The sequence below is a fragment of the Nymphalis io genome, chromosome 6 (assembly GCF_905147045.1).
Source record: "Nymphalis io chromosome 6, ilAglIoxx1.1, whole genome shotgun sequence".
Classification (NCBI taxonomy): Eukaryota; Metazoa; Arthropoda; class Insecta; order Lepidoptera; family Nymphalidae; genus Nymphalis; species Nymphalis io.
The window spans coordinates 8,658,930-8,799,046 of record NC_065893.1 but is presented as its reverse complement, the minus strand read 5'-3'; the positions used below and the strand labels follow the sequence as shown (position 1 = coordinate 8,799,046).

General features: G+C 33.6%; 3 protein-coding genes across 3 annotated transcripts; 1 reads left to right on the top strand and 2 right to left on the bottom strand.

Annotated features, from left to right (window-relative positions):
- The first annotated feature begins 5,041 nt into the window (after positions 1 to 5,041).
- On the top strand, positions 5,042 to 8,488 carry LOC126769231 (uncharacterized). The gene is made up of 6 exons (XM_050487868.1): positions 5,042 to 5,268; positions 6,049 to 6,258; positions 6,479 to 6,660; positions 7,437 to 7,645; positions 7,871 to 8,121; positions 8,377 to 8,488. Exons 1-6 carry the CDS (start codon positions 5,042 to 5,044, stop codon positions 8,486 to 8,488), a joined length of 1,191 nt encoding a protein of 396 aa, XP_050343825.1.
- A 1,802-nt stretch (positions 8,489 to 10,290) lies between these two features.
- Positions 10,291 to 19,547, bottom strand: LOC126769021 (homeobox protein ceh-19-like). The gene is made up of 3 exons (XM_050487558.1): positions 19,163 to 19,547; positions 15,696 to 15,809; positions 10,291 to 10,661 (listed from the first exon to the last, which is right to left on the bottom strand). Exons 1-3 carry the CDS (start codon positions 19,443 to 19,445, stop codon positions 10,291 to 10,293), a joined length of 768 nt encoding a protein of 255 aa, XP_050343515.1. The 5' UTR covers positions 19,446 to 19,547.
- Positions 19,548 to 51,426: 31,879 nt separating this feature from the next.
- LOC126769230 (uncharacterized) lies at positions 51,427 to 131,051 on the bottom strand. The gene is made up of 6 exons (XM_050487866.1): positions 130,959 to 131,051; positions 124,584 to 124,749; positions 123,253 to 123,361; positions 122,511 to 122,673; positions 118,539 to 118,668; positions 51,427 to 51,819 (listed from the first exon to the last, which is right to left on the bottom strand). The coding sequence occupies exons 1-6, from the start codon at positions 130,977 to 130,979 to the stop codon at positions 51,734 to 51,736; spliced, it is 675 nt and encodes a 224-aa protein (XP_050343823.1). The 5' UTR covers positions 130,980 to 131,051; the 3' UTR covers positions 51,427 to 51,733.
- Between the last annotated feature and the right edge of the window lie 9,066 nt (positions 131,052 to 140,117).

Sequence of the window (140,117 nt, the reverse complement as noted above, 5' to 3'; positions counted from 1 at the left end):
GTAAAATAAAAGTAATTTATTTATTTAGTTATTAAAGATCTCCAACAAAAGACGAGTACAATTACATCGTGGAATAATGTTTTAAAATATGCTCCTTCAATTAAAGGAGACCACAGCAAGCACATAAATAATGACAACAGAAATTTAAATTTAAAATTCTAAAAAGAAATGTTACATAGTGGCTCAATAAATAAACACAGGAACTATAAAAAAGGTAAACAATGGTTAATTTAAAACTAAGTTTTGCAAATGTGAGTTTTTTTTTATTGAATAGGAAGGCGGACGAGCATATGGGCCACCTGATGGTAAGTGGTCACCAACGCCTATAGACATTGGCATTGTAAGAAATGTTAACCATCGCTTACATCTCCAATGCGCCACCAACCTTGGGAACTAAGATGTCCCTTGTGCCTGTAATTACACTGGCTTACTCAACCTTCAAACCGGAACACAACCATATCAAGTACTGCTGTTTTGCGGTAGAATATCTGATGAGTTGGTGGTACCTACCCAGACGGGCTTGTACAAAGCTCTACCACCAGTGAGTTAAGTACATATTAAAAAACAAAATGTAAACTGCTAAATGTAATGCTATGAATTATAAATATAAATCAAATAAATGTATTTTTTCCCCCGAGAAAAATGCTATTATGAAATATGCTTTTATGTTTTGATCAGACACAACCATTGAAAATATAATTGCTTACATATTAATTTTTATTTTTATCTTTGAACTGGATTTACCCGTATAAGAGATTATCAATTTTACTCTTAAGTCAATTATGATTAGCGTATGTGGCGAACTGTATTAATAGTGATCGCGTCTGTTACCGTATACCGCTGTTAGCATTAACATCGCATCGATGTTTAAAAAAAGAAAATATCATTTGGTTATGTAGACTAAAAATTAAGAAAATCGACATCAAACTCAGAATCAGTTTTTTTTTTAAAGAAGGCACGGCTATATATACATATATATATATATATATATATATATATATATATATATGTGTGTGTGTGTGTGTATATATGTAAGGCTGCGACTTGTAATTAGTTTTACATTTTTATAGAGTTCACTTGTGCACTTGGAAGACCCGAATTGTTCGATTAAAGACACTGGGAAAGACAAGCGAATATTGGCCTGACAACTTGTCGCCTCTACTTTTTTATGTAATACAAACTACCACCATGGAGCGATAGACTTGCGGGTGCGTTGCCGGCCTTTCATGCGTTTGCTGTCATTACCGTATTTTACGATTATGTCTGCAACTTGGATTGATGTTCAGATTTCTTATAAAAACGATAATGCAGACAATGATATCTAAAAGCTAGGACATGTATTTAAGGAACACTATAAAATATTAATTTTACAATAATAATAGTTATATTATTGATGAAAAGAATACTAATTACCCGTAACAAGTACCTACTTGCTTTTTATTATACGGCACAAAAGCCGTTGAATTATCTTTCTCATGCTTTTGTTATTAGGAGATATTTATATAGTATACGTATTAATTTGGGTAATTCTATTCGGCACAGCTCCTACCATACCATACTCATACGTAGCCTTTTGGGATACTGTTTTTGTAATATAAAACATTAAAATACCCCTTAGCTACCTAAAATTTTAAACTTTTACCTTTAAACTCCCTAAAATCTACTTGCAATACCGTCAGCACTCGTCACGGAGGTAGCTAACCCACTTTTTACAAATTAATATATTAACTCTTCTATAATTATTAGGTATATTTGTACTATTCGTTTTAGTATTTTGTTGTATTTTCTTTTTGTATTTGCAAGATAGCTCTGATAGCTTGTTTTAACTTATAAAACATAGCTAAAACAAGCTAATAGAATAGCTCAGCTAGAACATAGAGCTCCATATCCTTGTTTTACCTTGTATTTAAAAGGGTCAGTAAATGAGTGCTATTTGGTTAATTTCATCATTTGCGAGTTGAAAATAGTTCCAGCATTTTTTGGTTTAAAAAAGCTATGGCCTCATGCATAGCACTTATGCACTGATTCCTCCAGTATTCAATCTTAAATAAGCATTTGTGTTGTATTATAGATAAAATAAGTACCCACGTATTTTATTAATAATAAAACAAAAATGTACTAAGTAAATTGCAAATAAGAAAAATATAGTCCAAATACAAATTAACAGTTATTTATGTACTTACACAGTCTAGACCAAAAAGAAAGTTTGTTAATGTTAAATTAAAAAATAAGAGCCAATATGGTAACTGGATAATGTGGATTTAAGGTAGGTAACTAAAAACCGAAAACAAATTACGTTTATAACGTTTCCGTACCATTGAGTACAAAAAGCATTTTAATAGCACCAGCAACCTGGTTTTGTTCTCACGTCAAATGTCGCTTCGTTGACATTAAAGCATTTATAATATTGGGTATTATAATGGATCCTCTATCCTCTCTACGGGGGCACTTAAGAGCCGCGAGGGTGAAATACTGTTCTCTTGTAAAATTTGCTTCTAATGTATTTTCTAACAATAAAATTCTTTTATTAACCAAATTAATAATGAAACCAACAATAAATGGTTGTATTTTCTATAATTATATTAATTTATTGGTACCACCAGCGTATAACTTAAAAAAATCACTAAGAGCAGACTTCAATTATTTAAGTATACACCATTTTTTTTTTGTAGGATATTACTATTTATTCGTTTTCGCCGCACCCGGATCTAGATAGGGCAACATACAATTAGCCACGAGAGAAACAGCATTCCCTTAAATCTATTCCAACATACTAGAATGTCTTTCCCTATGCTTTATTTATTATGACTGCAAACGGTACCTTCCTTCACAGGAAATTGTGTCCTTTTGAAAGTATAAATTTAACAAAACAATGATAAAAAATATAGGTATGCGGTGACGAAACGAAATAATAAAATTTATAAACTTTAACTTACAAAGTTTAACTGTTGAAAACTATAAAAAGTACTAAAAACTGTCTATGATCTTATCTCGATGTCTTTCGTAAGAAAATATATCATGTTCATAAAAAAGATTTTGCATTAAATCAGACTTTGATTACTATACAAAAGGTTATAGTGAGTCAACCATAAAAATTAGACATGCTATCGGGGACTTTTATTAGAACTTTTTAAGAGAAACAAATCCGTCATCATGATTGTTGTGTAATTTTAACCGTTTACGCAGCGCACGCAACGAAAGCTCTCAAAAGGAATAAATTTTCCGCGTTTTTGCAACATTTTTCTTTATATATATATACATATATACACATATAGCTTTCCTTGATAAATGGGTTATCCAACATTAAAATATTTTTCTAGTTCTTGAGATTAGCGCGTTCAACCAGACAAGCTCTTCATATTTATAAATAATACAGTATAGATAATTAATGTTTCCAGTGAGTTAAATAGTTTAGCTAAATCTGAATCTTTTGGAATAAAAAACATATAATTTACAACAACGTTGATGACGGGGGCATCTGAGCTACAGCATTGTAGATCGGAAGACTTGTATAAAATAAGTTTTAGTTCAACCCATTTAGGTCACAATAAATATATTAAGTCAAACTACAAGCATCTCTGTAAGTTCACTGGTTAAAAAAAATGCCGTAATATACTTTTTTGTATACAAAATGACATTTCATGCTTCTTCTTACTTTAAAATCACAGACTTCCATACAAAAAATTATCCTTTACCTACACTTACGCGCGAAGGAAGTCGCGGACAGCAGCTAGTTAAATATATAGTATTGAAAAACAAAAGAAATGTGTTTTACATATATTGTTATATTTTTTTTAATCCGTTATAAATGTAGGTACAGTTTTTTTTAATGAATTACTACCCTAACGTAACTAAATATATTACAAGCTAATACACATACAGACAGAGGCTTACTAGGTCCATGTTACCAGAGAGCGTTGTGCGTCTTCGACATACATGCGTAATAGCGCGGCAATATATATATATATATATATATATATATGCGTAGGCGCGTTTAACCGACGTTGTCCAGCATAAGCTAAACTCTATTTAATATGATTAATCATATAGATCTGGGCTCAACTTACATTATAAGTACCGAAATCTCTTAAACTGCCTATTTTTTAAATTGTTTTGTTCCTATAAACTTTCAATCATTATCATTATACAGACTATCATTTACAGGCAGCTAAAGTTTCAGCCAATTCAACTGAACAGTTATTTTATAATATTTTTATCGAATAAATGTTTCATGTGAATCTTTAAATTGACATAACTCTTTTATTTATAGATTGAAGTAAAACAAATACTAAATTTTAAGTTAAGTTTGCCACAATACATTAGTGAAAACCGCACCCAAATCAGTTAAGCCAATTCTAAGATTTGAGCGCGCAACAGACAAAAAATCTAATAATCATTGTTTTGGGTTCTATTACTTTGATAAAAAAAATGTATATGTATAGATATTGTGTACAAATAAATGTAGGTATTTGGAAGTGTACTAAGACACTATTGGTAATACCTGCCTAAAATAAATTTAAAAATAATATTTTAGTACCAAGCAAGTCTCAAGACTAGAAAAGACAAGATTATATCCGACAAAATATTTATATTTTTAAACGGAATTCTAGAGTATGTTAGTTAATAGCTTATACTTAAGTTTATTTAGGAAATTAAAAGAAAGAAAACTATAAAAACTGTGTAATAAGTAAATGCGTACGCAACAAAAATACCAGCGTGTTACACCTAAATCAACAATACAAAATATCTTTTCGTATCTAAATAAGTAAATACATGCCTACGTATGTCTCGTTTTGGAAAACAATTAATATACATACAAAACAATATTTGTTGTTCCTGTTAACCACTCTGACTAACAGTTACAATACGATACAATCTTAACGCTAAAGAATTTTCTGCTCTATAACCCGTATAATCTTTTAGTTCAAACGGCGTAGAAGTGCTTAGTAATCTTTTGCATTTTCTCTGTGTTTCTATATTTACTTACACGTATAAAATAGATATTCTTACAAACCACGTTGGTACGCTTTATTTTTAAAAAATGTTACAAATCGCGTTCTGTGCATCTATTATTTCTATAGTGTCAACCTCACAAGTTTTTGAAGATGATTTTAATTTGAACGACATTTTGCGATCGGATTTAATGCCAACATATTTTATGGTTGATGTAAAAAGTAAAAACAATGTAAGCAAAATTGTTATCAGAAGTAGAATGCAGTCAGTAAATGGTTCAATAGACGCAGCGCTCTCTACATTGGATTTCCACAGGTAACTATTTTTAAAGTTTGACGACTTTTAATGTCTTTACTATTTAAAAAAAGAGAAAGTTCTCAATTTAAGTAAAAGTTACGGCATATATCAAACATTGTTAATAATAATGACCGAAATTCAAGTTTTAAATGAATAATTAATTACTTTTACCAGTTAATATTTATAATTGCACCTTACTATTGGTAAATGTTATAGATTTTCCATATTATATTTTTCCATTTCCATTTATCTATAAGTAGTAACCAAAGAAGTTTGTTTCTTTTTTGTTTCATTACTATTATTAAAGACATTAGTGAGTTATTAATAACAAGGTGGAAATGATATGAATTTCGCAGGTTTTATCACATTTACCAAATCATGAGGTAACTATGATCAATGACAAGCCTTTTCATTTGAAATAATTAATAGTTACCACATTGAATACATTAACCATAACATATTATGTAAATAAATACCTAAGCACATATATTAAGAACATTCGCGTATAATTTTTTTTGTTTATGAACTTCATTCTTAGATTAGGGTGACTCATTTTGTGTGGGGCTTAGTTTAGCTCCAATTGGTCTTAACACAATTTAAATCGCATTGGATATTGTTAAGTTTATTTGATTTTTTTATAGCTATATTAATCTCAATTGTCGGTTTGTAATGTCGGTTTTAATGCATATTGGATGTTAGTATTACGTATATTGTTTTACGCTTAAAAGTATTAACAATAATATTATAAATACCATCATTATTTTATACAACTATACCTACATCATTAATTTTTTTAAGAAAAATGATGAACGAATACCAATGTCGTAACTATATCGCTGAACAAATACTGGATGAAATGGGTAAAAACGTATTACAGAACCGTTTTGGTAAACCGTTTGAAAATGATAATATATTTAGCAAGAAAGTCTTGACACGGCGCTCACATGATTTAAGAGACAACGTTTTGCATGATGCGGGGTCTTCAAATTACCAAGAGTGGTTGGCTAAGTAAGTACCTATCTTAATTGTTGATTAGTTATTATAATTAACATCAGGTATAAATCCCATTGTAGCTCATCATATAATTGTAGGTATGTTTTCATTCGTATAATAATACTAATACCTACTTTGAATAATTTCAAGCGATTTGTTAATCAGAATTATTTGGTGAAACAAATACAGTCTTATTTTTTACGTTTACCAAAGAAATGAAAATTTTCCCTTGCAGGGTGATGGCACTCAATAATGTATATCGACACTATAATTTATCAGTCAATCCTAACTTTAACGACACCGATCAGGATGATGCATTACATCTTCCGCAACCCCGAGAAGGCTATGAGGTTGCTGAAGCCACTGATACGGCCCTTGGAGACACAGATGGAATTATGTACGACGTTTCTAAACACAGTATGGACAATTTTTAAAGTTAACTGACTATTCGGTCTGATTTCTTTAGGGTCGATGAAGATATTATAACGTATTATGTACTCTTAAATATTGTATATACAATAATTATCGTTTGATTATTAAATAGAGGAAACAATTATATAATAAGGAATAACTTTAGTTTTAAATGTCTTGGCCGTTATATTAGTTGTATTGTAATAAATGTATGTACGTATTTAATATTGTTTTACCTAAAGCTTGACCTTAAAAACAGTACATTTATATGGTTTTTAAATATAAATAGTAGGACAGGCGGAAAAATAAGTGGTCACCTCTAGCTTTTTTTTTTTTTTTATAGAATAGGAAGGCGGACGAGCATATGGGCCACCTGATGGTAAGTGGTCACCAACGCTCTTAGACATTGGCATTGTAAGAAATGTCAACCATCGCTTACATATCCAATGCGCCACCAACCTTGGGAACTAAGATTTTATGTCCCTTGTGCCTGTAATTACACTGGCTCACTCACCCTTCAAACCGGAACACAACAATATCAAGTATTGCTGTTTTGCGGTAGAATATCTGATGAGTGGGTGGTACCTACCCAGACGAGCTTGCACAAAGCTCTACCACCAGTAAAAGCTACTGGTATTGTAAAAAATATAAGCAATTATTTTTTTTTACATTATATTGTTTGTATCATATTATTTAACAAAACTTTGTTTGTCGGAATTGTCATCAAATATGTAAAAAAAAAATATTTATATATATTTTAATGCATACCTACTATTTTTAAGGTGGTGGCTACGAGTATTCGATGCCTCCCCCACCGCCACCATTGTATCACCACCCGTCGTCACAAGTACACGAAATACACGAGGACTACGCAGTAGAGAAAGAATATCACGGGTTGGGCTTGGCAGACCTCTTCGACATATCCCTCACAGGCATTGCTTTTTTGTCTTTTGGCATGTTCGTGTTACAAGTGCTAATGTGCATTACAATGGTTTGTAAAATTCTTACTTATTTACTAAAACGATTGGTGCGCTTAATGATCTTAATTGACAATCATTAAAACAGGGTCGAGTTGCATTAGTTTCTTCTTAAAAATATAGAAAACCCACCAAATTTACATTTTGATTATTTTCACATTCTACAACAGCATAAATAACTTTTTTGGATACGAATTCTTATTTGAAACATTAAATTGCTTATGTATTCATAATTTCAGAATCATCCGCAACCACAACTGATGCAGGTAGTAGATAACGCAGACACGGTTAACGTCGACGATGTTTTTCGTAATAAAAGAGAATCTGACCCGCCTAAGCGATCTATTTCAACTCTCAATAATTTAGTCAAACACGCTCTGATGGCAATAAGACCTCAGACGACTTCGTGCATGTATCGTACACTATGTATGGGTAATAAACATGCGAGAAATATGCGAGATAGGAACAAATATTGGCTGCCGTTATGGCAGTAAGTATTTCAATGCAGTAAATCGCTTTCTAGGAAGCTTAAAAGATTATTTATTTAAGTATTTTAGTTGAAGTGTAATTATTTTTTAATAATTTTAAAATCATTCAGTTCTAAGAAACAATATATTTTAATAAGTAAAGCGAACACATTTTTTTAAAACACATTATGTATATGTTTGTCATACAATGCTTACCTCCAAATTTATTAAAATAATTTGTAATGACTAAAATAACACTGAATATTTTTATGTCAAAGCGCGGGAGTTGCTTGGACACGCGGCGGTGGTCTCGGTGCGTTGCGAGCCTCAATCCTAGGCCTTGGCGGAGCTGACTGCGAAGAAGTTTTTCCGAAGAAATACTGTACTTAAAAATATCATAAAAATAATATCATAATATAATAATAACAATTCAAACATAATCATTCTTGATTTTATTAGTAAAAGTATTTTTTAAATAATATATTATAGTCATATCGACGATCGATTATTGAGAGGAAGAAAAATGACTATTAAATTACCCTTGATATACTGTTGAGCTGTATCACCAACAACCTAAATCGAATAAATATGATATGTTTGTTCCATATTTGTTCCGCGGACACAGCAGCTCCCGCGTGTCGTAAATATTCATGAATGTTTGCTACAGAAACACTTATTCGAAAATGATTCATTTTTAATAAGGTTAATTGTGGTGGTTAATAAAAATTTTAACAAGTGTTATTAAGTAAAAATTCATATTAAATAATATTATGTGCATATTTTATTTTGTATATTTTGCCAGAAATTTGCACTTTATGAATATGTAATTCGTCACATATTGTATATTTTATGTCTACAATAACATAAAATGGCACTTTAAAATTATATATCATTGGTGGCAGTTTGTAGGAATAATGGAAAGTAATAAAAGTAATTATAATGATGGTATGTACAGTTTAATATTTACATTCAGCTTATTACATACATGTATTACGATTATATGAATATTATCGTTTTAAAAATCTTATGCACTGTGTTAAGAGACGGCACTTAAGTTTATTTTATTAATTATTTACATTTTTGATCATAATTTATTATAACAATATTAGTTTAAGTACTAATACAAAAAATATATAGCGTATTCTATGTTGTTTTTTATATTATAAGCAGTGATATGTATATCTTGATTTTTATCATTACCATTAAGCTACTGCTAATTAATTTTACTACATTTTAACATTAATATTTCTATAATTTAACGTGAACCAAGCTGTATATTAATATTTTCATTTAATTTTACGTGTTAAGTGTGCGAATGTATCGGTTACAATTAAAAGATTATAAAATGAAAAAATTGTTGAATATTCATTATATAGATTATTTTATAACTATGAATCACTAACACATTTACAAACCTTTAAGGAACTTGTGCCTTTACAATCTTTTGATTGTCTACAACAGAATGAAGACGGCCTTTTTATTAAATTAGCTGTTTATTAAACAATAGGTAGTAGTAATATAATTTATTATGTTTGAACGAAATATTCAAAAGAACAAAAAGAACCAAAACTAAATATATATTACATATAGTATTTAAAAATATTATACAAACATTTTGGAAAATGGTTTTACGATTTTATTTGAATTTATTAATATTTGATAACATATAAGTTTTTTACTTTGACGTCATAACATTACTCACAATGTCGCAATAGTTATAGCTTAAGTAAAGTGACAGAAGTAGCGAGTTACAGCACACTTGTGTATATTAGCACTGTAATTAAAATAGTAAATAATATACAAAACATTACAAATTGAGTAAGCACGACCAATCATTATAGATCTAGAGGTACATATTAGCAGAACTATATTAATAAAAACATATGTATATTTGGTATATTAATAATAGGAATGTTAAATACAGCCTTTTTTTAAAATACTCATATTTTTTTCTCAACGTGCGTCACTATCTAATTATTAATGAAATAAAACATTTTATCATATTCTTCATTGTAAATATCTTTTACAATGTTATTTGATCAAATTTTCTAATGAACTTTTGAGGTACTTTGAGCTGAAAATATTTTGTTTGAAAGAACTTTCTTAAACAGAGGTAACAAAATTAGAGAACAAATAAAAAAAATTGAGTTAACAAAACAAAGCGTTTAACCTGATGTCTAGTTAATTTATTATTAAGGCTGTGACGTTGGGATAGTGACTGGAGTAAAAACACAACTAAGTGGTGCGTATGCGTATGGGCTTAAAAGAGAATAATTTTGAGGACCATGTCCGAAGATATGTCCTGAAAATAATCCTTGACGTTGTGCGATTTTTAGGCGAGATGTTAGTTGTTTCTTCCACTTCGTTCTTCGATTCTGAAACCACGTCTTAATTTGAACTTCCGTAAGGCCAAGAGCCTTGGAGAGCTCCATCCGCTTTGACACACTGAGGTACTTATCAAGCTTAAATTCAGCTTCTAATCTTTCTAGTTGTTTTGCACTGTATGCTTGACGTGGTTTTCGTTCAGGACCAGTTCGACGTGGCCTTCTATTATTTTTATCATCTGTTAACGATAAAATAAATTAAAAGAAAAAATAAATATTTTCTATTTTAAATCATATCAAATATTTCATATTATATCAGTTTTCATACTTATTATGACAGGTTTTAATGGTATATCGTCTGTATGATCAAATTTGATCATTCAGACGATAATAAAAGGAAAAAATAATGAACGTTTATCTAAAAAATATTTTCTTCGTTCTACAATTTAGATTTTAATAATATGTAACGAGCTCTTAAAATAACTTAAATAAGACACGCCTAGATTTACAAAGTAGCAGCTCTCACTTAAAACAAACATACGGTAATTTTTTTCTCAAGTACTAATCGGAATTGTCACAGGCTCTTGTTAAGTGGCTATAAACACAATCAAGGTATTTGCGTTGCGCCTGCGCAGTTTGAAATCTCATATGTCAATAACGCATTGTGGCGGGTGTATGGCGTGTGATGGCCTCGCTAACAGACTGCTAACAGTTTACGTAAGCGATTTTAGATGTTTTCAGAAATTAATTATTTGTGTCTTGTAAAAGACAAGATAGTTCACTGAACCACTGACATGAATCTCAATGAGATGATGATTTTGAATTGTTAACAGTTACTTTCGAGATTCATCAAGTTTCAATAATAATTTAATTGTTTATTATGTAAACAGTATGTGAATATTTATTACAGTGTCTTTTTCTTTTTAATAAATTTTGTAAATTATAAGTAATGTTTTTACAATTGATTGAAAAGTAAACATAAAATATCCAAATTTATTTTTTTAATTAATTCTGTTTAATTTTTCCAAAATGTTAATTTTAATCTTAAAGTACTATGAAAAACAATTGTTTATCATGATTTTATGATTTTGAAGGTGTTTGCTTAATTTATTTATGACAATCTTAACTGAACAATAACAATAATATTAAGTATCCTAAATCTACATAATTACACATACAATCAAAAGTAACATTTAATTTTTGTGCTTATTACACAACTTGTTCTGAAATTAAACATAGTTTATATTCACATTTTAGCTTAAAATGATATTTATTAAGCACATAATATCTTCATGATAAATGGTCGCATGCTCAAAATAAATTACTTTAATATGTTTATTTGCATATTCCATGACACCAAATATTAAAATTGAATTAGAGTCCAGTAATAATGTGAGCGTGGCATTAGCACAATTTATAAAAATTCGTGTATCGTCTTTTCTCGATATACTTCCAACAGCTCAGCGTGTTAAGGCGGGGTGTAAATAAGCGAGCTTTGTCAGTAATTATCGACGCGGCAGCTGTTTACCGACACGTGGGTGCGAAGTCGCGACCACCGTCCGACGGCTGGCGACAATTCGTCGAATGTGTCTTAGGACTTAAACGGAACGCCATGTATGGTCTATTAGCTTTACTACTTAGAAGAGTGGACACAAATTTTAGCGCTATTTTTATTATTGAAAATATTTATTACTTATTATAAAGCAATCAGATTAGGTAAATTTTGACGTAAATGATGCTTTGTTGACTCCAATAAAGTATGTTTTTCAATAAATGTTAGCATATAATCAATAAATGCTACTATTATTTTTCATTAAATACAAAATCACGCCAGATATATTTAAACAATTTTGATGGTCATTCCAAATGCATAAAAAATAAGCTTTGGAATTTAAAATAGGTACCTAACAATTAATTGTTAGTATATTTATATAAAATAGGAAATAAATGACGGTACAAAATAAATGTTATAAAAGTATAAATTCTGTAGATGTCTATACGCTTTGACATGTATGGGTAGTTAAAAATGTTTTATCACGACCAGACCTCCTGCCTCTTCTCGGATGTTACACATGACACACTAATTTTATAGCCACCGAAATTCCGAGTGGTCATCGCAAAGAATGTGACAAAATAGTTGACAAACTAATGATGTTTAATTCATGGATAGGTGACAAATTGAAATCGTGTTTAAGAATAACTACTTTTTTATTTATGTGATAAAGTTCTTTACCGAGTAGGGGTTAAGTTTAAGTGGTTAAATATAAATATTACTAGAGTAATAAATCAAAACAATATGAATTTAATGTTCAATTTATTCTAAATTAAATCTCAATAAATCTGGTATTTAAATATTAATAACTAAATACCATAATAATTTATAAAAATATCAACAGTTAAAAATAGGTAATATTATCCATCTTATTCTCCGTCTCTCTGTCGGTGTACTGAAATGGACAACAAAGATATAGATAGATATACATAAAATAATTAAGTTCATCCCCTTAATACTAAATAACAATTATTCATGACCAAGGGATGATTGCGTGTGGTTGAAATATTAGAGTAATGTGCGTGTGAAGATTCGCACCCGACCGTCATCACGCGATGCGGCACATGCTATATTTTCGTGTAACACTTAGGTGTTACTGTGATAAGCAGCCCACGTATCGCAATGTGATATTACACTGCATACGTCACAATGTATTAATAAAAACAAACAATGTCTGTGTAAAAAGAAATACACCAAAATACATAATTGATATTTAAAAAAGTGCTAAGTTATTACAAAAAAATAATATGTTTTTTATATTATTAAGTCAAATTAAGTAGTTAGTTTAGTGTTTATCCGCTTTTGCTTGAAATGAAGAATCTGCTTTGGTCAGAATTTGCTTCTAAGATATTTTTTTAGCTAGGCGTACAGTCATAATGGCCAACTGATGGTATGTGGTTACCGTCGGCCATAGACATTGGCACTGTAAGAAAATTTAATCATCCCTTACATCGCCTTCTCCTTAAAAGGGAGAAGAGGCCATAGCCCAGCAGTGGGATATTAACAGGCTCTTCATCGCCAAAGCTCCACCAACCTTGGGAACTACGATGTTATGTCCATCGTATGTGCTTTCATGTGTGCATCGTGTGTTTTTATAGAATAGGAAGGCGGATATAGGCCACCTGATGGTAAGTGGTCACCAACGCACTTAGACATTGGCATTGTAAGAAATGTCAACTATCGCTTACATAGCCAATGCGCCACCAACCTTGGGAACTAAGATTTTATGTCCCTTGTACCTGTAATTACACTGGTTCACTGACCCTTCAAACCAGAACACAACAATACGAAGTACTGCTATTTTGCGGTGAAATATCTGATAAGTGGATAGCACCTACCCAGGCGAGCTTGCATAAAGCTCTAACACCAAGAAATTGTAATAATATCAGATTGAAAATATCATTAATAAGGAACAAGCGTACAACAAAGTGTTATACTTACGTCACTCCATTATCATTAGCGGTAATTAGAAAAAAAAATTATATAATAAACACGACTGCTTGACACATTTGAGCATTGCATAGAAATTTAATCGATGTTTTAAAAAAAGGTGACTAATTATTTTGATTTGGTCGCATCTATGTTCAGAATTCTTCTAAATTATATTCTGGGTCTTTTGAAGTTTGTTTTTTATTATATTTGTATTTTATGCATATAATATTATTTGCAAGTGGTTTACAAATCAAAATAAATTATGAAAGCCCGCAGAACTATCGTCTGCGAAAAACTTGTCTTTCATCATATGTTCGCTTATCTGGCTCTGACTTTTCGTATTTAGGAAGTCAAGCAACTAAAAGCTTAAGCAAAATACAGTACAATTTTAAATTTTTACCAAGCCGTATAATGATAAAACCTGGAGCCCAGAAGCAAACAATATCAATTTTATATTACCCTATTTTAAAAATTTGCATAGTTACGTAAAAATTTTAAAGTTGCATAGTTACGTATAAACATACTGGCATAACGTATAACGTTATTTTAATGAACCAAATCGATTCGTATTGATTGAAATGTAATCTTTATAGATGTCAAATGTGAGCTAGTCGTATACCGAAATGCTTTTGAGTCGCCAATGTAATCATTACGTTGATATCGTAATATTTATAAATAACCTTTAGTAGGTACACATATTCGAAATATATTTCGCAGTGGTCATAAACACATGAGCAACTTAAGCATAACGTCTTAAAAAATCGGAGAACTGAACCCGTTACCGAAACATAAATATTATTGTTATATACATATATGATACTGTTAGCGAACACAATAATAATAATAAAATATGATTATTTTAAAATACCAAAATGAATGAATGAATCATAATGGTCATTCGTTTTTGGTGTATAATAATTAATGAATACGAACAGAATATCTTATACATACAAGCTTTCTTTTAAAATGAAGAACATGATCAGACTACTTAATAAATTCAGATTCTTCATCCAATCTTTATATTATGTTGTTATTTTTTTTACATTGTACAATTTAGGTCATTTAGTAAAAAGCTAGGACATTGCAAATTTTGCTGTTTTCGTTTCCCGTGAGATAAATAGAAAAAATACTTATTAGTATCAAATATCTACCAAGGCAAATGTTGAAAATAAAGATAAAAATATATTTTATAATATTTTCGAGATTACTATGTTTAAAAAGATTAAATTGAGTTTTCGATATCTCTATATATTCTTAGATAGTATAATATCTTGGAGGTTAGTAAGTTAAAGAGTGTCAATCACACAATATTTATGCAGTGGCACTTTTTTCATCATATCATTTGCAAGTGAAAATATTTGTTCATAATAATATGAATATGAAAGAAAGCGAGTGTTAATATTATATAATTTGGTTTTAGAACACCGAAAAATTAAACATTTAGCTGAGATTAACAAAAAACATTTGATAGCATTCAATCTATTTTAACTTATTCAGGAAAATATGGCTTCAGTGTCAGCATGTTGGGTGCTACGAATGTTAACCGAAGAATACAAAAATAACAAAGAATGTAAATATAGAAAAACGAAACGAAATCAGTTCTAACGGATTCAAAATTTAATTTTTTTTCGTGGAAGGAACAAGTTTTCTTATTATGTTGAAGAATATAATATATTTTGTTTAAGATGTTGATATATGCTTATAATGATTCAAAAAACCTTCAAAAAAACCCTGTATGTGCCTTATTAAATAGCAGTGGGAAAATTAAAGACTCTTAGTAAATAAATACCATAAAATGTAGAAGTTGGTTGTTGTGTAGCAAGCCAATGAGCATACGCATGGCCCGCCAGCAACTCGGCGCCGTTGAGTGCATTCAGATCCGGGCACGTTGAGGTCGATGAAACTGTCAAAGGTAATACGAGATGAATTCAGGATGTGTTTTTAATAAGAAAGATATGATAATATTACAAATTAATAAGAAAATTACATAGGGACATATGTTGGTAACTATTTTTTTTAATTTTAGTGCTTTATTTTTATTGTTGTTTATTTTAATAATAAAATACTACTAGCTACATATTTCATATTGTTAGCTATTCTTATTTCATAGAGTTTAATTAAATAATAAAATTATTGTGCACTGAACATAAACGATAAGGTCTTATTTATGCTTTTAATATATAATCTATACATCTATCAATACATATAATTAAATTGTAACAGGTCGATGTCTGTTCATTATAAATATTGGAAAAAAAACGAATACGGGGTTTTTTTTATTAAAGCAATAGAAGCCAAAAAAACAGTTTTTAGAATTTTTTGTCTGTCAGTCTGTATGTTTGAACTCGCATTACGCAATGGCAGCATATACTGCTGGGGGTCTAACTTTAAATATAGGCTCTATTTTATCACAGGAAAATATCTTATTTTGATCGTTTTAAATTTAATATTACTAGGAGTTATTTAATGAACTTAATGCTAAATCAACAGATTTTAACTAGATAAGTTAGTCATTGCGTACAGTTGTTACTCAAAAAAAAAACATAAATCAACCGATCTCAACTTATTACAGCTAATCTCATACAATAATAATAAAACAATATTTAGCTTTGTTTCATCAAAAGCAAAAGTTGAAAAAAAATATAGATGATAATACTCGTAGAATTGAATTGAATAGAAGAGAATAGAATAGAAGGACACAAAAAGTTAAGCAGAAATTACAAATAAGAAGTATAGGGTAGCTTTTCCTATAGCAAAATATAATTATTTATCTATACTAATATTATAAAGAGGTAAAATTGTTTTGTAATATATAAACTCAAAAACTACTAAACCGATTTTAAAAATTCTTTCACTTACAGAAAGCTAACCATTAGTGAGTAATATGGGCTATATTTTATTTAAAAAAAAAATAGATATCCCAACAAAAATGACAATAATTTTTTTTTTTTTTTATAGAATAGGAAGGCGGACGAGCATATGGGCCACCTGATGCTAAGTGGTCACCAACGCTCTTAGACATTAGCATTGTAAGAAATGTCAACCATCGCTTACATATCCAATGCGCCACCAACCTTGGGAACTAAGATTTTATGTCCCTTGTGCCTGTAATTACACTGGCTCACACACCCTTCAAACCGGAACACAACAATACCAAGTATTGCTGTTTTGCGGTAGAATATCTTATGAGTGGGTGGTACCTACCCAGACGAGCTTGCACAAAGCCCTACCACCAGTGTAACTCAAGGTAGATTTTTTTTCTTATAAATGTCATTCATTATTTGGCGTGAGCTGCTAAAACTATTGATTATGCCTAAAATAATGTATTGTATGTTTATAGCACTCATTATTACCTACAAAAAAATCTACGAAGATATACATCTACCTATTATAATTAAATCACAGTAACTGTTTTTAATAAATAACTTTATAATAAAGTTTGATTATATAAGATGGGCCGGTTGGCGTCATCATCATCATCAACCCTTCGTCATCCACTGCTGGACATAGTTCCTCCAATGGCACGCCACTGAGCTCGATCCTCAGCTTTCAATCTCCATCTGCTGCCAGCCACTTTACGAATATTGTCACTCCACCTAGCCGAAGAGCGTCCTACGCTACGTTTGCCAAAACGTGGTCTCCACTCCAGAATACGTCTACTCCAACGGTTGTCGGTTCTGCGAAATATGTGTCCAGCCCACAGCCGCATTATCTTGGTTTTCTTCTTTTTTCTGCTTAGTTTGAGATCAGATGGCCGTGTGTGAATAATGTCCCAGGATATTATTATACATGTAAATTCCTCTTTAAATTATTCAAATCGGACCTTTCGTTTAGAAGTTGGGACTGGTATAATAACGCAAAAGTAAGAAAAATGCCGCGGTGTGAGAGTATTACGGGTATTATTTATCTACCTTTTATTATTCATAAACTACAAATAGTTGAGTAGTACATTTTTAATTTTAATATTTTTTTATTATTTAAAACTTTGTAACGCTTCGAACTTTGAACATTAAACTTAACACTTATTTTAAATTCACGCATAAGAAAAAATATGATGGTGGTGGCGGTCAACGGTGCGGCGGCGAAGTAGTCGGCACAAAGATTTCGTATGTTCCATTCGTAATTCGTATGTACCTCACATATTCCGTAATTATTTTTTATTAATATTTAGTGAGCCAGTGTAACAGGCACAAGGGATATACCAATTTAGTTCTCAAGCTTGGTGGTGCATTGGCGATGGAAGGGACGGTTAATATTTTTATTATAGTACCAATATCTATGAGTGGTGGTGAATTATTGTAATAAAAAAATAAATAACGGTCCACCTTTTCAAGAGTGGGACTCATAATGTGGGACGAATGTACGATGAGCCTGAATGGTGGCTCATATACTAACTCTTAATAATCTGATGGGACGGCAATCCGACACGAACGGAAAGAGTTCAGGCGCAGGACCAACGGCTTTTCGTGCTTTCCTAGGGACGGGAGTGTACACCCTTCCAACTTTCTGCTTTCCAGTTTTTAGCTGTTCCAGCTGCTACTGAGAAATTTCGACAGAAAAACCCAATAAACTGGGATTTAAACCCAGGGCCTTGGGGTCTGCAGGCTTATATCTAGCCACTAGACCCACGAGGCAGTCACTTAGCACTTTACTGTAAGGGTGAATAGAACGTATGGCGAATATTAATACCTTATTAATTAAAAATGCACCGGATAAAATCCTTATTTTACCCGTTTGAAATCGGGGTGGGTAACTAGTAAAAAAATATATAGTTTTTTTCAGGGGTAATTGGTAGATGTACATATGTATGTTTGTCTAAGACAGAGATTTACGTAGTACATATACCTTTGTGTTCTCGCCTTCACAAGAAATTATCAGAAATAGGTAGTTATCCGATTTCTTATTTTTTATTTTTTATTTTGAACGGTAACTAAAGCATTTATAATTTTAATCAAGATCTCCTCGACCGTCACGGCTTTGTTCACGAAAAAAAAATGAGATTAGAGCATGTCACGTTTTCATGATCTAATACCTAATAGAAGTCAAGTGTATTCAAGAACAAATTCTCAAGGGTAAGTGAGTTAGTATAACAGGCACGGGAAACAAATAGTTAATATTTTTAACGCCGTCAATGTCGCGAATGATGTCAGGTGTCCTATTTTCCAGTCTGCATTTTGAATAGAAAAATATATTGCATTTTATAGAAGGTGATATGTTGTTAGTTAATTAACACTATTGATAAATAAATAATAATACCATTGTGCTCGTCTCCAGTTTCCTCTATATTTCCTTCACGTTTTTGAATTACTGATTGTATTTGACAATTACTACGATTATTACCACGATTATTACCTAAAATGTTATCAATTAAAAAATTATTTCCCCTACTATTCACTGCACTGTTTTTCTTATCATTAACAGAGTTCATTGCATCACTCTCAAAACGATTGCTTGAATTAATAGTCATTTTATTTGAGTATAAGCTTTTGCTTAAAGAGTTAATTTTATCTACGTTACTTATCGGGCTTGAGTTTAACATGTAAGCACTATATTCTTTTTGATCACTGTTTTCACAGATCACGTCAATTGTTTCATTTTCACTGTCGAATTTACATTCCGATTCCGAATTATAACGTGTCTTTTCGTTTAGATTAGCTCTATTCGAGAGTGTATCGCGAAATAAAGATCCAGAGTCATTTTCACATGTGCTTGATATATCGTCAATTGAATTCATTATTTATTTAAATTGTTATCATACTAAGTGAGTTTTATTAATTTTAATTCATAGTAACAACTACAGGACACACATCGACCACACATAAATGTAACTTTATTGAAGACTATGTAGTCCGCCTCGCTGAGGTGAGAGATGATAATTGCTTCCGAAAATAGGTGGTGCCGTTTAGGTTGATGCGGATGCTGTAGGTATCACCGCGTTGAGGTTCTCTTATGCTACTGGCTGATTACCAGATGGAGGGGATAACGCCATCTTAAGAGGTGGGGCTTAGGGAGCCGCCTGTGAAAATTCACACCTTTCTTTTATTTGATAACAAGTTATATGAGCTTTTTACCGTACAAAAGATTCCTAAAAGCTTATGATGAGATCTACTTGAGAAATATTGCCCAGCTATTATTTATGTGTCATAAATTTAGATAAAATATGATGATGTATATTTTAATTTGATAATATAATAACAGAATTTGGTGTTTAGTCTTGCAATTTCGAGATTGATAATAATTATTATTAACGTTATATTATAAAAAGTCAATAATCATATTCATAAGCTTTAGAATTTTTTTGTGGTTATAGATAGCAATAGATTTATGCCTTCCAAATTTTTTTTAATACGTTTTTATTTATAAAATAAAATAAAAGCAAAGATAACTTGGATCACAAATCAAGTTCTATAAATGTTGCAAAATTTATATTAATAATGATCATGAATCCGTTACTTTCCACATTTTAATATCTACGGAATAAATACAGACAATACAATTTGTTATATAAGTAATTCATAGATACAGATTTATGCCATATATTTTCTGATTCATTATTTTTTTAGACTAAACATAAAACTAATCGTGAATACGTTATTCATGATTAGTATTATGTATAGTCATCATTCATCAAAACGGTTCTTGAATCTTTTAACAAAGATTCCTAAGCATTTTGCTAAATTTAGTAATTTATAATAAACAAATAATAACTTTGACATTTTAATTTGAGCTACTTAGTTATTAGCTCAGTCGTCATTGATTTCAAGTTTAATTTAAAATCGGAAAGATTTTTTTAGAATGAGATCGGTTCATTTTATGCCTCTTTTAAACATACTAAGTTTTCCTCTTGTCCTAAGTAAGCCTCGAAACGGCAACTAATTTGACAAGAAATTAAAAAAAAATAGTTTTTCACTAATAATTTAATTATCTCACTGTTCTAAGTATTACGAGAGGAGAGGTTTGTAATATAAAAATTACTTAATATATATTAGTTTTAATAAAGGCCATTTAAAGGTTCATATTAAAATTAAACTTTAAATTTTAAACAAAACTTCTAATTTCTTTTTTATTTTTCTTTTCTCAGGAATACTGGTATATGGTGATAAGATTTTAATTTTTTTTTTTAATTTTTAGTTGACATAGGTACGAATGATGACACATTTAATTTTTATTTCAATTATTTGGAATACCAGTTGTAGCACAATTATTGCGGAAAAACAATTATGCATTATTTATTAAGATTGTTTACCGTAAATTAATACGGTTACAAGCCTGAAAAACTAAGAATTACCTGATATGAAGAACAACGTTTCTGTCAGGAATTTTGTATTCCTAAGGTGATATGTCACTTAAATCCTATGAAATGAGTTTCAAGGAACCTAGTTAAAGTAAGAGGAACTACGTCGTTTACTGTTTCATTTTCTATTATCCCCTCGTTAGATGTCGCTACACAATGTAAAATATATGAGGGTTATATTTCCCGCATGACGCCACTTTCATCTTGAACTCTTACCTAAACATTTATAGATTTTTCCGATAGATGGCGCTACTGCGACTACTTAGTTGGTTTTCTAATATGCTAAATTAATAAATATTTAAAAAATAAAGCATCATAAACTCATTTTTCAGGTAAACCTGTTGTTGCTTAAACTTATTTTATTAAATTACAATATGTAATACAATAACCATAGGATCAATCTAATTGGTATCTAATGAAATCATTTTTATATTATTTTTGGTAGTAGTTTTTTAATGTTGATTTATAGATGATTAATAGAAGATGTTGACAACTCTCATAAACGACATGTCTAAATATACCGAACAATAGCATTCGATTTTAAGAAAAACGATAGGCACGTAATATAATCTTGGTTTGACCTGGGCTCAAACTCCAGCAGCCCGCATTCTAGAAGTCAGAAGTGTGTCGGATTTGCCGTCTTATCCGATCATAAGAGTGCATCTTTGTTTATGCTCACACTCGTGCACTGTACTATGTCTTGCACAGTTAGCTAATCTCTCATGAGATTGGCCGCTGTGGCCGAAATCGGTCAGGAGGACATCGTCAGTATAATATTATATAATTAACTAGAGTGAATTATTTATATATTATTGGTAATTATAATAAACTTCAATTTAAATAAGTTCTATGCGGTAGAGTTATAGTATGTCATACACACTATTACAAAGCATTTTGCTGTTTGAAGTTTAGTCTTTTAAATTCTACTCACGAATACGATAGCTCATCTTTACTATTTGTACGAAGGCGTTGTCGTACTCGTATAGTTCTGTAATGTGATAGTTTGAATTTAATTTCCACGTAACTCGAGGATCAGTGTCTTTTATTTTAATATGTGCTAACCTGACTCGTAGGAATTTTATATTTAAAATAGGAATATTGATTGACATTAGATACGTTTAATACTGTGTAATGCCTATACAGATATGATGAACGTAATTATTACGATGAATTGAATTACGATTACATACAATAATTATAACATACATAAATTAATACCGTATATGATTCTGTTAGAGCCCTTCTTTATTTTGTTTGGATTTTGATTGGAAGCACTTATTAATTATTCTCGATAAACAATATTTTATTATAAGCCAGTAGTTACAAACGTACAGTTCTATATTAGTATCAATGGTATCCAATAAACGCGCTAATAAACTCTATACGTTGTGTTTGATATCTAATTGTACGTAAGCTTGTCATCTTAGTCTACCTTTTAAGTGACTACACTAAAACACACACACACCTAACGTCTACCGAGTTTTTCTTATAATGTATAATACATTTATTTTAAAGATGTTATAACTTGTGTAACGTAACTGCTCCAATGTGGGTTGGTGGAATACACATATGGCAGAATTTCAGTGAAATTAGAATCATGTAGGTCTCCTCACAATGTTTTCCTTCACCGTCAAACACAAGATGAATTATAAACAAAAATTAAGCGCATGAAAATTAGTGATACTTGCCCGGGTTTGAACCCACGATCAATATGTTACGTTTGTCGCACTCACTTGTTATATCTGATAAAATGTGAATAACCAAAAGAACGGAATATAAGCTGTTGTCATATACCCCGTCCATTTGCCATTAAGTTACCACTATTGAAATAGATAGCGTTGTTTGTAAATTTATAATAGTTGTTATTCTTATTTATCAATGCATATCTTCTATATATCTTACCTTTAATTTATTTGAATTTATTTAATTATTAATAAAATAATTAAGACATATAAACAACAATGGTATTTCAAAATTATTTCCCAGTTTGTACTAAAAAGTTCTAGAAAATTAGACAAACAGCACACGTAGTGAAGCTTCACACAATGTTTGTTTATGTAATTAGCGTTGAAGAATTACCACATATTCATCCCGCCTTGCGAGAGATTCTCGGTGAACATGGAGTGACTCTATAATTTAAGAACATTTCACAACCTCTCGCATTGTGAACATTCATTTAGATTTTATGACAATTAACTATAAAAAATCTAATAATAAGTCTAATTCAAATACGTCGTTGACAATAAATAAAGATATCATTTAAAGCATCCCATTCTTGGTTTTTTAAATGAAATCTATAAATATTAAACGAAAAACATTGGAAATGCAATATATTATCTGTCTATTATTCGCAAGTGTCTTTAATATACTTAAAGAAATACAGAAGAGAAGTAGGATACATGCATGAATAACCCTTTCTTTACAATACATTATATTCATTAATTATGACTCATTAAATATATGTGTTTTATGCATCTATTGCCGCAAACGCAAATCATTGAGCGGATACAGTTTTTACGGATTGTGTGAGTACACAAATTAAAAATAATCCAAACCAAACTTGATATAATAGTAAAAATTAATATATATATGAACAGAACAATTCATTTTATTGTTAAAAGCGCGAGATGGTTTCACAATATTATTAAAATTCATAAACTTTAATTTCATAAATAGCTATCAATAAAATATTTGTAACATTTGATGTCTATCATCTGTTTGTTAGATGCCCTGCCGCTTATGTGATAGTGAAAAATATTTCAAATATATACAAGTGTCCCCGGAGTGTAAAGGTAATAACGTAAATATTACTGTCACAAGTAACATACGTGAAATGTCGAAGCTCTTTGCCATTTGATGCACATCCTTTTCTATATACTCATACCTACTACTCTAAGAGACTCTAAGAGTGAATATCGGAGTCAGCTCTTTGAAAATAATTTTTGTAAAAATCAAATACACATTTTTTTTAAATGAATGAAATAGCTTTGCGTAACAATTTCCAAATTTTTAAATAAATTAATTCTGGTATCTTGTTTCCTAGACGTAGGTATTTTTTTAACGAAATAATAAGTTTTTTTTTTATACTTGTGGTTATGAAAATATATTACTTTTTTTCAATATTAAATAATGCTAAGCCCGATATCTCATGGGTAAAATTAAAATTGTACCGCAAGAGAATACAATCAATTTTATTAAAGCATTTTTCTGCTTAAGCGTAGCATTGATCTTTTTTTTTTTTTTTTTCGCTTGGTGGGTTCCACTAAAAAACCAGCGGTACCCACACCGCCTTTTCGAGGGGCGTCACGGGATCGCTTGCGCATACTACCGTGACGCCCCGACGGTTGGCCCGCCTCTGCAGGCCTCCAAATCCTAGGGGATTCTCAGGGTACAAAGACCCCCTAAACCCGGCAATATTTAGGGCGGGAGGAGAAGATGCGCATAGCGCCGACGCCTTCTCCCCGGTCTTCTTCGGCGAAGCGAGTCAGCGGAGGCCCTCTCCTCACGCTCCCGTTCCGCTGCCTTCTTCTGCGACTTGAAATTTTCGCAGAAGGAGACCGTCTCCAACCAGCGCCTCTCGCTACCAAGCATCGCGTTTATCACACTCGGCATCGAGAGGTCTTCACCGACTAAGGCCGCCAGGGATAGGCGCTGAGGTCCCCAAGCGGCACACTCCATCAGAGTGTGGCACACTGTGTCCGAAGGCGCACCACACTCATGGCAGGAGGGTGTCACCTCCCGCCTCGCTATCCGGTGCAGGTACTTACCGAAACAACCGTGTCTGGTAAGTACCTGCGTCAGCCTGAATGTAAGTGTGCCGTGACTCCGTTCCACCCAGCGACTCAAGTGGGGGCGGACCGCCTCCACTGTCACTAGGCCTGCCGAGGGGGACCTCAGGTCCTCCTCCCACCTACGAATCAAGGCTCGCTGGGCTAGGGCCCTGACTCGCTCAACCTCCACCGACCCTGGACGGACGCCGCTTGACCCCGTTTCCACCCGGAACCGGTGCACTTCCGCAAGCACCTCTGCCTGGAGTTTCCAGGGCTGATCGCTCGCGAGAAGTGTCGCTGCCGTCCATGACACCTTACGGTACCCACGTATCGCTCTCATTGCTATGATTTTTTGCGGCCTCCGCAGAAAAGCTCTGTTACGAGCGGTAAGAGCATCCACCCAAATGGGTGCACCGTACAACGCTATGGAGCGTACCACGCTAGCGTATAAGCGCCGACATGGTGTTTCCGGCCCTCCTACATTGGGTAGGAGGCGGCCCAGGGCAGCAGCAGCGCTTATGAGTTTCGGGCCGAGTTGGAAAAAATGCTGCCTGAAGCTCCATCTTCCGTCCAGGATCAGGCCCAGATACCTTATCTTGGCTTAAACCTTAATCACCGTCTGGTTTTGTGACAGAGACCCTCAAGCCCAGCATCCCAATCCAGTCCATCGTGAGCGATACTCCGACCTCGGCCAGGCGGGCCGCCTCCTGAAAGGTCTGCTCCGTCGCCGTGATGAGGGTGACATCCGCGTAGCACAACACCCTCATTCCGGGAAGGATGGGGGCCCTAAGGAGCCAATTGAATCCGACGTTCCACAGGATTGGGCCGAGTACCGACCCCTGTGGAACGCCGCAGCCTACCCAACACCGGACAAGTCGCCCATCGCCCCCCTCCCTGAGGACCACTTGGTCCCGGAGGTATGCCCCCAACAGCCTTCTGAGGTAGGAAGGCACCCCGTGGTATCGGAGTGACTCCCTTATAGTCTCGAAGGGAAGACTGTTAAAGGCGTTCGCTACGTCCAGCGATACCGCCAGGACTACGTCTCCTCGGGCCACCGCCCCGGTGGTCCAGGTCTTTAGGGTGTCCAGGGCGTCAATGGTTGATCGACCCTCCCTGAACCCGTAGTGAGCCTCTGAAAGACCCGGCCCCACCTCGTTGAGATGCTGAATAAGACGGGCAGCGAGGATCTTCTCGAAGAGCTTGCCCCTCTCGTTCAGCAGCACAATTGGCCTATATACCGAAGGAGAATCGAGTGGACGCCCCTCCTTTGGCAACAGAACCAACATTCCCTCCTTCCAATCGATCGAGGGCCATCTCCATCTCTCGCTCCGTAACGTGTGGTGGAGCCGCACTGTCATCTGTTACAGAGCGAGGGGGCATACTTGGTGGGACGTGTTCGCCTGGTTGGGGAAATAATTCACCAAATAGTCGCAGGAGGAGATCCGGCGGCAACGTTTCCGTCGCAGGGGCGCCGTGTGTGCGGAACTTTCCTCGCACACCACGGTACAGGCGTCCCCACGGGTCCCTGTTCAGGCCCACCAGAAACTCTTCCCTTGCTCTCTCCTTAACTTGACTTATCACCTGCTGCAGCTCCTTTTTCAGCTGGCGATAAGTGGCCCACAGCCGTCCCTCCAAATCCGCGTCGAGGCCGTTGTGCCTGCGACAGCGGACGTATGCCCTCCGCGCCCGGTTACATGTCGCCCGAAGCTCCGCTATTTCGGGCGACCACCAGTGTAACTGGCGGCGCGGTAGCCTGCGCCGGGTCCTCGGCATGGCCGCATCGCACACCTCCTTTAGAGCGCTACGCATGCCGTCCGCCAGCTCGTCGACACTGGCACCCTCCCTCCTTTCCGAGGAACCCCACCGCTGCACGATAGCAGCTTCCCTGACCAGCTCATGATCCAGCTGGCCAAGGGACCACCTGGGGAGCGTGGTGGGTGCCAACCACGCTCAGAGGTTCCGCTGGACTGCAAGAGGTGGAGATCTCAAATCGGATGTATCTATGATCCGACAGAGTCTCCACCTCCTCCTCCACTCTCCAATTTCTCACTCTGCGCGCCGTGACAGGCGTAGCGAACGATAAGTCCACCACGGACCCTCCCTGCGGCCTCACGCAGGTGTGCACCTGCCCCTTGTTAAGTAGAGATAGGCTGGAGAGTAGGGTCCACACCTGGACAGCCCTCCCTCGCGGGTTTGTGGCAGGATTTCCCCAGGCACGTGATTTCGCGTTTATGGGCCGGACAACGTTGGCCACCCCGTCAAGCACAGTACGAAGCTTCTCCGCAAGCTTCTCCACCTGCTCCGACTGTGCTTTTGGTAATTCCAACATTCTAGCTCCTGTTGCCGAGCGACGGATCTTAAGTCCGCTACAGATCCCGAGGTCCTGGAGCTTTATGCTCTGTTCGGCTCGCTCCAGGACCTGTGCGTATGTTACGCCCTTCTCCTCCACCTCCGGTTGCAGCGTGACAATAACTGCAGCGGTTCGAGGGGCGGTCAGCTTTGGCTTGGCCACTTGTGTCTTTGTCATCGCTGAAATAACTGGAGCGGAGATTTCGGCTGGCGGGGAAGCTTTCTTCCCCTTTCCTCTCTTGACCACGGTAGACCAAGACGTCTCTTGGGCCTCCCATGGTTGAAACTCTGGCGCGGTTGGGATATTCGATGGGCCAGCTATCGGTGTTGCCGGTGCGACTGAGGCAGCTGGCTTGAATGGAGCGGACGGATGGACGCGCTTGGGTACGGCTGCAGCATTTTTCGGTGGGAGGGTTTCCTGCATCGCATTCCGCCTTATGTCCGCGGCTAGCGGCGGACGGTGTATCTTCCCAGGAAGGAGGCGCTCCTCAATTCCCGCCAACTTGGCGTTAATCATTACGCCGACTGACAAGACAATTGAGGCCCTGAATTCTTCCAAAGCCTTCAAATCTTGCAAGGGGCTAGTGCCCGACCCGTTCGCCGCTGCTACCGAGGTACGCATCTCGGTGAACTCGCGGCGATGCGCCTTAAGCTCGGTCTTTAGGTCGTCAATTTCCTTGCGGAGGCGACCATTATCCGCACGGAGCCTGCGGGTCTCCTCCGCTTCAGTCCTTGACGCAAGAGCATCAACGATACACTGAAGCGAAGCCACCGAATCTTTTAGCTTCTTAATGAAGCCACTCTTCAAATTTCCCGACTTTTGGGCCACCTCCAAAATGAGCGCTGCGTTGCGGCCAGCCTCCACACGCAGCTCCTCGGATAGCATTGATCTGCGTATTATGAACAAGTGACGAACACTAGCTTTTTATCTTTCTTTTTCGTACTAATTTAAATTTACTCTCTCTTTTACACGACACTGCAATTTAGTGAAATACTTACTTTTCATGTAAAACAATGCATATTTGTGCCCTCGCGGAATATTTATTCTTTTGTTTCGTTGCGGTATAACGTAACATTGGATAGTTTATAATGGCACGTGACAAATAAATAAGAAATTAAAACTTATCTGTAAATATTTTTGAGATCTACAAATCATTAGCAATAAATTTTCTTGTTTTTAACAGCGTCCGCTTGGATTGCGTCCGCACCGACAATTTTTTTTCCGGCTATGTTAATATAACCCATACTAATTATAAATATGTCTTTAATGTGTCTGTAGCCATAATGATTATGATATGATATATTAGACCATGATATATTATATAAATGCCATTGAAAGTCTTTAGGTCGAACTATAATAAATTAAATTAATATTTATTATTAACATTAATATTTAATAATTTATATTAATTTTAGTAAAGTTCTCATATTTGCTTCTAATATCGAAAAAGGTGATTACACTTTTTTGTTACTAAAAAAATAAAATCCTAGCTATCGCAAAGAATGGAAAATTTACCCCCTTTTTCAAAATGGTGGAGAAAGACAATATCACGTTAAGCTTTTCTAAGCGACACAATATAAACAACCTAAATGAATTTTGAAAAGTAATATACTCTTTTCATCTAAAATAATATAGAATGAATAAATGTCAAACATTACTGGCATGTAAAATGCAAAATATTAAAGAAATATAACTGTTTTAAATTTCGAATACAAAACCACAAAACAAAAGAAAACAAAAGAGGAAAGTTTCTTTTTCTGTTCCTAGCCTAACAGCATAGAATTATTCACGGAATTAAAAATGTGAAATTTAGTAATAATAATTCAATTAAATATTTGCTTGTGGTGTGACTGTGCGAAAAACCATGTACGTAACCAGGTACGTAAATGTAGACATATATTTTGTATATTATGTAACATTATAAACAATTCATTTAGGGCCGATTTTTTTACGACAAAGAATATTACTATAAAAAACTATTTCAATATCAAATAATTTATAGATTCTAGTGTATAAAACTTATCTTGTGATAGAAAATCCGCGTAGGTAAACAAAAACACAAATACGAATAGCTAGCGTGCGTGAAAATCACAAGCTTATAAGTTTGTGATAGGATATATATTTATTGAAAAATTTATAAATAATTATAAATATTATATAAATATTTTAAATAACAATATTTTTTATTACGTTTACTTTAGCAATGCAAAACGAGTAAACGAGCTGCCTTATGGTGAGTCATCTTCTTTCTTAGACGTCAATTGTTAAATGAAAAGCACGTGATAATTAAACTGGACCACGGCAACACAAACTATTGCAGCAGCTACTTTATGGCGGGAGAATAAACGGTAAGTGTAACGGTATTTATTGTTTCAAACATACTACAAATTAAAGTTTTATTGTCTGTAAAATTTAAAATACATCGAATAAACAATCACGGTGATACGGTTTTATTACTCAACTAAATAGTGATATGGAATCTATTTTGCGGAATCTATTTATTCTTGCCAGTTTCGCTTAGATTTATCATACCTAAGGTTATAAAGAGCCTTTATTTGTTTTTTAGCGATATCATGCAAAACTACTAATATGATTAATATAGAGGTGTCGTAATTTATTAAGTTTATAGTATAGATAGACTGCATATTATGTTAACAAGTTGCATATTTTTTAAGACATAGCTTAATATGTCTACCTAGTCTCAGAGAAAATTGTCGCTCCAGGCGCTTTCGAAGAGAACGCTGTTAAAACTTAAATAGATCCACAAACACTATATTAGTCTCCTTTAATTTCAATTATTATTATTATTATTATTTAATTCATACATTATGTAATTATTGTTATTTGAAAAGTTAAAAGGACATTTACACTTCCTTTTTACCGATTTTCACTCATCCGCCATCTGATCGTATTCAGTGTGCCTATAGTTACTGAACTGAACTGAAAGTTCATTAAAATTATTTCCAGTTTCAAAAAATAGGATATATCAGCTTAGATAGGTAATTAAAAGATAGGTAAATCAGCTTGGATACATTTTTGAGTTTTAGGTAGTACACATGATGACTACAACCCCTATGTGCGTCGTAGGTTAACCATGTCGTCGTCTTGCAAAAGTAACGTTTGAAGTGTCATCGTGTCAGTGTTCCATTATTATTTTCTTAGAATTAATTTATAATACGATGTGTAGGGAAAAGTGATAAAAGTCACAATATATCAATGATTACTATTAATGCTAGGACATTAGCAAAGGAAAAAATTAATGCTATAAATTTAGAAAAATGGATAAATTTTTGCCTACATGCTATTGAAGAGGAAAATCAAGAGTAAGAGACGAGGTTTTAAATATAATATCAGAAATAATTATTATTAATAACATAAATTACTTATATGAAAACGGGCATTACTATGAAATGTGTGGAGTGAAGTTAAGTACCTACCCATAAAATATATAAAATATTTGTTTATTAATTTATCCGCTGATGGTGCCTTACTAAAAACTTTACACTTAGGCTTCCGCTTATAAGTAAAAGACAATTGTTACAGCGTTTTTAGAAATTCATCACCTAAAATTGCATATACCCTTTATTCCGGACCGGAATAAACGTCTAATTAATTTCTTGTCTGAATTTATGCTGCAAATTTAATAACTATTTTTTGTTTCAATTTATGAGATAACACAATGATAATGAAACTAGATAATAGTTTTTTTTTATTATTATGATGGGATTGAATTTGAGTATTTTCTTCATTGGTTAGACGCGCGACTACAGCGCCACATGCGGTGAACTCTTCTCATCGATATCCGAACTGACCGGTCGATATTTTACGCGCTCATAAGTGTAATCTGTGTTCTCTGTGAGTTCTATCATCATATATTTTTTATAGAATAGGAAGACGGACGAGCATATGGACCTAATAGTCAGTGGTCACTAACACCCTTAGAAATTGGCATTGTAAGAAATGTCAATCATCGCTTACATAGCCAATGCGCCACCAACCTTAGGAACTAAAATTTTATGTCCCTTGTGCCTGTAATTACACTGGCTCACTCACCCTTCAAACCGGAACAACAATATCAAGTACCTACTTCTGTTTTGCGGTAGAATATCTAATGAGTGGGTGGACCTACCCAGACGAGCTTGCACAAAGCCCTACCACCAGTGAGATATATACATAAGCGTGGACGATACTCCCCGGTTCTTTTAGCAACTGTTAACCTATGGAAGACATATAAATAGATGTACCGAAGACATGTACCGGGCCCAGACTACGTAAGCTAATTGGTGCTGTTGAAGGTAGGCGCTTTTGGCCAAGACACAATACCTGGGTGACCTTGCTTACAAAAAAAAAATATCTACAACAAATAAACTATCTTAAAATTCAGAGCAAACAGGTTTCTTCTAAGCAAGCGTGCTACATTTTAGACCGTGGCGATGCTTAAGGTTAGGCAAGTCAACGGTCTAATACTGGCTTATTAAGTGTAAAAAAAATATAAAATTCCACGGAATACCTCTTTTGTGTCCAGATTTCTCCCAAACCTCAACAACACAAGATCAGAGACTCAGCAACTGTTAGGAACTTTAACTCATAAACGTTAGCATAAATACCGATGTTTATATTTCTAACATCAGAAATGACGAATTTATATACGAATTACTATTTCATCCCACATTTAACCTCTTTAGGAGATGATTTTTGCTAAATTCTTTCTTAATATTCTCCTTCGTTCCATAAGGTTTTTAATACTTAAAAAAGAAATTATAGGTTTCTGAATAATGTTTCTGAGAATGGCTTAATCCATTGGGTACACGGCTAGTTTAACGATAAAAATATATAGTTAAAAACGACATATTCAACATATTTAGCTTACGTGTCGAATGTTACACGAACAAATTTCCGGGCAGATTGGATAACTGAAGCGTTATCCGCGGCTCAAATATTACTGCTATGTTTCCGTTCCGACTTCCCGGATATAATGTGACATCTGTACCGATTCAATAATAATAATCTAATACCTCACATTATACTAAAAATAATATGTTAATATTTTATATTACATCATCTATTTAAAATGTATCTGTATTAATAAATAAAAAGACAATTTTTTGTAACGCCTAATTGAATAAAACTATTAAACCAACATACATCAAACTATATCAGAAGATGCAGCACGTTTGGAATAGGGTTTAAGTTTAGACATTTATTTTAGTGTAGAATATCTGATGAGTGGGTGGTACCTACCCAGACGAGCTTGCACAAAGTTGCTCTACTACCACTTGTAAGAGTAATTCAAAATTAAATACAAAAAAAGAAAAACACTGAGTACGCAAGACAAATTGACATTCACTACTGACACTGGTGTTGTTATATAATGAACTTAATTAATATTGTTTTATAATATGGTTCGTATATTAAATTCTATACATCGTATATTAAAATATATCTATTTAAGATTAATAAACTTCGACACAGCTTGGGCCAACTATCATGAAAGTTTGGCAACTATACGTAGATAGGCATATGTTTTTTTTTCATGTTGAAGGTTTTTAAAGTATTCACTTTTTTGTAACTCGCCCCTAAGTGCCGCTGTAGCACTTCCACTTATATACCAGTCAACCGATCGCCGTGACTATTTGTATATATAGACAGGCGGGACAGTCACGTATGCGGGGTTTGTCTTGTTTTATATATTTATGTAACAAGTTAATTTTTACAAAACTTACATTCAATGAGCCGGCAGCATAATTGTTATATTATAACAGTTATATTATAAAAGTATAAAATAATTTTATTATATCTGCCACACAATAGATTACGTCATCTTAGGCAAACTTTAGATACATCACTCACACTCGACACATGTACAAGAATAATAAATCACAAACTTTACGACGTTCATTTCGACAATGTCCCAGCTTAAAAACTTCCTGATAGTCGCCGTGGTTCCGATAAAACAGACTATTGTCGAGGCGATCTAGAATAAATCATTACAAATACGTTATAATATTATTATTACTTTACAAGTATAAGTGCTAGCTATAAAGCCAAGTGACGAAGAAGTGCTGACGTTTTGAAAATTATATTAGTATAAATAAAATTGTGATGAAAAATCGATTGGAAATTACTTTTATTAAATGATTATTTAATGCGTTAGCACTCTTTCGGAAGATCTGTTTTATCGAGAACAGAAAAGAAAGTGTAATATTTTAATAAAATTTAAAATGTTGTATAAATTAATTACACGAGATTTAGTTCTAGAAATATATTCCAGTAATGTTCTTGAGATATAAATTATTTTTATACAACAATAATCATAATAATGATTAATAATCACTATATTTTTAAAACGAGTGTTACTTAATATAATAGCATATACATACACCGAAGCAAATATTTCAATAAGATAGCATTTGAAATTTAAAATACTAATGATGTAGTGGTGTCCGAGTTCTTGTCTTAATAGTATTTGAGTTCCACCGCTTCAGAACAGTTGTTGTACAAAGTGGTATAATGATTACATTATAGGGCCCGGTGCACATGGACTGAAATAAACAACATGTTGACAAACAACTTTTCTGACAAGTGAAAATAATAAATATGTGGTATATACGTGTATGTATATATGTATGCACAAATATCTGTGCGTGTAAAGGCTTTGTTTAAATAATTCATATGTCAGTATCAGTTAAAATAATTAAATTATTATAGTTAGTTACACTTCCGTGACTCAAAAAGCACGTTTAATTCGGGGTTCTGAACCGGATCTCCTAAATGATTTGAAATGCGACAAGAGTGAGATATTAGAAAAGGCGTGCTTATAAAAGTACATCATATAAGTATTTTTCATTTTTACTTAATGGAGGTACTCAGATCACCGTAAACAGCGTACCTTATAATAAACTCTGTCACTCTTTCTCGGAAAGCGGTTTATTTATGTGCAATGAAAATATGAAATACACATATTTCTATGACATAAATAAAAGAGTAACAGATCGTAATATAAACGTATCTTGTATTTTTTTAAATATTTTTATATAGATTTTAAAGTTATAATATCATTTATTATGTTTATTTTTTTATGTTATAGGCAGGCAGACGAGTAAATGAGACACCTGATGGTAAGTGGTCACCATCGCCCATATACATTGGCGATGTAAGAAATAATAACCATTCCTTTCATCGCCAATGCGCCACTAATCTTAGGAACTGAGATGTTATGACCCTTGTGCCACAAGTTACACTGGCTCACTCCCCCTTCAAAACAGAATGCAAGAATACTAAGTATTGCTGAGTTGTCTGATGAATGGGTGGTACCCACCCAGACGGGCCCGCAGAAAGCCACCTGCCAGCAGCTGCCACCAGGTGATTTACATATAAAAATACAAAATTTATTGACTATGACCTACAATAAATTTTGTGTTGTAATATATATATGTCAGAGAAAATAAATTTAAGCGGGTATACGACGTCACTTATTAGAATAGAAACACTACACAACGTGATGTAATGTCATGTGGGTTGGTCGGTTGTGAGACGTCAAGTGTGAAAAATATAAGACTGGTGCCTATTTTATTATGTAGCCGACTGATAAAAATATAAAATATAAAGGAGTATGTCAGTAGCGCGTGTGATCATTTTGTCGAGCGACCCCCTTGGTCATTTGGTCTCTTGCTCTCAGTACAGTGCCAGCGCCGAACGTTCGCACTGACTGATTTAATAAAATCAACGTATTGGACGACAATGGCGGCCATTAAAATGGCAATATCATTTAATTGAACTAAAAATTAAATATATTATTAAATATTTTATTGTTATTCTTTGTAATACAACCTTAGTTATATCCCTTTTTTCATATGACAATATACGAATAAATAAATGACTGTGAATTTCTTGACAGTTTAACCTAATAACTTTTTAATAGCCTAACTAAACCAACGCCTCGTTGGTTAACCAACAAAATACGACTATATACAAAATATTTTTTCACTCATTAATATTTAGGCGTAGATTAAAGAGATTTAAACTAAAAATAAAATAATTAAAAAGGATCATTGAATTATTTTCTCGTCTATACGTAGCAAACGATAAAAATGTATCATTATGTGCTTAAACAAGACATAATATGTATTTTCTTCTTCTTAGTCATTTTCTTTGGTATATCTTAATGATACAGGTATAGCGCCGTGTTAATTTTTTAAAACGACGGCTTCATTTATTTATATTTTTACGCCCTATGAAATAATATTAATAATTTTAAAACAAACTACACAAATAAATAAATTGTTTGTTTGTGATTTCGAACTACTGCCTCTTTTTAAATTTATGTGGCTATTTCCGAAACCCAAGCCGAAAAAAGATCTTTACTTTCTTCTTTTATTCTAGACTACCGCTGCTATCTGATAATTTACATATTTTATACCTACAATTATAAAAATAGGCAATAATTACATTAAAATATTTATTTTAAAGCATTTTCGTTACCAACTAAATTGTACGCTGGAGACAACGCGGATTTTGCTAGTATATAAATAAAAAGGTATAAATAGTAAAAAGGTCAATGTAAAATCGTCATTAATATAATTATTAATTTAAGATAACGTACGTATATATAATGTTAGAAAATAATATATACAATTATTAAAGCTGTTTTTAAGTAAATTAAAAAGCTTTTAGTTGACGCTAACTAAGTCTTATAAGACAATAATTGTAAAAGACTGAGTTTTTGTAAGTGTCAAAGCAAAATAGAAGGTTTAATTAATGTGGTTTTAAAGGGATATTTCTGACTTTAATGGATAGCAAGCAAACATTTTATCTTGTTCCATACTTTTGGCTAAGTGCTGAATTCGGTTTATTTAATAAGAATTTTAAGCGTTTTGCAAAATTATTCCGAAGTTGAATTTATAAGGGTCTGATCATAATACACTCCTTTTAAGTGTAAATATAATATATATATATGTATATATATATATATATAATTATATATATATATATAATTTAATTACATAATTATTTACGTTAAAGTCTTAAATAAATACAAATAATAATAGTTACTGTACAAATCGTGACCGTGTGGAATAGTGGCAAAATGCTAGCAGCATTTCCTCTTTGAATCGCAATTCCGATTCTCTGGGCGAAAAATGAATCCTGTCACCAGTAGAGGCAATGAGATAGGGTGTAATATTTTTGATGAAAGTTTTTACACTATTACTCCAGGGTTCAAGCGTTTCAATTGCAAACGGAACAAAATATTATTTACAAAAGATATATTACATTAATGCTTTTGTCGTAGACAAAATGTCGTAAAATATATATTTTTATACATAAATAAAAAAACTCGCAACTTTTATATTACAAAACTGAAATATTTGCTTTTACGAGTAATATCAAGATCTACAGGTCCGATTTTAGATTGCCGTTAGATAGTATATAGAACACGTCAGTATAATTTCAAAATAATCCAGATGAAATCGCATAGCACCGCTTAGTTCGTACATCTGTATATATGTAATGTAGTTGTATATAATTAGTTGAAAAAGTTTTCCTGATTTATAATTATATTTATTTAAAAAATATCTTTAAGTGATTTCATTTATTGACATTTATTACAATTTACTGCAAAAATTATGTTTCATGAAAAATGAACAGAACCTTACTGTTTTGAAGTAAATTTTAATTCTTCGTGAAGCTTAAGGGTTTTGAATGATCTTTGTAAATGTTTGACCAATAGTAATTCGCAGAAATATAAAACCTTAAATATTTAGTTTGGAATGTTTCGTTTAAATTTATAATGAATCATTACTTCATGTAACTCGTTGTTATCAAATTATTCTTTACAAAATGTAAGAAAGCTTCAAATTTATCTTTAATTGAATTATGTATCAAATTTAGCCTTCAATTATCAACTAATTGCTATCCACTTTCGCTACCGAAGGTGTCTTTATTCTAAGATTCCTTCTTCTTCCAAGTTTCATCAACAAGATTTGGGTATTTTTTAACATCGTTCTATTTATACGTTTGACTCGATGTTTTTTGTATTTTCAATGATTATTCGGAAACTGCTCAACAGATTTGAATTATTTATGCTTTATTTTATTGAGATAGGTATTCTAAGTGAACCCATAATGTTTCTTTGAAGTGTAAAATACGAAACTTTGAAGGATTCTTTAAATATATCTACATTTATGAGTTTTGTCCTTCTTCTCCATTTACAATTTAACCGTGCCATATCTCAAAAACATCCGTGCTCTTTATGTGCTTAAAAATGGTACAAAACTTTGTCTTCAAGTCCTAATATATAGTTTATTTTTAATTTAAAATATTCTTTCTCCTGATTTGCAACACTCATGTCTATCGATTGTATTAATTCTAGTAAGATTAAACATGAATATTTAATTCGATGTAGATTTTAAGCTTTGTAACAACCTTTTGATCCCCACTCGATTCTCGTATGATTAGGGTCAAAGCATTATGTATTAACGTTAATACACGTAAGTCATTATTTTACTTAAGGTCGTAACTTACAAAACAAAAAAATACATATAGACTGGTGACCAAAATTTATAATATATACGACGACGACATCTTCATTGATTCGGAATGTTGTATGTTATTGAGTTTTTAATTCCTCGGCTGGTCCAGATGGAATGGATGCGATTTTATTACAGAATCTTCTTGGTAGTAGTCACCGTTTGTGCATCAGTGCATTTGTAACGAGTGTATCCAGCGCGTCTTCGCTACCGTCGGATACCATACATAGTTTGCATTACATTTTACATTACATTACATTTATCATTACCGTCGTATGTTTCAAGGTTGTTTACAAGTTAATAAAAACACATTGTCCAATGAGGCTCTTAGTTAAGAACAATGGATGGTCGGCGGAGCGGAACTTATCCCTCGGTCGACTGTAAACCTTCAATATCAACCGAATCGATACGTAACGTGTGACAGGCGAAGGTTAACCAAGAATGTCCGTAAGGAATTAATTTAGATAAAAAAATGTTTATAGCCCAGACTGATTGAATTCAGAAACAATTAGAAGTAAAATGAAAAAAGCCTAAAGAAATAAATGATCAACTTTTAAAGTTGTGTATTTGTGTTGCAAATACATCGAGGTACTTTATTATCATTCTTTTTTTGCTTTGTTTTTTAAAAATTTTGTTCCCAGCTTGAATTTAAACTGCTCCCGCCTCACCGCCGCACATTAGCCTCTGTCTCTTTTGCACTAAACAAGCAACTATCTTGAATATTTCCAGATTAAGCTACGATAATACATAAAAATTTATTTTATCAAAGAACAATCACTTTATTTTCCATCTTTTATTCCGTCTTTAATATTTTTATTGTGGTCATATTTCTCATTCAATAGAAATCTCGTCACTTATTATACGCAGTATGTACATAAATATGCGTTTACGCAAGCGACATAAGCTCCTCGTTCATAGCCTAGGGATGTGATGAAATGGTTTAGCGTTTCATGCGGGCTGGGAGGTAGGAAGAATTGAGCTTACCGGCGTTTTTCAGTGTTTAATTTCTGACAACAAATAAAAAAGCATTTTTTTTAAAACATAAATTACAAAGTAGCCTTATAAAATAAAATAGCATTATAATATAAAACAAAACATAATGAAGTACCTGCGTATAATACAAGAATTTTACTTTAAAACTCTATAACTAACAATAGATTTAAGAGATAATCTTAACATAGCTGTGTGAAAAAAAAATAACATAAAGTAGTCGCTGTACGCTCCTTTTATAGTAAGGAAGTCGCAGCCTTTATTTCAAAATTCAACCTAGTGTTCTGTGAGTTTTATAATCCAGTTTTTCAATTTGGAAACGTTTGCTTAATGTAGGTATTAACAAAGCTCCAACTCGTTAGTACCTTAAACTATTGTCAAAGTTACTTTGAAATGTGGGCACTAAATGAAACATTTGTAATTTACATATACATTTAAATGTGACTAGATTTAGTTTTGTTTTAGAATTTTAAGGTTTACTTATATCAAATTTAGTTTAAAAAAATATTTTGAAGTACACTTTAGAATTTGTTTTATTTAATATGCATTACATAAATTTTTATTTTTTATTTTTTTATTTATTTTTATTTTTTCGCTGGAAAAACGCATTTACGCGTTTCCCCCACATGAGGTGGGGAGGTATGTGGGGCTCGCCGGCACTGAAGGCGCCGGAATACCCACTAAAAAACCAGCGGTACCCACTCCGTCTTGTCGAAGGAGCGTCACGGGATCGCTTGCGCATCCTACCGTGACGCACCGACGGTTGGCCCGCTCAAGTGGCCTCCATTCTTAGGGGGTTCTCGGGGTACGGAGTGCCCCCCTAACCCCAGCGGCGCTTACGGTGGGGGAAGAAGGTGAGTATAGCGTCGGCGCCTCCTCCCGGGTCTTCTTCGGCGGAGCGAATCAGCGGCGGCTGACCTCGCCACTCGCTCTCGCTCCGCGACCTCCTTCTGCAACATAACACTCTCGCAAAAAGAGACCATCTCCATCCAACACCTCTCGCTGCCAAGCATAGCATTAATCACGCTCGGCAGCGAGATGTCTCCGCCAACTATCGCCGCTAGGGTATCTGGGGCCCCCACGCAGCACACTCCGTCAAAGTGTGATGTGCCGTGTCCAGTGGCGCACCACACTCATGGCAGGAGGGTGATATCTCCCGCCTCGCTATCCCGTGCAGGTACTTACCGAAGCAGACGTGTCCGGTAAGCACCTGCGTCAGTCTAGACGTAAGTGTGCCGCTCCTTCTTGTTACCCAGCGATTCAAGTGGGGGCGGATCGCCTCCACTATCGCCAGGCCTGCTGATGGGGATCCCAGATCCTCCTCCCATCTGCGAATGAGAGCTTGTTGGGCTACAGACCTGATTCGCCCGACCTCCGCTGATCCTAGACGGTCGCCATTCGCCCTGGCTTCCATCCGAAATCGATGCACTTCCGCAAGTACCTCGGCCTGGAGTTCCCAGGGCGGATCACTCGCAAGAATTGTCGCCGCCGTCCACGACACCGTACGGTAACCTCGTACCGCTCTCACCGCTATAACTCTCTGCGGTCTCCTCAGAAGAGTTCTATTACGAGCGGTGAGAGCGTCTACCCATATGGGTGAACCATATAGCGCCATGGAGCGCAGTACACCGGCGTATAATCGCCGGCATGGTGATTCCGGCCCTCCCACATTAGGTAGGAGGCGGCCTAAGGCGGCTGCGGTTTCGGGCTCAATTGGACAAAGTGCTGCCTGAAGCTCCATCTTCCGTCCAGGATCAGACCCAGACACCTCAACTGGGCCTTCACCTTTATCACTGTCCCTTGGACTGCGATACACGCTCCACGAGGGGGACCTCGACGTGGACCGTGGAATAAGAGGGCCTCCGTTTTAGAGATGGAGACCTTCAAGCCCAACATTTCTATCCGGTCCATCGTGAGCGACGTTCCAACTTCGGCCAGGATGGCCGCCTCTTGGAAATTTCGCCCCATCGCCATGAGTAGAGTGTCGTTCGCGTAGCACAACAGTTCCATCCCGAGAAGGACAGGTGCCCCGCAGGAGCCAGTCAAAGCCGACGTTCCACAGGATTGGGCCGAGAACGGACCCCTGTGGAACGCCACAGCCTACCTGACGTCGAACAATTCGCCCATCGCTCCCCTCCCAGAGGACCATCCGATCCTGGAGGTATGCCCCAAGAAGCCTCCTAAGATAGGAAGGCACCCCATGATATTGAAGCGCCTCTCTTATTGTCTCGAAAGGAAGACTGTTGAAGGCGTTCGCCACGTCCAGCGATACTGCCAGGACCACGTCCCCTCGGGCCACCGCCTCAATGGCCCGGGTCTTTAGGGCGTTCAGGGCGTCGATGGTTGATCGACCCGCCATGAACCCGTATTGAGCCTCTGAGAGACCCGGTCCCACTTCCTCGAGATGCTGAACAAGTCGTGCAGCGAGAATTTTCTCGAAGAGTTTGCCTGTCTCATTCAGCAGTACAATTGGCCTGTATGCCAAAGGAGATTCTAGAGGACGCCCCACCTTCGGCAACAGGACTCTTTCCATGGCTTTGGAAATTGCCCGCTGAAAAGACACTTGTCAAATAGTTCCCGAAGTCTGCCACCTAGGTGTTCCAGAGCGTCTCGCAGAACACGTCCTGGCACCCCATCCGGACCCGGCGCAGTGGTTCTGACCCTCAGACGATCAAGGGCCATCTCCATCTCTCGCTCCGTGATTTGTGGTGGAGCCACAATTTCTTCTTCGATCACGGAGCGGGGAGCCATTCGCGGAGGGACATGCTCACCCAGAAGGGGGAAAAGCTCCCCAACCAGGCTCAGGAGAGGCTCCGGCGGCATCGCTTCCGTCATGGGAGCGCAATGGGTGCTAACTTTTCCTCGTACACCTCGGTACTGGCGCCCCCATGGATCCCTATTCAGGTCAGCCAACATCTCCTCCCTCGCTCGTTCCTTGGCCCGACAAATTATCTGTTGCAATTCCTTTTTCAGTTGGCGGTAAGCGGCCAGCAACTGTCCCTCTAATTCCGTGTCGAAGCCGTTTCGTCTGCGACAGCGGATGTAGGCCCTCCGCGCCCGGTTGCACGTCACTCGAAGTTTAGCAATTTCGGGCGACCACCAGTACACCTGACGGCGCGGTGTTCTACGTCGGGCCCTCGGCATGGCCGCATCACACACCTCCTTAAGAGCGTTGCGCATGCAGCTGGCCAGCTCTTCTACATTGGTGTCCTCCCACCTTCCCGCGTAACCCCATCGCTGCACGATGGCGGCCTCCTTGATCAGCTCGCGATCTAGCTGGCCAAGAGACCACCTTGGGAGCGTGGTTGGCACCCTCGGAGGTTCTATTGGCCTGTGGGAGGCAGAAATCTCAAATCGGATGTATCTGTGGTCCGACAGAGTCTCCACCTCTTCTTCGACCCTCCAATTCCTCACTCTGCGTGCAGCGACAGGGGTGGCGAATGATAGGTCCACCATGGAATCCGTATATCCGTTATGTCCGTTATGTCTCACACAGGTTTGAACCTTCCCTCTGTTGACTAGGGACAGGCAAGAAAGTAAAGCCCTCACCTGGACGGCATGCATTACATAAAATACAATTTTTGTGTGATCCACACACAGTAGGATAAATCACATTTATCCTACTGTATATAATTAAATATTCATCCTCCTATAATTAAAATCATTATACTTTTCTAATTTTAATTTATATAATCATGTATCTTGCCTAATGGACTTATTTCGCAGCTTACAGTAAATACAAGGTGTAAGAAGTTCTTTATTATGTAGTAATTACATATATCGTATGTAGATTAATGAAAACGGACATTAATTTGATGTAATTTTGTTGAACAATTAGTAACTTAGGAGTTCAATTATACAAAGTAATTAGTTATATTGCACCCATGTATGATTTTACCTAGCGTACAAGCTTTTAAGTAATTAATTTTTTTATTGGAATAAGTTGATACAGTTGTAAAACAAGTATAAGCGTTTTTAATTTTACAACACATTAGATTTTACAAGATTACTACACGTAGGCGTAAGGGAGGTTTGATTAACACAAAGATTTTCTTAAGCTTTATTAATTCAGGTCAAATAAAAGTTGTATCTTGGTAGACGTTTATATAATATTATTTTTTCAACTTTGTTTCCATTATGTTCATACTTATCTTAGGATTTTTAATGATTATAGATCAGTACATGTACAAAATCATCTTAAATCAAAAATTGTTGATAAAGTAATAATTAATATCGGTCTTAAAACACATTTAAGTAATCATTGTGTACAGTAAATGGATTAAGTGGAGAATAGGGAATAGGGCAAGGTAGCCGAAAGCGGGTATTGAACCCATAGCGGGTATACCTCTTTTAACCGTAAACTATTAACAAAAAAAGAATCGCGTGTGGGCAAAGCGGGTATACCCAATTGATGAAAGAAGCCACGTTGGACGCATTGTTGCTCAATTAGGTATTAAGATTATTTTGAGTGACCTATTTAAAAGCGGCTAGTTCGCACGCCGCTGTGAATGCGTATTCATCCTCAGGGATGTAAAACACTAAATATGGATCCACAAACAGAAACTTTTCTGACAATTGAATTTCCTTCCATCAATTTTGAAGGACCGACCAAAACATAAAAAAGCCAAGATGGCCCAGTGGTAAGAACGCATGAATGTTAACCGACGATCGTGGGTTCAAACCCGGGCTGGTACCACTGAATTTTCATGTGCTTAAGTTGTGATTATAATTCATCTCGTGCTCTACGATGAATGAAAAATCGTGAGGAAACCTGCATGTGTCTAATTTCACTGAAATTTAGCCACATATGTATTCCACCAACCCGCAATGGAGCAGCGTTGCGGAATAAGTTTCAAACCTTCTCCTGAAAAATGGAGAGGAGGCCTTAGCCCAGCAGTATGACATTCAAAGGCTATTACTGACCAGAACATTTAAATAGCGGCTCTGTTGAAGCCAATCAGCCTGCGTCTTATAATATATCCCAGACTCCCGCTGCTAGTTTCATCAAAAGAGCCTAATCTAAAGACTCGTGATTTGATTGATTCTGATCGTACTGCCACACCAACAATTCTTGACGAAATTGAGGCTTAAAACTCGGATCCAGGATCACCGACTATTTCAAATGCAGGAAGATCACGACAATACATTGGAAAAGTTAACTAAAAATGGTTCTGGAAACAGCGCAGAAACCTTAATGACTGATTTGGTTATATGAGTAGACGAATTTGGTTTAGGTTTTGAAGATTATAAAATGTTAATTTATATGTAACAAAACTGGCTTCTTAAATCATCGTAATAAAGTAATTGTTCGCTATATATATATATTGTATAGCCGCTTTGCCCAAAGAGCCGACCCGCTTTGGGCCCCTATAGGGGCCAAGTGGGTCAAAAATATTTATCAGGTTTTTCTTATTTTTCCAGACAATTTTAAGTTTGTTTTTAGATTTATTTTCACTGGTACATGTTACATACATACATATAAAATTAAAATGGGTATGATTTAGTTTTTATTATATCACAACATGTTAACGTACCCGCTTTGGGCTACCTTCCCTTATAACTAATAGTAATTAGTAAGACGTTCATTAAGGGCATGATATAATACAATATTTCTAAATAAAACGGCGTAGGTATTTTGGTTATGTAGATAGTACGTACGGACATAGCATATCATATTGTTACTCTTCCAAACGTTCTTTCAAATTATTTTTTATGAAAGCAGTGATCACTTACCCCTTGGTTATAATCAATAGTCTTATTCTTAAAATTGAGTGATAAAATTTAATATAAAATTTATTTGAATAGTCGATATGGTCAAAAATGTTTGCAGTAAAGTGTTATTTTGTAAAAGAGTATTTAGTTTTACTTTAATAATAAAGTAATTCTAAGGTATTTTTTATGTATACACTATAAATTGTTTTATTTTTGTTAGTACCAAATATACACAGAATATTTCACAAATGCCACAGTTAAAGAATACACGATGGAAGTCAAACGTCTTAGCGGAGATTACTACGTTTGTTACCCTCACCTAAATAAGCTTTATTGGCATTTAAGCAATGCTTTCAAGCTATGAATTCAAATTAAAGCTTAAAAAAATGGAAAGTAAATCGAAGAATAATTTAAGGTAAATAAAAAATGTTTACCACAATTTTATTCCACGCTAGATAGATTCTAATGAAGCTTAGACTAGAAATTAGTCTATCAGTCTTTCGAGCTGAATTAAATCAAATGAAAACATACTTTATTCAAGTAGGATTTAAAACGCACGTTTCGATTATCGTTTTAAAGATTTATATTTATGTAAAGCTACCACCGGTTCAAAAATTAGATTCTACCGAGAAGAATCGACAAAAAACTCATTAGTTACTTTTAATATTTCAAATATAAACTTATATCAATCAAATATAATAAGATATATATATATATATATTTAGATATATATATATCCTGCCTGGAAGTCAACGAGCACCATCTCTACATATTTGCCTATAAAACCAAAAATATATGTACCTTAACTGGAAAAGTATCGTATACAATATAGGAGTTGAATGGAGTATAGACATACTCCATTCAACTCCCTTTCTCGCCTTCTATTACAAACCATTTTCATTCCCTTAATTTAAAAAAAACGATTTTTCAAGAAGCTCTGAATGTTGTGTTTTTTTTTATAAGAAAGTAAGATTTGAAAAACAAATGTATTCCTGTAAAGATGTTCAAAATATATTTTACACTTTTTAGAGTTGAATTTTAAAAACGTTTGCATGCCAATAAGTTTTCTTCGTTTTTCTATCAATAAAACTACTACTTTCATTGCGCTTTTCATTTAGGGATCAAAACAAAAAAAAACCTTTCTTGGGTCGTCTATCTATGTTGTCTATGTTGTTTGGGTACTAGGCCGTCGCCGCGTTTGGACTCTATTACCACTTATCAGGTGGAGTAGTCATTTGCCTTTCCGGCAAATATAAAAATAACCGTTTTTTAGATTAAATATCATACAACTCATAATATTATATGTAATCACAATAAATATATGTATATAACGATGAATATAGGTCTTTTTGTATTTTTGATATAGATATATTATGTAAATAAACAATCTCCCACCCTAATGCTGTATACTCGTAGTTTGCTTATAATAACCTGTTTTATCACTGATAAATTAATAGTTTACTATTCATAATTTGATTTTAAAATCCAAAAAACAAATTTCGTGATTATCTTATTCAATGTAAACAACAAAATTTTAAGGTAAGGGTAAACATTTATCATTTTAGATTAAAAGTTCTAACAGAATTCTTATATGTGAAAAGGTAAGTCTGCTGACGATTAGTATATTTGTTTCCGTAGTACCACATCGAGATAATACATTAATTCAAATAATATTTTAAAGAAAATTAATTTAATTCAGGCAAGTTTTTTTTATAATAATCAAGGCACTTTTTTTATTAAAACGGTCTTATTAAAATGTATATAATATTTAACTAACACCGACTACATATTAAAAGTTTTCTTATTAAGGCTACAAAAATGCTCACAATCCAAAAATACAATTTTGTTCAGAGCACATTTTAATTTAAAAATTTTGACTACGGTATAAAATAAAAGTTACCCAACATAGTTACAAACCCAACGAAGATGATATTACCATATTATTACAGTATCGTAATTAATACTTACTTTACTGTTGGTTGGGCTTTGTGCAAGCTCGTCAGGGTAGGTACCACCCACTCATCAGATATTCTACCGCAAAACAGTAGTACTTGTTATTGTTGTGTTCCGGTTTGAAGGGTGAGTGAGCCAGTGTAATTACAGTCACAAGTGATATAACATCTTAGTTCCCAAGGTTGGTGGCGCATTGGCTATGTAAGCGATGGTTGACATTTCTTACAATGCCATTGTCTAAGGGCGTTTGGTGACCATTTACCATCAGGTGGCCCATATGCTCGTCCGCCTTCCTATTCAATAAAAAAAAACTAATTTTTTTTAGGCGTCTGAGATATGTAGATGTTTGGCTACTTTCTGGTAGGATTTTGCAATATGCGATATTACTCATCACATATTCTATTGCCAAACAGTAATGCTTAGAATTGTATTACATGATACAATAATTTTCTTGACCGTACTTGTAAAAGAGGGGTTAGGAGGGTGCACCTTCTTCGTTATTCCACAGTTCGTATAAAATAATATTTTATTGCATATGAAGAAAACTATGTAGTCTATTTGATTTACAACATTGACGATTTATATGTCTTTATAGGCCTAAATAACCATAAATGGCTTTGTTTGATACGGCATAACAATGGAAATTTTCCATTCCACTAAGTTTGTAAATTATAGTAGTAAACTTGGGTATATACTAATGCGTATGTTTTGAAAACACTATTTCCAAAAATATCACAAGCTTTTTCGAAGTAAATACAAAAATCTAAAAATACAATTTTTCTATCGACCGACCCGCCGCCCGCGCCGCTACCGAAACAATTAATTAGCGCCCCGAGCTTCGAACGGAGCTTTCGTCACTTGTGCAAACGCATATTCGAATGGCGCAATTTCTAATGAATGACTATAATGACTGCAATAAAAGATAAAAAAACAATATTTGAGATAATAAAGTTATTATACTACCTTTTATACATTATTGTACTTTAATTGTGTGGAGGGAAGCGAAGCAAAATTTAAATCTGAGCTGTACATGTATGCTTAGTAGTTAAAATAAGCTTGATTTAATTTACCCGATAGTTTTATGTTAGTTTTCAGGTATTTACAATTATATTTGTTTCCTGTATTAAACACCGACCCGTAACCTTAGCATAATTCGATAATGCCTTAATCATTGAGCAATAACCAATGAAAATATTATAAATAAAATATATGACCATGAAACTTAACCATTTTCAACGAATTCTAAATCTTTGTTGCGATAGCGATCGCTTTAACAAAAGTAAATGACCCTATAAAAGCGAATACATTTTTGTAAAATAATATCAGTAAGCTATTGAAGGCATGCGAATATTTGTAACATATCGTTGTATATAAAGTCCCGGAGAAACACGGGTAGCGCTGCGCAGCATCCGCCGCATAGTTGAAATGGCACCTCGAGAGGAATGCGCACTCCGCCCCGTCCTACCTTTTCAGTTCCCCAACCTTTCTCCCAAGTTTACCCTTTGTTAGAAAATCGCCCACATAATCATTCCAAATTGACGCATTTCAAAACAATTGAAAAATCATAAATAATACAACATGATATTTATAAAGTATTTTATTAAACAGGTTTTGTTTGTAAAATAGATTAATTAAAACTGACATTTACAACAAACAACTGTAAAAATTTTTTGTTTCATTTGTCTAATGCTAAGTACTTTAATAGGTCTCGCTTAAAATGGAATATTTCTAGTAGGTACAGCCGACTAGAGACAGCTCGCGCGAGCCGAAAATCTTTGAGATTACCAAATACCAGTTGAACACGTAGCTTAACGTATCACTTGAAGACAGGAGGGGATGCAAATCACGATTTACACTAATACGTATATTTAATTTTATAACATATATTCGTTATTATTCGTATTTCTGATTATTGTTTCGTGTCTACGTTAAATTGTTATTAAATGCGTAATTTAAATTACAAATAAATACATAAATAGTCCATATGTATCTACTTTTAATCAAGACGTGTTTAAATAGCAATGAAAAAGTTATTTCTGTTTTTTAAATACATTTTGCGATATTTTATTATGATTGGTATACTTAATATGGGTATTGTTTGATTTTTCATAAATAGGGATTACAAGCCGTAAGTTGCTAAGACGAGTTGACACGAAACTGTTAAACTAGATTACATCAAACATTTAATTCGTATAGTATGCACACCAATATTTTGATTGTTTTCTACAGACAGTGTACATAGACGGATGAACTTCCTATCAGGTAAAACAAACATACATATAATATACCTGAACTTCTAGAGCTATCTATGTATTAAATTAAACATCAAGACAGATTTACTTAGATTATAGCGTTTTGAGATTTATTAGATAAATATTCAACGTCCATTATAGGAACAGCTTAAACATACTTAGTACATTGTCTTGTGTTTATATAATAATAATAATATAATATTATAGCTAAACATTCATTAAATATTTTAAGAACATATTTATTTTACTAATCCATTACGGAACATTAATAAAACTTCGTCAGTTTAAGTATTTATAATAAGACGTATGTAATTCCAGTTTTTAACTATTACATAATGAATTAAAATAGACTTCAATAAAATATATAAAGGACACGATTATCTACTTTGCTGAATCACTTATGACCACTATTCAGATAACGTAATCTCGTATTAATATATCCTACATTTAAAATCTAAACCATTTTACACAATCATGTAATACAGAGATACATTGCATTCTTGATAGCGCCGTCATTTTCGTATATTGAAATTAATTCAATAATTATATATTGCTAACTTGATATTCTCCTTTCAATTTTCTTCTGGAACATGTGCTGCAATCATAACGGAATAAGTGTAAAATATATACTTTATTCAATTACTCGGGTACATTTAGGTTGTGGTTAAATACGACAACGCTATTGAAGCATACTCATTGATTTTACTCTTTACAATAACAAGAATAGGTAGTATTCATTCTCGCCGTTCTGTATAACAATATGGCTACAATAACTACAATACAAAAGCTCTTATTCTTATCAGATACAGCAACGGGTTAGAAGCTCATTGACTAGACTTGATAGACAGACTTTATTGTTCGTATTATGTTACTGTTTCTCAAATGGCTTGTTTTTCTTCATGACTAGAAAGCCATTTTAACACACATTTTGTGTATAAATAAATAAAAAATTATTACCAAAGAAAAAAAACATTACAATTATTATATTGTACTTATTCTATCTTTTTTTCTTATACTTTTAATTATAACTAATAAATAGTTAAGTAAAATCATTTTTAATATTACATCATATTAAACAAGACCAGAAAGATCATATATATCGTATTAAAATGTAATAAGTGTACAAAAAGTCTTTAGAATTAAACACAAGATGAGTTTTGGATTAAGCATAAATCTTTTTCCGTCAAAATAATGCTCAAACTGTGCAAAGTAATACTTGAGGGTATATTAGGAGCTATTGTTTAAGACAATATTATAAAAGAAAAGTATTTTTAGTAAACTCGTTACCTCCCTAACAAACTTAAAACATGACTACTGGAACTAAACTCACTAGTAAACTTAAAATAAATAAATAATTATTTTTAAAGACCGCGCAAGAAAAATAAATGGAAAACTAAGTAGATATAAGTTCATAATATACACCCAAACTTAATCTCATCTATAAAAAGTAAGAAAAATAATTTTAAAAAATAGTTGTTTTTCCTGTACAATAATTTTTTTGGTAATACGGTATTTTATTTTTTGACTTAATTGTAAGTAAGTATTAAGTTTTAACTGTGTATAGCCATGGAATCTATGCAAGCTCTTTACATTAGACTCGTAGGTCAAAGAAAATGAGTGAGGAATCCCCTAGTATTCGAAATAGGCCTATTCAATAAAAAGGAATAATGTGGTTCACGACCGGCGACAATATTATAAAACATAAACAAATCAGATACTGCTTTTAAAATAATCTTTTGATCAAATTTTGGCTATGACGACCAATTTCAAAAACTAGCCAACTGTGCACGACATAGTTGTGTTTGCGCAAACACAGGTACATTTTATATTGCCTGACCCTCAAAATCCGATGGGACGGCAATTCAGCTAGATCGATCAGATATCATATACGGATAGACCTGGTTTTTACGTGATTTTCGAGGAAAATCAGCACAGAAAACCCATTAACATTTTATTGACTCGACCCTGGGTCGATCGATCTTGAGATTTGCAGCTTTACAAGATAGCCACAATACCAATTAGGCACATCTTTGCAATTAATATATGAGCAAAGTTACATGAAATGACGTTCAACTTTTTTTGCAAATATTATATAAATTTTAATATTATTATTATAAGTAAGATTAGAAGATTTGTAATCGGCGTAATCGGTAAAATATGTTAATAATCATACATAATCGAACCCCATGACGTGGTAATATTTAAAATAATCGAGCTTATATAAATTGTCCGTTGAAAACAAATATAAAAATTGACTAGATTACACTTGTAGTTATCAAGTTAATTGATCCCGTATATTAGAACAGTAATTTTATTTAATACATTATTATATTTGTTTTATATTATATTTCGTGCTAAATTGATTGTTATTGTTTGCAGATTGATAGTGCACTTTAATAATAAGTATGATTGATGCGTTATTTACGAACAATTTTAGATTAGTGTAATTTTGGTTTCATTAGTTCATACAGTGAAAAGGTTATAATCATAATTTAACCACTAACTAACATAATTTAATCTATATCCTTCTGGCAACAGGCATGACCTGTTTCCGATATTTGGGAAATAGGTACTGCCTATTTATCTCAATACAAACTCATAATATATATTATAGTATTATCTATTACAACAATTAACATCGTATTTATCATTCACAATTTCACAAAATCTAACTACACTTTTAAACCACACATTTCTCGAATAGAACCCGCCCTGCAATGCTACACAATCTGTTCGTTTTATTTCCATGCGCGTTATATCAGCAGGCTTGGAACAGACACTTTTGTATTCCAACCGAATCACGCTAGGCCCACATCGGCCCTGCTCACCGGCGTGCTGCGTGTATCCTCTGTAGGCACTGGTCGCGTGTCGTGGGGAGTGGAAGGTAAGTCCACGCTAGGAGTAAAGTCCGGAGGCTCCTCGGGCGGTGCGGCAGCAGGCCGAATGTTATCGAGCCGCGGGCGCGGCGAATAGCGCGGCGTCAGCGCAATGCCCCCGACGACAGGGTGCGATTGGCGATTCCCGCCTGTAGGACGTCGTGCATCAGCCGCTCGTTCTCTTGCCGGACTGTGAACAAACATACAGCTTAACCATAGTAGGATTGAATCGTATTTAATATTAGACTTTGCTTGGACACACTTCTATAGAGAGACTTAGGGAATAAAAAGTTTTACGTATATTTTATTGAGCTTAAAACATTTGTTAGCCATCGGTTACGGTAATATTAATTAGCTGCATAAAATTAGTAAAAACATTAAATCTTTTAAAACTAGGTATGGGTATCCACAATGAGAAAGGTTAGTCACATTTATTTTAGTTGTTGTCTGTTTTTTTTTTTTATAGAATAGGAAGGTGGACGAGCATATGGGCCACCTGATGGTAAGTGGTCACCAAACGCCCTTAGACATTGGCATTGTAAGAAATGTCAACCATAGCTTATAGCCAATGCGCCACCAACCTTGGGAACTAAGATTTTATGTCCCTTGTGCCTGTAATTACACTGGCTCACTCACCCTTCAAACCGGAACACAACAATATCAAGTATTGCTGTTTTGCGGTAGAATATCTGATGAGTGGGTGGTACCTACCCAGACGAGCTTGCACAAAGCCCTACCAACAGTATTTGTTGGTTGTTTATTCCCTTCTTTCATAGAAGAATCTTAATCATTTTAAATATTATATTATTATTGGAGAAGACGTAAACTTTCTCGTTAAGCTGCTTATCATTTCGCAATATTCCTCTTATTCATATATTTCATCCAATTATTATAATTTCCAAATATTACCAAACCATGCTGAATAAATGTGTATTTGTTTCTTTATGTCTTTTTAAAAAACAAGTTATTTTATGTAGAATTTCTACGCCTACTATCAGAATGACGACTCACTTTAATGTAACGTTAATAAAAAAGCTTAGTACAATTACGTGCATTTATTCAGTATAAATGTTTATATTCCAATAGATTTGATCTATTTGGGAATTATACATTTTTACGCCGTTTTAACCGATAGTTACCATTTCATGTAAACTTATTAACCATCGTCATTCGCTAGGCGTTAATTAAAACTTAGTCGTTTATTTTTGTAAATAAAATATAAATAATAAAGCTGATTATTTAACTATTTGATCTTATATTGTATAGTATAGTAAAAACGATTCACCAACAGCGAATAGTTTATTTTTATGCATGTGCAATCGTGTGCACAATGTGTAAAAATCACAAAATAGAACACGACGCTCCGAAGTATCTCGAGCAAAATTCAAAACTAAGAATGTTAGGTAACCATGTATATGACATTTGGCAAACTAATGACATTTTTTCTATTAGGCTGCTTTTTCCTGTAATTTGATGTCGCTATTTTCTTCTACGATTGTCAAGCCAATTTTATTGTCTGTTCGATAGAAAGGTAAAGAAATTGAGCAGCTTAAAAAGACGACACTAAAACATTTGATACGTACACTTGTGAAATGTGAAATATTATTTGACTATAATTTAGAGTAAAACAAATTTAATTAGAGGAATTTTTTTTTGAAAAGAACATCCGATGCTATTAATAAAAAAACGTCATGTAGTCTTTTATATACGCAATCATTCAATCAATCAATCAATCAACAGCCAATCGTTGTCCACTGCTGAACATAGGCCTTTCCCAAGGTGCGCCAAAGCTCCCTGTCCTCCGCCTCCCGCATCCAGTTGGTGCCCGCCACCTTCTTAAGGTCGTCGGTCCACCTGGCTGGAGGGCGCCCTACGCTGCGCTTGCCGATTCGCGGTCTCCACTCTAGGACTCGTCTGCTCCAACGGCCATCGGTCCTACGACATACGTGACCAGCCCACTGCCACTTCAGCCTGCTAATTTTGCAAGCTATGTCGGTGACTCCGGTTCTTTTCTGGATAATCTCATTTCTGATCTTATCCTTCAAAGATACTCCGAGCATAGCTCGCTCCATAGCACGCTGAGCGACTTTGAATTTGTGGACTAGTCCCGCAGTTAGTGTCCACGTTTGGGCACCGTATGTCATGGCAGGTAAGACGCATTGGTTGAAGACTTTCGTCTTCAAACATTGCGGTATAGACGACTTGAGGACTTGACGAAGGTTACCAAATGTTGCCCATCCCAAGCGAATTCTTCGATCGGCTTCCTTCTCGAAGTTGTTCCTACCGACTTGTATTATCTGTCCTAGGTAGGTATATTCACTAACAACTTCGAGAGGTTTCCCCTCGACGTATATCGGTCCCGGCACGACATGCCTATTGAACAACCTTGGTCTTGTCCAAGTTTATACCAAGACTGACACACCGGGAAGACTCGCCTAGGCTACGCAGCATTTCGGTGATTTGTTCCACTGACTCTGCTATGATGACGATATCGTCGGCAAATCGAAGGCGTGAGATGTACTCGCCGTTTAAATTGACTCCATACCTAGTCCAATCCAGCGTTTTGAAAACGTCTTCCAACGCGTTGGTGAACAGTTTCGGGGATATTACATCCCCCTGTCTCACCCCTCTGCGCAGTTGGATCGCCTTCGTCTTACAGTCCTGGATGTGGACAGTCATCGTAGCGGCGTTGTACAGACATCTCAGTACCTCGATATATCTCCAATCGATATGACATCTCTGCAATGAGTCGAGCACTGCCCAGGTTTCGATGGAGTCGAAGGCTTTCTCGTAGTCCACAAATGCCATACACAGCGGCTGATTGTACTCTTCGGTCTTCTGCACAATCTGCCGAACAGTATGGATGTGGTCCACGGTGCTGTAGCCTGATCGAAAGGCGGCTTGCTCTGGGGGCTGGAACTCGTCAAGTCGTCTGGCGAGACGGTTCGTGACGACTCTTGAGAACAGCTTATACACGTGACTCAGGAGGGAGATTGGTCTGTAGTTTTTCAAGAGGGTTTTATCACCTTTCTTGAAAAATAGTACCACCTCGCTCCCGCTCCACGTTTCCGGGGTCTTGCCATGTTGGATGACGGAATTAAAGAGGCTTGCTAGCTCTTTCAGGACCGGAGTCCCGCCTGCCTTAAGCAACTCTGTTGTGATTCCGTCATCTCCCGGAGTTTTGTTGTTTTTAAGCTGTTCTAGAGCCGCCCTAATCTCTCCTTGGTCAACGACCGGGAGCTCCTCGGAGTAATGGCGCATAAGAGGGGCGCGCTGGTCATCAATACTGATTCCCACGGGTTTATCTGATCTTGAAGAGAACAACTGCCCATAAAACCTCTCTACTTCTCCGACAATCTCAGGCCTAGAGGTAACGACCCCACCATTTTCAGTTTTAAGTTTTGTCAGAGGCGGCCTCCCAAACTTGCGAGCGAACACTTTCGATCCCCGATTTTGCTCAATCGCAGCCTTGATGGCACGGGTATTGGAGCGTCGGAGATCGCGTCGCGTCAGAGTTTTTATAATTCGATTAGGCCTTATCTGACAAAAACGATGGTAGTTCTCGTCGTTTTCTCATGAGCTCGAGTGTCTCAGCAGAGAGTTTTGGTGCGTTGTCTCTTCTCTGTGGCGGAAAACACTTGCGGGATGTATTTTGCAGTATTTTGACCAGCGTGTCGGTTCTCTCAGCAATGCTGCTTATGGTTTCCAACGCGGTGAATTGATTTTGAAGTTCCATTTGGAACTTTTCGGAGCCTTGAGCAGCTTGGAGCATGGTAGGTCGGAGAGTAGACCTCATCATTCTCGATCTTTCGGCTTTTAAGTTGATATTTAGAGTGCCTCGAACCAAGCGGTGATCACTTCCGGTATTAAACCTGTTGATCACTGAAACATCTCTAAATATGTGCCTTTTATTCGAGATGATAAAGTCTATCTCGTTCCTTGTCACGTTATCGGGGCTTCGCCAGGTCCACCTCCTCTGAGGCTTCTTTTGAAAGAAAGAATTCATCAAAAAAAGCCCCTGCGCTTCGAGAAAGTTTACCAGCATTTGCCCCCTGTGTAGCTGCAGCCCAAGCCGTAAGGTCCGACTTTCGATTCACCGCTATCTTGTACTCCCACTTTAGCATTAAAGTCTCCCATAACAACATTGTAGTGGGCCATCGAGGTGTCGTTGAGGGCCTTTGCGATGTCCTCGTACATCGTTTCGATCACATCATCAGAGTATGTCGAAGTTGGCGCATATACCTGTACGACCTTCAGGGAGTACCTGTCGGAAAGTTTTAGGACAAGGTACGCTACCCGGTTCGACACACTACTGATTTCCACAATGCTGCTATTGAGATCCTTTTTGACTAGAAAACCGACACCACCCTGGGAGAGGTTATCACCTTCGCGGAAGTAGAGTAAGTTACCGGAATCTAGAGTTATCGTGTCCTCCCCCTGTCTTCGGACTTCAGATAACCCCAGTATATGCCAGTTTATATGACTTAACTCTACTTCTAATTCGGCAAGGTGATGGTCCAGCCTCATCGAGCGTCCATTATACGTTGCCATGTGCAGTCGTTTTATACGGTAGCCTGCCGTGAACCGGTGATTCTTAGCACCCCCTGCCCTGCCGATACCGCGACCGCTACCTTGGTCGGGCCTAGCGGGCTTGCCGGTAACTGGGGGCCTTTTTTTTGGGCGCATCTGCCATTAAGGGGGGGGTTTGCCCATACTCGCCGCGCTGGGCAGGCGTGTTGGCGAGCGCAGTAGGGGGGTAAGATGTTTATGGGAGGGGGGACGCTGCTGCCCATCCCCCCTTTTCCCCGTCCCTCAGTCGCCTCTTACGACACCCACGGGATGAGATTGGGGGAGTACTATTCTAAGCCGGTACTCCACGGCATACGCAATCATTATGAATCTCAAAATTATTAGAAAATATTCCGGTCTTAAAAATTATTTTTAAAATGGTATACATTTTAATAAATGTACTTACTATAAACATTGTGGAAGGAATTAAAAGTTAGTGAAATAGCCGGGAGCGATGAAGTGTCTGTAAAGCACCCTTACGCTGAAAGCGTTTGAGGTGTTCAACAATTTTTGATTTACAATTACAATTTACGATAAATTGTACTATTAATTTAATCAAAGCCATTAATAGAAAAACTTTAAATAGTGTAATACTCCTCAAAGTTGTTTGAATACGCAATTTATAATAATAAATAAGTTATGTACATATATTTTGAGTAGTCCTTCAAAATGCCCTAATTCAATAGGTAGCGTTGATTTTTTTAAAATTAATATTAAAATGTTATATGAAACAACAATCACACATCTAAATTGAAAGAGGGCAATCCTCGAGATAAAGCCTACTCAGTTAAAAGAGACTTATTAAATTCGGTGCATAATAGATAAACATATCGCGTAACATCAACACATGTGTAAATCATTCGTAAGCGGTTTTATAATATTTGTAAATTCATTAGCTACTCGTATAGGCCTTTGAAATATTTTTATAATACAGTTACAGCCTGTTAATGTCCCACTGCTGGGCTAAGGCCTCCTCTCCCTTTTTGAGGAGAAGGTTTTAGAGCTTATTCCACCACGCTGCTCCAATGCGGGTTGGTAGAATACACATGTGACATAATTTCAATGAAATTAGACACATGCAGCCATTAATAGAAAAACTTTAAATAGTGTAATACTCCTCAAAGTTGTTTGAATACGCAATTTATAATAATAAATAAGTTATGTACATATATTTTGAGTAGTCCTTCAAAATGCCCTAATTCATTCACGATGTTTTCCTTCATCGTCAAGCACGAGATGAATTTTAATCACAAATTAAGCACATGAAATTTCAGTGGTGCCTACCCGGGTTTGAACCCACGATCATCGGTTAAGATTCACGCGTTCTAACCACTAGGCCATCTCGGATTTTTATAATATTAATATATAATTGGTTTTAAAGCCTTTTGTTTTTAAAGCTTTTGTATATATACTGGTTTGTTTTTGCAAAAGATCTATCTTAAAGAGAAAGTATAAAGTAAGAAATTAAATGTTTCTAATTTAAAGTAAACATGATAAATGAGCTCGTATATCACTGTAATAGAGTTACATCTATATTAAATCTTAACTTGCAACAAAGCAAGCAGGCTCCTTCAATCTTTTTCAATTAGCCTTTGCCCGAGCTGTTGTAGTAGACCGTAATTTTATAATAATTTTTAATCGAATTAGTTCCGTTTTAAAAATAAAGGTAATAAGTATAAATATAAATTTTAGCAATATTAGTTGGTGAATTTTCCTTTTTACCTAAAATCACTATGTTTAGTTTTATTATACAAACGTTTTAAAATAAGATGATTTCCTGATAACTTTGGAAATTCAAAGATAATTTAGTAAGTCAGTAATAGTTTTATTGGCTTTACATTGTGAGACTTAATAATATTATATAATATGTCCCTAAGACAATGAATGTTACCTAAATTAAATTATCTTTGACAACCGACACAACAAGGAACATAACATTGCTTTTTGGAAGTAGAAATCGTAGTTTAATCGTACCTTGCCTATAAACCGGTAACGTAATACATAAAGTAAATAGGTATAAGATTCCGTAGTCAGACTTGGAAACCTAACAACCACGACTTGTTAAACTGGTGTCTAATAAAGTTTCTAAATTATTTGCTTACAATTTGGTTTAGTGAGAATAACAAAAATATTTTATATTTTATTTTAACCCTCACTACAAAAAACGGTGATGGTAGTTTCTTTTTGCTATCCACTGGTCAGGGCTAAATATTTATAAACTAAATTTTATATTATATAATGAGATATATACAATTGCGGTAAATGCAGCTTATGCAGTGAGAGTCGTTAAATTAACCAGAGATAACTTTGTTCTGAAAAAATGCTTGAAATTACATATTCTTGTCATTGAAATGATTTAAGCATTACTTGGCTTTGTTAACGTAAGAAATTTCAAGGTACATTTCTTATTCAAAGATGGTAAAATATAAGACATTATTTCTATAAAAAAATGACATGAAAACAGACACATATTTATTTTATTCATTGTTATTAGATACTTTAACACATTCGCATCCTCCACACTTTTTATACCCTTATACATTGTGTTAGTGAACCCTCTAGCGGAGTCCTTGGCAATACATATAATAATAACAACCTTGAACCCACGTCGTGGGTTGTTGTTATACGGTAAGTACTCGTGATAAAAAACGCTCGAGTATAGTTCAATTGGATATTTTCGGGTCGTTTTGCTATAAACAGTATCTTCGAGACATTCCTGTGCTTAGTGATAGTGAAAACGTGCATTCAATGAAAAATTGGTAAGTTAACAAAAAGGTATTTCACTCGCTCCGATCCTGTAATATGGGTCTTAAATCTTTTAGTAGTTTTCATGCTGTTAGCTAATAATAATTAGTCTTAAAATGAATTTTAGAGTATTTTACAATTATATTTTTGTTTTGCAACTCCTAATAAAATTCGCCTTGTCAAGGAATAAGTAATTTATTATTATTTCGAAGCAATTACACAATCCATTCTTATTCATGATAGCCAATTCTGCTGTCTTTAATATTTCTTGTTTAATTCGCAATGATGTGCCTTTTCAATTTAAATGTACCTGTTCTGTATAATATCTGTAGATTTAACAATTCTTCGGAAAACTATTATATTATATTATATATATATTATATATTCGAAGAAGAAGGAGCCCCAGTGAAGTAAACGTCAAAACGTACCGTACTTTTTGAATGACAGAATAAGTTGTAGTTGTTTTCAATTGTAGTGTAATAATTTCGTTAAAAATCAGTTATTTACGTGAATTTTTAATTAATTAGTTTAATTTAAAAGTGTAAAGTAAAGCATGAACATTTAATTGTCGATTCTCTGTTTTTAGATGAATCACATTGTGTTATGCTTTAAAGAAGAAAAACCATTATATATATAATATAAAAAATATCGACTATATATATATATATATATGTTATTATTGGAATCCATATTTATTTCTTTGCATTGTCTAAGAGTCGATATTTTTTTATCAAAAATCGGGACTTTTTTAGCTGACGCTGGCAGCACTTACATGATAAATAATTATAGGTTATGAATGATAAAAACTGGAAAATCCTATTATCTTCAGGATTTAAATGCAATATAAGGTTCCGTCATGCTATGGCATAAATAAACATCACTGAGAAACTAATAACACACGCCGGCAATTTTCTTCTTGCTGTCACTTTAACATGAAATAATACGACAATGCACCATTGTATAACCTTCGATATGATATAAGGATTTTTTCTCGGCCTTTTCACTGGATTAGAATCGTTTTCTAACACAAGAGTAAGCGAAAATTGAACAAAAAACACAATGAACGCACCAACTGTCAAGTTTGTTTCGCTACTTAAGTAGCGAAACAAACACCAAAACTGGTTACGTGATAAGGGACAAAAGATTTGATAATTCTATATCTGTCTTTAACTGCCCCCTTCTTTCCCGTGGGTGTCGTAAGAGGCGACTAAGGACCACCTGAGTGACCATCTGCTCATCTGGTGGTAGGATGCTAAACATCCGCCTGGCTTGTTACCACCGTACGCATGGTGAAAAATTTATGAAGTGGCTGCTTGCAGCCGCGTTTCGAGGTCAGCCAGCGTACAGCCAGTGCCCGAGCGAGCATTGCCACGATAGGTGTTGGTCCATGGAGACGGCTGTTGAACCAATGCCGGGCGAAACTGTATTGACCTGCCGGACAGGGAGGCCCGAAGAAACGGCTGTTACGCTGGCCACCCGTGGCAGAATACAGGGGCCCAAGCGTGCCTAAACAGCTCGCGAGACAGCCCCACCAGGCCACGCATATAATCTCGGGGTGGAGCGTCGTACCGGTTGGTGACTGGAAGGTAAGATCCCGGCGACCACTTCCGAGGGGGTTCGGGGGCCCTTCCGTCCGGCAGATCAGTGTATTTTCCCTTTTGGCAACCACTTGGGGAAACACTCCTCCACACTTTGCCCATCCCTATCGTGGCAATACGTCGCTCACTTCACATCTCTTTTCTATTTTTTTTTCCCAAATGGTAGCGCAACAAAGCAGAAATAACGGTCGTTCAGCGGTGCACACCCCCACCATACCCACGCTGTTTGAGGTCGAGTTCTCTAACATCTGTGGACTCCACGCTAACCTCAACGCTTTTCACCACCATCTCGAGACAGCACGGTTAGCAATATTGTTTCTCACGGAGACGCAAATACTCCGTCCTGCCGATATCAGCTCCCTTAATTATCCCAGCTACATGCTTGAAGAATCCCTCAAAGCGAAAGCCGGAGTATGCTTGTTCGTCAGGACGGATGTTTGTTGTCATCGACTGCGCTGATGACAACAAACAGCAGATGCTGCGCAAGAGCAGTTTCCTAACGTGGAATTGTTTCGCGTCATAGGGGCTCCCGTAACTTCTGGCGTCTGACCAACTCTGTGCAAAACAATTTCTGCCAACGTTCGCTGCCACCGCTCAGAAATCCGGACGGATTGCTAGCTCACAGTCCGCAGGAGTAAGCCGATCTCCTGGCTAAGCTCTTTGCCGATAATTCCGTGATCGATGACTGTACTGCGTTGCCACCAACAATACCTTCATGTGGCCTCACGATGCCTGACATCAAAATCAGGCAACAACGATTTTTGTATATAACACAGCTACACTACAAATTCTGATGCCATTGTTGCAATGTAAAAAGTAAGTAAAGTTTCCATTAAACATTTAATACAGTTAGATAACGAATATTAGAACACATAATAATTTCACTTAATTAATCTGAAACTAAGAATCTCAGTACCAATATTGATTTTGAAAGAATGGTTTTACATTAGAGAGTACGGTTTGATTATTAAATGATAATTAATTAACGTAAAAGTATCGAATAATTTGAACTTAACTATATGTAAAATTTATATATACCTTATAAACCGAAACAATTAAATTGCAAAGGTCAATAAGTAAATTATAACAAAAACAATTGCAATAAAATAGCCGAAAGAAAGGTGCGCAAAATAACAGTTTTAAGGTGTGGGATATACATGAATGGTTCATTTGAGCACCTTTTTTTCCCAGTAATCGTTACTGGAACTAACTTTGAAAATATTTGTTAACCTACATTATATTATGCATTTCCAATTTGCTTAAAATTAAGTAAAAAGATTTGAAGTAATAAAAATATGCAAAGTTATCTGGCACAGTTGGCAGTGACCCTGCGAACTGCCTTCAGGTTTGTCGCTGCGGGTTCGTTTCCCCGGCTCTGGGTGACATCCAAATGTTTATATTATGAAATATAAAAATCAATTTATATATTTATTAGTAGAATCAGTGACAAACATTGTATAAACACGAGAAGTAAAGATAAACTTATAACATCAAATATTCTCTGTTTCTCCGCAAAGTCAATAAATACTTTCCGGGGAGAGCTAATCGTTTCTATAATATTCCGCAATTAAATTATATATAAATATACATAAATATCAATAAAAGCATTGAGTTAGTATTTGTTCAGTTTCAATATATTATATTTTAGTGTATTTATATTTATTTATTTTTGTTAATAACAAACAATATGCTTATAGTTTGTATTATTATGTTATATAATATTATATAGCGTGCAATATTATAACTAAATCCCAGTTCTAATGAACAAATTTAGGTTCACTACAAGTTTTGACAGCAAAAGTCGTATAAGTTTAACTTCACAGCTTCCATTTGAATGCACGTTTTCATTTGTTTCTGATTTTCCGCGCATTATACGAGCTATCAGCATATAAATAGCTCGCCACTAGAGAACTCTCCTCACTTCATTCAAAGCTCAGCTAGGAGAATGTAATATAAAGTGGAATAAATGTGGAAGCAGTTGCGTCACTAAGTTTGTATGCATCATGTACATGTTGGTAGAGAAATGAAAGAACTTTGCCGTTGCACAGTTTTAGTACTAAATCATAAATGTTTATTGTAAACATTTCGTTCAAAAAATTTTGTCTTCTATTTCCATTGTTGTATTTTAAGACTCACATTTTTTTTGGATTCATGAAGCAATACAATACCAATTAAACCTCTGTATTTAAAAAAAATGTATATTATAATTTTATCATTATTTACACAAATTCAATATATATAGAAAATTTATATTGTAGTTAGTGAAGTATACAATAAAATTGAATTATATAATTATAATTAATATTAAATAAAATAAAAGAAAAGAAAAGAGGATTGTTACTGTCCTTCAAATTTTGCTGCAAAAGATAAGGACAAGTTCTCAAACTTCGAAACTTGTTTTGTCGTTCCTCCCTATTTTTCAAGTCTTAAAGCATTTCTTAGTAGTCAAAATTAATTGAATGATTATATTCAATCATCGAATTGTTAACCATTAGAAAATACTTAAATTGCTTATCAATAAGATAAAAAAATGTCATGTCACGTTAAAAACAGCTATATTTTTTACATATTCTAATCCATGATTAATATCTACATCAAAAGCTCAGTAAATAATCTCTAACTTCTCAAAGGTTTCTGTCAGAGATATCCTTAAGATTAATTATCTAAATATATAAATAAGCCTCTATACACTTTATTCTCATTATTTAGTCATGATTTACGTCTTTTATTAAAATCAAATCATAATCATATTATTTTGTCTAATGTAATTATTAATAAAATTGTTATATATTATGCCTTGTTTCAAAAATGATGATACTTATTAATTTATGCATGGTACTGTATTCATAAATAAGTTTCATAAGCTATTTTATTTTTTTTAATTTGTTTACTTGTTGTACATGTGGCTTATAATATGTTTCTTCATTTATCCATTTTGACGGCACACAATAAATACTATAACTTTGTATCGCGAGATAGTCTAGTGAGTCATACATAGACATGATGCATGAACAACATATGGTAGTATAATAGTTTTGACCTATTTTAAAACCTCTCCTTAGATGTTTATATATTTTTTCGTAATCATAGATTAAAGAGGAGGAGGAGGATTAAGTGTGATTTGTGATTTGAATAACATTTCACATAACCTACGTAAAGATGTATATAAAATAGGTTTGCTATCAAATTTTTTTTCCTCTGTTATTTTAAAAAATAAGCTTGTTTCACCACCCTGATCCAATGTGGGTTTGTATACATATTCGAATAATGGAATTATTGTGATACTTTCCTTCAATACAAAGAACGAGATGAATTATAAACTTAAATTAAACACTTTGAAATTATTTCCTCTCAGGTTTGAATCTTCGGTTAAAACACACATGTTCTAACAATTGGGCCATCTCGGCTCTTCCGTAAAAACAAAAAACAATTTAAAATATTTTCAGAACATACCATTGTTCTACGAATATAACGATTTGCAAGTGCAGCGATTTCATAAAGTTGAAATAAAAATGCTTACTGAGATCCGTTAATTTCAACTTCGAAAACAGGTTCTTAATACGTAGCCGAGTTTATTTTTATGCTATATGTTAAATTTATTTTTTGTTTGTCATAATGATTATTTTTATGTAATCAGATACATAAATATAAAATTTAAGGTAAAATAAGTGTTAAATATTATCTTTTTTACATGTAGATAAAAGCTTTAAAATTCCTTACATTTTAAATTTACTTATTTTTTAACGTCCCTATTAAGCCCCGCTTTTTCAATTCATTTTGTATTTTTTAATCCGACAGGTCTCATTCATTATACATTTATCAAAACTGTATAATTGAATTATTTAAGTATTAAATGATAAAAAATTAGTCGAGTTGTGTTTGCAAAATTTTATTTTGTGTGTGGTTTTTGTTTCTTCACTCAATATTTTTAAAATTTATCAACTCGGCATCTGACTTTATTGTAGTGATGATCTTGATGGACGTGAACCTATTTCTCAAATTTTCTATAGTATTGAGCGAAGTAGCGATTCATAATCAAATTTTGCTAATTTCTCGTTTCCCTTTGTAGACGTGACTTGTTTTGCAATATATTTTTTCCTTTTATAAATTGCCGTTAAAGATTTCTTATTTACCATTCACAAAAAACTTTAACAATCAAAATATCAACCTAATGTTAAGTAAATTTTTATCGAGTGTAAGTAAAATCTTTGTTCATGTCGCTGATAATTTTTTCATGAATATGTTTATTAACTTTGACAACTCACTCACTCACCCTTTGTTAACGGTCCTAATTAGTTTGTCATGTTTTTATTTAAACATTCACAGGTTATTTTATTAGTACGCTCAGAATCATCAGCTAATGGCCGAAACGAAATTCGATAAATTACTCGACCTCACCCTGTGAGCATTTGAAATTCTATTTCATTACAGCTATGTAGTCTAACGTAAGACGTTTTGCTCATTCAATGAAATTGAAATACTTGCACAAACAAGTATCATTTCATGTTCATAATTTGTATTCTTAGCTAATCGAGTACTAGGCGGTGGCGGAAAACATCACAAGGAAAACATGAAAACCATTTCATATGACGGATTAAATTAAAAAATACCCTTACTGAAACAGTATGCTTTCACCACGTAAAGGGCTTTTCCACACAGTGAAAACTTTCATAAAGGAACCTGGCTTTATGATTGGTTCTGAGAGATTACGGAATAGTCTTGATGTAAAGTTCCCGGGCCGCCGGGTGAGCTCAAAACAAGCGCTTTCACCGTTCTGACGAGCGACGTGAGTCTGCTGATAGACTCTTGCTTCCATATCCGCCAGAATGTCCAAGGCAGAAAGCGCGTTACGGTGGTTGCCGCTTCGTAGGATATCATGCGTTGTCCACGCACTTCGACAATACTACACAAGCACGAAGCTTTCTTTCTCCTCAAGAGTAGAACCTTTTTAAAGAAATAATAAAGTGATTTTACTAAAAAAAAAAAACAATTAAATATTAATTTAATCACATGGCTAAACTATCGCAATCGACGTTGTCATACACATACGAATACTAGATTGACATTGTCATTATAATTTTACCAAAACGCTGGATGAATATTTGTTTTTAAATTTTATAAAAATGAAAGGGATTGCGAGTTAAGAGGTTTTTTTAATCTATGAAAGTCGTATTAAAATCCGTTCAACCCTTTCAAGGCGAACAATAGAAAGACAGATAAGAATAATTAAAAAGCTTTTACTTTGGGTTAACGACCGTCTGCCACAGCGTACTCGTTCCCAAAGTACCATAGGTAACTAGGTTCATGGGTTAATTGAACCTCCTAATTAAGTTAAGTTCGATTATTAGTCTGAGTAATAAATTTATGGGAGACTAGGAAAGTTAGATAGGCGCGAAACTCCATAGTGACTAATTACTACTAATTTTTATTATTTATATTATTTGTCCTTCTGTCACTTAAACGCTAAAGAACCACCCGATCAATGTGAGTTTATGAAATCGTGACGTAGGCATAAATTCCGAAAAAATACACGGAAATTAATCCTCAGATTTAGTAGTTCATCATTAAATGTTAAATATTATTATATTGTTTGTTCTTAATAGCTCCTTTTGAATTGCATTTTACTAATATGGTCTATTTATGAATTTAAGTAAGCTGCCATGATGATAAAATATTTTCACTTTGACTGCGATTCAATTTCAAACTGATGTCACAAAACATTGCTCTCTCATATAACGCGTATGTTCTGTGAGAACTAAGTAATCTTTTTAGCCATACGAGAAAAATCAATTACACACGGACGCGATCCGCGCTCGAGTGATGGGATTATTATACGAGTGTAAGACCATTTACCTGTTTGTAACGGGTGTTACAAAAATTACATTTATACAAAAACTGATTGTGAGTGAGTAAATAATTATTGGTCGGAATGTGTATTTTTGTGTACATGTTCAATGTTTTAAATTATATGTGAATAGATAAGATCACAAATAAATGGGCCAAATCAGTAGTTGGATAGTAATTAATTTTGAATATTAGCAAATTTAAAGGATGCATTCATTCACTATACATTCGATACCTTTAATACCAATGAACTTTCAAATTATTGGCTCAATTTGTGACTTTTCTTGCATCTATTGTTACATTGATTGTATTATATTAGGTCCTTACATATGAAATTAGCGTTTTGTCGTACTGACCACTTTGATCTGAAATATCTCCTCTTTGGTTAAGAATTCCAAATTAAAATTTATAAATTCATTTAGCTGAACATTTGAGTTTTGAATTTTCCTTTTTGTTTTTTCCTTATTATTTTCTCTTTGGCGTCGCTTATTACCGCACAAGGGAAAACATATATATATATCGGTACATTTACGAGTACGATTTCTACCGCGGCACCAGTGCTGCAGAAACAGCTCGAAGGTTTCATGGTGTGTACGGCGCTTGTGTCGCAAAAGAAAGCACGGTACGTTTTTGGTTTCAACGTTTTCGTTCTGGAAATTTCGACCTTCGGACCAACCCCGTGGACGGCCGGAGACCAAAGTGGAAATTGAAGAATTAAAGGCTATTGTGGAAGCGGATCCATCACAAAGCACTTCAGAGATAGCTGAAGGCTTCGGGGTAAGTGATAAATCTGTCCTCCACTTGAAGCAAATCGGGAAAATAAAAAAACTTGAACGATGGGGTACCTCATGAATTAAGTGAATCGAACTTGCAAACACGCGTCGACTGCTGCGTTACTTTGCTCAACCGACACAATAATGAAGGGATTTTAAATCGAATCATTACTTGTGATGAAAAGTGGACACTGTACGATAGTCGGAAGCGCTCGTCGCAATGGCTGAACCCTGCAGACCCAGCCAAATCCTGCCCTAAACGAAAATTGACTCAGAAAAAGTTACTTGTGAGTGTTTGGTGGACTAGCGCCGGTGTCGTTCACTACAGCTTTCTAAAATGTGGCCAAACGATTACGGCAGATATCTATTGTCAGCAACTGCAAACCATGAAGGAAGAACTAGCTGCTAAACAACCGAGATTGGTCAATCGCTCTAGGCCACTGCTGCTTCACGACAACACAAGACCACATACAACAAACAACCACTAAATTAGATGAGCTACAATTGGAATGTCTGCAACATCCACCGTACTTCCTGGATCTTGCTCCAACAGATTACCATTTTTTCCGGAAGTTGGACAACTTCTTACAAGGAAAAAAATTCAACTCCGATGCTGCAGTCCAAACCGCGTTCAAAGAGTTTATTGATTCTCGCCCCCATGGTTTTTTTAGTAAAGGGATCAATGAACTACCTTTTATATGGCAAAAGTGCATAGATACAACGGTGCAAACTTTGATTAATTCAATATATTTTACAAAAAAAAATTGACTTTATATTCCTCCCCTACAAAACGCCAATTTCATATGTAAGGACCTAATATTTCATATTCAGAATGTGACCACAAAGCAACAATTTACAACAGTTATAATCTATATATAAACTAACGCTCTACCCGCGGGCTTAATCCAGCGAGCGTATTATGTCAAAAATTCATAATATTTTTATACAAACTTTCATCCCCTTTCTTTATCCCTTTCTCTACCTAGAGGTTTTTTAAAAAATCCTTTATACAAATTTTATTGTTCTAGGCCCAGAAGTTTAGACTGTGCGTTGATATGTCAATCAGTCCAAAAGACCATAAGGTCCATTTAACTATTTCTCCTCTGTTTGTCAAACAATATTCTTTTTTGTTTAATAGCTATTGAATATTACAGCTTTATCTTTATCAATAAATGGAAAGCATTCATTTTCCTCAATTTTTCGATAATGAATTAACAATTGATTACACTAATACTATAACTTGGCCGGCACAACTTTGAGAAGGCGGCCAAAAGAAGAATACGTTTGGGCTGGGAGGCATTCGGGAGATTGCTTCATATATTTTAATCTAAAAGTCGCTAAAGACCAGGGTCTTTAATCAGTGCTTCCTACCTGTAATGGATTTTCGGTGCCGAAACGTGGACGGTGAGACCGTAGGACTAGTCCACAATTTAAGGTCTCTCAGTGAGCTATGCAACGCGCGATGCTTGGGGTTACTCTGGCAGATAGAATCCAAAATGAGGACATTTGCCAGAGAATTAAAGTAATAAAAAACTTAACTGATATCGTGCGTAGAATTAGCACGCTGAAGTGGAAGTGGGCTCCGAAGTCATGTCTCCAGGTGCATCAATGGCCGATGAAGCGTGGTCTTCACTCTAAAATGAGTGGAGACCACGCTTAGGCAAACGTAGGCAATTTCGCAAAAAACGCGAGTGGCTCCCAATCCGTCTTCGCAGGAACTTTCTCTTCTCTACTATATACTTTTTCATACAATTTTTTCTCACTATCTTAAACATCGTTTTGAATTTCTTGAGGACTAGCACAGCCGCACTCTACGATCTGATGATAATCGAATTCTTAAAATTGCTTTCCACTCTTATTCTTTTTATTTATTTATTTAAGGATTTTTTTATACCAATTCTTTCTCCGTCCAAGCAGTTTGCCTATAACATTCTTACCACTACTTGAGACGATCTCAAACTATTAACACATTTAAAATCCGACTCAAGGCGTTTTATTTATCTTTATAAATACCAGTGGGATGTTGCTTTACTCTTTATTACTATTTATTTTTATGTTTATGTATAAATATTTAGGTATGGTATAATATATATATTTTTATTATTTAAAAATATTTATATTTATTTTAAAAAAAAAGTTAAATTTATCTTTACACCTCCTTACCGGTTTATTTATCTCATGTCCTTCACACAAAGGTTGTCTGCAAGAGATCGCTCGTTTAGGGACAAGACCGCCTTTTGTACATCAATAGTTTTTTGTTTGTTCTTATTTTAGTGTACAATAAAGCATATTCTATTCTATCTGCGTTCTTAAAGTGATTACCTATCACTTTGTCCAAGCATAAGTCGGCAAAACTAGTCCGTTTTATATTAAACAAATACGTCGTAAACATTTTCATCTGATCAAACAAATATGATCTAGGCTATAATGAAGAATACCGTGATTAACAATGAAGTATCATATGCTGGCTGCAACGTTAACACTAAAAAGTGTTTCGTGTAACAAAGATAATTCAATTTTTAAGTTCTGAACGAACTGAGTACACGAACATTGCACTGCTATTTATATATAGCTATTGCTGGAGATTGCGCGTTACCAATATGCTGTAGCCATGTGTACAAACGCTCATCATCATATAACTATTGACATACTCGTCATGTCTTTCATAACTCTCGCTTTTAAACTTTTCACGTTTAGTAAATATCATGTCCGTGTATCGATAGACTATTCATCATTTTACAAACATATAAAATCGTTAAAGTACAACGTGTACTGTAATAGTAAAGATTTGCAGATACGTCATTACACCACGGATACGACGAAACTGAACAATAATATATATATAGATGTAGGTATATAAGAAATATCTCCCAAGAAACTATTCAAAAGTATTCAATTCGTCACTTGTGCATGTTTTATAAATGTCGACGTAAACATTTTCGATTGCAGCCGGCTTAAAATCTCGATACGGAATATTCAGTCGACGAAAATAATAATTGCTTTTTACAATTATTTATTTCCTTATCCTTCCTCCAAAGAACAAGCATTTTATTACGATGTGCATTTATTATCACGATAATCAGTTCAAATTTCAGAATTTACATAAAAAACTATTTAAGCAATTTTATTTTTAACGTAAATAATTTAAAAAAGAATATTTAGTATTTATAAATGCATATAAAAAATGAAAGCTTTAACTTTTACTATTGAAATATCCAAACAAATGTGAAAACAGTTTACCATACGATGATTTAAAAATAGAAATTATGAGCAAAAGTCTGCCAACGTCTAAACGTTGATGTGATTATTTGCACGAAAATAGTACAAGGCGTTTGCCTAAGTGCTATAAAGTACGTAATGTAAATATACAATTGTGTCGCTGATCGCCTAAGATTCACATTTATTAATAACAACCTAATATAACTCACAACGAGTGAAACGACGAGTAATAAATATAGTGATGGGTAAGGCTTTGTGTAAGCTCGTCTGTTGTTAATTTTTAACTGCCAAAGAGCAGCAATTTGTATTTCTGTGTTTCAGTTTGAAGTTGAGTAAGCCAGTGTAATCACGGACAAAGGGTCATAACATTTTCATTCTTACGGTTCCCAGTGTATGGGTGGTGAATGGAGTAATGAGGGCTGGTGATGCCCACGTATGAACTCAGGTGGTACATTCGCCTTCTTGTATTGAATAAAAAAAATATTGAGAAAAATAAGTTCTAATACAAATAGCATGAAGACAATAGAAAATGTACTTAGTACCAATAAATTCGTGTTCGTTCTGTACATTATGATTATCATAATCACCTCATCAATAACTTTCTTATACAGATTATAAAGAAACAGGGTAAAGTGATGATTTATAACATTACTTTTATATGTACATATAAGCTGTAGTTGATGTTATAATTAGAAAAACAATAAAAAAAACTTTGTTCGTTGTAGTTACGAAAATACGAGAATTAAGAGCATATAAAGCAAAATTACCATAATTAAAATCATAAATTAAATTTAGCTAAAACGTATCACTACATTCTTTGACTGTTAGGCGGTACGAAATTCGCCGGGTCAGTTAGTAATATTATAAAAAGGCAAGATTTGGTTTTTTTGATTGTTTGTATGTAATGTTTTCTTGACAAACACATATAAAAACCAATTTTAAAGAGCTATATTATTTTACTTAATATTTGACTAGCTTTAGGTGCCCTTAATTAACACGAACAAACTCTTAATGAACATTTGTCTGTATTCATTTAGCAGTTAGTACATTGATATAGACAATAAGTGACTGACTTTCTAGGATAGATGATGTTAACTCCCTGTTAATATTATCCTAGTATATTTATAACCAGTACCATATTACTTAATAAACAAACGTAATAACTAAAAGGCGTAAGAATAATTTAAAACACTTTGTTATCCCAGTTTATAAAAATAAAAATGGCATTGTAGCAAAGTTGCAACAAGGTGATTTCATAAACATTTTTATTTTCTAGAGATAATAGAGCATTACCCCGCCGCATTCCCTTTCGAGGTGTAACAATGTAATAAGTACGTAGATGAGAGTACGTAATAAGTACGTACAATTCAAATAAATGTTAAAAAGATCGTGGAAAATAACACAAAATAAATTGTAACGATGTAATTTTTGACAAGTAATAAAACATTAATGCGTCTTTAATCTATTCGACGATATACCAACTTACATACACTAGTAATTTAAGAGCGATGATGGAAACGGCTTATTATCTTGTATAGGAGGCTGAGGTCAGGGCGCGTTGAGTGGACTTTGACATTTTGCAACACTACAGCGAAAATATTATATATTATGAATATAATTTTTTTTTTTTTTACAAATACAAATAAATAGAACAAATAGATTTTAGAGCATTATCTTAACGAATACCATTAAAATAAATATAACAATCTTATATCACTTACATTTTATAAGGAATTGGTGTAAGAATGATTAATAAGTAATAATATTAATTAAGAATTTGCTTTTAAAATAACCTCTGAATATATTGAAATACTTATTGCGAGTATCTAATTTTCTTGCATCCCGAATTTCAGATTGTATTATACTTACAAACTCGTCTCAAACTTAGTTCGACATGAAAACTTGATAAAGTACGTATGTAGAAATACATACCTAATACATATAGAATAGCTGAGTACCTTTGATATAACGTGTGGACTTACGAGCTTCAAACTAATGAAGCGATTCATGCTTTCACTGCTCTTGTGGAAGCTTTTGAGTAATTTATTGATTCATTCTTGTAGTTCGAAAGGCTCTGAATGTTAAGGTATATTTGACGATTGTTATATCTGTATGTTATGTACAATGATAGTAATAATGTCAATGATTTCCATTCAATTGTACAGTCAGCTACATATATAATATAACAGTCAACATTATCAAATACATAGAAACATCTAAAGTGATCAATAACATTCATACAACCAAAGTCGTCAAAACAATTCATTTTGTCCATATGTATCGGAGCACGAATATCGTCAAATATATGAGTTCATTCAGTTCAAATCTTCATTAAAATAGTAACAATCAAAGCCTTAGTAGCTGGTTTCTAAGTATTAAAAATATGAAACACACTATGAAAACGAGCCATCATAATACATTTTAATTACACTTTAAGCGCTAACCGCTTTACCGTATTTATGACATATTGTAATATTTCTGACAGCAAAAATTCATTATAAAATTGTGCTCCCTCAAACGTTATATCCTTCCTTGCATACTTAGTTCTAATTTTTGGTAGAACTAGCAAACTAAGTCGGCGGGTGCTACGTTTACTTACATGTTTTATAAAAGACAAATCAAAGTGTATGTATTAACTAATATTTTTTCTTATTAGGATGCAAAAAATATATATATAAACTTGTCGTAGGTGCATAATCTTTGTTTCATTATAAATTTTTGTTGTAGGTGTAAGAGATGGATATCAAAAAAAAATTTTACAAATTTTTTTTTCTCAGTAGCTCTTGCAATTTTATTTAAGCAGTATTATCCTATGTTTCAATTAAATATAATTTATATTTCAATATTATTTGAGTACAATTAAAGTATACTATTCACAATTCACCAACCATTTTTAGTATGTTCGACTAATTTAAATAGTTCCGTGGACCGTGCAAATTGCAGACGTTGTGTTTTGTGTCTTGTTGTTAGTGCAGGTTTTAGGGGGTAACCTATTTTGTAAAGCTTGTTCATGAAATCGTTGCCATATTGTGGACTTTGACACATATAATTCAAATCATAAGTTTTTTTTTGGCTTGGTTCATCATTAATGCGAAAAGTATTAATATTGAACAGCATTCAAAGAAGTATTATTTAAAATAAAAATAATATATTACCATTTTTTAATTATAAGAACTTCACATTAAAGAAATAACATCATATTTAACAAGTACTTTCTTTAACATTTACTTTTTTAGTGTCGAAAAATGAGTAACATGTACTTTTAAAATTCATAATTTTCGATTGATTCGAAATGATATGCCAATGACGTCATAGTCCAAACGAAAGGGATAGCAAATATCATTGAATCCTATCTCCTTCGTTTTATTATAGCGTTCCATTTCTGCTGTCAGAAATATTACAATAGTTTATAAATTACATACATACATTGGGACAAAATGGATGGCTTAAAAATTTGACGACTTTGGTTGTATAAATGTTATTGATCACTTTAGATGTTTCTATTAATTTTTGTTTTGTATACAGTTTCAACGAGGAATATATTATAACCCGGTTTACTAAAACCCGGTAGACATCGTCCTGCCCCGGTATATACATATACCAATGAATCGATGGGTTAAACGGTATAGAACATATTGGCCATCTAGCGGCGAGTTACATCAAAGTCGATTTTTTAAGAAGTTTCTCCAAGAAAAACTACATATAGATATGTGATAATTATCAAGGTGATTGGTTAAACAATGTCGAAGTGTATTATTTGTGCATTTTTGCTTCCGTGCACATATAAAATAATCAAAACTCTTAACAAACATTTTATAAATTTAACGTACGTACGTAGACGTATTTATTTATGTCGTTATAACAATAAAACGCATAAATAAATTGCCATTAATATGAGTATTATGGCGGTGCAATGACAAGTTTTGTATTACTAATAATCATTTATTTTTAACTGGAGATTAATCTCAAAGACTAAACCATCTAATCGTGAGATGTTATAATACGTATGTGAGTGCACAAGCACCGGCAAATTGCGATCTAGCTCAGAAGTCAGATCAGGTCCGGAACTATCACCTTTCAATAAACGACAGTAAATGTTGTATTATGTCTATACTCAACGAAGACAGGTAGAAAATATTGCGTATTTCCTAAGGTTAAAGATGAATTCCAAAGTTTACAAGTGGTGTGTAGTCCCTCTGTGTAAAAATACATTCGAATGCCAACCAGATCGAAGAACAATCGAACACAGATACAGAAGCAGAACGAACATATATAAGTAAGCAACGAAAGATGATGGTTTTTGAAGAATCTGAAAAGCAATTAAAAGAAAGTATGGTTACAGAACATTTTAAAGAAATTGCAAATTGAGGCAGAGATTTATTATATATTTATGATATATTTAGATTAATAGAAGTATTCGTAAATATATAAATTCACAAATTCAGTACTAGTGGAGCTAAATGAAATATTGTCTTAAAAGTTCTTACTGGTAAAAATATTAGGGCTCTTCATATTCGAGTAATACTACATAGCTAACAGAAAAAAACCTATGATAACACTAAAGATAAATAAAAATGTACTTACAAGGAAGTTTTCACATTTCGAAATTCAGATGAGCAAAAGTTTTTATTTGAAGAAAGAAATTCTCCTAATATCAACAAATCCTGGGCAAATTAGAGGAATTTGCCTTAACAAAACCTTGTTCCATCATTGATAGATCTTGGATGTTTTATTTTCTTCACAAAAACGCGAATAATCAACGACTCAACTAATTAAATGATGCAAAATAATTTTGAAACGCGTAAACACAACAACTGTTCAAGAGAAACGGTTATAGATACAGAGGCGTGACGTCATTCGCTCTGATTGGTGTTTCAAATAAAATGTCCGATTGCAGAATTTTATACTTTTATTTTATTAAAAATCTTATTAATCTCAATGTGTATATTAAAATAGTTTTTTCCCTAAAATCATTTATTTTTTAATTCCTTAATACTGTCATCATGCCTATTCCCTTGATGATTAAAGAACGGAATCTGCAGCCTTTTAAATAGCCAATAAACAATCGAAGTTGTTAGTAAAATTGACAGATTAAATCAGACCCATGCCATTTTTTTAATGTACATATTAATGTTATCATATAGCAATTTTAGCTGTTATTATATATAACATATTACAAAGTTTGTATTTCAGTCATAGTCGATGGAAATTCATAATTTTCGTGAGTGTATTTACATTTCGAAAACATATATTTTGGCTCTTGCGTGTGTTTAATGTATTTTCTGTATAATCTTCTCTGGTTTAATTATTTATTAAACTAAATCCAACTCCAATATATATTAATCTCTGGTGCGATGTAAGATGTTCGCGATTAATAAGGTAACGACAGATTGTGTACTTGTGGTTCACAATATGTTAATTTACAATTTCATTTCTCATACAAAATAAAGGAAAATTTAATATAATTTAATCTTTAAAAATATATTTTTTTAGATAAATGTCGATTTCATTTAACGTTTCAAATATTTTTTAATGTAAAGCATAAAGTCGTCAAGGAAATTGCTGTTTCAAGAAATATATACCATATTTCTTTTTCTGCCTTTTATGTGTTCGCGAAATGTCAATTTTTTTTTTTTATGAAAAAGTTCAGATATATCTTTGCCATTAAATTGATTTTTAACGAGCTTTACATTTAGCATTTTAATAAAAATCTGTTATAACAATTTTTCCGAAAGGATCTGTAAAGATAATGATTTCTCTTAATTCTCTCTTAAATTTAGTACAATGAACAAACAAACTGTTCCAAAGTCAACGTATGCTACCTCCACATGTTTTGTATTTTTATCTACAAAAGATAAATTAAAGGTAACAGCCCATATGACCTAACATCGTACGACAAATGAGGTTTCTTCTTGAGATTTTTTCCACTACTGAGCACGAGATGAAATATAAACACAAATTAACAATATGAAAACTGGATTTGAATCTGTGATCTTCTGTTAAGGTCTTAGAGATAAACTATACTTAAGCAAAAACTAATTAAATAAAAATGTAAAAAATTATAAAAATAAACACGTCATAATTGATTGCCTAGAAAATAATAACCAATCAGATGAAATTTTCAAACACGTCCCGTATTATCAATCATACCGACCGCAAGTATTAAAATTGTAAATATCTCGTTTATTAAATTATTACTACGAAATCAACGAGCAATGCTTTTGTAATACGATCACCATATCTGTGTTTATAGTATTCTTAAAATAAAATAATAATTTACTTGGTGGTAAGGCTTTGTAGAAGCTCGTCGGCTGGGGTACCACCCTCGCATCACATATTCTGCCGCCAAACAGCAATATGTTCCAGTTAGAAGTGAGCCACTGTAAGTACAGGCACAAGGGACAAAACATACTAGTTCCCAAGGTTGGTGGCGTATTAGTGATGTAAGGATTTTTTTATGTTTCTAGCGTGGCCAATGTCTATGGGCGGTGGTGAACACTTACCATCAGGTAGCTCATCTGCCTGTCCACCTATATTATAAAAATGAAAAATTATATAGATATGATATTTTAACCTAACTATTTAAAACAAATTATCTTATACCTAATAAAATAAGCCAGAATTCTTTCTAACTAATAACATATACAATTTAGTAAACACAAAGTCGAATTTTATTACTCAAATTAAAGTTTGTAACAAAGTCTCGGCTCCAACAGATTAATCACATATTATGTACGTACTCTACAGCTATCTTATTAGTTTCGACCAGTAAGTACATAGTTACAAGAAAAGTTTTATTTTATCCAGTAGTGTTGTTACCGGTTTTGATAACAAATTAACCGCTTCCTGCAATCGCTTAGTGAATAGAATTTTATCTAAAGATTAAGGGTTCTAAGAATACCTTATTTTTCTTGTTAATAACAAAAATATACCACCTATTTAATACATGCTTTTTTAGTATTTTCATTAATTATTATCATCAATTATTATCATCAATTATATCAATTTATCATCTACCTATATGTAATAGTTATTATTGGAAACATAATTGGTTCATGTGTTATATTATTATTATTTTTATAATTTTCTACAATATGTTTTCCGGTTAAATAAAAACATTTCTTTGTAATTCATCTTTAGCACAGGAAAAGTTCTGTTAAACATAATATCCTTCATTCCACAGTGTTGTGGAATAATTTGTTGGACTCTATTTCTCCTTTGATACGTTCCGGTTTCGCATTTTTTTATGTTAAAGCTAATTTACAAATATATTTAAGCTAGTGGTAAATAATAATAAAAAAAAAAACAAAAAATATATTATTATAATGATAAGAGCCAAGTTTTGTCTATTCCATTGAACATTACTTTTAAATGATATAAGCTTAATTTATCTTTGTTTATATTATTTAAAAAAATTACATTTAATAATAATACTATGTCGGTATTAATCGTTATAAATAGGAACTGAATATTTTGTTCAATTCAAAGGATATAACGTATTATTATGACCTAAAGGACAAAGGTATTAATCATCATCATCATAGTTTGAAAGTTAAACAAAATTGAACGCTAGGCGGATCATACGTGCATGATCAATGTTATTTATTCTGCATGGTCGACGTATCTGTAACAGAAGACGTAGAATGCAGGGCGATGAGTCGGGGCTTAGCAGGGTCAACAGAACACACCCCTTGACGTCAACACATTGTCTACACGTAGCAAGCCTTTGTATATGGACATATCATTTTCCTTAAAGCAACAAAAGACTAAGTAATGAGGTCATAATATAATAAAAATATGCGGCTAAATTTATAGGAGATATAGTGACGTCCGCATTTGTTTGCAGCTCTCTACCTTTTGTAAGCTTACATGTTTGACGGCAGCTAGTGTATAATTTTTAATTAATTCACAAAATACTACCTAATGTGTATAAAGTTTGATATTTTAGCTTTATATGAGTTTATATTTAATCTAAATGAAACATTAAAATAGAAGTAATATTTAAAGAAAATATGAAACATCCTGTTATCCAGTTTATTTTATTTAGTAAATTAATCTTGTTGTAATAAAAACAATAATTACTCCCTGTCAATACGCCATAATCCATCACATTGAACAAAACAGAAATAATCGATTGACACAAAGTCGAAATGATGTACACCGCTCAGTGAGGAAGGCTTTCGAATCAAGCGTGAAATTAAAAAAGTTCTATATTCCAGGAGTGCGAACATGAGTGTAAATATGAATATGCTGATGCTCAATTTTCTCGCCCGAGTGATTACTATTATAAAATTTTCAAACTTTCCTGCCGCAAATACATGCTATAATGCGTCCTGCCATAGCAGCGCTTTATCGTATAGATTATATGCTTTTTATAGTTACTATAATAAAAATCGTTACAATTTATGCCAATAGAGTTTTTACGTTATAAAATTTTTGTCATGACCTATTTTTGCCGTGGAGTACCGGCTTAGAATAGTACTCCCCCAATCTCATCCCGTGGGTGTCGTAAGAGGCGACTGAGGGACGGGGAAAAGGGGGGATGGGCAGCAGCGTCCCCCCTCCCATAAACATCTTACCCCCTACTGCGCTCGCCAACACGCCTGCCCAGCGCGGCGAGTATGGGCAAACCCCTCCCTTAATGGCAGATGCGCCCAAAAAAAGGCCCCCAGTTACCGGCAAGCCCGCTAGGCCCGACCAAGGTAGCGGTCGCGGTATCGGCAGGGCAGGGGGTGCTAAGAATCACCGGTTCACGGCAGGCTACCGTATAAAACGACTGAAAATGGCAACGTATAATGGACGCTCGATGAGGCTGGACCATCACCTCGTCGAATTAGAAGTAGAGTTAAGTCATATAAACTGGCATATACTGGGGTTATCTGAAGTCCGAAGACAGGGGGAGGACACGATAACTCTAGAGTCCGGTAACTTACTCTACTTCCGCGAAGGTGATAACCTCTCCCAGGGTGGTGTCGGTTTTCTTGTCAAAAAGGATCTCATTAGCAGCATTGTGGAAATCAGTAGTGTGTCGAATCGGGTAGCGTACCTTGTCCTAAAACTTTCCGACAGGTACTCCCTGAAGGTTGTACAGGTATATGCGCCAACTTCGACATACTCTGATGATGTGGTCGAAGCGATGTACGAGGACATCGCAAAGGCCCTCAACGACACCTCGAGGGCCCACTACAATGTTGTTATGGGAGACTTTAATGCTAAAGTGGGAGTACAAGATAGCGGTGAATCGAAAGTCGGACCTTACGGCTTGGGCTGCAGAAATCACAGGGGGCAAATGCTGGTAAACTTTCTCGAAGCGCAGGGGCTTTTTTTGATGAATTCTTTCTTTCAAAAGAAGCCTCAGAGGAGGTGGACCTGGCGAAGCCCCGATAACGTGACAAGGAACGAGATAGACTTTATCATTTCGAATAAAAGGCACATATTTAGAGATGTTTCAGTGATCAACAGGTTTAATACCGGAAGTGATCACCGCTTGGTTCGAGGCACTCTAAATATCAACTTAAAAGCCGAAAGATCGAGAATGATGAGGTCTACTCTCCGACCTACCATGCTCCAAGCTGCTCAAGGCTCCGAAAAGTTCCAAATGGAACTTCAAAATCAATTCACCGCGTTGGAAACCATAAGCAGCATTGATGAGAGAACCGACACGCTGGTCAAAATACTGCAAAACACATCCCGCAAGTGTTTTCCGCCACAGAGAAGAGACAACGCACCAAAACTCTCTGCTGGGACACTCGAGCTCATGAGAAAACGACGAGAACTACCATCGTTTTTGTCAGATAAGGCCTTAAACCGAACAATAAAAACGCTGACGCGACGCGATCTCCGACGCTCCAATACCCGTGCCATCAAGGCTGCGATTGAGCAAAATCGGGGATCGAAAGTGTTCGCTCGCAAGTTTGGGAGGCCGCGTCTGACAAAACTTAAAACTGAAAATGGTGGGGTCGTTACCTCTAGGCCTGAGATTATCGGAGAAGTAGAGAGGTTTTATGGGCAGTTGTTCTCTTCAAGATCGGATAAACCCATGGGAATCAGTATTGATGACCAGCGCGCCCCTCTTATGCGCCATTACTCCGAGGAGCTCCCGGTCGTTGACCAAGGAGAGATTAGGGCGGCTCTAGAACAGCTTAAAAACAACAAATCTCCGGGAGATGACGGAATCACAACAGAGTTGCTTAAGGCAGGCGGGACTCCGGTCCTGAAAGAGCTAGCAAGCCTCTTTAATTCCGTCATCCAACATGGCAAGACCCCGGAAACGTGGAGCGGGAGTGAGGTGGTACTGTTTTTCAAGAAAGGTGATAAAACCCTCTTGAAAAACTACAGACCAATCTCCCTCCTGAGTCACGTGTATAAGCTGTTCTCAAGAGTCGTCACGAACCGTCTCGCCAGACGACTTGACGAGTTCCAGCCCCCAGAGCAAGCCGGCTTTCGATCAGGCTACAGCACCGTGGACCACATCCATACTGTTCGGCAGATTGTGCAGAAGACCGAAGAGTACAATCAGCCGCTGTGTATGGCATTTGTGGACTACGAGAAAGCCTTCGACTCCATCGAAACCTGGGCAGTGCTCGACTCATTGCAGAGATGTCATATCGATTGGAGATATATCGAGGTACTGAGATGTCTGTACAACGCCGCTACAATGACTGTCCACATCCAGGACTGTAAGACGAAGGCGATCCAATTGCGCAGAGGGGTGAGACAGGGGGATGTAATATCCCCGAAACTGTTCACCAACGCGTTGGAAGACGTTTTCAAAACGCTGGATTGGACTAGGTATGGAGTCAATGTAAACGGCGAGTACATCTCACACCTTCGATTTGCCGACGATATCGTCATCATAGCAGAGTCGCTGGAACAACTCACCGAAATGCTGCGTAGCCTAGGCGAGTCTTCCCGGTGTGTCGGTCTCGGCATGAACTTGGACAAGACCAAGGTCATGTTCAATAGGCATGTCGTGCCGGGACCGATATACGTCGAGGGGAAACCTCTCGAAGTTGTTAGTGAATATACCTACCTAGGACAGATAATACAAGTCGGTAGGAACAACTTCGAGAAGGAAGCCGATCGAAGAATTCGCTTGGGATGGGCCGTAACCGTAACAGCCTGTGAATGTCCCACTGCTGGGCGAAAGGCCTCCTCTCCTCTTTTTGAGGAGAAGGTTTGGAGCTTATTCCACCACGCTGCTCCAATGCGGGTTGGTAGAATTCACATGTGGCAGAATTTCAGTGAAATTAGACACATGCAGGTTTCCTCACGATGTTTTCCTTCACCGTAAAGCACGAGATGAATTATAATCACAAATTAAGCACATGAAAATTCAGTGGTGCTTGCCCGGGTTTGAACCCACGATCATCGGTTAAGATTCACGCGTTCTTACCACAGGGCCATCTCGGCTTGGGATGGGCAGCATTTGGCAACCTTCGTCAAGTCCTCAAGTCGTCTATACCGCAATGTTTGAAGACGAAAGTCTTCAACCAATGCGTCTTACCTGCCATGACATACGGTGCCGAAACGTGGACACTAACTGCGGGACTAGTCCACAAATTCAAAGTCGCTCAGCGTGCTATGGAGCGAGCTATGCTCGGAGTATCTTTGAAGGATAAGATCAGAAATGAGATTATCCGGAAAAGAACCGGAGTCACCGACATAGCTTGCAAAATTAGCAGGCTGAAGTGGCAGTGGGCTGGTCACGTATGTCGTAGGACCGATGGCCGTTGGAGCAGACGAGTCCTAGAGTGGAGACCGCGAATCGGCAAGCGCAGCGTAGGGCGCCCTCCAGCCAGGTGGACCGACGACCTTAAGAAGGTGGCGGGCACCAACTGGATGCGGAAGGCGGAGGACAGGGAGCTTTGGCGCACCTTGGGAGAGGCCTATGTTCAGCAGTGGACAACGATTGGCTGTTGATTGATTGATTGATTTTTTCGAAAGTAACGCATCTTTTTCAAGTATTTTACGTGTTTAGTCGCGATATATGTAGGTAATGTTAAGAAATTTTGTGCTTATAACTTTATGATATTTTACACGTTTATTTAAGATTTTCACATCAGATTTGCTGAAAATTTATTTTGAATCAATACCATATATATTGATTGAATCTCGTTGATCAGGTAAAATATTATTTCTCTTAAGTAAAGTAAGCTTCAAGTATGTCATAAATTGTAACTTCATATTTATTTATTAAAACTTTTAATTAGTCAACACTAATTCAAGTCAAACACTAATTCACTCGTGCTAAGTATATATAGTAAGTAGTAATGGTGAAGGAAACATCGTGAGGAAATCTGCATGTTTCTAATTTCATTAAAATTTTGCAACATGTGTATTCTACTAACCCGCATTAGAGCAGCGTGGTGGAATAAGCTCCAAACCTTCTCCTCAAAAGGGAGAGGAGGCCTTAGCCTTAGCAGTGGGACATTAACAGGCTGTTATTGTAGTCAACACTAAGCTATTAGTCACTTTTCTTTTATTTAAAATAATAATACGCAGAAAGATTCTGCAAAACTTCACTATTGGCCCACGACACATTTTGTGTAGATGAATAGTCAAGTCAACCTGTTGCAACAAAGACCGCCTATCTTGGCAAAATGCCTGCTACTTTACAGCTTACATAGGCACGATCAACATTATGAATGATCCTTTTACTATCTAATTAATAAAAATGTGGCCTACAATTATGTGGCATTTGTACTATTTTATAATATATTTTGATATTTCCTATATTGAAAATTGTATGCGATTAAAAAATTTTAAAACGCTGATTTTGTTTCGCCTCTCCTTCACAGGACTTTTCATTTCCTAGCCCGCAATTACTTTTACTTTAACTTTCAATTAATAAGTGTAATGCAATGCATTTTATTCAATATAAAATTGATATATTGAAATAAAAAATCGTTCTAAATCGATAGTATAGTTTATAAATTTGGAATCAAATTATTCATAGCAGTGACTTAAAAATTGAAATCGTAATTTTATTTTATATCAAGTTATACCTAATATAATGTTGATAAAGAATTTACCTATACTTCTAACCTTGACTTGCTTGTGAACTGCCTAAAACAAAAATTACATTGAAGGCAAAAAATGTTCACGTCATTATATATTATCTAAAGCTAAATATTCAAGATTTCAAGAAGGCCAGAAGATATTATAGTGAAACAGTATTTTTGCAAACACACCGCTCTCTCATAATCCGGTTGGACAGTAATCCAATAACAGAGAGAGATCAAACGCAGAGCTAACGCGCTTTCAATGAAAAGAGAGTGTAACACTTCCGACTTCCTAATCCCGTGCTGCTACTGAGAATTTGTCGACAGTAAAACTCGCTATTTGTCTGACGCAAGATTGGAAACCGTGATAGTTCTAATTGCTATTTAGGACTGATTCCTATTATTCCTATATATACTGATATTATCGAAGTACATATTATAAGAAAATTGATCAACGCTTTAATTCTACCGCTTTTGATTTTATTTTTAACGTGTAAAGTTACAATAAAAAAGAGATATTTTCATTAATCAATAAGTAACTTTTATTTATTTGATATAAAATTTAGCAATTTTGATTTTATTCTATAATAATACTAAAGTTATAGAAGTGTAATTAAAAATATTTATGTTATATAAATGGCCCGTGTTCATTATTGATTTGTCACAGTTTTAAATTAAATTATATCAATGAAATAAATAAAATGTCAATTTTTAAAGAAATCGTACAATTATGTCGGAGTTTGTATTTCACACAAATACGAATCAATACGAAAACCCTTCAAGCAATTTCAATTGTTGCGACCAGTTAAGGCCGGAAATTACTTTCATAAAGCAATCGAACATCTTTAGAGACTATTTGTGTGGTGTATTTGTAATACTATAACTATGGAAATATCCCTCAACAAAAATAACAAACTCGTTTGATTATTGTACTTTATAAACTTTTTTGTATCAATGAATACTTTTTAGCTAGAAGGTATCTTTTTCAAATTCATATTACTACGATATATATTAATTCCCAAATTATGTTTGTGTACGCCTTATTTGCCATCGTACAAAAATACTTTCGTCTGTACTGAAGATCGATTACATCATACCGCTAAGAGCATTATGTGTCTATGAAAGAGAAAAAATATTATAAGCTGCTGCTTAGAACTCCCTAAGCTCTGTATGTGAAAGACTTTTTGCCAGGTAGGCTTCGCGTTAAAACGTTTAACTACTAAATCGATATAAAGATTTCGTGGTTATTCATTCGTTATTCCCCAACCCAACATTTCCATGTTTTAAAATATTTTATTATTAATTCGTTTATTTGTTTGCCTTATTTGATTCGAAATTAAAATATATTCTTACATAAATTTAGATTTAAATTAGTAAATTGTAGTTTCAGGACAAACATAGGCTATATTGCATATTGTTCGAGATGTAGCTTATTATATTAACGAAGCCTTAAAAAAATGACGAATTTTGTTTAATTATTAGTCATTCAGTATAACCTTTTATCTTAATAGACAAGATATTTATTTTAAACGTTTTCAATTTAACGTTTCAATTCTGTAGTTTAGAATTACTAGTATGTTTTTAAAGATATATTTGAATTAACGCAACGAGATAAAAGGCGTGAGGCGTGCGCTAATATGTTCGCAGTTTGAGTACAACAGACAGTACAGGAGAGACTGCTTGGCTTGTTATTTATTGCATTATACTTGCTTACATTAAGAAAAATCTGTGTTTTATATAATTAAAAAGTAATAAATTTATACCTTGTTGTTAAGATTACTTTTAAGAAAATAATTATTTTTTATTAATTTTTAAATAAATACGTCACAAAACAGTACGAGTGGCAGTTAATACCTATTACTGGTGGTATAACTGTTACTGGTGGTAGGGGTTTGTGCAAGCTCGTCTGGATAGGTACCACCCACTCATCAGATATTCTACCGTAAGTACTGTTTTACTTGGTATTGTTGTGTTCCAGTTTGAAGGGTGAGTGAGCCAGTGTAATTACAGGCACAAGGTACGTAACAGCTTAGTTCCCAACAACAACAAGGGATGACTTTACCGTATTATTTCATAGCGATACATTGTCTTACAAGGCATCTTTTTTTGTAAATTTACAAATTTATGAAGTACATACATTTACACACACATTTGATTTATTTGTTAATTGTATGCTTGAAATATTTAAAAAGAACGCATATATTAAACATTTATTAAATCGGGACAAAAAACGATTTTACATACTGTTACTAGCCAGAATAAACTGTTAATAATCTATGGAATGAGGTGAGAAAACGACGAATGTTTATATTTCTCCGAAATAATCTATCACGAGTAGATCTTCGCACATTTTCTTTGGAATTCTGTCAAAATAATTTAAAAAAAATCAAATTTACTTTCAACGTCAACGTCTGCTTAGCATTAAAAAACTATGCAAAGAACTATATGAAAACTAAATACTCAGGTCACTTGATTGGTGAACTTGTAAACTCCAACAATAAAGGCATAGAATTTATATTTTATTATATTTTTATATAAGGTCTCATTTATACAAGTTCTATAACTAATACTAAAGTAATTCCGTAAAAGTAAAGAATTAATAAAAGTAAGAATTCTTAGAATTAAAAAATTAAATTCTTGTCGAATTGCTCAAATAGTTTATTGAATCCAAGCTACCTCTATCAAGATACTAATACTAATAGAGATATTTAAATAATTGCTTGAATAAAAATAAATAAAAAGTTACACTTTAAACCAATTATGCAAAAATGTTTTAATAATTTATTGTGTTTTAAAAGTATTTTAAATTTTGTTTATTAGTAAATATTCACATTCGAGAACCCTTAACTAGCGAATCACAAATAATGACATACATTTTATAATGTTTGTAAATTCATTATCTCCGATTTAAATACAATTAACTTTGGTTTCGGTTTTGGACGAAGGTTGAGGGTCGACGCGACGCGGTTTAGGCTATAGCATCGACCAAAGAAAAATGTTTCACTCGATTAACAATTTTGAATCGATTTAGATTTTTACGTCAAATAAAAATTTATGAAGGGCATAAATAGTAAACCACATCCGCGACTGTTTTGTTAATAAATACACTGTAAATATAGAATTTTAATGGATATTACAGAGACATGTTCATTATAAAGAAGTTAATTTTTTGAAACAACACTAGTGTTTCAAATGTGAAAGTATAGTCGTCATCATAGATTGACCCAATCCAGACGTTCTCGTTGACACGGGTTCAAGTATATAAGGGTTTTTAAGTATTATGCTAAGTAACAAATTATTTTTTACTCAGATGAATGCATATGATGTATGTATGTATCCATCAATATAATTATGACGTTATTGTTCACACTTAATACTCATAGCTATACATTACGATTCAGTGTTCGTAAAAGTCTAATTGAATTAAGTTTATTTTTAATTTTTAGCCATATAAAAATATTTAAAAAAAAAAAAAAACAAAATAATAATTGTATATTTAGACAATGTTACTTCTTTAAAATGTTGTTTTAAGTATACAAACGTTTTAATCAATCATAATAATCCCGCGCCAAGCGTTTCCACCGTCTGTACCGAACCAGCATTCACCCAGCGGGAATGTTATAAATGGAAAACGCTTAAAATTATGTTATTTATTATGATATGGATTAAGGTTTTGTAATAAATATTATTTGGTCATTTTTTCCATTTTCTTTTAAAAGCAAAAACAGTTTTTTAGAATACAATATTTTTTAATATTTTAATATTAATAATTCTTCTATTTCGATATAATATTAAAAATAAATCTTAAGAACATGTTATAAATCGGTCTGAATGCTTTAAATGGTATATTTTAAATTAAACTAAATAAAATTATAAGTTTAATATAAAATAAAGATTGCGTTATACATAACACGAAATGTAATTAAAAATAATTGAACCGAACACGACTATAAGAAATCTTACTCCAAATTATTATTCAAAGGGTTAATTTTGTTCTTACTCTATGAATATCAGCAGGAGATTAAACGGGCTCGTGTGCTCGCGATATACTAAGTAAGCACTTTTGGAGTATTGTCAAAGGATTTATTAACGACTAGCTGTGCCCGCGGTCTCACCCGCGTATAATTTAAAGAAATCACTGAAAGCAAGCTTATAATATTTCAATATACAACATATTTAGTTTTATTTTCGTGGGATATTATTATTTATGGGTTTTCGCCGCACCCGGACCATCTAGAAAGGGCAGCACACAATAATTGGGCATGAGAAAAACAGCATTTTCTTAAATCTATTCCTACATACTTTAATGTCTTTTCCTGTGCTTTATTTATTGTGACTGCAAACGAAACCATCACAGGAAAGTTAAATCAGTATTTAAAAAAAATACTTATTATCATCTAACCGACTAAGTATAAATATAGCAAAACAATGCGAAAAAAATTTATGCGGCGACGAACCGAAATACCTTTTTTTTTATACGCTGGAAAACGCCTTACGCGTTTCCCCCACGGGAACAGTGGGGGGAGGGGGGCATGTGGAGCTCGCCGGTGTCCAAGGCACCGAGTGCGCCCCGAACATCGGAATATCTACTAAAAAACCAGCGGTACCGTTTCCGTCTTAACGAAATGCGCCACGGGATCGCTTTCGCATGCTACCGTGGCGCAAACGAACCGAAATACCTACCTAACCTATAAACTTTATTATATGTATATATTTTTTTCCGTAATATGTATAGTTTTTTTTTAATAAGCTAATACCCTAACCTATCAAAATATATCACAAATAAATACAGACAAGGGACCTATCAGGTCCCTGTTACCAGTGAGCGCCGTGCGTCAATTGTAATGCAATTAATGCTATAAGCACAACGCACATATACGCTTGAGCGCGTTTAACCGACGGTAGTCCAGCATAAGTTGAACCCAATTTAATATGATCATATTGATGTAAGTTTACATTGGAACTATCTAAATCCCTGAAACTGTCAATTTTTTAACTTTGTTTGTTCCTACAAACTATTAAAAATCGTCATTTTACAGACTACCATTAATAGGTAGCAAAAGTTTCAGCAAATTAAACAGAACAGTTATTTTATAGCATTTTTATCGAATCAACGTTCGACTTGATTCTTCAAATTGGCATAACTTTTTTATTTATAAGACGATTGAAATAACACAAACACTAAATTTTAAGTGAAGCTTACTACAGTATATTAGTCAAAACCGCACCCAAATCAGTTAAGCCTTTTTAAAGATTAAACAGACAAAAATTCTGACAATAATTGTTTTGAGTTATATTGCGTTAATAAAGGCTATTATAGTTTTACTGCTATATCTTCGATGCACAGACAGCGATCAGTTATATTTTTATTATATGTATAGATTTTTATTAAATACTAAGCGAATACTTAATATTTAATCAATTTAGCTTATCAATATTATAAAACAATACGTAAGTTTTTATTTATAGTAATATGTGATTACTCTTAATAATAACGAATGTAGTTCATACCTAATTTCATACAAAGGAAACACCTTAAATCTATAAAAATCACGTGTCACTGCCATTTAAGAAGCGCAGTGAGTATAAATATCAGTTTTAATTAAGATAAATGTAATTGTTTTTACGATCTACCTATACCAATATAAGAAGCTGTTGTGTTCAAACAATATATATTCAAAATATCTACTACATGACTTTAAAAAATAAATATCAATCAAATATTGGAAACTTATTCGATGCCGAAATAAATTTTCGACCTATTCCATTTGCACGTGAACATTTCCTGGCATACTTTCTAAAAATTTAGATCAGTGGATTAATCGGACAGATTAGTTTTCAGACATGACGCTTGATATGTCTCAAGCTTTACTCCTGAAGGGATTTAACAGTAGCTAGCAGGTACGATACGATAATGATGAGACATGACAAATAGGAACAACAGAAAGATTCACATTCGATTTGAGGATCTCAGGCATCATGAGTTCAATTTAACCGTAACAGCCTGTGAATGTCCCACTGCTGGGCTAAAGGCCTCCTCTCCTCTTTTTGAGGAGAAGGTTTGGAGCTTATTCCACCACGCTGCTCCAATGCGGGTTGGTAGAATTCACATGTGGCAGAACTTCAGTGAAATTAGACACATGCAGGTTTCCTCACGATGTTTTCCTTCACCGTAAAGCACGAGATGAATTATAATCACAAATTAAGCACATGAAAATTCAGTGGTGCTTGCCCGGGTTTGAACCCACGATCATCGGTTAAGATTCACGCGTTCTTACCACAGGGCCATCTCGGCTTTTCAGGGAGTTCAATTTAATATAAGTTAATTAAATATAAGTTCATAAAAATAGACATGTTTAAAATTAAACTCTTTACGTCAACGCAGTGCAATAGTAAACTGTATATATAAGGTTTTATATGACATACTTTTATTCGTTTATTACAACTATTACGGATACAAATATTAAGAGTAATTTTTTGGACGGTTCAATTAAAAATATACTTATATAATAATTGCTTTTGTAATGGAAATATATTTTTTGTTTTCCTATTCACTTATGAAACGAACAACAGATACCATAATTGTATATTGTGCTTAAACAAAAAATATATACTAAAATGAAAAAAAACACATACAGTATATGATTTGTAATGAGAAGAAAATATATTAATTTTCACTTCATTACTTAATTTCACGTTAAGAATGTTTGTATAAAAAACAGACACATTTGAGTGAAATTAATAAAGTTCTTAGTAACACGTTTTGCTTTTAATCAATCATTTGTTAATATAGTTTATTAATATTACAGACACGTCACATCTATCACACACTAATCATGCAGAAGGGGGTTGCGAACGTGCGAGCGTGTAAGATTTCTGTGCATCGACTTAGATTTTTGATAGAGCCTAAACGATCTTATTTTCAGCTTGAAAATAAGTTTAGTTATCATGTAAAATTCTATATTCACGAATAGAATAGATCTCTAGACTTTAGTCAAGAAAGTATTAAGAATTTGCTACATCTGTAGTGTATATATAAAATACCGCAAATGATGGCGGTGAGAAGCACACGATTGAAGATCGACGGTAGCACGATGACGTTCGCAGCCCCTGGTACTCGGGGTCGGAGACAGTCGCATGCGAAGCGGGAAGGGCGACGGTGGGGCAACATGAACGGGGCTCACTGAGAGGATGGTGCGGCGGCACGGAGAACGTGTAGTACTTGGCTGTTTGGTTGTGTGCGCGAAGCACTGAGCTGTGAGTCAGTGTCACCACCACCACGAGGACAGAAGCCAGAGCCAACGCGAAGAAGGAAGCGGCGACGGCGGCGACCACGCGTCGTCTACGAGCCTCCTTGCCAGCATCCTCGGGTGGAACCTCCGGCTCTGGAGCTGGAGGAGTTGGCTCTGGGGACCGGCTTCGGACGCTGGGACCACGACTGTTGGGAAGTTCCAGTGTGTGGCGACGCGAGCGACGCGCTCGTTCGCATTCTGCAGCTGAGGAATGGTGACGTCGAAGGCGTTGTGGTGCACCTGGTGCTGCTCGACACGAAGCCGATCTTAACGTGCGCACTGGCACCATTAAATCATCGCTAGCTACACGCGGCACTCGACCCGAGTGAACGGAACGAAAAGAATGATCACGCGCAGATCCACTTGGAAAAGCGAGATCAACAGAAGCGCGGGAAGAATGTCTAGAAAAGCGATCGCGATCGCGATGGTCCACACGTACCGACATGTTGCGAGCGGAGCGCGCGACAGCAGCCGCTCGAGTGACGCGAGTCCCTCCCCGCATAGCCACGGGACGCCGTGCCGCCGTACCGCTGTACCGCCTTACCCCGCGGTCATGTTTAAACTCATTCTCGATGGTATAAAGAACGCTTAAATATTTTTAAAACCGAAGAAAACGTTTTTCAGAGTTACGATTTCGATGTACATAGTTTCAACGATTTCAAATTGAAAATTGAAACTGTTTTATTTTAAATAGCATAATAGATTTAATAGCTATATATAATCAAAATAAAAAGTCCATTTGTTGATAGCCAAATTAGCATTACAAATGTCTCATAATATCTGTTCACATTACATAAAACAATGTATAAAGTAGAACACTACGTCCTCTTTTGTTGTATCAACGTTGTCAACTTAAATTGTCTCGGAGGCGGAAAACGAAACAGATAGTAGAGAAGTTGTCGCGAGTCCGCAACATCGACATCATTCAATAGAGCTATAGAGGGACACCTCGGTAATATCCCACGGGAGGCAATTCTTACCTGATAAAACTATATGAAGCACTGAATCTGCATTTTATACAAATAAATATATAAAAAAAAATTGTTTAGAAAAATTTAATAAGCAGAGATTTCATTAATATCCAGGTTACTACAAAGAACTTATTTACTACGTTAAAAAAAATTTTAGGTACACGGAGTGAAACAATTTCTGATGGACGAATTTTGTACAGCGGCTGCTAAAAGAAAATTCCGAGGAGGAAATTAAAGTAATTTTTAATATTTATTATGAAAACCATTTAATGATAGCGTCATCCTATAAACGTCAATATGAACATATAAATCGTTTCGTTAACTTTTACGATTTCAATGTTTATATATAATAAGTTAACGAATATCTTAAATGAACATGTATATACACATATAAAATTTATATAAATGTATATTAATATGATATAATGCCTTAAAGTATATAATATCTTAAGTATTAGACATTTTGGATTCATGTAATCAGTAGATATTTTCAAGCTCTCTTTGCTCCCTTTCCGTCGTTCAAATAAAAAAACCGATTGCAACGAGACGAGAGGACCCTCAAGATTTTTCAAGAACCACTGTTAACACAGTGACACTTATTGAGATCGGGGTCATGAATAATGTATTTTCTACGATGGACCATCCCTTGTATAGTTTACACTATATCTACTTACTTACTTTTATTGCTTCGTTAGTTACGTATGGTTATTGCTAATAGCTAGCTATATGGCTTTAAATCCCGATCTCTTGAACTGTCCAAGAAATTTAAATATATCCTAAATGAAATCTATAGATATTGAAGAAACGTTACGGTGTACAAGAAAAAATAGATCAGAAACAGTAATAATTGTATCCAAGAACGAAAATTCAATTAAAGTTATATTTATCGAAAATATTAAAGTTGAGCTGTTTTATTATAACAACAACATAAACCTAACCGCAAAAACTAATTAAAGAACATATGTATGAACATTATAAATATTATATACAATTGAATATTTAAAGCACAAATAATTTTTAAAACGTATGATACCCAATCTACGTGGCTCCATTTCGTTACAACGAGATACGCATATATCTATGAGTACATTTACAATCCTCCGTAATAAGCTCTTTTGCTGGTTTCTAGTTCGTATAAAGTACAGGTTAAGTAAAAAAACAACAACAGCTAATTATTTAAAATTTTAAATTATATATGCTAACTTACCATTAAAGTGGAAAACAAAGAAAAAAAAAGTATTGCTGTTGTTAGGATATCTGGTTAGCGTATAATTGGTCAAAAGACTAGACAGTACAACTCCCTGTAATAAATATATAAATCAATAAAAAACTAAACAAAAATATACAAAGAAAAACAGAAAACGTCGTAAAATAATATATTACCTAAGACTTAAATTTAACTAAATGTATCATTATAGTTCCTACATATTTCAATATTAATTCCAACAAACTAAAGCTATTATCTGCTTTTCGAAATTAAAATATTGCAGACAATAAAGAATTGGTCGGAACATTTTATTTATTTTGTTATAAATTAACTTTATTTATATTCATATAAATTTTCATTTTACTAGACAGAAAAGATATTATAAGGCACGACCTAAAGATATTTCTTTTATATTAGGGCTTGATGTCTTACGGTATTTACTAAACAGTCAAATTTAATATTAAATTTGCTTACATATAGTATATATAAATATTTTATTACAAAATACTTAAGCCTACGTGGTCACCACTACACATAAACATTTGCACTATAAAAATATTAACCATTCCTTACATCGCTAATGCGCCATTAACATTGGGAACTAATGTGATACATGTAGTTACACTGGCTCAGTCAGCCTTCAAACTGGAACACAACAATACTAAATATTTCTGTTTGGTTTGCATATCTGATAGGTTTTTGTTACCTACCCAGACGGGTTTGCACAAAGCCCCCATCTTGATAATGTTATTCTCTAGATATATTAAATATAAAATAGTTTGTTATAACAAGTTCTTGGATATTTGAGATCCATGTGTGTTTAGCTTCGTAATTGTTTGTGCCGCGATTGGATAAGAACCCTAATCAGAGTAGGTAAACATTAACTCAATAATTGCCACATCAATATTTGGACCATTATTGAACCAATTTCTTTTATTATTATTATTTCGAATATTCAGGTAACAGAAAAACTGGTAATAAGATATTTGTATGTTACATCAAACGCTTAAGACAGTATAAGATGAAATAAGAAAGTACGAACATATTTTACTGAAAGGGAAGTTATAACTTGTGTGTGCTTTTTTTATGACATAAATTTTAAAGAAGTGTTTTATTTTTATATATTAATATTAAACTGTAATTTGTCTCTTTATCAAGCGTCTTATTGGTATTAAACTTTTTGTATTCATAAGTAAACATTATATAGTAAATAAGAGTCCTTTAGACTAATCGTATGATTAAAAAATATTAAGATTTAATTATTTCTTAATTGAGTGACGGGTATGAAAAATATACACTACGTTTTCAGTTGTAGATGGTACAATAAAAGCTCTTATGAAATGTAACCGAATAATGGGTACGAAATGAGGATTCCGTAATAAACTAAAGCTACGCTGGCGAGATTACCGGCCAAAGCTAGTTAGCTATATTCATAAAAATATCACTAGAAATCCATTTTCTCATTATTTTTTATTAACTTCTCATTTTTTTATTAATATTAATTATTCATAGCTTTGGATTTTAATCTTCTTTCGTTATTTTGGATTTTTAATGGCGCGCAATTAAATTATCTCTAATATTGAAATTAATATATTTTAATACTTTATCAATTCCGAAAATCTTTATTCTGGTAGCAATCACACAGTTTAAATTTATTTTATTTGACTAAATCAAATCAATGCAAATATTGAACAAACGAATATACAACCATAAACTAAAATTTACATTGTAGTATCCAAATATCAGTGAAGAACAATTAAATAATAAATTCGTTATTAATGATTAACTTTAAATGTTTTATTTAGTAGTATATTTTATGTAGATTCTACATTTTAATTACCGATTATAAAATAACATTTAATTAATTTTTAAACGTGTGTAAGTACTATGTACAGATTACGCGTAAGATCATTATTAATGGCTGAAATTTTATTAATGATTCCGTAATAAGTTTTTAAAAATGTAAACTACTAACATCCTTTGTTCTCCTTTATGGTGAATGTGTGTTTCGCGTAACCATATTGTGAAAATCCACTTAACTCGTAAAGCCTGATATACGTGGAATAAATCCTTCTCATAAAAATCTATTTAGGTGAACCTTAAGTAAAGACAATAAAGTACATTAGACCCAAGAAGTCGGGTCAAGTGTCGTAGCCATATTGGCGTCTAAAGTCGACTGAAAACTAAAAATATTAATTTAATATTAGAAAGAAACATTAAAATTGCAGCATCATTGTGCTTGCTTTGTTTTTATTATAAAATATCTTTTTTGGAACGTTTTATATGATCCTATCTACTCTCTGACTCTCGTGGAACTAATTCAAGATTAGGATAAATGTCAGTTTCCTTTTACACAAACTGGTGACTTTGAAGGCAGTTTTAATAGACTGTCTCTTTTATTTGACCTTACTTCCAAAGTTTCAAAGTGATATACGAGATGGTCGAGTATTAAATTATTTAGAGTTGGTAAAAATTGTAATCTAATATAAATTGTAGAAGCAACATCGTAAAAATAACATAGAAAAGTGTCGAAAAAAATTAATATATTTTATTAACATTAATAATAATACCTAATTTATCAGTACTAGATGCGTTTTAGCGACGTTTCACCTGCAACCAAAATAATAATAGAATATTTTTGTACAATTTTATCTTTTATGAGAAAAGTATGCATAGTAATCTGTTTACCTAATGAACAGAGGTGTCGTGGTTTTGGAGAAGAAAAGAGTGCAGTATTCAATAAGGTTACTCAATGTTACAGCATTTCTTAAAATATATTACTTAAAAGTGTTGGAATTGCGTGAAATCTTAAAATTGATATATTCCCGATATATTTTTTGCCGAATAGCACAGGTTCTGTGTCGTGACCGAGGTAAAATTAAAAACTCTAATACATAATAAAATTCGATGGGTTATTGAACAATGTTTCCTATATCCCATCGGTTACACAGCTAGTTCTTTATAATATTCAATGTAATTATATAATATGTTGATATATATAATGTATCAGAAATAACCAATTAGCGAAGACAACGACAACAACAAAAATGTAAAAATCTGTGTACTCCACTATTTTGTATGTCCGTGGGGACATCATTAAAAAAACAAACAGATTACATCTTTCTGTATTTTATCGAAGTACACACATATAATAAGGCAGATGTCCACATATATACTGAAACCATACTTCACCACATGACCAGAGCTGAGAAATGAGTAATTTGAAAGCATTTATTACATCGTTCCTTCCACGTAGACTACGGATTTTGTACTCATACATTACGGAATTAATTACACACAATGATAATTTGTTCACCGTGCGTTTTTTAACGTTGACAATTAGTCTTTTTGATAATTGAATAATTGATCACTTAAAAGTACTTACTAACTACGTTTTTTAACCTTGTTACTTATTCCTTTTTTTTATTATATTAAATATAAGCCGGTGGTACGGTTCATAATGGGGATTCTACTGAGAAAAACCGATCAGTAGTTATTCTTTTCTACCAAATAAATTAAAAAAGTACTTAAATAAAATAAAATTCCTCTATCCTGCATAAAAATCAACGAAATACTAACTCCATGTTTAATCTACACCTATATAATTTTATATTGAGTAAAATTATACCAACTATATTATTATTTTTTAACAAAATATATAATTATGCAATTTAATATAAATTGCAGATTTTTTTTAAAAACCAATAATAATGTCCTCCAAGCCGATTTCGGCCACGGCGGCTAATCTCAAGAGAGATTAGCCAACTACGCAGAAGATATTATAGTGCACAAGTGTGTGCACTATAATATCGCAAACACAGGTGCACTCTCTCTTCCCTTACTCTCATAATCCGATGGGACAGTAATCTGACACGATCGGAAAGAGTTCAGGCGGCTTTACGTGCTTTCCGAGGCACGGGAGTGTCCACACTTCCAACTTCCAGACTCCTGGCTGCTACTGAGAATTTTCTTATAGAAAAACCTAATAACTTTTTATTAGCCCGACCTGGGAATTGAACCCAGGACCTCCGGGTCTGCGGCCTTATATCTAGCCACTAGACCAACGAGGCAGTCGTTGTAAAAACAGTATATCTCGCCCCGGAAGCGATTTATTGACTTTACGGAATCAAATTTGACACCGAAACTGTAGAAATGTAGTACACTTCCGATGTAATAAATCAAGTTATCGGTTACAATAGTAAGGAAAAAATGCTATTTATCTTTTATAGGCTTTTTTACAAGGTTAAACTTATAAACAAATTAAAATATTAAATTAGTTTTATTTTTATATAATATTTTTAATTGTAACACCTATATAGATTATTTTTAATAAAATTAAAAAGTAAAATTAATAATAATTAATATTTTTTTAAATAATATGTTCTGGTTTGAATGGTGAGTGAGCCAGTGTAATTACAGCTCAAGACACATAGCGAATGATTAGAGCCGACGGTTAGCGGTGTATTGACGACGTAAAGAGTGGCTTATAATTCTTACAACGCCAGAGCCTATTGGTGAAGGTAACTACATACCATCTGGTGACCCAATTACTCAATTGCCTTACTAGGAGTTGAGATTGCCCAGTTTTTTGAACAGGCGAATGTTAGCAGAATATTGCTGTTTCGAACATAGCAAGCGCTACTAATTTTTCTTGTTCTGAATTTATTTGTAATTTCGCGTTTAGTTGTGAAGAAAACATTCATAAATATATCGAACGGAATTCTACTACTTCCACCAACCTACATTGTAGCACAATGGTGTGACGAAATATGCCTCTCATCTTCTCCTCAAGAGAAGAGGAGGCATTTGCCCAGAAGTGGGATATTTTTTTGACAGACTTTACTTTTATGATAGTTTCATACATATATACAACATAAAATTACTAATATTATTATGTGAAAAAATACATTAAATGATATTTCTTTAAGTCGACAATTTTTTATCAATAGATCAATGGTATTAAATTCAATTCCAATAAAACTCTTTGCTAGCTTTTAATACCCGAATGCAGTGGCCAATTACTCAATTGATATGCGCTGGCCGGTATTTCATAACATCAGCTTCCACTTCATCCGGCATATTATAAGCTTCCGAACATTCAATACATAACAAACATTGACCGACGTTATAGGGAGATTATATGATATATGATAATATATGGGTTGTTTTATTAACAGCTCATTTAATGTCTCTTAAAGTTTTATAGATATTTGAATAGTTTATATATATATGAAATAAAATAATAATTATAATATAATGTATAGCTACATTGAACATGACTCAGTACATTGATAGTTTTATCTCTGTCAGTATATTTGTTACGTAATTTTTTATCTTAAAAAATGAAATGATATTAAGGAAACTGAAAACTTAATAGAGATGTACTCATAATTAAAGTGCATTGTATTGAAGAATGTTGTCGTTTAAGACAAAGAGAAAACAAAAAATATCAAAAGGTTCCTATTTGCATTTTATTGTTAAGTACAAGTTAATATAGTTTTTCAATAATTAAAATAAATTAATTAAATAATGATACGAAATTTATAATTAAATAATGATACGAAATTTTTCCAAATTTCGTATCATTTTTCTCTTAAAGTTCAAACTTTTGATGAAGATTAATCGAATAAACTTGGAAGATTTACTTTTTTACTTTTAATAAACTATTACTTTTAATAAATAAATATATATTGGGCCTTGATATTTACTTCTAACTTATAAATAGATGATAATAGCCGAGATGGCCCTGTGGTAAGAACGCGTGAATCTTAACCGATGATCGTGGGTTCAAACCCGGGCAAGCACCACTGAATTTTCATGTGCTTAATTTGTGATTATAATTCATCTCGTGCTTTACGGTGAAGGAAAACATCGTGAGGAAACCTGCATGTGTCTAATTTCACTGAAATTCTGCCACATGTGAATTCTACCAACCCGCATTGGAGCAGCGTGGTGGAATAAGCTCTAAAAGCTCAAAAAGAGGAGAGGAGGCCTTTAGCCCAGCAGTGGGACATTCACAGGCTGTTACGGTTACGGTTACGGTTATAAATAGATAATTGTATATGAAAATATGTTCTACAATAAATGGCCCATAAAAGTAGTTAAATAACTAAATAGCATTTTTAATAATAAACCTAATAATAAATATATGTTATAAAATAATACAGTTTCATTGTCTTCTGGTTTAAAGGGTGAGTGAGCCAATTACAGGCACAAGGGACATAACATCTTAGTTCCTAAGGTTGGTGGCGCATTGGCGATGTAAGCGATGGGTAACATTTCTTACAATGCCAATGTCTATGGGCGTTGGTGACCACTTACCATCAGGTAGCCCATAGGCTTGTCCGCCTACCTATTGTATAAAATAATACCGACAAATCACACCATTAGCATTTCTAAATCCAATATCCAATAAGGACTTCTAATAATATGTGAGTAATTAAATACATAATATAACAAAACAAAAGCCACAATTTGAAATAGTGTAATTTTTTTAGTATTTATATTAATTAAATTAATTGTCAGTTTCGATTTTGAAAATATTTTTTTAAAATAAAAGCTTTATTGTTTTTCGAAGAAGTCCAACCATAACCACAAATAAAAGTTCCGTTTGTTTGATTTTTCTAGTTATCAGGCTCATATTTCCAGATTCTCATAAAATGCGATGGTTTCAAGATGAACCAAGACTACTTTTATATATATAGCTTACTTACACTATATGAGTAAATTTGCACACAGTTTGCTCTATAATATTTCCTGCTCAGTTTAATTGAAACCTCGTGAATGACCGCCTTCGTTTATATTGGATAGGACATCATCATCACCGTATTCATCAACAGGTGATCTATTCCTGTGCCTTCATTGAATAAATTAAAAAGTAAACATAGCAAAATATTTATGAGAGAATTTAAATTTTCTATTTTAAACGCTATTTAAAGTATGCAACTTGAAGCCTTTTTAATGAATAATAATTATTTGTACTTTCGATGAAAGTAGTAAAAGATTAATGAGTACTAACTGTAAATCATTTGAAATTGTAAAAGAAAATTAATTTGTATTTGATTGTTAATTTTGATTTGTATAATAATTATTTAATAAATAAGACGAAATCGTTACAAAAAACAAGTATCTTACTATAATTTTAAGCCCGACGACGCAACGGTATTTAGTGGTGCAAATGTAATGAATAGCGGTGTACTTTTTATTTATTATATTTTTTATTAGATTTTTTATTTATTATATTTATATACACACAGTTAAGTTTTTTGTTTAGTATATCTTGTCTTTAATTTGTATCAATGTTATTTGCACATTCAAAATCTAGTAGTGAGACATATATGGGTTGTTACTTTACTACCAACAAAGGTGTTATTAGTAATATTTGAAATTATTTGACAGACAAAATAAAAAAATATATGACTAATATTTATTTTACCTTTTATAATCTTTCATTCTACGAACTGGCGTTAAATAGCTGTCCGTCCTGATCAAAGTTTATTAAACTTGTTAGCTTGTTAGAAAAGATAAATGTTATCAAAGGCTTTTTGATGCAGACGAGATACTGCGAGCGTGATTTGACACGTCTCACATGACTAACACGAATACGCTATTCTTATTAATGCCTACGTTGATGTACTTTGTTATATATTCATAGCTCGCATAATAAATTTATCGAATAAAATTACTATTTAGAATTACGTTCTTATTTTAAACTTTGTATCCATCAAAGAATATTATTTATTCAAACAATTTATAATTTAAATACACACACATGAATCACCATCCTATGAAACATGCATATGTTAGTCGTATGTTACACTCAATCCGCCTAGTACCTCCTCCTTGGTAGTTCCTGACCAACCAGTTTGCTCCTTACGCAAACTTAAGGTCATATTGTTACAGCTAACTATATAAGCCAATAAACAATACACCATTTAAATATCTAAGACGAATAGTTTTTGAATTGTTGAGAAGACCTTTTTGAAATGGTTCTTATTTCTGTAGTTTTTTTTTTATATAGAATAGGAAGGTGGACGAGCATATGGGCCACCTGATGGTAAGTGGTCACCAAACGCCCTTAGTAGTGGTACCCTTTGTGTTTCCGTGCTGTTTTAAAGACGCTTCACGCTTCAAACATAATGAAAAAGATCTTTTAGACTTTGTAAGACATCCTTTCACATATAAGTAAATATGTATGTATTATTGTAGTGAGAATATTCTCCTAAGTTATATGAAGCAACTTTATTACCTACGAACCCTTCCTTTTATTAGAAAATATGGTCTTTTTCTGAAGTTTGAGTTTTAGAAAACGAAGGTCGTACGTCATTTTTGACCAAAATAGTTAATTAATGATGAATGAAACACTTTTTGTTCACAGAAGTTTAATAGTTTTTATTTCAACTCCATATATTAATATTTATATTAAATAAAATAAAAGTGTAAAAAATATTTATTTACCAATTGGAAGATGCTCTCAAGGAATGAAGACAAACCCAATCCTAATACCAATTTCCATATATTATATTTCTAACATCAAAAATCGCGAACTGCCACACCAACTTTCATCCTGAATTTTATATTTGACGGAATGAAATTTCAAAAACTTCTTACCGACTATCTTTTACAAGCTTACGCGCCAATTTCTATATTTTAAACATTGAAAAAGGAGTCCTATGCAAACTTTTATCCCCAATTTCAACAATTTGGTTATGTATTTTTAAGAATGCTGTCATAATTGTATTTAACTTATAAGCTAAATATCCATTTTCATATTCTTAACATTGACGAACAAAAAATGACGAACATCCATATTAATTTTTTCATATCCTCGTAGGTGATGAATTCTCAAAAGAGCTTTAACAGCTGTAGACAAATATATAATATTTCTAACATCAAAAATAACCAATTTTCATGCAAAGTTTCATCTCCCATTTAAATAACTTAATAAATGAATTTTATAGTATTATCTACGTCCCATAAGGAATTCCTGTGCAAAATTGCATCCTATTGGACCCTCAGGTTTAGGCAGAATGTTTTACGTCAGTCTACTATTTAAAAATTTTATTAAGTAAATTAACAAAATTAAACAACAATAAATTAACAAACTATTAAGCAATAATGACTATTCATAAGCCTTGTTTAGCGTGTCATTACTTAGATAATGTTGTATCTTCTTCTTTCGAATGTCCAATCAATAATGACAGAAATAGCGAAAGCAGTGCTTAACTAAAAAGCTGCTTAACGTTTATAAGTGAAGCCGTAAATAATTACAAATCTAGATTGCAATACTACTAAACATGACTGTTGAATTTTAGCAGAAGCTTAGTTATCACTCTATATACATGTACTCGTATAAAATGGATACACAAAATATTTAGATTAAATTATATTCGCTTTACAAAACCAAGCGTCAACTAACATTAAATTACATAAGGTTTATTATTAGTTCACGGTTATGGAGATAACCGTGAACTATGTTAACATTATATTATAAGCTGCTACACTACACTCCAACGCAAACTTCTAATGTAAATCGAATTTGGTTCGAATTCCATTAAAAACTGCTGACGACCCTAAGAGCCCTTAATTCTTCGCATGCCGGAGCGCATAAGTGCGCTCCCAATTTTGTTCCCGTAGTATGCCGGAGCGTAGATATGCGCTCAAACGTTATCTCATAGTTCAATTTTTTTTGTTTTACACTACACTAGAGAAGGAAGAAGTGCTAAGCAAAGCAAAGCTATTTTTTATATATAGAATATACAAATATATTGTACGCTTACCCGAGAACCTTTGTTAACATGAATAAAATCACTTTAATGCTGCTAATTTTATTCGAAAAATATTTTGCAATTTACGAAATTTTAACAAATATGGGCGCGAGCATTCGAAAAAAATATGTTGAGGCGTGAATTTGCGACGTTGATTTCGTCGTCGCTGATTGGCCGAAATGATAATCTAAAAAAAAAACAGAGAGGGAGACAAATATATATATATATATATATATATATATATATATATATTAATTACTATGGATAAAAAAGAGATAGGTATATGTTTCCCTAGTGTAGTGTAAAACAAAAAAATTGAACTATGAGATATGACAGAGAGACTCCGCACTCCAGCATACGAAGGATTAAACAAGTTTATATACATAAAACCGATTGCATTTGCAAGTTTGTATTCACGTTTTCACCATCGAACGACTTAGGAAGGATTCACTTTTCATTATTGTTTTGAAACGAAAGTAATCAGGTAAAAATACGACATTTAATGTAAAATTCTAATTTAGCAATATACTCTGGATTCGCAAGGCAACAAATATAGTATAAATCATATATAATAAGAAATAATTAATATGGTAATAAAATAAATCAACTTGAACAAGCTTATATGCCTGAAAATTATGCTACCAATCGTAACACTCCCGTGTCGTAAATGTTAACATACGCACCGCGCCTTTTTCTACATTATTTCAAACATTACTAATATATTATTATATAATATACCATATCTAAATCACGGTATCTGTAGCGAGAGGAAATCCTACACCCTCTCTCCCCTTACACGCGGGCGAAGCCACAGGTGGAATCTAGTTTTATAATAAACTGGACCGCAAAGAAAAAGGGTCGGTTAGAAAAACTTTAATATCTTAAAAAGTACCTAACCTAGCTTTATGAAATAAAGTCTAAATTAAAGAATATTTTAATGTGCTTAAATGAAAATAAAAAAAATGAATTCTAGCTTTTTATTTTTAATAAATGTGAAATAAAGAAAAGTGCGTAGTTTTTCTAGTATTAAAAACGGCATTCTCGCCAATGTCCACTAAAAATGGACCAACGTAGTCATTCAGAATTTCAATGACATATTTTTCTGCAGTTAAAGTTCCATTTTCTATCACCACTAGTTTAGTGCGGCTTCCGGAAGAAATCCCAGCCCACACGTGAACAGAGCCTCCGCCGTATGGTACTTTTTCTTCTTCACAGGCTTGATTATAGCGCTCTCTCGGTCTTCTGTACGCTCTTTTCCTCCCGTCGTGCTTGTATAAATAGAATGTAAATTCGTCTTAAAATATAGCTTTTGACCAGTCATTCAGAATCCAATTCTCGTGTTCTCTACCATAAGTCAACATTGAGTTTCTTGGTTTTTTTCTAGTTTTGGGTCATTTACAGGTCTTAGTGGCTTTAAATTTGCTTCAGCCAGACGCCGCCTTACTGTATCCGTACTCAGATTGTTTGTTGTAAATGATGATTATTTACTTCAACAGCCGTAAGAAAGCGATTTCTCAAAATTGTTGACAGCATATAACGATCCTCCCGCACCGTCGTGCACCTTGTTCGTCCTGTTCCTGGTCTTCGAAGATTGAATCCAGTTTCATGGAAACGCTGGTACTCGCTAAACTGTAGAAAGAGTCATACAAACAGTTCTCGCTGTATTTCGCTGATTGTGTCCATCTTAAAGCATTGTCAGGATCCTGGTACATTCTTCAGGGGTTAACGACATGATGACTTCAGAATAATAAAATTTATAATGCAGGGACAAATTTATAACTTTTTTACTGCAAAAGTAATTTAACTCGGTTACTAAGTTTCACATTATAGTTTTGTTTAGTTAACGTTCGTCTAAACCGCCTGTTTCGATGGTTTTCTTTCCGAGGATATTCGTACAATAAGCTTTATTTATACATATAAATATACTTTGTATACGGTGCAATACTATAAAGAACTATCTATTTAAAAGTGAAAAAAGTGATTTATATATAAATAATATTATAGACATATATATATATATATATCTTATCGGATGGTTTGTTTTACGTTTGTTACAAAAATATTAAAATAACAATAGGTACAGATGCGTGACAAAAAAAACTAGCCCGAATTTTTAAAAATCAAATTGTTTCTAAGTCAGGCTGAGAAGAAGTTTAAATCTAAGGTGACGGGTAGAATGTAATAAATTACAAATTAAAATATATAATATCTATATAATATAATAAATAATAATAAAATACATAATATAATAAATTTGGCGTCCTATCGCATGTCTACCTAGCATGTATAAGCTTTTCACATCGATACTATCCGATCAACTGTACACTCCTTGTCAAGTAAACAATATTATGGCCCCAGAACAAAGGGGATGTTGACGCGGAGCCCGCGGATGCAAAGACCATTTGATGGTAAATAAAGCTATCCTAGATAATACACATAAGGGACAAAAAAAATTAAGCATGAGCTGGATCGACTATAGTAAAGCGTTCGATAGTATATCCCACGAGTGGCTGTTGCGTGTACTTGACATTTATAAATGCCCACATCTAATAAAATCTTTTCTTGAATGCTGTCAATGCTCAAATGGAAAGTTATAATGACGGTTAAGGGCTCTAGAAAGTCTTATACTAATGAACCGATTTACATACGACGGAGCATCTTTCAGGGAGTTTCTTTACTGGTGGTAGGGCTTTGTGCAAGCTCGTCAGGTACCACCCACTCATCAGATATTCTACCGCAAAACAGCAATACTTGATATTGTTGTGTTCCGGTTTGAAGGGTGAGTGAGCCAGTGTAATTACAGGCACAAGGGACATAAAATCTTAGTTCCCAAGGTTGGTGGCGCATTGGATATGTAAGCGATGGTTGACATTTCTTACAATGCCAATGTCTAAGAGCGTTGGTGACCACTTACCATCAGGTGGCCCATATGCTCGTCCGCCTTCCTATTCTATAAAAAAAAAGGGAGATTCCTTGTCTCCATTGTTGTTCTGCTTAGCTCTTAACCCAATTTCTACATTACTAAGTAAATATGAAACGAAAGGATATAAACTACAGGATAAAGTGTGGATTAATCACCTAATATATACATGGACCATATTAAAGTTTATGCAAACAATAGAAATAACTTAAAAATTTTACTAAATAGTGTTGAAATATTTACGGAAGTTACAGGCATGACTTTTGGTTTAGATAAATGTAACACACTTCACTTAACAGCTGGACACAGAAACTACACTAATGGTAACGAGCATGTGCTACTGAACGGAGATCCTTTTAAGCAGTTAAAATTAGATCAAAATATAAGTATTTAGGTATTAATGAATCCGAAAAAATTATTCATAATGACGTTAGAGATCAATTAACTAAAGAGTATTTCAGGAGAATCAAAAACTAACAAACTCTTTCTTAAATGGGCGAAAACTAATAAAGGGGATAAATATATACGCCATTTCAGTTTTGTTGTATTATTTTGGTGTAATCAACTACAACTTACCGCTGATTAAAGGGGGTAGAAGACTAATTAATGTAGAATACTTGTATAAAGCCCATATTCTAAAACTTAAACAATATTTAGAACAAAAAAATGACTACCTAATTGAAGCAATAGTACAGCAAGACCAATAAAGAGAAAAATATTCCATATTTACAGAAGCAAAAGAGATAGAGAAAGATTTGAAGTTACCAAACGGCAAATACACAATCACAGAAATAAAAAAGAACATAATTAAAAAGCAAAACTAATCCTGGAGAAACAAGAACCTACATGGCCAATTTCCCAAAAAGGTCCTTGACCTAGCCAATGTGGACAGAGAACTGATGTTTAAAGGTGGCTGAAGAAACGACCTATTTCAGCTTTATTGGAATCATCTTTATTTGCAATACAAGACCAAGCGGTACTTACACGTCAGCACGAACGCGACATATTGAAACGAAGCGTCGACGGAAAATGCCGCTTGTGCCTATCTAAAGATGAAACTGTTCAACACCTTCTCGCAGGATGCGAAAAACTAGCTGGAACATATTATGTTAAGAGACATAACAATTTGGTACAGTATATATTCTGGTGTTTAGCAAGAAAAAGCAAAATAGAAGTTAATAAATTATGGTGGAAAGAAGAACTTAAACAACCCACTGTAAACGAAAATAATATAGCCAAATTAATGTGGGAAATTCCCATACAAACTGATGTCACAATCACTCACAATAGACCGGACCTTATATACATAGATAAAATCAACAATAAAACTTACCTTATTGATGTTTCGGTACCATCCGACTATAATATTGGAGCAAAGGAAATAGAAAAAATCAGCAAATACCATCCGCTGAAAGTCGAACTCTCTAGACTGTGGAAAAGCGCAGTCACAGCGATCCCGATAGTAGTGGGCGCCACAGGAGTATTGACAAAGAATCTAAAGCGGTACTGCGACAAACTAGAGAAACACGTTAATATCAATATCCTCCAAACACAAGCATCACTCCACTCAACCACAATAATAAGCAAAGTTCTTGGAGACACAATATTTGCAACAAGCACGCAGACTAGTAACATTGAGATCTTACATCTAACAGCATTCAAGAACCTCGCTGAAGCTGCTAATAGATTTTGTATAATTTACTCTAATACACTCACCTACAGACAATAATCATATCATACGTCCAAACTCCAGGTATTATACATCATTTTTACTCAGGCAGAGCTGTTTAATTATACATTATTGAAAATATAAAAAAATAAAATTAAAAAAAACATAAAAAAATGCACGTTTAAAAATAATAATAATAATATAAATAGTTGGGTAAGTTTCATGTTAATGTATATATATATTACTTTTTTTGTCATTATTATATTAGTAAGTAGATAATAGGGAAAAAAAGAATAATTTATTTTTTAAACATTAAAAAACGGATGGGGATATAAATGCTCTTTTTTCCGGTGACCGGGACGGAGTATTTATTAAAGCCGACTCAAAAAAGTCGAGAAAGTACAAACGTGATGTACAAATAAATAATAAATAAGTTCCTCAAAATCTAACTCCACGTCCGGCATGACCATCTTTGCCACGTGAGGGGCGGACATTGGTAACTTTTAAGTTCACTAACCAATGGCCAACAGAGCTCTAGTAACCCAAAAAGGAGATATGGAAGGTCATTTAAGAAATACACGTATAGAGTCGCTTCCTGGGGGCGATCGCCAGGGCAAGTCTGTAGCTGGTGTCAGACGTGACAGAATGCTAGCCAGTGATTCCCGGCTTGCCGGGACGGCTTGGATGGGAGTCGGGGATAGGAGGGTTAGGGAAAGATCCTCAAGGACTACAACCGATGAACAAAGCGATATGGGTGATACTTTGTAGAGCAGGGAGTTGTCTCCCGCAAGCTCAGCCGGTACATCTGAAACGACCACTGACTTACAATATGAAGATGCAAGAAAGAAGTGGTCACTAGTAGAGTTAGAAGAACTTATGTTTTGTTATTTTAAAGCCAGAGCCGGAAGACCTGGTTACTTTATTTTTTAAACATTAAAAAACAGATGGGGGGATATAAATGCTCTTTTTCCCGGTGACCGGGACGGAGTATATAATAAAGCCGACTCAAAAAAGTCGAGAAAGTACAAACTTGATGTACAAATAAATAATAAATAATAATAAAATATATAAAATCTCTATCTAAAATTCAAAATGTTACCAAACGATGTTAGAGATTATAGCTATATTTCAATAAACGTATTCATTCGCAAATAATAATCACCACGAAACTTATTACTTGTAGACTTAGAATATGAGGTCGTCGGGATCACCCACAATCAAATACCTCTAGGAATATTGTATAATACAAAATACGAATCAACGCACTAAATTTATGTACATGTACTTTAATAGCAATCTAATAATACGCAACAAGCTCAACACTAAAACCATTAAAATTATTACGATCCATGACTGACGCAATATAACAGCAAGAAACAAGAATAAAGTTCTGTCATGGTGTCTTGCTACTCGTTGAACGCATTATCTATAGAATAATTCTCATTTTTGTATATTTATTTCAATAAATCGGAGACCGTCCATAGATACTGGCTAGAACTATAAATTATTTCTTACATAGACAATGCGACATCAAGCATAAAAACTGAGATGTAATATCATTACACTGATACAGTGTTTGGAGGTAGAAAATGTAATGAATGGCTATTCAACCAAATGGGCTTTTAGTTGCTTTTAGTAGGCACAGTATCACATGAGATGCAAAGGAAGGAAGAATGTGGTCGATTGCATATACAATATCGTTTTTATTTGTATATGAATTTGTTTGTGTGCAATCTCCATACTAAATTAATTTAATGGAATTAATATGATTCAAATTAATATGATTAGTCATATTTGGTCTTTGACAAAGTAATGTATGTTAGCGATTATGTATAAAATAATTAGCATGAATGTCCTTATACTCATCGAATTATGAATAAATGCTAATAGGAAAGTATGTTAGACGTGTACATCCGCTTTAAATTTTATAACACATAAATAAATTTTTCTTATCAAACCAAAAATCTTTTTTATCAAATTTTCTTCGTCTTAGATTTGTCATAGTAACGCCTGGAGTCACGACGTCGCACTGGCGCCTCCATAATGGATCTACGTGACATGACTCAAACAACAAAAGTTAATGAGAAACGAATGACATTTGCATCATTGTTTATAAGTTCTAAGGAAAATTATAATAGCTTTAAGTTCAATTACATGACTCCTTCGAAATAATTCAATATTCTAACATTCTTTTACAAAATATGTAAATTAATTATTTAATAATATTATTATCATAAACAAGTAACTTGTTAGTTTGTTTTTCCCTGCTTTACCCAAAAACCGATGGTTAAAAAAACTTTCATTGGGCATTAGGTTATAGTTAATAGTATATTTTTAGTATGTTAACTTAATCGTTAAGAACATTGACAGTTCAACGCTGCCAGAACAATTACAGATACAATAAAACTATAAGATATACAACTGCTCAAATACCGTAAAAAATTATTACCATGATGGCGAATGGATTGCTATCGTTATCGATCGATATTTGCGTATAACTTATTATTAAAAAAATACGAGTAAACAGACTCTGCTGGGATGTGTAACTCGGATAATGCTTAGGGAATATAGTTAGTAGATCAGAAAAAGAAGTCAAAGATATTTTAACTGGATATCATGATATCCAATTTGCTACACAAAGGTTTTTTTACAATACACGCAATTTCCCAACAGCAATTTTACCTCAGTTACTTAATTAGTGGCGAGATATTAAAATTTGGTGTTTGTATAAGACTTATAAAGCCTAAGAAGATTAATCCGGCCCTACTAAAGTATTGTTTTTGGGTTGAAAATATATTAACTGAAGTTAAAAATTTAAGTTTATGTGTAATTGAATATTTCAATATAGCTCATAGATTTTTCTCATTTAATAATTTTGACATTTTAACATTCAAGTGTTATTTCTGAAAACTTAAAAAAAATATAACTGTCTGCCTTTTAATCTTGACTCAGTTTGTTATTGAGAAAAAAGTTTCAGTAAATATGTGTCATCCTCAAACAAACTAACATGCAAGATTAATAAAAAATATTATTTGTTTCCTAGCCCAAGAGGCTTATCATCATCATCATCATCATCACCAGCCGAAAGACGTCCACTGCTGGACAAAGGCCTCCCCCAAGGATTTCCACGTTGGCCGATCTTGCGCTGCCCGCATCCAACGGCTTCCCGCGACTCGTTCTAAGTCGTCGGTCCACCTTGTAGGGGGCCTGCCCACGCTGCGTCTTCCGGTTCGTGGTCGCCACTCGAGAACCTTTCTGCCCCAGCGGCCGTCGGTTCTGCGAGCAATGTGCCCCGCCCACTGCCACTTCAATTTAGCAATTCTTCTGCCGTGTGGTGACGGCGACGAATATCACCACCCCATCTCATCCCGTGGGGGGCGTAGAAGTCGACCCGAGGGAGTATACACCAGAGAACGGGCAGCAGCGTCTCTCTGAGTACTATGACTAACTTACTGCGATCGCCAACCCGTCTGCCAAGCGTGGCGATTATGGCATATCCCCTCATGATTCGCGCAACTAAACCACGGCCCCTAGTCCCCGGCAGCCCTGCTATTCCTAGCCTTGGTAACAGCTGTGGTAACGGCGGGGCAGGGGGTGCTAAGAATCCCCGGCAGATTTCGTGTTACCAACACCGACGACCTCTGGCCCTGAGGCTTACGAGAACGAATATATAAGTATAACGAACGAATAAAATAAGAAATCTAACTTAGATTTCTTAAATTTAAATATTGAAGATTGAATTATATTGTTTTTTTAACTAATTTGTGCTTGGCTTCTTGGCCTTTGATCAGGTTTTAATTATTATATGACCTTTATTTGATAAATTAAAAAAAATATATATAATAATTAAACTCATTAAAATAAAAATCTTAAAATACATTAAATTCATCGTTTTAAAATAATCACAAATTATAGATTGTCTATGAAATATATACAAGATCTGTAAATTATAGTATTGATAACGCTTAAAAAACCACTACCAGAATGTATCATAATGAAGTACTGACGGTTGAAAAACTATTCAACCATTTTTCCGACGTGTTTGAAATTTCTGTACGATAATTCTTATAATTCAGTTATATAATTTTTTTTATTATATTATAAAAAAAATATTTTGCATAGCAAGGTAAACAACTTAATATCAATTATTATGATATTATGCACTGTTAATGTATTATATTATATGTGTTACGAAACATCGTCTAATAATTCAAATAACATCTCATATTTTATACATCCTCCAAAATGTGAGTATGAAAAACGATATGAAACGTTCTTCTTTACCTAAAATTCGGGTAAATACTTGGATTATACAGGTTAAGTGTGAATGACGTTATCAAAGCCAGTGACTTGCAGGTTGCCAGACGCTTACCCTCCAATAAATTATCAGCAAAATCTGTTTGCGAGTTTTTTTTAATTAATCCAATTTTCGTGCGCCTCCTTTTCGATAACGGATTTTTGTGTTTGCTCGGCTTTGAATGAAATAAGATTATTATCACTGCGCACTTATTCATGAATTTTGCCTATTCTTGTACAATGTTACATCTTGATCTTTTAATAAAATGATTTTAGTACGATTATTAGCTATTTCGCTTGTTCTATACAATTTATTGACAAAGAATTCTTTACGTGAAATGATAAAAATAAAATTGTATTTTTAGAAATATAATTTATTATATATAAGAAATAATTTGAATAATCGAAGCAAGCGAATATTTTAAAATGTAAAATAAAATATACCTAAATGTGATACACCTAATATTTCATAACAATAAATGCTTAACACCATTAGGTATTCATTTAGATTTAAACTCAAAGGTCTCGTAAGACTTGAAAAATAAGCAGCAGTTAACTTATTCTGATTTTTATAAATTACTCTCACTCGACATTGAGTGAGAGTATATATATATATATAGTATATCGGCTTGCGTTACCAATCGCAGTATACCTTCACTGAAAATATTCTTTATCAACCCCGTACATTATAATATATAAATAAAATAAATATACATCATGTATATTTATTTCATCATGTATATTCATATCATGTATATTTTATTTTTTGTACAAATATATCTTATAAAAAATTTCTTTCAGAAATCCTAGAAAATTTGGGCGTAATTTTCAATGGATCGGGTATATTGAGACAATTTTAGCTCGAGATGTTTAAATATTTAATGTTTGATTATTCAAAAATATAGGATCAAAGAGAGAACGATGAACATGAGTGTCCGCACTATTCAAGTTTTATTATTACCCGGAGGGTTGGGCTATTAAAAAGTCGGAAACCGACTATATAATATAAAACAAAAAAAACAACTTGTATCCCTTCCAATCTAGTTTATATACCTCATTTCTGACAGCAAGACTGTTAATCTGGCGTGTAATGAATAGATGATTATTATGTTCAAGCCAACCGCAGGCATTCTAGTTTGAATACTGAGAGGTACTAGTTAACGTTTACACGCAGCCAATACTTAATTAAACGCTGTAAATGTTGATGAAAATTATTATATTAGTAATATATTTGTATATTAAATACATATTTTACACGACAAAACATAACCTAAGATATATGCAATTACGATCTGATATAGAACATGTTATACAAACGGTCAAGCGACGATATAAAATGCTAAGTTAGAAGCAAATAACTTTTACATTCGTATTGTGTACACTTACAGAGGTGCGGGAAAGTGCTCCGAAATTGAAAATTTAATGTATTTGCAAAGTCCACAGTGTCCAAGTACTACTAGAGCGGTACCATCAAACTGAAATATGACTTAAACTTATTACATATTAAATTTTATGTAGCTACTTCAATGAGAGAACTGTCATATTTTATTTATATACTTTTTTTTTACTTAACATACAATATGTTGAGTAAAAAAAAACAATAAATAAAACACATTAGCTTACAGCTTAGCTTAGCGTAGCCATGAAATTATGTAATTGCATACTCACGATCAAATAATAGGTATTCACCTAGGATCTTATTTGTAACTAGTTTGCGGCCGGTTAGAGGGAGGGTTCCCCCTGTTTTCGGTACCCTATGCCCTTTTCTGTACGCCTGTACCCCTGACAATGAGTTTTCATGATGATCGGTTAAGTAACTAAGACATGAAAGCATAACTAACAAACAAACAAATAACTGCCTCGTTAGTCTGGTGGCTTGATATAAGGCCGCAGGTCCTGGGTTCAATTCCCAGGTCGGCCAATAAAACGTTTTTAGGTTTTTCTATCAGAAAATTCTCAGTAGCAGCCCGGAGTCTGGAGGTTGGAAGTGACTCCCGTGCCTCGGAAAGCACGTAAAGCCGTTTATCCTGCGCCTGAACTCTTTCCGGCCGTGTCAGATTACTGTCCCATCGGATTATGAAAGTTAGGGAAGAGAGTGTGCACATGTGTTTGCGCACACACTTGTGCACTATAATAACTCCTGCGTAGTTGGATAATCTCTCTTGAGATTGGCTGCCGTGGCCGAAATCGGTTTGGAGGACATTATTATTATTATTATAAGTAATAATATACTGAATATTGATACTATGCTTATTTTCCATTATTTTCCAATTTTTAGCTCTATACGAATTATAGTTGTATTAATTTTCTATATCAACCAGACTATTTGAACTGTAACCGATGTTAACTGGCATTGTCATCTCGGATAATTTAATAAAGTTTTATATATATTTATTTTCATAAACATTCAGAAATTATAAATCCATTTTTTTTTTTGGTTGTTATTTAAGTCTCTAAATCTTCTACATAGTAAGAAGGCACCCGCCTTGCAATGTTAAGAAGTATTAATAAGGTTTTATAAACAATCCGCACAACGCCTGCGGGTTAATTAAAGCTTAAATTACACGCGTAGCGGTATATTAATGCCGCCCACTGGGATATACAATGAAGGAACGTCAGAAGGGTAATCATGTTTTAACTGTCCTTATGGATTTTTTTTGAGAGTGGTATTAAGAATTACATAGAAGAATGTAACCACATATTATAAACTGCGTGGAATCCCATCTCGTTTATAAATAATCCTAATAAATTTATACATCCTTGAAACGCAAGTGTTCATTTACACTAGATGGAAGAACATATCATAGCAGAGTTGTAAAAACAAGCGCTGAAACTATCAATAGCGCTTTTCGAATGAAATACAAACAGTCTGTAAAAACAACAAAACGTACCTTTCAAATATTTGATTCCTATAACGTTACTTTAAAAATTGTTACGAATTGTTTGCTTGAAATATCGCAACAAGCTTGTCATTCCATTGAAATGACAAAATAGCATTTATGCAAAGACGTTGCTCAAATGTTGTTTGGTATTATCCTTTTTTTTATCAGTTTTAATACCGTAATTGGTTATTTAATATTTTTGTTGCTAAAACGGTGTGGCTAGATAGAGGTAAGGCCACAGACTGGGAGGTCCTGGATTCAAATCCCAGGTTGGTTGGTTGGTAACGTAATAATTACGCATTACAGACAAAAAGTAACTAACTAGCATTTAATTGAAATATTTGTTGCAGTTGTTGTTTTGTTGCACCGTTAAATAATTTCAGGTAAACCATGTATTTCAAGCGTAAAAATATTATAAAAACGTAAATGTTATATTAAATATAAATATATTATTTCATACATGGACAATAACAAACGTATCATTCTTTTAAAAACTAAAACACACAGTTACGCTTTGAATCTGTTTGAATAAAAAATCCTTTAAAAGGTTAACCCGTTATACAACTAACGTATTTTAAACTGGAACGTGCCCCAGAATTAGTCACAGGAATTAAAGCGCGTTACTACGACTCTACATGCTACGTAGGTAAGTATTATAGTTTCCGCTTACATTCGCGACTAAATCCAAGAAGATGAAGACAATATGCGAATAGTTATATTGTTTTCTTTTACAAAACATTATTTGTGAATTTAATTAAATATCTTAAATGTATATTTTAGTTGCATCTCTTAATAAAGTTTAAGTTAATTAACATTTACTCTTAATTTTTCTTATGTAGCTAAATTTTATTGCTAACATTCTTAACGAGGTAACTTAACGATTTTATTCGATTTCTTTATGTATCCTGTATATTATATATACCTATAGGCACTTACGTTATATACCTATATCGATTTTGAGAATTCTTATTAAAGTATCGATACATTCGTAATAGTAAAATTGGTCTCGTATAATAATATAAGTAAAGTGTAAAAAATGTATTGTCAATGTATGGGTAAGCATTCTATAGTAAAACCGTAGACGAAGATACATTTTATAAAGCGTAGCAACTGTTATTCAGTCAATTACAACGATCAATATAAAGTACTTTTCTCAGGTAGGTAGTTTTTAGGTGTATTTATACTGTGTACTGTTATGTGTTACTTTAATTGACGATGTACTCGTAATATAATCGGCGTGTAATAAAAATTACCGACAAGTGAGTTATTGTTTCACATTACAAAACATACTTTGATACAAAATTTTATCAACTAAAGAGTCAGTTCTCTTTTTTGGGGGCCTTATCTAAAATCTTACAACATTTTCCAACGATTTTTTTTCGCATAACAATAGTTTTCCGGCTGGGAGAAATCTTTCAGCTTACGCGCTCTCTTGTCCAAGGAGAAGAACCCGGTAGGCTTTCCTAACATGTTCTTGCCAACTCCGAAGTTCTTACTTGGTGGAAGGGCTTTGTTACAGGCCCGGCTAGATAGGTACCACAATACTTGGTTGTTTCGATGTGAAGGTTGAGTGAGCCAGTATAACTTCTGCCACAGGGACAATGACATCTTAGTTCCCGAGATTGATGTTGCATTGGCGATGTACAGAATGGTTAATATTTCTTACATCGCTATTTTCTATGGACGCAATCACTCAATCTCTTTCCATCAGGTTGCCATCAACCAGGCTACCTACAATCTAGATATTTCAAAAAAAAAATTTTTGAATACAGTTTTTTTTTTGTTCTGAGTCGTGAAAATAGTAAGTGGCCTATTAGACTGACACTGGATTCCTGGAAACGAGGTCATTTAAATATGTATTTTTTTAGCTTTATTTTTAAAATGAAATTAAAATAAAAAGAAATCATTGTGTTCAGCTCGTTACTTAAAAAGTGCGAATCGGACTTTGCACACTGAAAATATTCCAAGGTCGACACCAACGTTAAATTTCATACTTTATAATAAGTTTTTATTTGACATAGTAATCCATCTACAAGATACATTTCTTTATTAATTCACTTTATTTAAGGTTAACTACCTTCTTGTATTTGGACACATATGTACATTTACAGACATCTTTAAAATCTATTTACAGAGATGGCCATGAACATTCGAATCTTAACCGATAACAGCGCGAGGCCATCCCAGCTTTCAGACCCGTCTAAAACAGGACACGCAAGGGGGGCCACGTCCCCAGGGTTACGCCCTATCTTTTTTTTTGTACTTATGCTCCCTTGTGCCTGTAATTACCCTGGCTCATTCACCCTTCAAACCGAAATGCAACAATACTAAGTTTTGCTTTTTGGCAGTAGAATATCTAGGGATGGGTGGTACCAACCTAGACGGGCTTGCACAAAGCTCTATCACCTAGAAAAGTTGATTCAGCGGCTTGGGTCGGGTAGGTAGGAAGAATGGTGTGTACACGTATTTTTTCAAAATTTAATATGTAATGATAAATTAAGTCTTTTTTTTAATAGAAATTACATAGCACCCATATTTTAATAAACTCAGTTTATATATTTTTTTTTAATTAGTGAAAGTAAAGTATTAATTCTATACAGGTGTTTTTTTAAGTTAAGGGCGGTAAGTTTTTGATTTTTACTGTCGAGAAAATTTTGAGGAATCGCATTTTCACAATATATACAGTTTTGGAGCCCACAATACTAAATTAATTCAATACGACTCCCTGATGATATATATCTAATTAGTCACGTCATAAGTGGGGAACACGAAATGGCGATGCCGCAATCCGAAAAACCTATTAAAAAACAAAAGTAAAAAATTAAAAAATCCGATTTTTAGTAGTTATAAGACTCCCAAGCAAAGCTCCTCTGAAAGATCATCAATTTCTGTGTAATAAAAACCACTGCTGCAATTTCCAAATAATGGAGATAGTGGTTGATGCGGCGACTGAAGGTCTAAAGCGAGAGTTTCACAGAAGGAAGCAACGGCCGTCTACGCTGATTCCCTGCGAAGCGTCGCCGACACGATTGTTCGCAGGGACAGGTCTTGTTCCACTTCACGGACCAGGATCATCCTCTCCGCACTCCACGCGGGAAACGCCTCCAACGTATGCTGAGCGGTGTCCCGGTCCGCGCCACAGTGGTGACACATTGCCGTCGATGCGTGTCCGATCTAACACGGCTATTCTAGACTTATACGTAATATGTATCATACTAATAAATAAACGTAATATGTGTAAGTTTTATTTATTTGTTTCACGCAAAAACCACCTTTTTTCCAGTTTATAGTTTCAAGTCAGACATAGGCTATATGTTAACATGATGTATATTTTTTGTATTCGTGACAAATATCAAAACATTTGGAATACATTAATTGTAAACATTTTGTCTAGGTAAATATTACTTTGCTTTTATAAATATTATTCAGTTGCAGAAATATTTACATTAATTATTTTAAAGTAAAATTTTCATTTTTTTATATTTATAGTAATTTTATGTTCCGATTGTAGAGCGATTGTATGCGCTTTTTATGTGAAATTATATAACACAATACAAAAGTACTTTATTTTACACCAAATTACAAATAAAAAATTGAATATTGAAATATTTGGTACAGTAGGCGGTCTAAGTGCTGTTTTAGCAAGTTAGCAATTTCTTTTAAACAACCTTCGCGTACAAGATATAATATAAAAATAAATGTTAATATGTTATATAAGATCAGATTTCAATTAAAGACGAATTCGTTATTAATAATTAAATTCATAGTTATTACTGTGGTTAGATGTTGTTTTAATTCGTTTCGAAAGATTCATTGGTTTAGTGGCTAGCCTATGAAATTGCAGATTTCATGTCCTGGGTTCAATCCCCAGATCGAGCTCATAAAAGTAATAAAGTTTTTACATAAAAAACCTTGGCTTTAGGTTCTGCGCCCAAACCGTCTCCAGTCGTGTCAGATTGTCGTCCTGTTGTATGACGAGGGTAAGAGAAGAGAAAGTGCACCTGTATTTACGCACACATTGGACTATCGTATATCTCGCACAGATGACTAATCCTTCTTAACAATAGCCGCCATGATCGAAATCAATCAGGAGGACAACATCATCACATATCATTAACAAATACAAAAAATAAAAGTAGCTTACTAAACTTACCCATATCATCAATAAGCGGAGCCATACGAAGCGTAACTCCTACAAGAAGCAAGCAAAGAAAAAGTAGCAGGCAAGCTGTCACCATGATCGTATAGCGAGCGCGCCTCGGTAACTCATCGGGGTCCAATACCTGGCGAAAAGACAAACAAATATTACTGTACAGCACTGTCATTATTATGAAAATTTGGAAAATTTAATTTATATTCGAATAATAAGTAGTAACAACAGAATCTGGGAACATATTTTAATAGGGACCTATTGGGAAGAAGGGAACAATATTCATCAAAGAAAATAAAATAAGAGACAAAAATAAAATAAAAATAAAGCATAACGATAAACTAAATTATACATAAAGATCGCTTAGAATAATTATTATCATACAAAGGATAATCAATATTAAATAAAAATGAGGACTACTTTTGTTATCGAAGGAACTGCTCCGAAAATGTATTCCTCTGTTACTGAACTTTATACGATATATGAATTAAAAAAAAACTCTTTATCTTGATTAATTTAATCCTAAGCCTTTTGTAATCCCTTCTTATACTGCGATACTGCGATACTGACGGACTGCGATTTCGAATGTGGAAACCCATCATGTCTTCTTATACAAATACAAACAAATTAATAGATCTTCGAAATAAATGTTTTTATTCCTGCTCATATAACAATTAAATTAAATTCCGTACAATGTTCTCAATCATGTTGAAATAAAACAAAACAATAATAATTAAAACATCTATATATAAAAAATAGACGGACATAAAGACGGTTTTATAACGGAAAAAATATTGTTGCAACCAGTAACAGCCTGTGAATGTCCCATTGCTGGGCTAAGGCCTCCTCTCCCTGTTTATGTAGAAGGTTTTGGAGCTTATTCGACCAAGATGCTCTAATGCAGTTTGGTGGAATACACATGTGGCAGAATTTCAGTGAAATTAACACATGCAGGTTTCCTCACGATATTTTCCTTCACCGTCAGGCACGAGATGAATTATAATCACAAATCAAGCACATCAAAATTCAGTAGTTCTTGCCCGGGCCTAAAACCACAATCATCGAGTATCGGTAGGATTTAATTAATAGCTTTATTAGTATTGTCATTGAAATATTTTAGTAAAAAAATATTGAAGTTAGTTTTTACTTATTGTTCTTTTTCTATTACTGTTGAAGTCGATTTAATTTTATTGTAGCCATACATTCGCTTATAACACCTAACCTTAACGCATATCATGAGCTAATAATTACTTACTGAGTACTCATTGTAACACAAATCCTCTTAAATATAGTAGTTTATTTCTTTTTTTTTTAAATTACGAATAACAAGAAAATTATAAAAATTTATCTCTAAACCTAAGACAAATTGATAACAAATTAATGATACATTATTGTCTATTAAATCGAATTCGATTACAACAATAAATGCATTAAAAAGTACAAATTTTGTTATTTTAAAAAATATTAATACTATTGCTTTTTTCGTATGTAACTAACCCAAAATATATTTTGAGATTAACCGCACTTGTTTTTTCTATATATTAATATTATATAAGTATGTTCTTGTTTTAACTTAACTGGAACTACTTAAAACGCGAGCTATTAAAATTACACTTCACAAGATAATTAGGTATTTTTTTATTTAATTTCCTACTTTTTCCCAATAACGAGATGATCTATCACGCTGTTTCACTTCACATTAGAAATCATTGATATACATACATTCTCAGTTCCATCCGTCGAAAGAAATTTGTGGCTCTAGGATCCCTACGATCGAGTTGAGGACGAGGCGCTTATGTGATCTGATCCATATAATTTACCATTGAAGTCCTACACTTCCCTAAGAATCTCGAGCTTAGAAGCGACGACTTTTTCCTTTGAAGTGGTCAACTTGATCAACTGGTCAACTCAGATGGCTTCGACCTAGCTTTTGTGCGAAGACTTTTGATATTGCTCGATCGCTTCTTTAATAGTCTATTGGAGTTTCAGAGTTCACGTCTTACTAGCTTACATATTTGTTTGTTCAGATCTGACGAAGTGCCTACTGGGTTTTCACGTCGATTCGTCGTCGCATTAGTTCTAGTGACACTCCCGAAAGTTTAGACCTCTTGCCGGTGTTTTGCGCTTGAAGGAAATCGTCCCCTCGTCCTTAAGGATGCCCACCACTTGATCGAGCTTCTGGTCGGTGTTAACGTCGATGTTGGTTTTCAAGGCAGTGAAAAGTGGTTCCGCCACGGCTTTAAGCAGTTTTGGCCAAAGCGTAGACCTGATTAGACGAACACGCTCGAGCTTTTTTAGCTTTTTCGAGCTCGAGCCTTGTTGACCAAGAAGCCAACGCCACCATGGGATAGTTGGTCTCCCCCTTTCTTCGGATTTCACATAACCCCAAAATATACCACCTTATGTTCCTCAGCTCTTCTTCGAGCTGTGCCAGGTGTTCGTCGGGCCGTAGCTTGCGTCCGTTATACGTAGCCAGAGTCAGTCGGTATTTGTGGCTTACCGTAATCCGGGGATTCTTAGCACCCCCTGCCACACCCTTACCATGACCGCCGCCTTTACCAATAGTAGCGGGGTGACCAGGAACCTAGGGGTCGTTGCGTATCGGTGTGTGCCATTAAAGTATTGCCCATAATCACCACGTGGGGCAGGCGAGTTGGTGATCACAGAGCGTAGCTTGTCGCACCGATGATTTTGCTGCCCGTCACCGGTCTGCGGTGCTACGCTATTATCGATTGGTTATACCGCATTTAGCCGGACACCAGAGCCTCGTTTTTTGATCGTAAGGATGCACCACGTACAGGTAAGGCTAGCTGGGACCAGTTTAATGTAGTTGTGCAGGGATCACAACGTTTTTTTTTATATATATTTGCCGGGTAGGCAAATGACTCTACTCCACCTGATGGTAAGTGGTAGTAGAGTCTAAACATGACGACGGCCAGTACAGTCGGGAAGAATGTTCTGCACTAGCCACCCCCGCCTTGCCGGCAAGATGCCTCTTCACGCCTCGTTTGAACCCAACCCGGGTTGGGTTGTAAGAGGAGGGGAACACGTGTGCTGGTAAAAAAATCCATTTTTTGGAAGTGCGACAAAGAAAGGAGTTGCTATATTTCTTTGTGCGCAATGGAATTGATGTTACAGTTAGGCGGTGACATCGAGAGCCAGTACGTGTAGATTTATGAAGGAAGGGGGAAGCAGGAATTAGAGAGAATAATTCCTCAGAGCACTTGCCGTGATACAGTCGATAGAAAGCGCTCAGTGCTGTTATCTCTCGACGCAATTGTAAAGGCTCGAGGGTGTTTGTGACTTTTACGTCGCCAATAATGCGAACCGCATGTCGCTGCAACCGAGCCATGGCCTCCAGTAGGTACTTAGTGGAACCATCCCAAAGGTGTGAGCAATATTCAACACAAGAACGTACCTATATTTTGTACAACAGACACAGTTGTTGTGACATGAAAAAACGCCAGACCTTGTTGAGAACTCCGAGTTTCCGCGAAACTACATTAAGCTGTTCCCAGAGAGATTAGATTCCTTTAATATTACTGAACATCGCCTAGTATTATAATTGAGCAAATTATATATTTTCTTATATTACCGTAAAAACATTATTATCACTTATTATTATTATCACACTTTCTTTAACAGAAACCGCTTAATTTCTCCAAATTTGATTATTTCTTATGAATATACTGAAATGTAGGTGTATAATTATAGCTTGTACCAAAGAAAAATTTTATTTTATTGATCAACTAAATTTCGTGTGATATTTTAGTTTTTGAATAATGTGGTTGTGGATTTGAATTTTTTGTAATTAATTGCTTTGGTTTCAATATTTTTTTAGAAAGGAAGATATCAACGACTGCATAGAATAAGTAAATCGATATTAATATTGTTCAATTTAAACCTTGTAGTTGCATAAACCATGCAACTACAAGGTTGTCTCTTTATATTTCATGAAAATTTTATTTAACTAACGTGTATAACTTTAGCCTGTTCGTCGATGGCAGACACGAGCAGTGTGCGATGCTTTCTAGGCTTATGTGTTTGTGAATGCGCGTGCGCTTGTGCGCGCGCGTGTCTCCTTCGCCGGCGTCGTCGACGCTCCATCTCCAACTGCTCCGGACTATTTAAGTTCTCTCTGAAAGAGAAAATTTATTTATTTATATGAAGTTATATTACAAAAAAAATACGAAAATCGTACATACATATGTATAAGCGCAATCTATGAAATATACTTAGTTATATTTTAATATTTTTTGCGTATGTCTCAAGAGGCATGAGATTTGGCCAGAGGATTGTACTTATTTAAACTTAGATAAAAATAACATACCTTTAAATTTTCTAGGAATATTGCCATTGCGAATTGTTACTAGTTTTTATGAAGAATAAAGCAAATTATTTTTTCAAATTACAGTTAAAAACAAAAGTAAGGAAAATATATTAACACATATTCGTTGTTACAAAAAAGTTATGATCTTTGCGATAAGTAGTAATTAAAGAAGGAATCCATTTTGGATATTAACATTTTGGGTTTACATTTTTAATTCATCATTAGGAACGTTGTACCTAAATTCAAGTAGCAAATATTTTGATAATTTCTTATAATGTATAGGTACACTTTATTTCAAGTAATGAATGAAGTATGCAACTTTTTTCTTTCTACAAATAAAACCTAATATGATATAATAGAATTTTGGGATGTAAATAACATACTAACCCGTGTGTGTGTAATTTGAGTTTTTTCTTCTTATTTTGCGTGTCGAACTCATTTTCACACCAATGTGACGGCAACCTCTCGCCGGAACTCCCGACTATCGACGCTTCCTCTGTAAACAATATAATATAAAACATATTTAAAAATGTATAACTTCTATTAATCAGTAACATTTTAACTATAAGAAGAATAACCTGTATTCAAGTGTATGATTTTGAAAGCTTATTATAAATAAAAATACTCTTTCTATATCGTAAGGCTATTAAAATTGTCTGTGATTTTTATTCAATTTCAAAAAGATTATGTTAAACTTTTTAGAAAAACCAGCTGAAGTGACGTCAAGTCAGAGTAATTAACTTTGTCGGTAGTCTCCGGTATCTTGCCGCAAATGAGCGCTCCTCTATTCTTTCAGATCTAACTAGTGGTAAACACTTCAATTCAAATAATAACGCAGGTAGCGGTAACTAAGATGTCATGTCATTAACGCAATCACTTTTAAAACCGGAATACAACAATTTATACTAAGTACTGCTGTTTGGATGTAGAATATCTAATGAGTATGGTACCTACTCAGAAGCTTGCACAAAGCGTTTACCAGTATATGTTTTACTAATAAAATTCGTATAATTTCTAAGAATGAATTGACCCTAGAACCGTTGAAATTATTTTTTATACTTGTATATTGAATAAAACTTATCTACTCGTAAGTACTCGTAAGTTATGAGTAATAAATATAATATGCAATTCTTCTAAACCATCAAGAAATTATATTTATATAAAAAATATTAATATAATTTACTCTGACCATCTACTTTGTCTCCTAACGTTGTTTCAGAATGTTTAAAACGCTTTTTAATTATTTTAAACCCAGTTAAAATAATATCATTTTCAAAACGATATCGAATCTTCAATAATAACAATAATTTCTGATTATATGTATGATACACAGAGTCACAGATACGTCTTCATTGTATAAATTTTAAATTATATGCACACAACCAACACCAATTTTTAAATAAAAACTTTTATACGACTTCGCAAAAGAACTGTTCGGAGATAGTAAACATGATGTGTAAGCAAAAAGGAAATGAGTGTACCTACGATTCAATTACACTCACCTAGTGCAACTAATACAATCTTAAGTAGCGACTTTTTATATAATTACGTTCCCAATCTAAGCGGGGCTATTTTTAAATATTTAAAGCATTTTTTCTTTGCAATATCGTTCATTGGTTGACATCATCTCCAATATATAATTAATAGATTTATAATAGTTTTTTTTTTAAATATTTTTCTTAAGCATATCTTAAGCTTAATTAAAAATATACACATACCGTCGGACACATGGTTGCGCAGTAGCAAGAGAAGAGGATGTGTTCGTGCGTGGCGCCGGGACTGCTCCGCGTGCAGAGCGCGTGCCTTTCGTTCCACCAAAGCCACCAGCACGGCCTCCAGCCGCGCCGCGCCCGACTCCTCCGTGCATACCGCTTTGTCGACCGTCTGTAAAGTACAACAAATCGTAGTCCGTAAATCAATTCATATATACATTATTTATTTCCAAAGTCCAGTGAGCTATATTAAACACATAATAATAACCATGAACTGTCATACATGTAATTTTACTAACTGAGACATGAATTAAATCGGAATTAGAAGCAAGTCACTCCAGATTCTTGATTAAACTCATATACACAATTACCGAAAAGATCAATAATTTTTGGAGGAGGTATCTATATGTATATTCATAAAAGTGTATTACTTGGCAACACTGGAATACCTAGAAAAACAATCCTTAAACGTAAAAAATATACATACATAAGCCGCCAAGCACCAATATAAATGAAAATGAAATTAATAAAATAATAAAACCTTACTCGATATATTTTTTATATAACCAACAATTTTTCATGACATATAAATAGATATATTTTACGTTTACTTTTAAGAAATTAAGGTTCTATCGTTTGTTATATAAAAACGTAATTTTTCGTGTATAAAAGCGTAGAACTCAATATTTGGATTAAAGTAGTAAGATTAACTAAACATATTTTTAAAGCCAAATTCTTTTAACAGTTTTGTAAAATTAATTAAGTGTCTTCCTTAATCACGCAAGATATTTGGTAGAGGGTCTATAAACAGGTGCTGAAACTATTTGTGTGGAGAGTAAAATATTCTGTACTAAAACTGTAATTATATATGATTTTAAAATATGTATGCAATGGTTTGTATCATAATAGGGCTTATAATTTCTTAAAAAATATTTATTTATATAGTATATTTCCGACTTATATTGTATAATAATAATAATGTCCTCCAGACCGATTTCGGCCACAGCGGCCGAACTCAAGAGAGATTAGCCAACTGTGCAGTATATATTATAGTGTACAAGTGTGTGCGCAACCACAGATGCACTCTCTATTCCCTATAATCCGATAGGACGGCAATCCGACATGACCGGAATGAGTTCAAGCGCAGGACCAACGACGTGTTTTTCGAGACACGGGAGTGTACACACTTCCAACTTCCAGACTTCGGGTAGCTACTGAGAATTTCCGACAGAAAAACCCAATAAATTTTTATTGGCCCCACCTGTGATTTGAACCCAGGACCTCCGAGTCTGCGGCCTTATATCTAGCACTAGATCAACGACAGTCGTATTGTATAATATGTATAAACTTATATTGTAGAAAGAAGAAAAGAAGAAGATTACAGTCTAGCACAAAGAAGAGCACAGACTTAAACCATAGTCATTTTTAGTAGTATTATTATTTAAGCCCTTGTATTGTTATTCAAACTAATAAATTAATTTAAAATATATATATAAAGGTTACTCCCATGTATAATGTTAGAGTAAAAACTATTTAACGACTGTGAAATAGTATCTCTTTCATCATTTAATTAAGTATTTTAGCTCTAAATGATATGTAAACTTCGTTCATTCAAATTTATAAATTCATTAAGCTGGTACATTTGAGTTTTGAAAACATTCATTCATTTGTTTTTTTTCATTATTTTTTCTTTGGCGTGGCTTATTATCACACAATGGAAAACATGAAATATCGGTATATTTACGAGTACGAGTTCTACGGTGGTGCCACACCAGTGCTGCAGAAACAGCTCGAAGGATTAATGATGTATACGGCGCTTGTGTCGCAAAAGAAAGCACGGTACGTTTTTGGATTCAACGTTTCTGTTCTGGAAATTTCGACCTTCAGAACTAACCCCGTGGACGGCCGGAGACCAAAGTGGAAAATGAAGAATTAAAGGCTATTGTGGAAGCGGATCCATCACAAAGCACTTCCGAGATAGCTGCAGTCTTCGGGGTAAGTGATAAAACTGTAATTATCCAATTGAAACAAATCGGGAAAGTCAAATCCAAATCCTGCCCTAAACGAAAAATGACTCAGAAAAAGTTACTTGTGAGTGTTTGGTGGACTGGCGCCGGTGTCGTTCACTACTACTACTGGCCAAATGATTACGACAGATATCTATTGTCAGCAACTGCAAACCATGAAGGAAGAACTAGCTGCTAAACAACCGAGATTGGTCAATCGCTCTAGGCTACTGCTGCTTCACGACAACGTAAGACCACACACTGCACAATATACAACCACTAAGTTAGATGAGCTACAATTGGAATGTTTGCGACATCCACCGTACTCCCCGGACCTTGCTCCAACAGATTACCATTTTTTCCGCAATTTGGACAACTTGTTACAAGGAAAAAAATTCAACTCCGAGACGGCAGTCCAAACCGCCTTCAAAGAGTTTATTGATTCTCGCCCCCATGGTTTTCTTAGTTAAGGGATCAATGAACTACCCATGAGATGACAAAAGTACATAGATAACAATGGTGCATACTTTGATTAATCAAATATATTTTACAAAAAAAAATTACTTTATATTCCTCCCGTACAAAACGCCAATTTCATGTGTCAAAATTATAATATGTAACATTAAATGCATTAACATCCAATTCAACTTTTCTGTTGTGGAAATTTAACAAATCAGAAACAACTATACAAGACGTGTATTAGCATTTATGAACATGACTAGCTACTTTTGTTAAAATCGATTCAAAAACTGTTTAAAAAGTCTTATACAGCTGATTTTAAGTTGATAACACAGGCAAAAAGGCACCGAAATATTGCAGTCTTAACCCACCTAGTATCAGCAGCAAAATAAATTGCTAGTATGATCAACCTAATCTTTACAGGCAGTTCAGTCGCAACGCCGCTCAATCGCTCGAGCAAATGTTTTCAAAGTTAGTAATCAATAGTCAGGATAACTATCGTACGGGCAACGCTTCGTATCGTATAGTACTATCGTTCTTATTTTTTTTCCCTTTCGTAATGTAGTAGTCATGCTCAACAGAAGCCGTGAAAGTATAGCAAGTGAAGTATATAAGTATGTGATATTGATAATTAAATTCGCCTGAATTGTTGTTCTAATTGAATTGTTCATACGGTTTCTATGCAAATACGTATGTAAAAATTCAATAATATGTAAAAGAAACTGATAATTGAAAAAAGGTTTTAAAAGCATATAATAAATCATGGCCTTTAAATCTTAATTTAACTATTTAGATGTACATATAAGAACAAAATTAAGTCGTATCATTATTTGTGTTATTAATTTCGTGGTAACTTAATTGATGTTCATTTTAGTAATTTCTGTATTTCATTTTAGTGTATTTTATACAGTTAGTGATTTTATAAAATGATTAAAAAAACAAACCCGTTTTAAGAAAATCATTCGTATACGGCAAAACTAAAATTTTATCGGACAAGTTTTATTAGGTCAAAGTAAAACGTATGTCTAAACCCCAGTAAGCTTTGCTTGACTTTATGAAACAAACATATAAACTGGACATAGAGACGATGTTAAATTTGTTCAACCCATTTGGGTATTTTTATTTAAAGACCATATAATCGTAAAATACAGCAAGGAAGGAAGGCTTTAAAGAAACCCGTCTGGGTGGTTAATAATTTGTATTTTTATATTAAGGTTTGAAAAGTGAGTATGCCAGTGTAATAAACGACTTTAGAACTGCCGTGTACCTACAATAGATTAAAAAAGAAAATATAGATACACCGTGGATAACTTATTGGTATTGTAAAATTACAAAAAAAAAACAAGCTATAAGAATATTTAAAAAAATTGCAATAACTTACATCTTTAAAAGTTTATCTTCTTTTAAATAACTTTTAGATAACACTGGTTATCTGAATATCTTAATTTTATAGCCTTGTCTAACAAATCTTCTATTCTATTTATCTAAGATTCATTCATTCACATCTTCCTTAGATATCATATTCCAAGGATTACTAAGTTTGTAGTATACACTTAAGTAAAATTGAATCTACACAGATATGTGTAACTAAAGCGTCCTACTAACGAGTATAAGCTTGTCATTTAAAACTTTTTGAGCTTTATTAAAATTAAATTTTTGCAATAACTTATAATGATAGAGGTTCTATATAGTATATATATAAAAAAATTCAGATGCCAAATTAGTTAAAACTTTATGTTAACTCTATGGTCCGTAGCGAAATGAAATAATAATTGTAAATATCATATAAATATAGTATATATATATATACTATATATATTAAGTATATATATATATATATATATATATATACTTAATAGCACGGGCAAGCACCACTGAATTTTCATGTGCTTAATTTGTGATTATATATATATATACATATTTTTTTATTTTTTTTAGTATAAGTATTTATTTTATTAAGTATAATTGTCTTGAAATATGCCTACAAAAATGCATTGTTATGGGAATCGAAGTAACATGTAAAATTTCAATACCGCAGGTTAAGAAAAAGTGATTCTAATTCAGCTCGCACCTGAGAAAACTAACAAACAAACAATACAAGTCGAAAAAAGCTTATAATAAAAATTTAAAAAAAATCGGTTGACAAATACGGGAGGAAAAGAGATTGAATTGTTTTGTTTTTATCGATGTATGAACCTCTGATGTGCTACTATTATTATTATTATGTATTACGGTGAACATGCCTGTTTATCGCATCGTAGCTTTTAAAAATGAACTGATTTTGCTGGCTATAATAAAAGAAAATCTGTTTTTTTCTTCTACTCGTCTGCGCGAATCAACATTTAGTATCCTGTTACTTCAATTATATTATAATAACATGGTAACTATTAAGTAATACTACAGCATCATCTGGAATTCTGAGTCAGCAGCATACACAACTTCTTACCAATTTACAGCAGAGGTATCGTATTTGAGCTCATTGCCATTTTTCAATTATTTTTATATAAATAGTTGTATTTAGATATCTATTCTTAAAAATTACATAGAAAAAAATGGGCCATTTGAAGGTTAGTGTTCATTTCTGCCCAATCTATCAGCAATGCGCTACGGACTATGATAATATCTAAATTATTTAATAAATAATGAGCTTAAATGCATGAGTGGATAGAAAAATGAGCGCCCATACCACGATTGTCCTGAGGCATTTAAAAAAATTAAAAATGAGACAATTATTTGCTATAGCAAGACTCTTTAGGCCAATAATTCCCACATTTATAACAATAATACACAGACTCACCACGCTAAACAAGTATAACAATAAGTGTACAAGTATTAAAAGTACTTATTTTAGTATTTAGTAACAATAATTTAAATTAAGTAAACACTAAACTTTATTTTAAATAAAAATAGCAACGTATATATATAACAAATATTTTTGTAAAAAATACTACTTATAAAAACCATTAATATTAATCCCTTAAAGGATATTATAGCAATAGTAGAAAATAATATAAACAAATAAATATATATATAATATTTATCATGAATCATGATTTAGAGCAACCTCCACTTAGCAATTGGACCGGAACTGATCGGTAATTACTTACTTTATCCGCTACTAGTTACATATAATAAAACAGAAAAGAAATGGTAGACCTTTACGTGCATTAAATTGGTAATGGGGAAGTAACACTGTATAATTGATTTTAAAATTATCTTGTAAAGATGGCGGCACATATACAAAAATGAGGACCCGCTAGTTTCATGAGCAAGCATTCATCTAAGATTTATCGGAAAGGTGGCCCACCAACTACCACCGTATACAAATGAAGCATTATTTAAAAAAAGTGTGACTTGTATCTGGGTTAGAGTATTGAATGAAAAACGTGGTCAAGAATATTGAACTTCCTACATAATAATGAGATATTTGGAGCGACTGAGTAATGTACGTCTGATATAAGTAGCCGCATTATTTAGTTGATAAAACCAAAGCTACGCGTAATTTGATTCATACATAAGTATTCGTTATTTTTGTTATTTATGATTAGATTTCGGGTCACATGAACACTTTCTATATCTATCTCCTACTAGGATTAATCACATCGTCACGGTAGTATGCGCAAGCGATCCCCTAGCGCTCCTCGTTAAGACTAAAAGTAAATCCATGATTTAATCCATGTCTAATATTTTCTCGTTCCATAGGACTATGAAAGTTAGTAAATAGATATTGGATAAGAATGTATTTACGCACACGTGACCGATGTAAATATATGCCGGTAATAATTATTTCATAGGAAATAAAAGTGTAGCACATTTACACTCCGACATATTCAAGTACCCCCTGTTCGTATTGCGCTAAAGAGACAATATAGTAGGAAGAAAAATATTTTTGAGCATTAGGCGTGTATGTACTTACATCGGTCGACTGCTGGCGCATGGTGAGCGCGCGGCCGGCCCATGTGGCCGATCATCGCCTCGCGGCCGTCGCTATCGCGCGCCACATCGTACCTGACAGAGAAATCATGTTTCATCGTTTTATAATTAACTAAACATCTCTTAAATACGATGATAATGTGAAATAATAAGTGACAACAATAACAATCCAAATCTTTTAATCAAAGGAGATAAAGCTAGCGGTATAATTACAGAGCAAAACTAACTTAATATTGGCAACCTCGATTTAGCTCTAATTACAAACTTAACTATAACAACAAAAATCTTTACGCAATTGTATCTGAAAATTAAATGTATTGTAAAAGAGATTTATCAAACGATCAATTTTATTTGAAGCGTATATTTTTTATTAAAGTCCTGAATACAACATGCTTAATATATTTAATAAAACGGGCTCTTTTGCGTGAAATTAATTAATTCGGATGTTATCATGAAACTTTATTAATATAGTTATATGTTTTCATTACATTATGAGCAAAATATCATTCACCCTTGATATCACTTAAATATAAATTTTACCCGACTTTTACGACTAAATATACACCTAGTCGTGGATTCATATATTCCTTTAAATTAAAAGTTTATTTTAACATTTTGGTATGACGTTAGTGTTGATGTATAACTTAAAACGTTGAAGATAAACTTTGTTAACCTTAGTTAACAAATTATAAAAACGAAGTTCGAAATTCAACTAAAATTATTATTAAAAATTTGAAAATACATGACATAATATACAAATTTATATATATTACCTTTATTTCTAACTTTTTTTTGAAAACACTATTAAAACTTGTCAATATAGAACAAATATGTATATGTTGTATGTTGTATGTATATATGTTGTGTTGTAAAATTTTACCAATATGTAATGTAATCGCATTTCCTCTGAAAGCTGTTGGATGTGATGAAATAAGTTGTCTGGATGAAGAAAAAATGGGGAATCAGATAAATTATTGTGGCACTCTACTAATCAGATAACTTAAGACAACATCTGGAGACTACTACAACAACGTTATGGTTTCACCATTAATATCAACCTGAGTAGGAGACCAAAAGTAAAATTATAGTTAAATTGTTTTATTTTATATCTTTTATTTTATTCTTTCTTTTCCTTTTATATCCATATCGTATTTTATTATACAGTTATAGCGTAGTTATAGAAATATATTTACAGAAACGTAAAACCGAGTTTCACGAACCAATAGAAAACTATTTCTTTGAAATGCTTGCTCTTTTTAATCAATGTCAAATTACCGGAAAACGAGCCGTTGACTATTTTATTCATGGCCTAACTTATAGGACTGCAAGGTTAAGCGCGTTAGCCTTACGGTGCATAGAACCTTATCAGCTACTGCAGTTTTTGTTGAGTACTAGCATTATCAATCGCATTTAAGAAACAGAGGTTCAAAAGAAAATCGAAATGATAACGGCTACGATAAAACTAATCTCAGCACAGATTACTAGTATCCATTTGACAATTTTTTTTGATCGTGGACTTTCGTTCTAACATGTACGTGAATCTTAGCCTGATTCATTTCCAAATAAGAACCTCTAGGTTTTCATGCACTTTATTTGTATTTATAATGGTGGTGGAAAATACCACAGTGGATATACATAACCAAGTTTTTATATTAACGTAACATATGTTATTATATTCTACATCGAAGGACCATGACCAAGGACCCAATGATTTGTTTAAAATCTGAAACGTCGGCTTTGATTGATCAAACATTCAAACAAACATTTGTTATGAGTAATAATATACATATTATACGAACTATGCAAAACTCAGAAGTAATATATCCAATTATTACTTTTCGATTGAAATTCTTATTATTTTTATGTTTATATATATTATAAGTACATTATATAAACTGATGCAAAGAACATACATAAATATAAAATCCATATATAGATGCTGGAACTTAACCATAACCTACTCTTTACCATATTATCCAACTAATGATAAGTAGTAACAGTTGCCCAAAGGCACTTTTACTATAATAAATGTAAATCACAGTCAACCAAGGGTATAAGATATTATCTCCCTTGTGACTGTAATTACACTGACTCAACCTTTTTGACAGTAGAATAAATGGTGCGTGGATGATGCACATCAAGATAGACAAACACAAAGGCCTAAATGTTATATAGGTAAGCTATTTGTGATATTTATATTATATAAACAAGAAAACACACCAGGCACGTATCCAAATATGGCTTCAATCACATCGCTGATAATATTGACTGCCACTATAATAATTAAAATGTCCTCCAGACCGATTTCGGTCAAGGCAGCCAATCTCAAGAGAGATTAGCCAACTGCGCTAGAGATATTATAGTACACAAATGTGTGCACAAATACAGATGCGCTCTCTCTTCCAAAGTCTCTCATAACTATAAGTGCACACACTTCCAACTTCCAGACTCCAGGCTACTACTGAGAATTTTCTGACTGAAAAACCCAATAACTTTTTATTGGCCCGACCTTGGAATTGAACTCAGGAACTCCGATTCTGCGGCCTTACAACAAGCCACTAGACCAACGAGGCAATCATGTCTGTCACTAGATTGATTAATTGTATCTATTCACAATCTGCCAGAACAAAATAACAATTGAATTAGCAATGATGAATTGTCTTTAACATAGTGAAGAAGATTCAACTTATATGTATTACACATGTATCAAATTATGTATTGTAAGTGGTACAATTAACATATTCTATAGATAATGTTTTATTTTTAATAAAACAGTTGGGCAATTTGATAAATGGGCTACCTGGTGTTAAGTGATCACTACGCCCATAGACATAGACGCTGTAAGAAATATTAGCCATTACCGACATCAAAAGCGATTTCCGGAATGGCCACCAATCTCAGAAACTAAGATATCCCTTATACCAGTTGTTACACTAGCTCTCTCACCCTTTAAGCTGAAACACAAGAATACTAAATATTGCTGTTTGTCAGTAAAATATCTGATAAGTGGATGGTACCTACCCAGACGAGCACAGTCAAAGTCAAAGTCAAAAATCATTATTCAATATAGAAGCGTTACACTTTCTTATTGATTGTCATAAAGCGGGCCAACGGGTTTTTTTATATCTCATTTCTTTACAAGAAGTGCAATACATATACAACACTAGCCAAATTATCTATACCTTTTTTTAAATTTGAGATAACCTGGAGGCGATCGTTTCATTCCCAGGGTGTGCAATCACTTAAAAAGTCATCGTATGTACAATTCTACAAAGCCCTACCACCAAGTAATAGACTAATACAAAACTTACCTCGTCTAATTAACTACTAATCCCATGATGAATACAAGAGAATAAAATTAAAAAAAGAAGAGAACTCTGAGATTTTAATTTTAATTGTTTTTTATTTTATAACGTTTAAGCCTGTACTTTATTGTATGTTAATTATTGTCACAAAATACCGTTTTTACTTGAGAGTTTTTTTTATAGAAAATAACATTCGCCAATATGACGTTACATGTGCACTACCTACATATATACGCATAGTTATTGTAAACATGTCGCAAATAAGTAATACTAAAACAACAACATTAAATTTTGTAATACATTAATACAATACGTATCTAGCTGCGTTGTGACTGAGATCCGCTGTAAACGAACATTTTCAACTGACTCTATACTTAGTTTTCTTTGATAATCCATTAAATTAATAAGGTTTGGATTTGATAGCAAACTGCAGCATAGTGTAGTAATATATACTATGATACCGTATAGTTTGTATATTTTACTATGTACATATATCAGTAAATAATGTTTATCATTTGCAATAACAAAATTTCAAGAATTTTTATTATTAAAATGCATTAAATAATATGAATAGCGTAAATAAGGACTACTGTAAGAAAAAATATATAATTTCCTTTACGATTTCGCATTCACATCTCTCTACACAATATTCTCCTACACAATATCCTATTTAATGCTTTGTCATCGAACTACCTTTGAGAGAGTTTTACTTTTTTGCATCCACCTTATTATCCTTGTCGAAAATACATCTACGAGTCTTCCATTAATCGGTTTAGATTCCCGCTGTTAATCTCAAAAATCAATGAAATTTTACATATTCGTATTTGGATAATATGTACACGCATGTTACGTGCTAGTATTTTTTAAATTTATATACAACCTTATTGTACTTTAAATTTATATATATTCAGCGGGGTTAGTAAGTACAGATAATACATTACATGGTACAAGATGTTGTGCTACGCTGCTACGTTCCTAAACGATTTCAGAGCGCTATATTATACATTTCTGTAGTGTTATCATAAAAAAATATTTAGTACTTGGATTTATTACTTTACGATTTTTTTTATTCTAACATAGTGAAAAATGTTAAGTAACATGTAACATAAATATCAATTTGGTAAACTTTATAATCGTTAATTACATAAGAGTAAAATTGTAGCCTTAAATTCATCACACTATTTGTTTTTAAGTAAATTTGAAATAATGAATTAGTTCACAAATGTAAATTGAACTTGTTAATAGTAAACAACCCGACAAAATTTGTGAACGAAAAATTATTTAACTACTCGATTTCATGAAAATTGCCTACAGGTCATATTATGAAAATCCACACATACTTATTTTATGCTAACTCATTGATATAATTATAAAGCAACAAGGCAACGACTTACTGTAGTTAAAATGTATCATGTTTTCGCCGCATTGCAGTTGCTTTATGATTTTGCGGTTTTATACAATATGCAAACACGAAGCCTACTCACTGACCAATTCTCACGGGAGATTCATTTGCATACAAATCAGTATAAACTGCTAACCGCGCTGCAAAAAGACTTCAATTTCCAGTATAAATAATTTTAATGTTACCAGCTTACAAAGAAAAACTTTCTAATAGACCTATTAAAAACACTGTTACTTATTAAAATATTCTTAAAACAAGAAAGACCTTTGAAATGCTATCGAAACTATTGATAATAAGAAGACTATCATTAGAAAACTTTTTCATAGGCCTTTTTATTATGTATGTGATGTAATATTAAAATAACCTGACATATATTTTGTGAGACAGGTATAATTATTTCTATCAATATATTCGTTAGTTTTTTTTCAAGAACCTTAGTAAAAGTTTTTTTAGCAACACTAGGCACACTAGACTCAAGAAAAATATACTAATCGAGCGCAAACAACAAGCAGAAATATTAAATCCGCTTAAAAAACTAATTTCTCCGACATGAGCGCATTGGAGTAAGCCGCATACTTGAAATTTCTGAACCGAAACTAGAGACGGTAATAATTAAATTTTCTTTTGTAATAGAATTTAGGCTTAAAGCAAGGACCATCACCTAAAGATTTTTATGCAATATTATTAAATACGCATTTGAAGTTCGTTCTGTAAAACGGCTCTGACAACTTTAACGATGAAATTCAAGGCCTTTCATGCCTAGAAATCGATCTATCGCTTTAGACTTTTCTTTATCTATTTGGACACGATCACAACGTGGATAAAATTATGTATGGTTAACAAAAGCAATAACTTAAGGCTTTTAAGGCTTTTATTCATAATAATTACTTATAACTATTATGAGACTTTTGAAACGAACCTTGAATATAAATTATTATCATAAATGCAAATAAGTTACCCTCGTCCAAGAGATTGAAAGATTTCTTTTATATTACCTTTGAGAACTTTAAACATTTGTTCGTTAAAATCAAACATAAAATTCAAATGACATTTTTTATGGAGATACGTAAGGTATAATAAAATAAAAAAAATATCAGTTACTAGACTGACTCATTTATATATACACAATAATCATACATAGATAATTATATATGTATATATACATATGTTATATAAATACTAGTATCTATATTTAATAGAATACAACAATTAATATATAGAGCAAATATTTCATAAACAAACTGTTATGGAATGTAATTAAGGCTTAGTAATAATTACAAAATAGTAACGTTCTTTGTATATTCTGAATTTTGTCAATAACATAAAAGCTTGTAATATTTATTACAAACAAATGTCATAAATACTTTTATAACTCGTGTTATTTTTTAGTATCAATAAAGAAATAATAGTGTACTTATCACGAGAATAAGAAAAATATTTTTTAGATATCGTAGCTGTTTAGTTTGTTTGTATAAAAAATAATAATCGTACGCTGTTTTGCTTAAAAATTACAACCTAAATTATAATCTAACATAAAGCTCATGAGCGACGCATGATTTTCTGGATGGCACAAACTGATTGTTCCCGTGATTATTAAAATATATATTTAACCATACTGTTCTCATTTTGTTTGTCGGTATTGTCGAGAGTAGAGCATTTAAATGCTACTATTACCATTAACAAAACTGTAATAGTAAACTGTTACGAACAAGCAGTTTAAATATAATGTAGCTATATAATACCATCGTATATGTTATATGATGATTATAACTGTACTTTGTAATAATACTTCAAAGAAAACAGTGCTTGCAATTAGTATATTGAGTAGGTACCTATGTATGATAAGAAAAACGCTTCTATATATATAACTCTAAAAGGCAATGTCCTAACTAACTGACTGACTATGTTCTAAGATCATATATATGTTTCTTAAAATACTGTAATGTTTTATTAGCGCATTTTTAGGAGAACCTTTTATGAAGCCCTTGCTTTGTGTATTCAATTTTTGTAACAGTCATTACCAATCTTCAAATTATACATCAACCCGTTCAGATTGTAATTATTTTTAATACCTTTAAATTATATAGTTTACCTATTCTTTAGTATATTTATAGTTATTATTGGACAGTTACAAAATTTATAAGTCATGATTTATAATGTTTTTTATCCGTATTTTCTAGATAGTTTGACACATCGTTATTTTTTAGGGCTTAAAGATAATCAAATATGTAGTTTTATTTAATTCATACTGTCATAAGTCCATTAAGTTCCATTATTACTGTTAACAATTTAGTGCTTATTGCTAAAAAAAGACAAACGCGTAAAATACCTAATATTACATTTGAAAATGAATGATTAAATGAATAAAAATAATATTGTTGTTTGTCATTTGTCACCCCTAGCGGGTAGTCTTGGCTTCGTAATTTACGTTATGAGTAAGTTAAGCAATCGACTGCCAGATTTATATTTTTTCAGTTAATTTCATAGTATTGTGTCGGGGATGTCTTTAATAATGATTTAAGAATATTTTTATCAATATATAAAATTAATATTAAATAGATAAAACCTTATATTGAGAAATTCCTTCTTCTAAGCCACCCATCCGATTTTGATACGGTTTAAATCATTTGTAAATATTTTGTATAAAATGGCTAAGCCATGACGTTGTTTTGCCCCAATAATAGTTTTATACTCTAACAAGACTAACGCTGGCAAAACGTTAGAAGATTCATCAAAACAATATACTAGACAATTAAAATCTTCATCTTAAAAGGCCTACAACGTCTGCGATAGGTTGTGACTAATGTATCTAAGGTATTCTCACAATAACAATTTCAACAACTACAGATTAGTTAAGAACTATAGATTATTTGCGGAGCCATTTTCATTAATTCATTGTTAATTCTTGTTAATAATATAAATTAAAGAATAATTATTAATTAGAAAATATCACCGATTCCAAATTACGAGCAACCAAAAAAATCGTTCGCTGCGAAACGGATACCATTTTGACATTCACAGTAAATCTATGATTTCACAATAAAATTAAGATTCAAACCAATTTTTATATTTAACATTTATGACATACTTATATAAAGTAATAAATAAAACTTTATTAAATAAAATATATACCTATTTCATAGTTTACTAATCATAATCCTCATTTTCTCTATAAGTAAATTGCACTCGTCGGGGCAGGTCCCTAGCATTTATATTTACATAAGCTATTAATATGTACATATATAACATAAAGTTACACATTTACTACTACTAAATAAACACTGATTTGTGAATATTACGTTTTTCTATTTATAATGACATTATAAATAGAAAAACAATTTGCTTTGCGATATTCGAATAAAAGATTTATTATAATATAAATATCCTGGGATATTATTCACACACGGCCATCTGATCCCAAATTAAGCAGAGCTTGTACTATGAAAACTACTTTTCTTTTGTAAATACATACTTATATAGATAATTCCACCCAGACTCAGGACATACAGACATGTTCATGCACACAAATGTCTGTCCTGGTTGGGAATGGAACCCATAACCTTCGGCGTGAAAGGCAAGTATCTACCAACCACGCCAACCGCCTCGTCTTATTTGTTATTCGTAGTAGCGATTGTCTACCTAGTTTATTCAGCCACCTTATACAAACAGGCGCAGAAATAGATGGGTGGTCACAATGAATTACTTTTGGTCCTAACACCATTAAAAGTCCTCGTAAATTCATGTACAATGAGCAAATATCTCCTAACTAGGACGATAAACAAAGTTACCATTACAATGGTATTTGCTATATATGTTTCTATTATAATTTTTGGAACCAACACTCAATTTTCATATCACTTTTATTGTATCTCGCTGGATTTCGCCTGCAATACATCTTTAGGAAATAATGTTTTTATAAAAAAAGGCATATGCGATTGCTTTTATTTTTGTCATCGTTAAATTTGCTCTTAGGACAATTAAATTAATTATATTAAAATAATTAATGATTTTCATAGCTTCATTATAATATTAATATAACAATCATATATGATAACTATATCTTATTAAGATTTTATATGAGAAGATTTCATGTTAATCTGTATTATATTCATCATGTAAATATTCTTAATATGAAGCGTATACTCGTTACGTATTGAAATTTTAACTTAATAAAATTCTTGAAAACCTATCAACATTTCTATTTCAAAAATATAAACTACGCTCGCTATTAAAGTTAACACCAAAATAACCAATATCATCCGGGGACTAGTACGTTCTATCGACCTCGATTTTATTCAGTTCGTGTTGGTGTTCAGGATTATTGACGGCTCTAATATAGCTGTGCACATGACAATACGAGTGGATTCCCGGGAGATATCTTCCGTTCAGCTGGAAACTCGGCCACACTCGCCGGAACTGGAGCCGAACACACCAC

What these genes read in the sequence shown, in the direction of transcription:
- LOC126769021 (XM_050487558.1), bottom strand. Translation starts at nt 19,445, where the DNA reads ATGTTAAACTCAAGCCCGATAAGTAACGTAGATAAAATTAACTCTTTA. An exon ending in AACTGGAGACGAGCACAATG is followed by an intron (nt 15,810 to 19,162) that starts GTATTATTATTT and finishes TACCTTTGACAG; the next exon opens with TTTCATCGACCTCAACGTGC. An exon ending in ACCAACTTCTACATTTTATG is followed by an intron (nt 10,662 to 15,695) that starts GTATTTATTTAC and finishes TATCGTTAACAG; the next exon opens with ATGATAAAAATAATAGAAGG.
- LOC126769231 (XM_050487868.1), top strand. Translation starts at nt 5,042, where the DNA reads ATGTTACAAATCGCGTTCTGTGCATCTATTATTTCTATAGTGTCAACC. An exon ending in TCTACATTGGATTTCCACAG is followed by an intron (nt 5,269 to 6,048) that starts GTAACTATTTTT and finishes AATTTTTTTAAG; the next exon opens with AAAAATGATGAACGAATACC. An exon ending in TACCAAGAGTGGTTGGCTAA is followed by an intron (nt 6,259 to 6,478) that starts GTAAGTACCTAT and finishes TTTCCCTTGCAG; the next exon opens with GGTGATGGCACTCAATAATG.
- LOC126769230 (XM_050487866.1), bottom strand. Translation starts at nt 130,979, where the DNA reads ATGCGCCAGCAGTCGACCGAT. An exon ending in TGCGCCAGCAGTCGACCGAT is followed by an intron (nt 124,750 to 130,958) that starts GTAAGTACATAC and finishes TGTACTTTACAG; the next exon opens with ACGGTCGACAAAGCGGTATG. An exon ending in AACAGGCTAAAGTTATACAC is followed by an intron (nt 118,669 to 122,510) that starts GTTAGTTAAATA and finishes TCTTTTCGCCAG; the next exon opens with GTATTGGACCCCGATGAGTT.